Raw genomic sequence first — 112,945 nt, forward strand, 5'->3', positions numbered from 1 at the left:
ACAGCTAACTAACTAACTCTCTTTAAGCTTGGTTTTTTTTGTTAATAACCTGAACCCCACTCTGGATAAAATACCTGAAAATGTTCTAATGTTCTGTTTAAGAAAAAGCTTTTGTTAGACTGATCAGTTATGGAGATCAACAGTGTTAACCATCTATTGATTGAACGCCAAGAATATTTTTAACCAGCTACGCATGTCAGTCTATAGAATCTTCCAAGTATTATATTTTTCTTCATAGGCCAATGAGGAAGTTAGCGTCGCCCTGGTTCCCTCATCAAAAAGACTGTGATTTTTCCATCGGGTTTTTAATTATTGCAAAGAATAAGCTCTGTGGAAAACATTAATGATACATGTTTTGTTCAGCAAGATAATTTTCACAAATGAATACCACTTGTATGATTTTTGAAGTCTAAATGTAATTGATAGAAGTGAAACGCCAACATTAAGCTATAAACAAACTACACCATGGTAACAGGACGTAACATCCCTAAAACAACAAAGCTGTAAAGCAGTGCTCGGTATGATGACGTTCTGTAGTCCCATTTAGCCACTTGTTCGCAACTGCTTTTCAAGACACATAAAAGCTTTAAAATTTATGAGGCGGGTATTTAAGGCTACATTTTATGCCTTAGAAAAAAAAGTGAAAAACTCTTCTGATTGTGTTAAACACAGACATTATTTAAGGCATCTAGCCAAAAACGCATTAAAAAAAAAAAACCACGTTGCTAACTCATTTCAGTTTTAGGGACTCATTCCTCTGGCACTCTGTAGGTTAATTTTGCAAATCTCCAGTTAGTTTACTGTACCGCACACCAAATGGTTTGGTGGAAACTAGCTAGCAGTGCCAGTTATTCTGCGATTAACGCTAGTAACGCCATCGCAACCCAACAGCGTTGTTGTGGTAACACTATGCTCACCGCCTGGTCACCCCCTTGGTCACCCCCAATGAGTAAGCAGCTCAATTTCTAAGCTGTAAATCCCATTGAGCATTGTTAACCATGTTATCACTGTTAGCTCTGTTAAAACAGTTAGTAGTGTCAGCACGGCTAAGAGTGCTAACACAGTTAACAATGCTGAAGTGGTTTTGCAGCTTAACAAAAAGCCACATTCTCACTGGGGCTCTATGGGGGAAGACCGGCGGTTGATACCATGTTTCTAGTTGTAATCACCCTATGAGCAGCGCCACTAGCTACCTGAGCAGTGCAGAGCAGCCACAGCTAATGTTAGCTAACCAGTAGAGACTGGAGGGTGGGCAGTGTGCACCATGTTTCTGCATGTTAACACAGCTAACCAGCTGAAAATCCAACAGAAAATAAAATAAAAGCCAAGACATTTACACCACAAAACACTTTTTAAAGTACAGCACTAAAGCTCAATGAGTCAGTGGAGTGCTGGACTAAAAGGAAAGGCCTCATGTATTTTAGGGAATTTTGCAGGGTTTTTTTCCCTTACAAATTGACCGGTTAGTTACCGGTTAATAATTTACAAAAGCAAAAGCAAAAGCAAAACTGACATCCCTATCCCATCTTGTTGCCCTTGCTGACATCTTTAAAGCCTCCCTTCTCGAAGATGGGCTTCATATTCTGGACAGTCGCAGCACAAAGGTCAAAGTGAGTACCTTACATATGGGGAGCAATGCTAATAAAGGCATAAGAACTATGTGAGCTGAAGCCGAGGGCTGAAAATATCTTGTGGTAAGCTACTGAAAGCCTGCTGTTGATCTTTTGACCAGGCACCATGCACAGTTCACTACAGCTGGAATGTAATCCTGTAGGGGGGGAGGGGTGGGACTCCATATGAATACAAAGGTGCTAATAAACAATAAAGCAAACACATCAAGCATGGCTTCAGTGTCCTCTTCTGAGTTTATGTGTCCGAAGATGCTCCCCTGCGTATGTTAGTGTGACGATGTGTTTATTCTTGTTTGTCCTGTCTTGCACATTGATTGCAGCCTTGTTGAAGTAATCAGATTAGTCAGGTGAGGCTGTGCTAAACAGATCTGCTGCCTGCAAGCCTCTTAGTGACCTGGCTAACGGCACTGACAGAGATCACTTCAAAGCAAGGTCAGACACACAGCCGTCCCAGTTGAGCAAAGTACCAGCTTGGCCTACTGCAGAGGTAGCAACACAACACATTACTGACAGCAGGATACCAGAAATTCTGACCTGGGATTTTCTTATTTTTAGCCCTAAATATTATTATTCTGTAGTCCTAACCACAACAACAATCACAGTCATGTTGGCAAAACATGCAAAGTTAAGTAGAATTCAGTGTCTGCTTTTATAATCTACATCTATCCAATTAAACTATCTACATTTTTAAATGACACGTTGGTCTTTAACAGTGTGATACAGGCATGTGCTTGGTCACATGACTCTCAAAGCTGTTGTGATTTAACGATTTATGAGTACATCTCTCTTGGAATACTTTATTTTCTCTGGAGAAGCTTTTCGTCGAAGTTAATCAAATACTGAAAAAAGCTATGGGCGGAGCGATACAGAAGCTTAGACATTTGCCTCCACCATGACCCCACGTAATTGGTCAGGTGAATTTATTTAGCTGCCTACTATAGTGACATCACTCAGTGACATCGCTTAGTCTTCCCGGGATCACAGGTTTATCACAGGAGCTGGAGGAAAGAATCTTCCTTGAAAGATATACTGAATGTTATTTAAAACGAGCGTTAGGTAACAACTTGTCACTCTATTTGGACACAGGCATCAGGGAAATTAGAGTTGCTCCCTGCAGAAAGAACATGCAGAATGGTTTCTTCCAGAATGATCTATGAAATGTGAAAAGAAATAGTGGAATGAAAATAAGAATAACAGCTTTTTTTAAAAAACAAATAATTAACCAGAACCTTATGATATGCCTTACTAACATGCCCTAACTAGAGAAATAGAGAACAGAAAAACAATCATGCAGCAGCAGAGGTGGGACCAAGTCAACTTTTTTGTCAAATCAACTCACTCAAGGCTCAAGTCTTTGCAATCCCAGGTCAAGTCAGGCATGTCCCAAGTCAAGTTACAAGCCTAAACTATTCTGTTCTGAGTCCTATACAAGTTTAATTCACCAAATGTAATGCCATTTTAAAAAACAGAGTAATAATTGTTAAACTTTAAAAAATCATGCGTGCTTCTTTAAATTTGTATTTTTTTTATAAAAACAAGTGCAACTTTCCTTCAAAGTTAAAAAGTAGTGCTGAAATAAGTAGTGCTGACATTGCACTTAAGGAGCATATAGCACTATTAACCAGGTCCACAACAGAATGAATCCTATGTTCGTTTCTGTCCTGTATTGTTGTATTTAATTCATCTCATGTTGAAGAAATGTCTATAACTTCCTCTTCCAAAATTTGTAATAATTTTTTAGCAAGACCACTCTGCCTTTGAAGTCACATTGTTTGTTGTTGCATGTTTGATCTAATGTTTCATAATGAAATAAAAATATTAATGTTAGTTGATTCTGGAAATTAAGGTAAATTGATATCTTTTTAAGCCTTGTGCTTGGGGGAAGGTATCAGATATTTTACAGTTAAAGGAGAGTTGAGAGTTATTGGTGTTTAAGTCAAAGTCAGGTTGAAAAGTCCTTTTAGATTTTGTCAAGTTGAGTCTAAAGTTGTCAAATTTGTTACACAAGTCCAACTCAATTTACCCAAGTCCACACCTCTGTATCACAGTCGAACAAGTAAGTTTATAAAATGCACTGCCACTCACACATCTCCAGCCCATTAAACTCTGACCTCTGACAGACTTCACATTAGGGTTAGAGGGCTTTCTTCTAACAACCCCCCCCCAGCTCCACAACATCTCCCAGACACAGTTCTTTGCAGTGAGTGAACTAGAATATCATGTCATATGAATTTCATTTTCTATTGTCTATTATATTTATGCTCACCCTTATGTATTCTGTTTTTTTATTGATATTTAAATATGGATTTAACTTATGCAGAATTATATTTGCACATTAAGTCAGCTGAGGTCAGGTAATCCACTCAGGTATTCTTAGATTACTGTGTGCTCTTTGTCAAATCCTGGTCCAGCTGTGGCCTCTCAGGGAGCTCCAGCACCCTCTGGTGGGTGATCTGACATATGAAGACAAGAGATAGCTAACTGACTGCAGACACTTGTCTGTTGAAAAAACTATCTCTTAAGGCAGACAGATATTTTGTTGAGTTTCCTTCTGTTATACTTGCATAAGAAAAAAAAATGGCCAGAGCTGGTTTGGGAAACAGTGAGGATTGCATTAACTCATCATTAGGCCAAAAAAGGATGGTAAAGAGATGGTAAAGATGGTTGGTAAATAATGATTATTTTGTGATAACCTGACGAATCACATATTTATTAAGTAAACCAACTAATAATATGAAGGCATAAAGATGAGATTTTAGACACTGCCCTGTTGGTCTGCGTGTCATGAGAACTCTCTACCACTCTCATATTTAAAATATTTGAAATACTGTGCCATCGAATAGAGTCATGCTTTACTACTATAGAATTCTGTAGTAAGACAGAGTTCAAGATATAAATTCAAAAATAACATTAAAGCTGCAAACAGCGATGAACGGGCCCTCACACCCCCACGTATGTCGGGGCACTGGCGGGACTCCAGCTAGAGCGGTCGTTCACTTCTGTGAAAGTTGGATAATATATGCAAAGAGTTTGGGACCCTGGAGTGAGCTACTTTACATGGTGTAGTACTTCCAGCGGTGACGAGGTGGCAGCACAGGAGAGACAAATTCCATGTTACTTTGTGTACATCATTTGTTGATCAAACCATGTAAATATCATATAAATCCAATGATAATTGTTCCTCAAGGCTTCCTTCCTGTTGCCAGTAGGTGCTGCTATTATGAGCAGTGAATAATGCCATACAGATGTGTTCGGGGTGGGGGGGTGTGTGTGTGTGTGGGGGGGCTAATAAAACCTATGAAAATAGAAAAAAAAAAAATTCAAAATGGCCAAATTCCTGTTGGGTTTGGAGGTTGATCCAAAAAGCTTTTTTTGTGTGTCTGGGAATGATACATATGTGTGCCAAATTTGGTAATTGTAGATGAAACCAGCCATTGGGGCTACATGTCAGGGGCCGCTGTGGAGCCATTTTGCCATGCCCGTTTCTGAAACTACCAAAATATGACATTTTTCGCCGGCCTGGACGGGCATACCAAGATTCAGCGGTTTTTGAGCATGTTTAGACGTCCAAAAATGTGATTCATTGGAGAGAATAATAATAATAATTCCTTGCATTCCAAAAGTGTCCTCGCACCAGTCGGTGCTCGGGCCCTAATAAGGAATGAACCTGAAATTAAGCCTGTAAATATATTACTTACCCCAGCTTGACATCGTTCTTATTAATGATTTAAATACTATTCAAATGAAAACATGTTAATATCATAATAGTCTATTAGAAAAAAAGGCATATTAGTTCACAAAACACCCTTTATACACATATAATCCAAATTATAAGAGCACAGTTACTCGCTCCAAATTTATTTGTGTGTAAGGCTACATGCATGGGTGGATTATGACACAATGGACCCATGGGCACAGACATATAAAAGCCAACACTGCATCTAATACATAGAAACAACACATAAACAGACATTTTGTGGTAGTTTTGGCTCTCTTTTTTTTGGTTGTTGTTGTTTTGCATCTCTTTCTGGTCATTACGCATTTTTTTTCTGGTTTTGTGTCTGTGATAACCTAATTCTGTTTTTCTCTGTAGTCATTTTGCATCTCTTTTTGGTTGTTTTGCTGTTATTTTGTGTCTCCTTGCAGTTCATTTGCATCCCTTTGTGTCACTTTGTGTCATCATGTTGTTGTTTTCCCCCTTTTTATAGTTATTTTGTGTCTTTGCGGTTCCTTTGCAGCTCTTTCCAGTTATTTGAAGTCTTTAATTTGTACATCTGTCTGTCTGTACATGTTCATTTGTGTGCAGGTGAAGGCCATGGGCCCCTGACATTTTGGGTCCCTGGGCCTGTTCCTGGTATACTTGTTCACTGTGCCATTCATGTCTACAAACACTTGAGGAATGTCTTATGGCTCTTGCCTAAAAAAACAAAGGTCTCTAAATCCTTAAAAGCTTTAACTTCGAGATAAATATTTAGCGTCAGAGGGAGGTCAGACTGTTCTACAGAGTATGTGGGCGCAGCTCTAATGCAGCTTCTACCAACACTGAACCACAATGACTGTCAGAGAAACATAACAAGAAAATCGTTATCTTTCTGTTGATATGTATTTTTTATCATCATTTGGATCACAGTGCTATATACGTATGTTAGATGCAACTGGAATTTGTGGGCTATCACAAACATTATCACTCAGACATTTAATCAAGGAGCGTTTTCAGTTTATCGACGTACACACACTGATTTTACATGAATGGGTAGGACTCTTTCTGCTGATATTAACGTATGAGAGATTGTAGCTGCAGTAAAGACTTATCAGCTGACAAATACTGTTACACGTTCACAGTTCCGAAATTTCTTTTATCTCTGCTGCAGCTGTTCAAGAGGTCATAGTTTGGGTTTGTGCTTTTGTGATTAGACGCCAGTGTTGCAATACATTCTTTGCATTGGTGATCCCACACAACAACCCCTTGTAACACACCAAATACAGTGTGGGCTACAGATTTTGTCTACATATTCACAGATTTATGTATCATTTACAGATTTGTCTACACGCTATATAAATCTTAGCACACTTCCACGCTGAATACATATTTTGAGTTTTATTGTTTTACACATTTGCGAAACTAATTTCGCACAACTGGATTGCGATACAGTTACACGACTCATCACACACTTTTGCAAATAGTTCTCAGAAAATGATGGCCTCATAGTACTCCTCAGGATGTGTAAACAGTTGTATAATATCTTCTACGGCTCTGAAGAGAGCTCTCCAAAGTCTGGGGAATTAATACTGATGTCATAGCGATGTCATCAGGATTATATCAGCTTGGGTTTGGAGATTAGAAATGTATAACAAAAAGTCTGTTACAAACATGGGGACATGGAGTTTGAATGTGTGGGAATTTATCAAGCAGGAAGGGTTAAACAAAAATGCTGCATCTTTTGAGACCCCCAACTTTATGGAAGTGAAATAAATCGCTTAAGTATCCCTTTCAAGTAAATGTCTTAGTCATCTTTGTTTTAGTGGTTTTGTTCATCTTACAGGCATGCAAAGAATTTCAGAGGAACTCAACATGTCAACGAGCCTTATCTGATCATCTCTTAACTTTCATAACACTCATTTGAGGTTTTTATGCTATGCTTAAGGGGAGACAAGAATCTTTTCCCTTGCCATGATGTCCTAACTACTGAACAAGAACAAAAAAAAGCTCTCGAAATTCACACACACACAAAGGTTTTTTAACAGATTTAAGCCTATATCAGATTTCTTTTGTGTGTGTGTGTGTGTGTGTGTGTGTGTGTGTGTGTGTGTGTGTGTGTGTGTGTGTGTGTGTGTGACAGTGTGACAGTGTGTTTGTGTTCATATCAATTGGCTAAACAGGCAGGGACAATGAGAGTGGACACAAAAAGGCACAAAACAGAACGAGACGGATTCATGTAGCATGCCCAAACACACGCACACACACACACACACCATTTTGTCACGTTTCAATTCATAATTTATGAACTTGTTATTAAAGCAGAAAGGCATCACTGGACTGGTGACAACTGAGTGTCGTTTTGTGTGTGTGTGTGTGTGTGTGTGTGTGTGTGTGTGTGTGTGTGTGTGTGTGTGCGTGTGTGAAAGCATAAACATGTGAATGCATGCTTGTACCGGTCTCAGTTATTGCGAAATTGCATTTGTACTATTCTAATTATAACTGGAATTTTTAGTTGATTAATCATTGTAATTATTTGCTATTGCTATTGTGAAACAGCCTGCAACCTGAAAAGCATGATCATCCACAAATATGCTGGTACACAAACACTACGCCTATCATGTGCTGACCGAAAGGCCTGAGCACTAGATACATGAAATACAAAGTTCTCAAATGATCCTGATGATCTTCAAGAAGCTTGAGATGATATTCAGATGCAGTAACCACACCGAGAGCAGTTGAGGCGGCTGTTTATGCAAGATTGTGGACAAAAAATTCTGCTGCATCATTGAAGGCGTTTAAAAAAAAAAACTTGACACAGTTCCGACAGTTTAGTCTGCAGGGAGCTGGAACGAGTGTAGCTCCAGGGTGTTTGTCTGCCAAGCTCACAGAGTCTGACAGCAGCACACAATGAGGGGTGGAGCACTGTGGGAACTGGGAGGAGTACAGTACATTTAAAAAAAAATCTCATTTCCTCTAATATCAAATTTGGATTGAGCGCCTTTTAGACCTGTATCCATTAAGGGAGTCCTGTTCACTCAAGAGCTCTGCTGCAAAATGTCATTCACTGAGGTGTTGGCCATCATTGGGGGATTTACTGTTGTTTTGTACCTGCTGAAACTAGCCTGGGGATGTTGGTGTGGATTTAGACAGTTTGTTTTGTCAGAGTTTTGGCAAGTGGATTTAAGGACATACGGGCAATGGGCAGGTAAGGTCAAGGAGAATGTACACTATTTCCTGTATAGCTTAACAAAATGTTAACAGTTTCAGGGTTTTTTGGTTATATATGTGAAGTTGAAGCTTTCATTGAAGAAATCTGTTCAGTTGTGGAACAGGGGAATGGTGCAGATCATATTAAAGACTGTAAGTTAGTGAACAACAGGAGTGCATGCTTCTAGGATACAGGAATATTTAGATTTTCAGGCATTACTAACTTCTATCAGTAGCACCAGGCTTCCTGTCTGTGGAGGCAGTTTGATAAGGGACTTCATTAACGGTTCTGTACTTAATGGAAAATGTTTTTTCTTTTTTGCCAGCAACAACTCAATATTATGCAGATATACAATATCTTTAAGTCAATTTCCAATATTCTTTTGTTAAACTGATGCAGTTTTGTTCACTTAAAACATTTTTTCTGATGAAACAATCGTATTTAAATAAAGGAAGTGTTTTCTCTTGCTAAGCAACAGGAGATGTTAAAAGACATTTCCTCCACTTCCTCTCCCCTGGCTCTCTCTGAAATCTTGCCACTTACATGTAGAGCTCACGACACACAAAAGATATTTTGACTTGCCATAATATAAAAATAAAGGTGTAAATAATGAAATTATTGATTGCTGAAATCCGAGCCGCTGCGATGTCAGGGTCCAAACTGGGCTTGACTTTCGGCACAACTGGTTGAAAAGTAAATAGCCTGACTTCATTGTGGTTACTGCATCAAAGGTTTCAGAGGTAATGCTTTACCAACTGACAGAAATAAATAAGTCAATATATATATATATATATATATGTGTGTGTGTGTATATATATATATGTGTGTGTGTGTGTGTGTGTGTGTGTGTGTGTATATATATATATATATATATATATATATATATATATATATATATATAACTATAACTATATGTTTGTGTGTGTGTGTGTGTGTGTGTGTGTGTGTGTGTGTGTGTGTGTATACCAACTAGAAAACAGGAAAGAAACTATTTATAATCACAGGTGTAATATTCAACTTTCAACCATTATTTTTACAGTACATGGTGAAGTGGCTCGTACTATCTTGGTAGTCAAACCCCCATCTTAACTTCTGTCATGACTTAGTAACCATGTGAAACAAATGGAAAAAGGTTGAAATAATTGTAAAATAAATGTAAAATTAAATCCTCTTCCATTTGTGCTCTCTCCTTTGTGCAGTTGTCACTGGGGCCACATCTGGCATCGGTAAAGCTTATGCCCATGAGGTAAGTCTCAAAGTTTCTTGTACAACAATGCCTGAAAGGCATACTTGCGTAAAAGTACAACAACTTGCCAGAAAATGACTGAAGTTAAAGTCACCTGTTAGAACATTACTTGACTGACACCCTAAAGTACCTAATATATACTGTATACTGTACTTAAGTTTTAAAAGTAATTTTATGTTATTAAATGTACTTAAGTATTGAAAGTTGAAGTGAAAGTGCATGCTGGTCAGAATTTTGAGAATTACGATGCTTATTTCTTTATAACATGTACACTACCTTAGAAATGGAGCATACATACACATTATACTTGAATAAAAACCTCAATGATTTAAAGAACACAATCAAGTTTTTCCTTCCCTCCCATGCCTTTTTTTGTCCATCCATTCCCTCCGAACATTGTTCCCTATTTTATTTTGTATGAACTAACTAAAATGCTTTGGGGTAATGTAGTGGACTAAAAGTATACATTTTTTGAAGGAAATGTAGTAACAGCCAGAAATTAAAAACTTAAGTAAAGTACAAATACTCCCAGAAAATACTCAAGTACTGTAAAGAAAGTATTATTACTTCACAACATAACAATGTTGGGCATGGGGAACAGTTGATTAAGCTGTTTTATATCAAGTGTTCAGATCTCACAAGTACATAGTGTTTCTGGTTGAAAGAGCCACCAAACCTGTCTGTCATGTGTGCCTGATTCTAGCTTGCCCGAAGAGGACTCGATGTTATTTTGGTAAGCAGATCTGATGCTAAGCTTCAAAAGACTGCCAAAGAGATAAGTAAGTGAAATGCAAACAATGCTGTGGTTCAGCTACTTTTTTCCTGTTCCACAAAACACATTTGTCTTCCATGTGCAACTCAGAGCATAATTAATCCAAAATAATCCTTGTCTTCTTCAGAGGAACAGTATGGTCGGAAGACTCGCACCATCCAAGTTGACTTCACAGATGGCCCGAGTATCTACCCTGCTATAGCTAAAGAACTTCAGGGACTGGAGATTGGGATTCTGGGTAATAGGACAACCACTTACAGAGCAGAGGGGAAGCACTAGGCAGTCATTCAGGTGTTTTATAAACTGAGAAATACTGCAAGCAGGTCTTGTCGAAAAGATTGTTAGAGAAAACAGTCAGACTCTGGAACAATCAGCAAAATGAAAAAAGGTGACCTGTGGTGCCATCTAGCTGAAGGAATAGTTCAACATTATAGGAAATATGTTTACTAGCTTTTGTGCAAAGAGTTATATAAGAAGAATGACACCACTCGCATATCTATATGGTTAATTTGAAACTAACCATTAGCTGGTTAGCTTATCTTAGCACAAAGACTGGAACCAGGGTGAAACAGCTAGCTTGATTCCATGTAAAGATGACGAAAAAAATTCACCAACCAGCCACAATCAAGACAAAATGGCACGTAAAAATGATACATTGTATTATGGATCGAGCTACAAACTGGATTATTTTTGGGCTTTGACATTTGTCTTCCTAGTTTGACAGAACAGATGCTTAATAACAAAGGTTGTTTGTGTCTTTGTAATCCACACAGTTAACAATGTAGGAATGGTTTATTCTGATCATTTTGCCTATTTCCTGGAAATACCAGATATTGAACAGGTAACTTCTGCATCTCAAATGTCATTTTCTGATAACTGATGATTTATTTTTACTGATTCAGGCTATTTGAGGTCATATTTGTCTCAAATTTATAACTCACATGGTGTCCTTTGTTTGTTTATTCTGACCAGAAAATCACTCAGCTTATCAACTGTAACGTGCTGTCAGTCCCTCAGGTAAGATATCTTTATGAATATTTACTGCTTGGCTGTGTGCACTCAGCTTTCCCACACAACTTTGTTTTTGTTTTGTTTTTAATAGCTATTGCTGTTAAAAAAAAGATTTATATTTTCTTCACTCAGATGACCAGACTGGTTCTTCCAGGCATGGTTGAAAGGTAATGACACAAACATCCAGATGTTAAGGTTTGACAGGAGGTCAAGATAATCTAGGATGAATTTATGGATGTTTGTCTTCCATGTCCTTCCCAGACGGACAGGGCTGGTCATTAATATCTCCTCTGAAGTGGCTGTCCGCCCGCAGCCTTTATTAACTATTTATTCCTCCACCAAGGTACTTTCTCACCCACATATCATGTTATGCACACATTCATTCAAATACACCCTCAAGAAACCACACACATATTTATTCTCAAAACTCACCAGCTGCTCTGCATGTTTTGTGACTTTGCCTTTCTTCATTCTTTCAGATTTTTGTAACATATTTCTCTCAGTGTCTGCATGCTGAGTACAAGTCAAGGGGAATTACAGTTCAGGTAAAGTATGTGACACATCAGCAACTTAGAAATTCATGTGGCCAAGATTAAAGAATTGCCCTCACTATTCTGATCTCAGCAAAGTGACTGATGAGTTTAAAACCACAGACAGTGATATGAATTTATTTAATGAGTTGAGTTGACCTGTTTATGTGTTTGTTTATCTAACTGCTTGTCTGTTTTTTTATTCTGTTTGGTGGGCCAAAGACCAATGTGCACCCTGGTGGACAATAAAGATATATTCTAATATATTCTATTATGACATTTATTAAAATACAAACGAATAAAGTGAACATTGCCCATTATTTAGCCCCCAAAGTCTTATTTTCTTCAAACAGGATATGATTTCAACCTTTTAATTAAACAAAACCACTTGGAACAAGATTGTATATAAATAGATGTGACTGTCATGAAAGAGGGATTATTGCAAAGCACTCTTAAATTGATTTTTTTTTTTTTTTTTTTTTTTAAAAGAAAAGAAAAAAATGACAATTAATTGAAAACAATTGGAAATTTGTTAAAATTATGACATTACACTGGCTGTTTTATTTTACAGTGAAAAAGACACAACAGTGGCCTGACCACACAGACTTTTTTGCCTGATCAGTGGTGCTTTTAGGAGGATAGCTAACCGCTGAAGAAACACTTGGAGACAGTTGCAAAACCCCATTATTACACAATGTCCAATTAGACATGATGCTACTTCTCAGTGCCCACACAGTTTAACACAGGTGACAAACACATGGTCACATACCTGCTGCTGTTGACTCAGTTTCCCGTGTCCTCGTATGCGCTATCCGTTTGGCTAACTGTTAGCTGTTAGCTTTGCGACGAAGCCCACTTTAACCGCGTTGTCCTGCTGCCTTCGTGTTTAGTAATCCTCTTAGAAAAATGCTTTGGAGCCTGAAAGCCTATTCTTGACCGGGTACCATCCCTCCCGAAAAATAACACACACGGGAAGCAAAAACAAAAGTATCTTCTCGGACGAGCTAGCAGTTAGCCATGACATCCCGGAAAACCACATCAGCATGAATCCGCTTATTTTTTATCAGGGGTTTGGTTCAACAACCGCGACTGGTGGCCACCGAGGTGTATACTCTTAATTTTGTCTTCATTGAACGTTTATGAACGTTTTATTATTTTTAAAGTCTGTACAGACTAGCGTTCAAGGTGACCTGTCACCATAGCACATACTACAGGTAAACACCACTAGCTAGTGACGACAACAGTAGCCTAGCAACATGACAAACAGCCAATCAAATTGCAGAGTGGCAGATAACAAGCCCAACCTGCCATCAACTTTTTGCCATCCATCGCCAGATAAATAGGCTTAATTATTTATAAAAGATTTATATGAAATATATAGCATATAAAAAGTTTGTGGCACATATTGATGTTTTCCTTCCCACGCTCTGAGCAAGTGGTGTCATGAGCATAGCAGCTTTTCAAGCCATGTGTTATTAACCCTTTGAAACCTGAACAAATTGGCTTGATTTCTATCAAAACTGCAAAGAGCAACTGAAGAAAAAATGAAAATAGTAATAAAATAATTTTAAAATTTTAATTATGATAATTACAATACAGTTTTTAAACGTTTTCCCCTTCCTCAGATAGTCCCTTATTCATTTGCAATCTAAAACAAAAAATATATGGATTATCCAGTGATATCTAAACCAATGTAAAGTTAGGTTCAGTGTGTCTAACTGCTGTCAGTTTTCCCACAGTGTGTTGCTCCATTCCTGGTATCCACCAACATGACACGAAACATGAAAACCAACTGCTTTGTGAAAAGTGCTCCTGACTTCGCCCGTGAGGCCTTGAACACTGTGGGTCACACTAGCTACACCAATGGCTGCCTATCCCACACGCTCCAGGTCAGAGGGATGAGAAATTGTTGTCACTTACAAACTGTCAGCTGCTGCAGTGTTTTAATATCTCTCCATCTCTTTCCCGTCATCCCACAGAACATGGCTCTCCATATACTCTTGCCGGACTGGTATCGAATGTCATCATACTTCATAAGAAAGCTACAAAACCTTGCAGAAGAATATCATAAAAGCATGGGCAAAGAAAAGGAAAGGCTAGTTGAAAAGGAAAAGTAATCAAGTGTCTGCATCTGCACAGAAGCTGGAGTTCTCACAGACATTAATACTAACTTTCACAGCTGAATAAAGGTTCTATAAGAGATTATCTTCACTATACATCAACTTCTAAAAAAACTCAAACGTGTGTCATATTGTAGCAAGGTTCCTGTAATGAGTAGGCTACAATATACATGTAAATTCTGTTATTTTTGTACATTTATTTATTCTTTATTATTGCAAGTTTTTCTTTATCTATGGAGCAAATCTGCAGCTGAGGGTTACAGAGTTTTATCGTTTCTATTAATATTTATACTTGATAAACAGACACAATCTGTTTGTATTGAATTTAAGCAATCTTTCAAATACATATTTTCTGTTAAGATTTCACAATGTTACAGTAAAAAAGATACCGATACACAGAACATTTGGCATATATTTACTCCCATGATAACCAGCAATTCAGTACATCTGCAGAAATGACCATAAGTATACAAGAGTCAGTGCCTTCAGGCCTTTTCATTGACCGTTAACAACAACTCAAAATGGAAGATGCCAAAAATCATGCATTCATTCATTTTTATCAAAGTGTCAAGCCTTTTTTGGCTCATCCCGCGTGGGACTGTTATTTTATAACCACCTTTCATGCAAATGTCTTTTCGGCAATTTTCTATTTGTGTTCTGTGAAAGGTCCATGTGAGTGCTGCAACAATACAAAACAAAACATGACAAGGAAAAAGTAACATTTTATTCTATATTTTGTAAATGGGATAAATTAACTGTTATGTAAGAATACTCTATGGTTTCAATCTTGATTTGGTCTAAATTATTATTGGTCCTTTTCTTATTAATTAATTAATAATAATTAATTAAGACTGGATAAGACTGGACTTTTTGGTGTTTTTTTGACAGTCGCCTTCATGAAGCACAGCATCCAAACGTATTTTTCAAAATAGCATTTCCAACAGCAGCAAATGCTGTTTGTCACTCTGAGGTCAAATATATAAAACAGTTCCCTTTTTGAAGAATAGAGATGCATGTTTAACAGTTACGGAGGACATGTTTGTGAGTGCATGGCAAACAAAAATCAGAACACATTTCAGCTTACCAACTAAAAGTCTTTGGATCACTTGGTCCATCAGAAATGTGGAAATGTAGGAAAAAGAAAGTTGCCCAAAAAAGAGGAGTTAAAAAAGAAAAATTACTATGCATTAAGGGATAAGTCAGATTTTTTTAAGTAATGTTATTTGAGGTACTTATCCATTGTTTGTTTACTACATACTATAGTAGATGTCAGTGGGCATGCACCCAGTTTGGAGAAGCAGGCAGGAGCTCGACATGGAAGCTAAGCAATGTACTGCTGTAGATGGGCGTCAGCAACAAAGTGTATCTTAGCCACCTAAATAAACAAACAAACAAAAAATCAATATCAGGTTAACTGTATTCTATAGAGTAGGCTTGTTTGCTTATGACCCTTTTTATGTTTGTTTACTTTTCTTTATTACATGACTATTGTATTTATTTATTATCCATATTGACGTGCGATTCCTTATAAGCCTCTAGGAGGTTTCTTAATCTCACCTGCACAACCTTGTCTTCTTTTGTTGTTGTATTTCTGTTGTTTAGTTTTGTGCAAAAACAAACCTATTTTAAATGTATTTTCACTGTTTTCCCTTTCAGGCATACAACCTGTTGGGGGAGCTGTTAACAGCTTCAGTTCCACATGTATTCTCTCGTCAAGGCCACCACACTCCATTAATGAAAACAGTCATTTTAACTGGCTTAAAACAGGAGCTGCTGGTCTACCACTGCTTGCATTAGTTTGCATGTTTGTTTTTGTGTGACTTTGGTGAATCCAAACTATCACTTTAAAACTCCAAAGTCAAACATAACACAAACAAAATAACAGATAGAAGCAGCAGTAGAGCAGCAGCTACTGTGTTCAGCAATGATAAATCACTGTTTTTCTCAACAGAGTCTGACTTTGTAGAAACAATGTAACAGCTTTATTTTCCCGTTGGAAATCACTGTCTGACAATAAGGTAAAGGCAGTAAAAATACTCCCAGAACCAAGTAAACTTAAACTGATAACTAACTTTTTTGTTGAGACAGCAGTACATTGTTTAGCTTCCATGTCCAACTCCATCCTGCTTCTCCAAACTGGGGGCATGCTGACAGACATCTACTGAATGTAACATACTGTCTATGCATAAGTACCTCATTCAAGCCCACTTCAAAAAATCTGAGCTATCCCTTTACCATGGTCAAATGGCATCAAAATTCATCCTTTCATCCCTGAACGTTTATATAGATATTTCTATATTAATTGTCTTAGACAACCCGTATTGTTCCAAACAAATTGCTTTTTGTTCTCATAAGTCTTTGACACATTTATAATTTCTGTCTAATATGGAAGAACGGAACCTCAGATAATGCAAACAAGAGGTTAACATAATTCACATCCACAAAAAATTAGTTAGTTAGTATTTCCCCATTTCTAGGCTCATTCACCAAGCCCGTTCAAGTATAAGTCAATAGGAAAATATCCTATTTAAATGCAAAAACCTCAAGTGGCATATTTTAAAAATGCACTCAAACCGACTATGGTCCTTTAGTAAGCTAGAGTAAAACAAGAATAAAAAAGCTGTATCAGGAAAACCAATAGTAACTGGTGCTACATACTGTGTTAATTTTTACATGTAACCAGAGTTTCTATTTACACAGGTAAGACTTTGCTGCACCTAGAATATCAGTGAACAAAACTCATGACCGCACATGCTCACAGATCAGTGTACGTGACCGGAGTGACACCGTGAATCAGCAGCGTTGGCCCTAAACTGTTGGTCACTGCTTCAACTTGAGCCAAGTACTGCTGTGCCTGGCTGTGCTGAGCAGGAGGTCGAGGCAAATACAGGAAGCGAACAGCGGCTTGCGAACTGTGCTCCATCAACATAGAGTTCACTGAAGACAAGAAGTCCTCAGACAGAGCTTGCGTCAGCTCTGCAGGGGCCTCCCCGTCTGGCTGAACGTGGTGCTGCACCACAGAGTCCCACGGCACGATCTTTATTGACGCCCTAATCCTCAGCTTCCTCAGCAACTCTCGGAATGTCTCTTCGTTTACCACCCAGCCCTGGTCGCTGGACTCAGTCTCCACATTTAAGAAGATTCTCATCCTCGCATGGCGCCATTTGTTGGACATGTTGAGCACGCAGGCCATCTGCAGCAGGAAGAGGCTGCACACGTCCTCATAATCACGGCTGCCTGGCTGGAGCAGGTTGAGGGGCCACACATCTATTGTCCGCTCCGACCCGTCCACCTTGCTGTCTTTATCCTCTCCCTCTAACTGGAAGAAATAGCGGGCAAGGCACACGTTCTTGTTCATTTTCAGGGCATCAGAAATTATCCCTACGTACTCCTCTGGTGACAGCCACCTTGGGCTCTCAACATGTCGCACTGGGGGGAAATGGGCCTGTAATGAAGGCAAATCCACCCCAAAATTGTATTCGCCCTCGCTCCCTTGTCCGATGGAAGGGTCACAGAACGCAGAATCTTGTAGGAAGAAGTCCTCAGGAGTGCAGCTGTCATAGAAACCTAAAACCAGTGTGTTGGGCTTCATACCACCTTGTTGAGGGAAACAGAAATGCAGGTAAAGCAGCATAATAATCTGCACTGAAATGGGTCTCATTCATGAAACATGAGCAGAGTGAATTTGTGTGTAAATTTACGTGTATTGTGGCATTCATCAATGTTAGTAGCACTGATCAAAATCTACACCTGCCTCTGACTGCTAGTAGTGCTTGTGCGAATATAGAATGCACATATATATTGCTCGCCATTAAAACTCCTGCCAAAGTGCCATTTCAGCAGAAGACTGTTCACAACAGATTTATAAAAGAGAAAAAAGACATTTTTATCAACTACACTACACAAAATGGCTTTATATCAGCATCTCTCTCTCTTTCTTTGTTTGCAGCATAGGATACATCTATCCACAGTAGTTTTCACCTCCTTATATGATGGTCACTCACTATTTATGGGTGGGTATGCATGCTAACTGCTGACGAGCAAGCGCTGTCAATTAACAATTGATTGGCATTGATGACCTTACACAAGTGCCCATGATCAAAAGTTTCACACCACTTTCACTATTTTTTTATGTGCAAATGTACTCACAGATATACAAACATTTTATGTGTGAGACCCAACGGGTGCATAGCAGGAATAAGAGAAATCACAACTTACCTAGACCTGTGATGCGCAGTAGATGCTGTGTTCCCTGTCTGACGGAGGGAGACAGTGTCAGGTCTACAAACGCCTTCACATCTAGTTTATCAACTAGGCTCAACCAAAAGTTGTACTGCTGCTGGATCGGGTCTGACGGCAGAGAGTCTAACACAAAAAAAGGCAGAAATTAATGTAATAATACAAATATTAATACAATACAGAGTAGTGGATGCAGTACTAATGAATACACTTAAGCAGAACGAAAGAAGAAAGGTGGAAGTAGCACTCAGGTCTTTTGAACAGTTTGAAATTTAGGAGGATTTAGTGTCATTTAGTTTAGGAAGTTGATCTGGATATATTTTGGGCAAATGATTTAATGTGAATATTGTCTCAGAGATGATTTTTTTTTATTCTCAGTCTGTATTATATACATTTTTTAATTTAGATTTCTTTATATGGTTGTCCTGCATTACATATACACACACACATACATACATACATACATACACACACACACACACACACACACACATATATATATATACAGTGAGACTTTTTTTAAGGAAGGAAATAAGGAAACATACTTTCTTTTTTGCAAATTCAGTTTTTCAAAAACGTTTTCTTATATCCTTTAAAGACAAGACCTCTCATGAAGCTCTGGCGACCTCTAGTGAGGGTTTGCCAGTGAGTTAGTGAATGAATGAAAAAATATGTATGAACATTGCCATCTTGGGCTGCGTCACACAATATTTTTTCCTTCTGTGCCTATTTTGCAAAATAAACAAGGAGCTAGACACCTGGCTGCAGATGGCTGGTTTAAACTCTCAGGTCTGACGCAACGCTGATACAGAGGAAACTTATTCTCATATTAATAATGCAAGAGAGGCAGCAGATGGAAAGCCCTTGAGTTCGTCTTCAATGCTGGTGCCGGTGGACTTTAGGTAGGCAGATCAGAGCTGTTACATAGTTTTAATTATATGCAACCTTCTGTAATATTTCCTGCTCGTCCTGTTCATGTGCTCTCAGACTGATAAAAATGATATCATGATGCCATGTTGAGTCAATACATCAGTGAACCAGGGACATGAAAAAGGTGAGTTTCACTTGTCGACCAAACAATGATTTGATAAGAGTAATTTAATACTGTGAGCTGCAGATGGCCATCACAGACCATCCACACAGAATTACCCAGATCTCCCAGCTGCACGTGGCCCAACACATACAGTCCTCCCTTCTTCAGCTGATTGACAAACAGGATGAGCTGACAGGAAGAGCGAGGGTTGGCCACCATTAACAACACCTGCGGCCTCCAGAACTTGACGTGGTCTTTCCTCACATCCAGCATTAACAGATATTTGCGCACCTAAACCAAAAGGAAGACAGCGCTGTTGACAAGCTGTAGTGAACGTCTGTTTTTTTTTGTGTGTCTCTGTATGAGTCCAGATACCTGATGGAAAATAAGAGCCTGGCTGATGTAGCCCCAGCTGCTGGTGGGCGATCTGTAGTGGAGGAAAAGCAGCAGCAGTAACAGGAGGACGATGCTGCCTGAGGAGTACACGGGGTTAATGACGAACATCATCACTAAACAGCTCAGGATGCCCAGCAGGCAAGTGTGCCAGGAGAAGAGCTGGAAGGTCGGCCTTATGAACACAGAAACAGAGAAGTGAGGCTGACGGTCACATGAAAAACAGAAGCAGAGAGGCAATAAATAGACCTTTATTCTCCCATAAAATATATGATGGTAATAAATCCAAGTGAGGCTCATCGGGTTGTTAGTCTATGATGTTGAGGACTGATGTTACAATTTCTGGCTTTCAAATCTTACTTTATGAGCCTGAACTCTCTAAAAGAAGCTACCTTAAAAGCCACCTAACGTGTGGGTTTTCCAGTGTCACTGAGCAATTTTAATTGCTTTTTTTTTACTTCATGGGTAATGATTTATGGTCATACTCAATGATTGCACTATGAATAAGTAATAAGTTTCATCAGTGACAGCATGCAGTGTAGCATGTCCTTCTCAGAAGGTATTTAAAAGTATATCTTGCATAAATTGTTGGTTACTGTTGGTTAACACAACATTCAAACTTTGCCATCCTCCTTACTGTGTGCTTCCTGTTTTAAGTGTTACTACACTTAAAACTAATTTTGTAGGACTAATGGTGTAAAGATACACTGATCCGGATCAATAAATTGGTTCAGTAATCTATGATCCAATTAGCGTTGTCCCGATTCAGCCTGTAAACATCCTGACCACAGTAAAATAAGAAAGAAAGAAAAAAACAAAGGCATACATTTTTTTAGAATACCTTTAAATTGTGATGTTTTTTTTTAAATTTGACTTCACATTTGGATTAAATTGCAGGGTGTTAAAAATATGATTGCAATGCTTACAAATTTCTTATTTTTCCTTTAAAAGTGTTTGATCCTTTATTACCTGAAATTTGGTGCCGACGCCCACTCAAGAGCCAAACAAGCCAGGTCAACCGCAGCGTAGGCAAGTAAGTAGAAAACAGTCACCAAACTTGCTATGGCGTTAAGCTGGCCTGCAAACACTACACACTGAAACACAAACACACCACAAACCACAGCTCAGGCCACCAGTTGTAATCTCTAAAAGTACTTGAGTGCACACCACAGAAACTCTGCTCACCTGTGCCAGACCCCAGGTGTACAGCACTGCCACCCACGGGTTCCCCGAGCTTGATGTGTGGGCAGCTGGGGCTAATGGTAAACCTGCAAGGGGAAAAAAGTCTCTTAGAAAACCACTAAAGAAGGCAATAATGTGATGAGCAAAATCCTCAAATCTTACCAAAGAGGTGATCCAGAGCAAGAGCGTGGAGGATACGGGACGCTCCGATCATAGAGCACATTGCAGCTGACAGAGCAGCGCAGTAAATCCCGATGGTGATGAACGGCCCCCAGAGGTTTATTCTCTGGAGGAACCCATAATCCTGAATCAACAGGGTCCTAAAAAAATATTTTTCTTTGGTTTTGAATATAGAAAAATATACCAAGACATAAAATGATATATAAAACAGTGCAATACAAATTATGAACCATTTCAGACCTGTCACAGGTGGCGCTGACCAAAATGAAGAGGAGGACGTAGACCGTGAAAGTGTAAAAAACGGCTACGATGGTGCCTTTAGGGATGGAGACACTCGGAGTCTTCAGCTCTCCTTCAGAGAGACAAGTGGAGTGAGAGAAAACATCAGGGTGTGCATGTCTGTCTGTACCATAAAACTTCAATAACAGCCCAGGCTACTATTTTCTTTAATCACTGAACTCAACCTGCTTATATTTGGGACAGGCGTCATATGGGACTGGCTTTTAATTCCTTTCACACAAAACTGTTGCTTAGCAAAAATGCAATATACAATCAAATTTTTATTTAAATCACTATGAATATTAATTGTTTAAAAATAAGGTTATGGTATAACAAAAGTTTAAACATTTATCCAAAAAACCCTATGCAAAGCTGTGGTGGTGCAGGGTAACGATGGATCAAGGAAATTACAGTTCCAGCACATACAAGGATGCTCAGGTTGACACTTCTTTATTGATAGTTTATATTAATAACAAAGGAAGGTGCAAACTACACATTGCTCATATTGCTTCTTTAGATTCGCTCTATTAACCCTGTAGGCTCTGTAGAATCCTGTGAGTGAATCTGATGAAGCGATATGCAAAATCTGTAGTTTTCTCCTTCCTTTGTTTTTAATGTATCAATAAATAAGTGTCAGCCTGAGTATCCTGGAGTGCACTAGGACTATAATTTCCTTGTTCAAAAATGTTTTTATTTGTATGCCCGATTGAAGCAGCTAAAAACATTATCTGTAGTGGTTACTAAGCAACAAGATTTTATACATCCAAAGAACTTATATAAAAATGAACTTTTTAGTAATGTCAAAATGGGTAGCCACACCCCACAAGTTAAAAAGACTAGGCGTCTAATTGGGACTAGGCTAAATTTAAAGTTTTGCAGTATAATGTAGATTTTCTTAATGTGTATAAACTAGGGCTGTCAGCGTTAATGCTTCAATTGCGATGCGATTAAGGTCCGCACATAACTTGTTTTTTGTTTCTTTTAATCACATTGATCGCCGGCCGACATTCCAGTCTTTAAGAGTCTGTACTGGTCTGAGTTTTAAAGCTGCAGTGAAGATACTGGTCATCTGAAACTAGAAGACCTAAAGAATCCAGTGGTATCCAGTGTGCCATGCTTTTCAGATAAGAGGGGTTAATTAACGCCCCAAAGTCAGGCTTAATGGCGATGGAAAAATGCATGGTCATTTCACAGGGGTCCCTTGACCTCTGGCATCTAGATATCTGAATGAAAATGGGTTCTGTGGTTACCCATGAGTCTCCCCTTTACAGACATGCCCACTTCATGATAGTCCCAGCAAGTTTTTTGGTGTCATTTCAATCTGGTAAGCATTGCTTTAGCTTGTCAATATGGACTTCATAAGTGTTTTGTAATGCAAAAAATGGAACTGAAAACGTGATTAAAAAAATGCACTCGACTATACTATAACTATTGAAATTCTGCGATTAATCGCAATATTATAAAATTATTAATATAATATAATATAATTATCTATTGTTTAATTTATTCTGCATGACTGCATGCACATATTTCAAAAGTAGCAATGTCACAATGGGAAAATTCTGAGCTTAGATTCCAATGACACCTGTTGCTGCAATGTGATTATACAAGTAAGACAAGCTTTAACCTGACATGTTGGCTCCGGCCATGATGCCAGTGCAGCTGGTGAACATGACAGCAAACACGGTGGCAAACGACATGACAGAGTTGGTGCTGTAGTCCAAAGAGTAACCAGCTGCAGTGAGGAGAAAGAGGAACAACAGAGAGAGCTTTAATAGATGCCCCTAAATTTATAAGTGTCACGGAGCTTTGTTTGTGAATGTACTTTCATATCCTCACTAACAGCAGCCCCGACACTCACAGCCCAGGTTGTTCCTCAGCGTGGTGGCGTTGAAGCCTGTGTAACTGGCGTTGTAACGCAGGGTTTCGTTGCCAGGTCCCTTGTGGGTGATGACGAATTCATGAGGCTTGACCGCCACAGAACTGATGAAAATGGACAGCAAGGATACGGTGACCACCAGCAGGATGGCGAAGGCGGTGCGGCAGTAGATCTTGGCGCCCACCAGACACACGAGCAGACACAGCAGAAGGATGACTGATGAGTAGAGCAGTGAGTACCAGTACCCCTGAGGGAGCACCCGAATCCCCTGAGATACAGACGACTCTACAACAGAAGAAAACAGGCAGGAACCTGAGAACATTCAGGAGTTAAGGTGGACTAAATGACACAAGTGGGACCAAGTCATTGTTTAGCAAGTCTCAGGGTCTTTGCACTCGTGTCCCAGGTACAGAAAGGTCAGTCCCACGTCAAAAAGGTAATTCCCAATACAAGTCCTGAGTCAAGAAATGCAAGTCCTGTGTCAATTCCCTCGTCAAAAAGGCAAGTCCCGAGTAAGACAGAAAGATCCCAGGTCAAATGCCAAGTCAAAAAGTTAAGTCCCAAGTCAAAAAGGCAAGTCCCAAGTCAATTTCGGACAGCCCCTAGTCAATGAGGCAAGTCCCGAGTCAATTCCCAAGTCCAAAATGCAAGCCCTGAGTTAAGAAAGACAGGTACTGAGTCAAGTCCCAAGTCAAAAAGTTAAGTCCCGAGTCAAGACAGGCAATTCCCAAGTCAAAAAGTCAAAAGTTAATGTCCAAGTCCTAACTTTGAGTTTTGAGTTCTTAACAAGTCGCAATGCATGTTTCACCAAAGGTAATTTCATTTGAATATCATAGAAATAATATTACAAATTTATAAAAGATGAATCATTTATAAAAAAAAGATTAAAAAAATAAGTTAATTAGACTCATAAAAAGATTACAGGTTAATATTAGTTAATTCCGAAAATAAAGCAAAATTAATTGATTTGTGGCACACTTACAAAATAACCTAGTTCTAATCTTTTGACTAGGGGGGAGATATTAAGTATTTTCGAGTCAAAAGACTCCAAATCCAGGTTAAGTCAAAGGTGTCTTTTTCAAATCCAAGCCAAGGGACAAGACTTTTTCTATTTTGTCAAGTAAGGTCTTAAGTCTTCATATTTGTGACTCAAGCCCAAGTCATGTGCCTCAAGTCTACACTTCTGCTAAATAACTGGACAAAGTAGCTGGGAACAGAACATAATAAAAAACTTACCAGGATCTGCACCAAATACATCAAGTATCGCCTCCACAAGACCAAGAACATACTCTCCACATGCACACACTTTGGCCAGGAAGAACATCAAACCAATGCTTCCTCCAAACTCCGGGCCAAGAGACCGGCTTATCATGTCTGGTTACATTTTGTTAAGGTTGACATTTCAACTGAAATTAGTGAGATCGAAGGCAAGATTAATCAATACTCAAGAAAAACATCAGTTTGGTTTGTAAGGATACAGTAGGCTCCACCACCTTGTATAGCACCGTTGGTGGAAATGGCACAGATGGAGAGTATTGTAAGAGATATAATAGTGTAGGCTACAACCACCATCAGAAGACCCTGTAACAGCCCTGCGTGACCAACCACAAACCCTGCAAGAGAGATCACGTCAGTGTTAGTCACCACTGTAAAGCACAACAGCTCAGATATACCATCAATGACTCATAAACACCCACTGTCTACAACTCAAAACAGCATTTCTGATCTCTTCACACACGCAGCGCTCACCGGTTCTCAGGAACAGCACAATGCTGAACATGGAGAGGATGGTCGGCACCATCACCCCAAAAAAAGTGTTGAGTTTTCGAGGGTCTTTACTTGGCGTCCCGGAGCCGGATTCAGGGGTGGCGTCCGACTCTGCGCCGCATGTCACTGCGGTCACAGCCAGACCACATACCCCTGAGTTGATCAGAGGGGTGCGTTCGTTTGACATGGTTGGTGAGAAGAGCCTGGGATGAGTCTGCTCACCCTGTGAGAAAGAAATGAGGAGATGTTTCAAACTGAAATAAATATAACAGCAGTGTTTTATCTACAGCTAGATGGCAAATATTGCCTGGTTATATATTGCTTTGCATACACAACAGAGAGAAAAAGGATAGAATTTAAAGATCGCACTAAAATTACTATTTATTTAAATGGAGTCTGGTGGGTTTGCTAATCTTACTCTTGACTAAAAAAAGTCTTTCACTGTAGGGATCCTTTATAAATCACTGTCAGACACTTAAAAGAATACTCTGAACCTATCAGTGGCAAAAATAAGCACTTTTAGTGGACGTAAACTGACAGTTCACAAATGCCCAGTGACATTACAGCCTGTTTCACTGCTACCGGCTGCAGCGCTCTTACTCAATATTGGACCAGTTTCAAAAACTGTTGCTCCTCCAAGTCACTTAGACACAAACACATGTAAAAGACAAGAAATGGTGTGAGAAAGCCTGTAAGGAAAAAGATTTAATAAATCCTGCACACCGTCCAATATTATTAAAGTTTTGGCACCCAGAGTGTGTTCTTGTTGAACATTTTCCCAATGTTTAGGGACAAACTAAGAACATTTGCTAGTCACAGAGAGGTCATTATATCAGTATTATTTCATAATGTATAGAATTCTTGTTTACTTGATTTATTATTTTGTTTCAATTAAATGTTGCAACCAGCCACAAACACACAGGCGTTTTAGTCAGACCCATCAACGCACAATGATGTTTTTACCCTTTAAAGCACTTCCTATAAATGACGATCATCATGTGCACTGCACAGTGGCCTTGTCAAGGCTTCCAGTCTCACATAAATAAAGTGTGTACAGGAATACTACAACCATAAAATCACCATTTGTAAATAAATTAGTCATGCTGTGTAACCTTAAATTTATAAAAAAGAACTTTTCATGCATATTAATTTATTGTTTGATTGGTGGCCTAATTTCTCAGACACAAGCATTTTTGCTAAAACTTTAGTATTGGAGTCTGGTGTTCAAGAAAACAGAGAAGTTTCACTTTCAGTTCAGTTTTAGCAGCAAGGTTTTCGTGAAATTGCATGTGTTTAGGAAGTATTGGATAACTGAGATGTGTATTATACTGCACAAGCTGTGAGAGAGTTTATAAATGGATGTTTTATAGCTCTGCTGTTGTTAAAGGTGGTTCCCAATGAATCAATAAATCAATCAACAAGTTTGCAATTTGTGAAAGCATGCAAGAAAAAAAAATCTTCACAAATTCAAGGTCACATCATGATAAGGTACAAAGAGTCCGTTTATGAAGTATTCTTTTAAGTAAGTGAGTTTGATGGTTTTGAGCTGCTGAGATTGAATTTGGATTTCAACATGAGTCACAAGTCAGATTTAGAGGCTCAACATAAACATGCTAATGAAGTCAAACAAGTTTGCCAGCACTCAGGTGCCACACAGTTACCTGACGCTACAAGGTAGTACCTCTTCTGTTTCCTTTTCCAGTCAGTCACTTCTCTTTACTTTTTTTATAGGCAATACAGCAAAGATCAAGTACGGAAATGCCGCGGGTCAGAGGCTGCGAGTGAAGCTTACAACTCGCTTCACTTCACTTTTCTTAATGAAAGCTGCTCCCTCACACCTCAGGCTGGTATTTGCAGTCAGCTGATTCACAGCTGCTTGTCTGATTTTACATGCAGCTCAAAGAAAAGCAGAAATCTCAGCTGAGCAGCCTGAGTGTGCCTCCATGTGCACAGGTGACCTCGGTTGTTTTCTTCCTGTCAGATGCCAGTGTTCGACTTTGCCACTCTTTCTCAAGGAGGCAGCTTTCATCACTAAAGCTTTTGCCGGGGTAGCCTCAATAATAGTCCGCTCTTTGAGTTATTAAATCAGCTGCAGGAATCACATGATGATTCTAGGACAGAAGTCTTACGCAACAAAGCATGATAGGACATGAAGGGACATAACCTCCGAATTATTATCGAGATCACACCCAGTTGCTGACTCTTTTCTTCCTAAGCAACAACAACAAAAAGCAACAAAACATATTTTAGAAGCACAAAAAAAGTCCTGCTTAAAGAATCAATATCAGTTTAGGTTTAAGCTATATTAAGAGCAATTTCACTGCTTCTTCTAAATGTCAAACATTGATTTCCAACAGGAAAATAAAACATCTATTGAGAAAAACAGTGATTTAACATCGCTGAACACAGGAGCTGCTCCCAGTTCATGCATTTGTGTTATTGTGTGACTTTAGCATTTTAAATGGTTAATTAGAATTCAACAAAGTCACATAACAACAAAAACTAACTGACTGAGACCAGCAGCCCCAGTGGCTAAAATGACCTTGACAGCTTTCCGGTTGGAACGGACTGACTGACAGAAAGGTATAGCAGAGAAAATACTCTCAATACACTTAAACAGATGTTGATATTTTTAGGTTGGACTTTTTTCGCAGCTAAAATATGTGTTGTTGCTGACCCCCATCCACTGCAGTACATTGCTTAGCATCAGTGTAGGACTCCAGCCTGCTTCTCCATACTGAGGGCATGAAGACTGACATCTACTGTTAGTAATACAGTGACTATGGATAAGTAACCCATACGACCTCACTTCAAAAAAAACTAACTCTTTAATCTTTACTTTGTAAGAAGGGCTCAAACAAAGAGTCATTAACAATCGGTTAGCTATAGACAGAAAATTATTCATCATCTATTTTAATAAAAATTTGTTATATAAGCCCCTTTCAAGCAAAATGGTCCAAGATGCTCAGATGTGATAATTTGGTGCTTTTACTTTTCTTATATGGTAGCTATCTGAATATGTTTGACTTTTAGACTGTTGGTCGGACAAGCAAATAGAAGCTTGACTGGTTGATGATTAATCCGAAGAATAACAGAAAGATTAATTGATCTTTTAAAAAAATATTGGTGCAGTCCATTTGACAGATTCATGTTTGTCTCCTACAAGCATTTCATTTTGCCACAATCTGACTGAATGTCTGTTTGAACACTTGGCTGTTTTGATGACAGTTGCACAACATTTACAAGCCTTGAGTGAAATACAACTGATGATACATCCTTTCAACCCCATCACGGGGTATATGGGATGACTTGTCTGCGGGTTAAATAGAGAAGTTGCATACTCAATGAGAACTGTATGTATTGGTTACATGCACTGATCCATATCATTTTGGTCCACTATGTTAGTTCCTTTTATTTTCTTTGATGCTGGAAGTAGCATTTGGCCTTTTCTTGTATATAAATTGACTTATACAAACAAAACAATAACATAAGCCAGGGGGATATTACATTAAAAAAATATGGTAAGACATACACAAATCAAGTGTCTTTATAGCCATTGTTAGTCAAATCTCCTCCTTATCCTTCAGAAAACCGATAATATTCGTTTTTTTATTGCTAAACTTACATTTATGCATGAAGCAATTGCTAAAATCATTATCAAATTAATTATGACAGGTACTGATAATTAATTAATTATGAAAAATGCTTTTCTTTTCTTGGGTAATTGAGAAAGCTAAACACCACATTTCCCCAAAATATTGTATAATCTTTAAAGATATGATCCATGATAATATTTCTTGATATTTAGCCTGATGGTCACGCTCTGCAGGCCGCTGTTAGTGACGCACTCAAATGATGTTTAATACAGACCGTGTAAATCTACCTAAAGGGGCCGTCTCCGGGTCCACGAACCTTACTTCAGAAACAAGCCGGTTACCAAAATAAATCACCGTTTCCGTCACATATACGTAGCATGAGGGTGGAGCAACTGCGGCATTAAAATTTTACGTGTTTTGGGGGCACCTGAGGTAAAATATAGCTAAATAATAAGTTACGCCACATTTCCAGCTGCATCTTGGGTAAATGTTTGTTAACATTTTGAGGCTCTCGCGCAGGAAGTGGCCCCGCCGGCGTGTCCGGGTCCGGGTCTGGGTCCGGCTGTCATGAAACAGCGGTGTAAAGTGCTCGTGCACTGTCATTCAAACCGCAACATCCAGGATATTTACAGCCGGACGAACCCTGCGGTGTGTCAAACCCCCCCGAAGCACCGAGGACACTCGGTCTTACCTCGCTGAAGCTCCCCGTGACAGTTTCACACACTTCCTGCTTCTTTTTGGGGTCACTGAGTCTGTCTCTGCCTGCTTGTCTCGGCGGTCTGTGTCTGCTAGAAGATGTCCCTGGTCAGATGCGCTAGAGGACAGTCAAATGTAACCGCTGCAGGCCGGTGGACAGCACTGAGCTGTCCCGAGAGTTGGATGCTGTCAAAGATGTGCTGCCCAATAACAACACTGCAGCCATGGCACGCCTCGTTCCTCTGTTATTTGTTTAAAAGTGTCACGGGAGAGCAGAGGCTGCCCATGTGACTGCTGAAAAGGGGAGGGCCAAAATAACTCAAATATGAGCAAAGGTACGGCTTGTCTAAAATAACCACGCCCATTATTTGCATACAAACGTGACATCATCACCAAGAAATTATTAACTTATTATAAGTGTGCATGAAGTGGGGTTTGTGCACTAACAGACAACTTGGATGCACATGACAAAACCTATAGTATGAACATGAGGCGCTGATGTAAAGTTGTATACTGCAGGCTGGACTGAACTGGCATTTCTTCACACCAGGTGTCACTATTGTGCCAGAGATGAGGTCTATAAATACTGAAGGGATCCTCATGTGGAAGAAGCATAGACTGACTACAGCAGTAATACTCAATTTACAATTCTAGCCCCCCATAGGGTACCTGGTGGCCCTCCAACCATTTTCTAATTTAAAGTAAAAAAAAATAAAGTGATTCACAATGGGAATTGCTTTTGTTCTGGTAGGTTTCAGAATACATAAATGGCATCAAAATAGAGTTTATTTATCAAAAAAAGAGGGCAAGTGGATAATCCCTGCATACTCAAACAGAGGTCCTAATTTAGCCCCTAGCAACGTCCTGAATTCCTATGGATGTCCTATAAACTCCTAGAACTGTCCTTAACTCCTAGAAAGGTCCTACAATCTTAGAAATGAACAGAAATCTTAGAAATGCCCTAAAATCCTACAACATCCTCAAATCCTATAAATGAACTGAAATCCTCGAAAGCCCTAAAATCTTGGAAACATGCTAAAGTCCTAGAAATTTTCCCAAAATCCTAAAAAATGTCCTGAAATCCTTGAAATATCCAAAAATCCTGAAAACATGCAAAAATCCTAGAATCATCCTAAAATCTTAGAAATGTCCAACACTAATAGAAATTTCCTAAAGTCCTAGAAAATTTCCTGAAATCCTTATAAAGACCAAAAATTCTGGAAATGTGCTAAAATCCTAGAAACATCCAAAAATCCTAGAAAAGTGCTAAACTTCTAGAATGCCCTAAAATCCTAGAAATTTCCTTAACGCCTATAATTTCCTAAAATCCTTGAAATGTCCTGATATCCTAGAAATGTCCTCAGTGTTACCAGTGTTAGCTGCCTGATTTTTCATTGGTAGTTTGCGCAGGAGTTCAAAGTGTGTCTGCTCTCCCTGGAACGATTGGGACAGTTACCCAGGGGGATTGTGACAGTATTATTTATAGTTCCTACCTTGTTACAAATCAACAAAAAAAATGACAAATACAAGACAAAAGCTTTTCCTAATTAAATAAAACCCACAGTACAGTCACTGAGTAAATGTTAAATCTATGAAGTGATTTAGACTGCTAAACTGAATTATTGTTTAAAAAAAAGCGGGAAAAAAAGAGTATGAACTTCACAAAGGCCAAAGCTTTTAACCCCGCTCGTTGGTAGACAATGACATTTGGTTGAATTTATGTTTTGACGTTGGGCCACAATTCAATGTCAGAACAACGTGTAACGCCAATATAAATGTGACACTGAATACTGATGACAGATGGCACTGATGTTTTGTTCATTTTAAGTTGTGTTGTTAACCAAAATCCAAACGTCTCATCTTGTAGATGATGTATAATAACAAAATGTAATCGTGTGGGAACAAAACCCAACTGGTCTGGCAAACGTCCTAATGTTAACGCCCACACAACCTGAAATTCCAGCGTCATTAGACATTTATTGTCAACCAGATGTTTTTTTTATTACAGCCAAAATTTAACATCTGTCCAATGTTAGAGTCAAACATCTTTCTGATGTCAAATTGATTATCAGTGTTGGCTGAGCCTGAGCATAATATGACTGTGCAGAATTCAACTATTTAACTTTTTTAAAAAACTTAAAAAAAAACAAACTCTCAGGTTGTTATTGCTGACATGTTGTTAAACTTTTTTTTTCTCAAAATGAAACAAAAGAAAACTCAAAAGCCTACTGTTCTAAACAACTTGATAAATTGCTACAAGATGTTTATATCTTTAGGCCTACAGGAATCAATTTATTTTCATTACAGTTTAACCCTTAGAAACCTGGAGTGACGTCACTTTTCTTGTGCTTATCTCAGATGCCTTTCAGAAGTTTTTAAACCTTTGCTCACTCACAGTATAACTTGTTGAAACTGGGTGCTATCAAAGTTGTCAAAATAGGACAGCACTCCAATTAAAGCATCTTTTTATTATTGCCACAGTGTGGTGCTGTCCTATTTTGACTACTTTTAAAAGCTAGGGGAAAATGTTCAGGGAAAAACAATATTTATGATAATTACATATTTAAAATTATGTTACACAATTATTATATAATTTTTTGCACTTTTTCCAAGTCTTGTTTGGCTTGTTTGTTTTGTTTTGTGTGTGTGTGTGTGTGTGTGTGTGTGTGTGTGTGTGTGTGTTAAACTAATTTTCAGGTAATTTACTTGTACTTTTGACTAAGTTCTTGCTAATTTGGTGGTCATTTCTTCTTCCGTTGCTTATTGCTATATTCCCACATTTATTGAGAGAAATCAAGCTAATTTACTCAAGTTTCAAAGAGTTAAGTAGTTTATGGGTAATGGTAGGTCAATTCATGTAAGTACAAAAGCGTCACAACTGACCCCGGTCTCCCCTACAAAATCTCCACCAGCCCTCAGACATCATCTGATCTGACCATCAGTTCAGCTCTTTATACTCTTCTTGTTAATTTGACTTCCAAAATCACTGGAAAAGCATCTTATGAACGGACATTTATCTCCAAAATACTTTCGTCATTGTGTTGCTCTCTGCTAAATATGAAATGATCATAATAAAAAAAGAAATTATTGGGACCCCTGACTTGAAGGATCAACTCAGTTCTCTGAACAGATAAAACTTTTGTGAGATAGTGATCTCAAACCTGCAGTGGTCTGATCAGATCAGAGGGGGGTCATGGGATTTAGCAGTATTTAAGAGATGGGTGTGGTTGAAACATGCTTCATGCCCGGATTTGAGGATCCTTCTGCAAGCGCCCGCCGCGTGATCTGGCTGCCTGTTTCTGAATGATGATATTCAGAGAGAAGGAGAGAAAAAAAAACAGGAACTGTGTGGATAACTGACCGAGAGGGCCGCCGCTCTTTATACTGGGAGAAAAATGCGCACAGTACATCTGCTGATGGGCTGATTTCTTGCAGCCACAAGCTTTTTTTTTAATAAGAAAAAGGCATTATTTTCTATAAGAGGCACATTTTTACTCAGTAATTCAGTGTTGACTCGGAGGCGGCTGTCCTGATGAAGTGTCGGCAGAGGGAGGAGGAAACCAAAGAGAGGAAGGAAACGAGGATAACGTCACGAAAAGCAGAATCGGAGTAAAACGGACTGAATAGTATTTAATGGACAGCGCTTGATGCGGGGCCGGGGGACCGAGCTGAATTGTGTTTGTTTACATCGGACAAAGATGTTTTTGTGAAGTGATCGGGCGTGAAAAAAAAGGGGGGACAGCATTTCGAGGAGGAAAAGGCAGCAGCAGATTTCATCTTTTTCGGGAGGCTCCACTAAAGCAGAGAAATGGAAATGTGTGTAGCCCTCCTCCGTTTGCCTGTTCGCTGAAGGATTTGGAAACATCGTGAGCTCTAAGTGGATCTTTTTTTTTTTAATGAGTGAAAAAGACATCTAGTGAAATCCTCCACGATTTGATTTTTTTCTTTCAAGTGGGGACGTTGCTTTCATTTTTTTTCCACGGCGGAAAAAAGCAGCAAAATCATCGGGAGAATTAACAGGTAGCCACCCATTATCAAACGCTGTGACAGCCGCTGCAGGCCGGCCTATTGGCTGTAAGATGGCTGGGTGATGATGTGCCTGTTCGTGGCATCTTTTCGACTAAATTAATTTGGCGACATCCGCATCGTAGGGGCTCAGCATCTGAAACAAGATGTGGTCAAGGCCTTCATCTGCTCACTGTGTGCGGATCAATATGTGATGTAGCTGCATTTATGGGGCCTGTATTTGAATCTTTCTATGCTGCGGAGGGATGAAAATCCCTCCTATAGATATGAATCTTTATTCACTGCGGATTTAATTTTGAGCACATTGTTCTCTGACATTTGCTCTTTGCAGTGGGTTTTTTTTTTTTTTTTTGGGCTCTGCTCTCTCCTCCAGTTGCAGATGTAGCCATGCCATGTTGGTGTAGCTCCACATCACATTCAAAGGGGTGGGGCCAGTCACACTTTGGCATCATGCTCTTTGAATTTCTGTCTCCTTGTGTTATGAAATATGCGCCCAAAGGAGAGTAAAGTCCCCTCAGATGTTCATGTGCTTTAGTCTAACCTCCTTCATCATCATGAAGGCGATATTAGCCTCATGTCTGCTACTAGGCCATGCATCAGTGCAGGTGGAGTCTGTATGATAATGTGTCTTTTTCACACTGTCCACTGGCATGATATCAGCACAAAGCTGCTCGATGCTCACAGGGCGACAAAAACATCTGAGCATCTGGCTGGACCCATCCAGGCCCGATCTCTGATGCATCACCCCCCTCAGCTCCTCTCCTCCTCATTGGCTAAATGAGCAGCTGTGCCAGGAGACTGAGACCCATGATGCACCCTTTTTGGCTTCCATTAGTGCCGTGTGATCCATCTGGTCGCAGGTCCCTCCAGGGAACAGTGACCTACTGTAGCTAATTGCTCTTCCTTTGCAGTGTGCACTGTATGTGTGTTTGCTGTGGATTTGAATCGCTTTGCAAATGCAAATAGAAGCTCCCTGTTTGGGAGGCGATTTGAATGTGTAACTGTCAGGAACAGGAAATGCTGCTTCCTACTGAGAGCGATGTACAGTATGTGTGACCCCAGTTGGCCCAGAGTGAAATGATGCACCTCCTGCCATGTTCCTTTTTAGGAAACACAGTGCCTCAAATGACAAAACATGTCCAAATTGTGACTAGATATACAACCTGTAAATGCAGAGTGTAACAAGTTATCTGGGCTTTAAAGGGAGTGTTCGCTCAGTATCTGCAGTGCTGGCTGCTCGATAGCATTTTAGTCATTACAGATTATTCTGCCTAGTTAAAGCAGGCATGGTTGCACAGCCATAAACAGATTACAAGGTTTTTTCTCACTGTGTGGGTTCAGTAAACCTTAGAGATTAAAATGTGTGGCTTTTATTTTATTTTTTTCTTTCCTCAATCAGGGACAAAGTGAATTTTAAGCACATTATTTTTACTTAATTGATTCATTTTTGAGAGTGGACTCCTGGATTACTGGATTATGAACACATGAAATTATGATAATCCCAGTGGGCCCCACTGGGATTCAGTGGCAGTCATTTTATTAAAGTGGCAATAGATACTTTTTTTTTTTGCTTTAACTCATTATGAGGTAAACGTTGAAGGGACAGTTTAATAGCTATAGAATAATGACACAATCAGAGTTTTTTTATATTGGTTACCTATAAGCCTCACTTTCAATATGCAATGCTGTCACTGGGTACGAACTGCCGGGAACATGACTGCTCAATTTTTGGTGCAACCGAAACAGGGAGAGGATAGCACTTGTTTTCCTGGGTAGCTATCACCAGATACAAAGAGTGTAAATTTCAGTTCACTGAAGTTACTATTTCTAGTAACAGAAATGGTGCACAGTGGAACTACCAAAATAACCGTGGAAAATAAAATACAGTATTTCATGTGCTATAAGTCGTTGTTAAGCTCTAAGGAAAACGAAAAGCAATCAAGTTGTCTTTGTAACTGTGGTGCCAACAATTATATGCTACTTGGAAAATCTAAAGGGGAAAAAGTTGTCTCTTTCCATTTTAATTATGGCATGATACTTTATAAATTAGAATATATTTGATATTTGATATTTGATATTGTCCTGCCACCAACAGGTGACGGTTCAGACAAATCCAAAATGAGTGAGCTGGAGCAGCTTCGTCAGGAGGCCGAGCAACTTCGGAACCAGATACGAGTGAGTCAGATGTTTTTATAGTTAAGTTTTCACCTCTGGAATGATAAAACTTTACATGTTGTGTAATGTTTCGGTTGTTTCATCCAATGATTTCATGTCCATCAGGATGCCAGGAAAGCATGCGGAGATTCAACCTTGACACAGGTAAGTGCTGATACTGAACGTCCCAGGTGGCAAAGTACATAACAAATGTATTTATATTTTGGGGGGAGTTTTGGGGGGAGAAAGATGATTGGTTATTGATGTTTGATCATGATCACCTCAAGTATAAACATGGTGGTCAGTCATTGTCTTGTGCTGTGCTTTATACATTACTTCAATATCATATTTTATAAATTCATTTTAACTTATATATTTATGAAATATTAGCTTTTCTTGTGCTGATTTTGTCTTCATAGTGATATATCTTACAATACTGGTAAAATCTCCAGAAGCTTTAAAGGGAAACGTGCCACACACTGCTACACACACTCATTAGAAAAAAAAGTCACTGAATTTCATTAGCAGTAATTGTTTGATTAACCTCTTGTCACTAACCCAGATAACTGCTGGTCTGGATCCTGTGGGAAGGATTCAGATGCGGACAAGACGCACCCTCCGGGGCCACCTTGCTAAGATCTACGCCATGCACTGGGGCACAGACTCAAAGTGAGTCTTTACTGTTCCAAATGTTTTCGTGAAATTGACTTTGATTGTGATTAAAACAAACTGGTGCTTTGCATTTCATAAACATACCATTACAATTCGTCTCCATACAACAGCACCTTAACATGGGATGAAAGAAATACATTACATTTCAATATGGAAAAAAAACAATCATCATTTTTAAAGTTACCAAACTGGTGTAGGCGGGTCATCTATGCTTCCAAGGTTCTTTGTTCCTCAGCTCTATCAGCTCTGGAGTCCCTTTATAAAACACATAAGGCACACTTTGCATTTGTTTTTCTTGTTGGTTTAAAAAATTAGCACATTTTTATATATGTCTCTTGATATTAAACTAACATCTTCACTGCAGCTTTTCAATAATAGAAAACGCAGGAACGTAAGGGAGATGGGCATTTCAAATGCAGTTTGAATGGAATAAATCTACAATGGAGATTTTAATGTCTACAGTCAGACCTGTGCAAAACTTTAAGGGCGTAGGTTTCATCATCAATAGGCTCTAAGCCAGGCATGTCTAAATTCCAGCTCCAAGGCCAATTGTGGCCCTCAAACCAATTTCAAATGGCCCTCGGCTTGACTTTTAATATAATATTGCTTAATTGTTCAATATCATCTTCATCTAACAATGGCAGAACTATGATACAGTTTATATAAATGCATCAAGTAGGAACTTTTCAGGCAGAATTGATGTGTTTTCATAAATACTTGGTAAACAAACAAACAGAACGGTTACCTGACAGCAAACATTTCTTGCTATGTGACAGACGTGGCCACAGAAAAAGTAGCCATGTCTGTGACTACTTGTTCACTGAATGATGAAGACAGTTGCATTTGTCTCATTTGTATGGGATTATAGAAAAAAAAAAATTTGATGTGAGAAGCAGCTGGCCCCCAGATATTTTTTACATTATCTAATCTGGTCCAAAAAGTTTAATTACCCTGCCATTAGCTAAAGGTGACTGAATTCAGCATATCGACCCACTAAAACATACTTAAACATTTGATCTAGGGGAAAAAACATAAAAGCCTTGGAGAGGTCTGGATGTGTCATATGTAGAGGGTATTGAGCTGGGGAACATAGATATGCTATTGGTGCAGGCTACCAAGCTAGCCATTCTGAAAAGTGGTAGCCTGAACTATGAGCCATATCTTTAGTGCTTATGAGGCTAAACTAAGATGGTAACCATGGTGAACGTCATCTGCTTCACTTGATACTCTGGTTCCAATTGATCACTTAAAACAATTAGTCAAAACATTAATCTGATTTTAATTGGGACTGTTTTTAACCTGTTTTAATGGACTTATTATTGTATTTTATTGCTTTATTATATTTTATTTAATTTCTTTTTTAAATATTATTTTGTTTACAGTGAAATTGTTTGTTTTATGTTTTTATTATGTACTTAGGTCTCTCTTTAAAATGAGATCTCAATCTCAGTGGGACTTTTCTGATTAAGTAACATTTTGTATTAGCATGTTAGCATTTTCATTGCGATAGCATGCTGATGTTAGCATTTAGCTCAAAGCACTGCTATGCCCAAAACAACAGCCTCACAAACTCACAAAGTATTCAAAAACGTAGAGCCAAAACATCATTCGGTTTAGAATTATAGACTCTAAAAATGAATGCAGAATCTGTCAAACCAAAGTTTTCAGTTTTTAAGATTTTGCGTGTATAAGTATTGGTAAGTCATTGTGGAAGACTTTAGGCAGTTGTTAACTGAATATATTTAATCCAGAAAATGAACACTTACTGGACGTGCATCATTAGATAAAGTATGAGATGTTTGAATATTTGTCTCGGCAGGCTTCTGGTTAGTGCCTCTCAAGATGGAAAACTAATCATCTGGGACAGCTACACCACTAACAAGGTAAAGTCAGCTGAATAATACTTTTCATCAGCCGAATAAATAGTCACACTTGGCCTCGGTCCGAACTGGAAGTGAAAGTGGAGTAAAGTCTTTCTCTTGTAGGAGTGTGGTTGACTCATAACAGCTTCCTCTGTGCCATGACTTATTCTAACATTTACAGTGGCATTTTTCGGTGTCAATACTAACCCATTTTAAGCTCTTATTAAGTGTTAGCATTGGGTTTCTTCCACTCCAAAAGTGTGTGTGCTGCTCCCAAATACCTTTGTAGATACATGCCATCCCTCTGCGCTCCTCCTGGGTGATGACTTGCGCGTATGCCCCCTCTGGGAACTACGTAGCCTGCGGAGGCCTGGACAACATCTGCTCTATCTACTGCTTGAAGACTCGCGAGGGCAATGTCAGGGTCAGCAGGGAGCTACCTGGCCACACAGGTGAAAGAATATCACACTCCCATCCTTTTCGACTCTTCCTGTGAGTCAGACTGATGACACTGCAGACGAACATTGCAGCAGTCCTCTGCCTCGTGGGAAAGCTCTGCTCCCAAACCCCTAAACAATGAAGATTTCATTTACATGGTTAATTAATCGCAGGGCAGCGCTGTCTTAATGAGCTGAGACATCAACTCCTGTCTGTGAGACTGCGGTTTGTGACACTGTAGCTACTGTGCTGCTCAATGTAATTTGGAAAATGGGCTGCAACTCAATATCAGGATGTCTCTACCGAGCGTTTACAGAAACAAGATTCATGAGCAGTAGCGAGTGCTTTAAAGACTTTTTTTCATAGGGAATCAGGTGTCTGGCAAAGTCTGCACAACAGAAAGCACTATAGCCTACTATATACATTGTTATTTGCAAAACTGAAATGAATAGAGATATATGGAGAAAATGACATTACATCCTCTCTCTGCCTTTACCTATTTTTTTCTACATTCAGCGTACTATTACAATAATCATAATTTATAGTAGACACTATACTATCACTCTACTATCACCTAGCCAACTCTTAAACGATATCTCAATTTGTGTGTGTGCAGATCACCTCTAATATATTTCATTCAGCCCCACAATCATGGATGGATTAGTGAAGAGGTCCACCGGGTACAGGCCCAGACTCAAAATGACCACAAAGACATGCAAAGGGACTACAAAGAGACACAAAACGACTACAAAAAGAAACAAAACAACCAAAAATTACAAAAATATACCTCAGAGTAACACAAAATGACTACAAATTGGTGCAAAGGAACTACAAAAAGACACAAATTAAATACAAAGACAAACAAAACAACTAAAAAACACACAAATATACTTCGAAGAGACACAAAATGACAAAGAGATGCAAAGAAACTACAGAGACACAGAACACCCAAAAATGACATAAATACACCTCAGAGTGACACAAAATGACTACAAAGAGATGCAAAGGGACTACAGAGACACAAAATGACTACTAAGAGAAGCAAAACAACCAAAAATTACAAAAATATACCTTCAAGTGACACAAAATAATTACAAGGAGGTGCAAAGGAACTACAAAGAGAAACAAAACAGCCCAAAACAATACATTTATATACTTAAGAGACTCAAAATGACCAAGAGATGCAAAAAAAATATATATATATACAAACAGACACAAAACAACTACAGAGAGATGCAAATAAACTATAAGGAGACACAAAACAAATATAACCCTAAGAGACAAAAAATGATCTCAATATAATACGAAACAATTACAAGGACACACAAAATTACCACAAAGAGACACAAAACCACTACAAAGAGAAACAAAACAACCAAAAAATACCCAAATATAACATTAGGACACATCAGTACCACAAAGAGACACAAAACCAACAAAACCTTGCTGGCAACTATAAAGAGAGAAAAAAAAACACTAAAAAGATGCAAAGCCAGGACAAAGTCTGTACGTTGTTCTGTGTAGTAGAGGTGATGGGGCCTTTTGCTTGTCTATGCCCAGGAGCCCATGGTCTCATAGTCCGCCCATGCCCACAACAGAAACTCACCCAAACACCTGTCCTCTGTTCTCTCAGGTTACCTGTCATGCTGCCGCTTCATCGATGACAATCAAATCATCACGAGTTCAGGAGACACCACATGGTAAACCACAGACATCAAAATGCAGACAGTGTGCGGTGCAAACAAGAGCTGATCGGTGTCTAACTCTCCGCTTTCTGCCCCCAGTGCACTGTGGGACATTGAGACAAGTCAGCAGACCACGGTTTTCTCCGGCCACAGCGGTGATGTCATGAGTCTGTCCCTGTCGCCCGACCTCCGCACCTTTGTGTCGGGAGCCTGCGACGCTTCGGTCAAACTGTGGGACATCAGGGACAGCATGTGCCGGCAGACCTTCACAGGGCACGAGTCTGACATCAACGCCATCTGCGTGAGTGCGCTCTCAGGGCACCGGTGGCCTTGTGACTGAACTACAAGCTGTCAAACGTGGATCTTTATTTGTACTAAATTTTTCATCCAGGCTGAGAGTTTAGGGGGGCACTGCATCGATTTTAAAACATTAGGTTCTCTTTACTCATCATGGAAAGTATAATCTCTATAAACAAATATCAGTTAATGTATGCAGGACTTGTGGGAATGGGACAAGATTCTGGTGTTGAAAGTGTTCTGGTTTTCAATTGTAGTCCAAGTAGTATTGACCAATCACATTTGAGTGGGCTTTGGTTACCTGCAGGTGAACAGTCCCTTTGGAGAGCAAAAGAAGCGATACGCATTGGCCAAAATCCAATCTCAGAACACATCTGCTATCACCTAACACAGATTAAGTTTTGTAGATGTTGTCCCACAACTCCATTCCCTTATCCAAAGTTGCCAATCAATCTGTAAAACATGTAAATGAACAACAGATAGGAAGTCCTTGCCTGGACTGTCTGATGGCAACACCAGAAACCCCAAAATATTAGCCGTTGCCCCAGAGGCTAAATCGCCATCAGACTGATATCCGATGGGTTCCAAGATTGTGGGAAGTACTACCCAGCCAGCAAAAACAGTTGCATATGTTCTTCCTAATCTCTGGAGGAGCTTAGCCAAGTCTTAAAGGTCCAGTGTGTAGGATTTAGTGGCATCTAGTGGTGAGGGGGCAGAACTGAAACCTCTTAAGCATGTAGGTGAACTACACTGGCTGAGACAGAAACACAAAGTGCCCTATCTAGAGCCAATTTTGGGTTTGTTCTTTCTGGGCTACTGTAGAACAACATGGCGGCTCCGCCCTTCATATATCAAAATAAATGTCTTATTCTAAGGTAACATCAATTTATATTCTCAGGTAGTTATGCACTAATGGAAACATAGTCCTAAATATTATATACCATTTTTGCCAATATATGTGCTTAAATCCTACACACTGGACCTTTAAAAAAATAACCCCAAATAAAAAAACAAGCTAAATATAGCCTTATAGGAATGACTTTTAAAGTTGCTTTTGCTAACTACTTAATAAACCTACAGTTTAACCACACCGTGGATAGTAAACTTGGGATCTACACGTTGACCAAAAATAAAAACAATATTGAGACACGTTATGTAATCCCAATAACAAATCTGAATGTACCAGAGGTAGAACAAAAGTTTTGTACACAGTGTGTGTCTATTAACTGACACATCTATGAGAAAGTCAAAATGTCGGGCGCTGGTATCGGCCCAGCAGCGGTGTTAAGTGGCGGTCTATCCCTCCTGTGAACTGTCTAATACACTATCAACAGAGCAGCTCCGGGATTTGTCTTGGTGACGTCATACACTGTCTTGTCCCAGCTATAGGGGGGATTTAAACTGGGAGCACGCTAAGGGATTAACAAGATTATCAATTAACACCATATCTGAACATCCTGCATCAGTCCAGACTGAGACGGTCTCCAGTTGGAGTCTGGACTGACGCACAGCACAGGTTATATCAGATGGATGACAGGAGGGCAGATTCTGTATTAAAACATGGGGATCAGATTCAGTCCAAGAGTGTAGGCAATGAGAACACAGTTTGCAGTCACATTAGAGCATGTACAGGGAGCTCTTCACTTACTCACAATCACTTGTCTTTTGTAAAGAGTATCTTGATAGAGCCACACTTCCTGCTTCTCATCCCACTTCCTGTGCTCCTCTTCAGTTCTTTCCCAACGGCAGCGCCTTCGCCACAGGCTCTGACGACGCCACCTGCAGGCTGTTTGACTTGCGTGCAGACCAGGAGCTCAGCCTCTACTGCCATGACAACATCATCTGTGGCATCACCTCCGTGGCTTTCTCGCGCTCTGGCCGTTTGCTGCTGGCTGGTTATGACGACTTTAACTGCAACATCTGGGACGCCATGAAGGGAGACAGAGCAGGTGGGTGGAGGAGGCGAGAGGAAACAGCCGTGTGCTGGTGTAATGACAAAAAGTAGGTTGAGAAAGGTTCAAGCCGAGTGCCATCTAGTTGAATTATACTGGAGAGACGACAGACATCTCTACAGCCGCTATCTCCAACACTCTGCAACTCACACAAAGACAATCTAAATTGATTAAAAAAAATACTACAAAAAATACTACAGGTAAGTAGAAAAATATGTAGTTTTTGATTTTAGGTTGAGCTGTCCCTTTAAACTGCCTAAGGTGAAGTTGATAAGAACATCATCGATGTCCTTTTCTAAGCACCATGGAGCCAAATTCTCCAGCAAACAAATCAATGAATGTTAACTTAACAGGATTTCAGTGCAAAATACTGAAAGAGTATTTCTTTTTTACTGATTTTTTCTCTTTAATGATTTCACAGTTTTAAGCTTACTTTTGAATCATTTTTGGAGGCAATGGAGCTCTGTTTACATGTCACAAGTCTTATTTTGTTAAAAAAAAAAAAAAACAACAACAACAAAAAAACAAAGTTTGGAGAAATGTCCCACCCTCAATTTCAAGTTAAAGCAGGAATAAACACAAGGTCGCTGTGTTCTGAGTGTTTAAAAAAATCGTTTTGGCACAGTCTGGAGAGCAAAACATTTTTACAGTAACAAGTCCTCCTTTGTTTGTCCTCGTCGTCCCTGCAGGGGTCCTGGCCGGCCATGACAATCGTGTGAGCTGTCTGGGTGTGAATGATGACGGCATGGCGGTGTGCACCGGGTCCTGGGACAGCTTCCTTAAGATCTGGAACTGAGCCACGCACAGGAACAGCAAACACACACACACACACACACACACACACACACACACACACACACACACACACACACACACACACACACACACACACACACACACACACACACACACACACACACACACACACGTCCAACAGACACCGCTCCCATCTCGGGACACAGTTTGCACCCCGTATTCACTGTATGTAAGATTCAACAGACAAACTGCAACATGTACTGTACATAATATATATGACTTAGGTATGAGTTTACACACACACATACACACACACGCTGTATGCAGGACAAGACGACACAAGACCTGAACACACGCCCACACTACCTACAGCTGATAAGTGCACAGCAGCAAGGCTACAGAACCACACACACACACACACACGCAGCACGCACACACACAATCTGTAAAATGTAAAAATGCGACAAAACACAGTTAAAAATTCAGCTGCTCACATAAAAAAACACACACAACACAAACGCCACTATTACCTGAAGCCTTTTAACATGTCTAACACACACACACACACACACACACACACACACACACACACTTTTTCCTGAGAGACACTGCTCCTCGAGTTAAACAGGGGGAGAAGACGTTATTGGACAATTCTGTCTTTGTTTACAATGAAGTCCAAAATGCACTTCAGACGAATTTTTCTGTACTATTTTTGTCTCAGTACCACATGTATCTCGGCGATGCTAATGTGAAGGAAGAGCGGTCATGAAGGAGAATCATGTGAGTCCATTAACACTGAAAAAAACCATAACCACTGACAGACAGGACGGGCCGATGATCGACAGAGTCCAAGGAAAAATGTCAACTCTTATTTCCATCTGGCTCCAAAAATCATGTAGTCACTGTTTTTATAGATATGCCCCCCCCCCCCCTCCCCTTCCCCATACAGTACATCTGCTCTTAAGCTTTTGTTTTATTCTTTTTTTGTTTTTTTACACTTATTTTATTCATGTTCTCCCTGTGTGCCTCAGATACACTTTAAGGATTATTAATAGAGAATATTGATAAAGTTAAATTAACAAAAAAAAAAGATTTAAGATTCAGAGGGTGGGTGGAAAAATTAAAAGCATTATAAGACACATCTTAATAAAGCAGGAGCCAGTATTCATACTTTGACATTGTCAATGTATTATCTGGACATTATGATGGTATAATTGTATATAATATTAATAAATAATAGCCTCTCCTGCCAGTTTTTGTGGTTTCTTTTGTAAAGCATTTCTTTATGTAAACACTTGGACAGTGATCAGCTCAGTGGAAAAAAGTGTGTATTCAGGTGCAGTTCAGCCTGAGATATGACTTAAAAATGTTTGTTCTGGTATTGATTGGTAACACACGCATTGACCCCTGCTATGGCATTACCAATGGTATAGTTTCTAAATCGCCTAAATACAGTTGCACAGATTGTAGTTTGTTATTTATTTACCACAAACATCACTGAAAAGAGTATGGAAGCTGAGAACGACCATTCCTCCGATTATATTTTGTAACGCTGTTATCTCGAGATAACAAGTAATTAGTTTGTTATGTTTAGCAGAAAATATAAGTAGCCTAATATGAGGGAACAACCTTTTTTTGTAATACTCATTTTTCTGAGTTAACGAAATAAAACAACCTTTTGTTATGTCATGATGATTTATCTTATCATGAGATAACAAAGCTTTTTTTCTCAAAACGATGTAATAATTGGCTTGTTATATCAATAACAAAGCTTGTTGAGATAACGAAATAAAACAAACTTTTGTTTTCTCATGGTAACTAATGACCTAGTATCAAGATAACAAATCATGTTTTCTTTAGATAATTAAAAAAATGTTATGGATATAACAATGCACATTCTCTTGAAATAATAAGATAATCAACTTTAAAAGAACTTTTTTGGAAGGACGGCACTTCTCAGCTTCCGTATCACTCTTTAAGATTGGGTGACCTATAGCTCACCTGGTAGGGTGTGCAACCCATACAGACTCAGTCCTTTGCAGCAAGCTGCATTCACTTCCAACTTCTCTCTTCAGCTGCTCTATCAATAAAGGCCGAAAAATAATAATCTAAAAAAAAAATTCAAGTTACATTATTTTCAGTGATTTGATTTTTTTTTTTTAAATACTACTGTTAATAATAACAATGTGTTGTCAAATAGTGACACATATCAACCGCACAAAACATAAAAAAGCAAAACTTTAGCATGAAGACTGTACAGAGTTTGTCCTCTAGTGATATAAAAAATAGACCATTTAAAACCAGTATGATGAAAAAAGTATGAAAGCAACAAGATTTATAGACAAGAGTTAAAAGTTGAAAATACATCAACACCTGAAATGGATATGATAGTTGCAGATTCTCACACCCAACTAAAAACTTGTTTAATCAGAAATGAGGGGAAAGTACCTGAACAAACAATTACCAATGAAAGTACTCTGTATTTCTACTGTGAAAGTGGAAAAAACACAAGTAGTCTGTGCTCATGTCAAAGCAATGTGATTTGATATAATTTCCAATCCAGAGTAGTAGTAGTAATCAAAGAGTAGTTAACTTTGTGTTTTCCTTTTCTGCTGATTGAGGTTAAACTGAAATCTTTCATACAGGAAGACATGTAGCTTTTTTTTGCTGTTGTTGCAGGATTGAAGTGTTTTTACCTTCAGCCACCATGAGGTGCTGCAGCTCACTGCACCTCAGGTTCACAGGGATGAAAGGGGTTTACTCCAAAAACAGTCTTTTAGCCGGTTTGTTTAATCCACTGAAAACAGATCTGGGTTTCCTGAAGTAGAAATGTGACTTTCTTTAAAAGCAAAGCAGTTTTTAAAGTTGTTTTATACTGTTTATGTCACACACAAATCCAGGGACAAGAAGTCCAAGCTGATTTCAGCACCATCATGTGGTGAAATGCTGACCGTACAGTATTTCACATGTTCACTACTACAGTGTTAAAGGCTTTGCACAGCCACAGTACACCCGCACAGGTTAATATTTCAGCCTGAAAAGGCATCAGTGTACATGCGGTTTGACTGGAGTCTCAGAACACAAAGAAAAGAAACAAGACTAATGAGATTAAGGTATTTTATTTTTCAAACAATTCTGTATTAAGACATGAATTCATTCAACACAATCTTTTTGAAAGTTTAAAGTTTATCAGTCTATGAAATACAATCTGGAGTTAACCTCTCACAAGTAACACAGACGCGCGCACACACACTGAAACATTGCAAAGATGTTGAGCATCTTTAAAAAACAAAAAACAACAAAAAAGTTATTGAAAAAGAATAGAGGATATTGTATTTCTGTCCAAAGATCCATGTCGATTTAGAGCTCCCCTAGTTTGAACTGCCTCGCTCCCAGCTACAGCTGCTAACCCATTCATACGTTATTGATTAGAAATATAAGCTATGAGAGAGGAGTGCCCCGTCAGAGTATCATCGATGCTTAAAGTTCATAAAGGCAGATTCTGGGACATAGCAAAAACAAGAACGAGCATCCCAACAGGTGATTACTAAACTGACAAGAGAGAAGCGGTTATTTCTCGTGATTACAAACCAAAAGTACAGAACGACTTCTGTAACAAGCAACACACAAACCAGCCAACATTCAGTCTGCCAAAGGCCACTGAAGAATCGCTTCCTGCAGGTCCCACTGAGATGGACAACCGCGGTTTGGACTTGTTCAAGTGCTTGTATTGCTTATTAAAAAAGAAACTTCATCATCTGAGAGAACAACTCAAGATGATGCTCTACACCCTCAGCGCTCTACCTACAACTCTGTGGCGCCTCTCTCTCTGATGACAAAGTTTGCCGTGTTTACATGAATTCATCACTTCATGCTGATGGTCAAACTGACAGTAAAACTAGGTTGTAGGTTCTTTTAATGGCTCTTGGCACAAAATGAAATAGCACTTTTTTTACACCATAAGGTGCTTTTAGGGAAACCAACAAGCAAAACTCCTCTGTGTTACAAACCGCAACCCATTATAAGAATTTCTGCTGCATTAAATTAGACAACAAGCATCATATTTGGAAGTGACTGCCTCAATCAAATTTACGAGACTGTATAACCTCACCCAAAACTACATGTAGAGATTTATCATAATTTTACAGCATTGCTGAGCCACAAGAGTTTGAGCAAATGCTCATGTTTAGATCATTTCTTTACTTGGTCTCCTTAAAATAAACATGTCACTTTTTACTAAATCAAATTATTTACTTGCAGTGCAGTCGAGACAAAACAACCGTCAACACAATTTAGACAACAAAGAGGATCGAACAAATACGATACTCTGGTATTTTCCTTATTTTCAGTTAGACATGCTGTCTCAACTGCAAATGAATTAGTTTGATGCACCAAACTAAGCTTGTGCAGCACAGGTGAGGTAGAAATACAGTGAAGTATTCCAAGTAGATTTTATATTATGCAACATGAATGTGTGTTAAAGGCAAACTCTGATTTTACACATCACAGTCTGTTTCAAATGTATTGATAGTGAGTGCTCTGACTGATGTTACCAGGCAACACCTGAGATGTTGCAAAGGAAATGGCAGAGGAAATGTCTGAGCAGCACTCTGTATGTAGTGTTTAGGGCTCCACTTTAGCATCAGAAACACACAGTATGGGCCGTCCCTGTAGCTCACTGGGTACAGCATGTATCAGTGAGTCAGGGGCCCGTTCCTTTTCTGTCTCTGTCATTTTTAATAGAGCTGAAATGCTGAAAAAATTAGGAATGAAAAAAAAAACCAAAAACATAAACCTTATTTAGCGATGAATTTCTATAACACGGTTGGCCTCACAATAAAAATAAAAAAAATCAAAATTGATGCATGATGTCTTTTTGCATTCTGATGCTTCGCTCATATGGGATCAGGCAGACGGTCAACTCTCTGGACAGCAAGATGAAGACAAACAGCAGGACAGTGAAACAAAATAAGCATGAGAATGTGATGCCAAGGTGACGCCGTATTGTTTAAAAACAATGGAATAAAATATACAGTTAGTATTTAGTACAACTATTTCATGTGTATTAGTTTATGTAATTCCTCCAATAATGTCCAGTATTTGTCCAGATTGCCCTTGTTTTCTCTTTGTATGAAGGAGCTGCGTAGTATCCAGTTGTAAATTCCGTAACTCTGAATGGCGATGATGTCTACCGTTACCAGTATTTTCTGCTGGCCTCACCTAATTTTACCGTCCTGCTCTCAGCTGCTAAAATGACGTGCCGTCTAATGTTTGCCTGATTCCATGTGGATGCAGCATCATTCCTTGCAAAAAGCTGATGCCTACATTACCCACAATGCAACAAGACTGCAGACAGTTCAGCTGGGTTCTCGGGCGTTTTAAGCTAAGTAGCGGTTAATGTAGCCTCATGCTGCAAGTCAAGCAGAGTTTAGCAGCAGCCTTCAGTAGCCTGGTAAACTTGCACTGTAAAAAAATGAAACTGTTTTAACTTAAAAACGTTAGTGTTTATGCTGCCTTAAAATTAAAAGTTGACTGAATGGAAATTTTGTAATGATTCAAAACAAATAAACTTTATGGTTAAATAAACTTGAAAGGATTTAAGCAACGACTGAATTACAATATGATTAGATTTATTTGACAGTAAAAAGTTTATTTTTATTGAATCATTGCAAAATTCTCTCAACTTGTCATCTTAAGTTCAGTTAACTCAAAATTTTAAGGCAGCCCGAGCACTAACTTTTTTTAAAGTGAAAACAAGTAGTCTCTTTTTACAGTGTATTTCTAAGCTCAGGTTTTGCATTTTCAAACTTGTAGTGTTCAGCGAGGCGCTGCCTCAAGTGACATGACATGAGGTAATCTATCAGACTTCGCGCAGCTCTCTCTGGAGCCACAGACAGCTTTCTTAAATGCCCAATATCTGTCAACAGCCTTTGATGTGTAAAATCAGCGGAGTTCCCCTTTAAGGACTTTCACACCTGGTGACAAAAAGCATCAAACTCAAGTTGTCAAGAAATGCTAACTGTCTAATTGTCTTTGTCTGTATTCTAACTGATCGATGCACTTTTCACTTGCCAAATGCTGCATTTTTTTGATACAATATCAAAGCCAAGAGCCACGACAAGGGCCACCCCGCCCCTGCACCACCAGTGTGACGTCTCCTGCCATCACCTGAGCACATCAACAGCCTGTCAGCCTCACATAAGCAATTTACACCAGAGGCCAGATCCAACACCTTTCTGTGAGTCACCACAAGCGTCTGAATCACAGACACAGTCGACTCTTCTGGTAACAAGACAGACATTATTTTCATGTCTAGATAACTCAACGGAAAAGCATCAGTAAAATACAGTCCGTCTCAGCGGATTACTCGTTTCACTATAACCAACTACTGATAACAAACTGACGAGTGAAGAAAGAAAAACGAAACAAACTCCTCCTCTCTGTTTCACCCACTCATAGCGTTGATCTCTGCCTTAAAATACATTGTGCTTTGATTAATAGAGCAGTACACATTTTCATATAAATACAAATCTGTCTTATAGATGTACATTCACTTTGATTTCTTAATATAGACTAATTTACATATTTTATAAAATAGGCTTCTCAGAATATATCGAGCTACTTTCCCCACTACGAGATTACACAACCAACATCATTAAAGAATAAGCGCTTATCTCATCTTTGCTGCGAGAACCTACATTTTTCTGAGCGGACATCACACACAGAGTTGAATTGGACCTGTGCACAAGTACTAAGTTTTCTCTACAGACACGTTTCATATGTATGGCTTTTCACTATGCTGGCTCCCGCTGTGAGCAGACCCGTTACACTCTATTAATTGGACACGTGTTAATTTATTTGTTATTGCCACTTTCTCAATTATCGTCTGTTAATCATCTTAGGTAATTTAGGTAGTGCCAGAAAAGCATTTCAAGTCTTTTTAAGGGATATTCTGGATTTGACTTAAGTGCACTTAAGTGGCACAGAATATAAATCATAATGAGGGAGCACATACACTTTTGCCTCTTCTTCATGTGATTTCAAGTAAGAGACAAGTGTGTGTGTGTGTGTGTGGGGGGGGGCTCATAACCCATCCTAAAACCTCTCACCTTCCCAACTCCAAGGCACTGCTTTAACTGTAAACATGGCAGATTGATAAAAAATTATGATTTGACCATAAAAAGCATGAGTGCCAGAGCTCCTGGTGGATTGTAATTGTGACATATGTCATGGCACAAAACAGATATTCAAGAATAAAAACACATTTGCTAAAAGGGGAAAAGCAACTTTGATACAGTACTATATACTCTATTTCAATGGCTTACATGCACACCAAGTATCTGCTCGAGATATACAGTATTTGTAAATGTATATTTACTGAAGTGAAAGTGCTTTCCATGCCCATATACAGTTTGCTTTATAATTTCACCATAAAATTAACCATCTATATATATATAATCTTTGATTAAACACTCTCTGCCCTGACCATATACTGTATGCATTTTTAATAACTCTTTTTGCCTCTAAGAAATATATCTCCTTTGCGACTTTTAGGAGACTATCCTGTTGATCACTAGCCAAGATCCCTTTCACGTTGACTAAAAGATTTTTAAACTGGCAGCTTAAAAAAAACCCCAAAAACATTCTTTTAAAATTGACATGTCAGCTTCTGTTTATAAGTAGATGAACTAACTTTTTGAAAATGTAGACATTTTCCAAACAATCCCATGCTGAGATACATAAGGAATGATTAAAAAATATCTACATTTGAAAACGTCCACCTGTTGATACCAAAGTGTGTTGCAACACTGCGTGAATCACTCAACAAAAAGCCTGATTTACGTGTTGACCTACCTACTGCTGACAAAAAAAAAAATCACCAAACTACTTCCTGATAATGCTGCCTCACACTACCGTACTGTCTGGTGTATGAGAGCACACAGTTTCTCCCCTATGCAGCTGCAAACAAAGCAGTTAAATATCAACAAGGGGGAAAGTATACACTACTAAACACACACAGCATCAACATAGGAAATCACAAGCAGCTAATTTAGCATGACATTGTAATATTGTGTGAAACAGACTTTTTGGAACATTGGATAGTGATTCGTAGGAAGAGTTCCTAGTCGCCATTTAATCTCTATTCCCTTTGGCCTTGATTCATCCCCCCCGTTGCAGAATATGCTGTGAACTTTGGCAGAATGTATAGATATAAAATATATTAAGTCTCATGTGTTCCAGCCGTCTTCTCCACAGTGCCTGATGAGATGGAGTCCTCTGTGGTATTGCAGTCGCCCTAAACTAAATCTTTCCACTGACCTAAGACAAATAATGAACTGTACCCACACCGAGAGCTGTTCTACTGCAATCCCCTGAACAAACACTTCTCACAAAAAGATCCACACTAACCAAATAGTCTAAGAACTGAAATATAATACAGTAGAGCAGATCACTGTGGTAGGAGGGTGAAACGACCACGAAAATGATCTCCCTTAATCACTATAACCTCAGAGACATCCTCTTTTTCCAACGTCCTCCTTTTCTGACAAATATCCCGTCCCCTTTCTCTCCTTTAAAAGGTGTCGACAAACTCCCAAACACTACCAGCCAAATACACAAACTCCCCTCTTCAAACAAAGACTCCACAAAATAGCATATATTGCAATATAATGGCAATATAATTACAGTAAAATTAAGAATACCAGTAGGCTAATACCAATACAGAATCACTACATATAAATAACAAATTCTTGTATTTTGTAAATCTATGAAAACAAAAAGTTTAGATACAAGCCTGATGAGTCAAAGAATGAATGGCTTCACCCAAACTATAGAAAAAGAAAGGCAAAGCAGGAGATTTCACATTACTGATTCGGAGTACTGCACATTTATGAGACTTCGGATTGGTTTGATCATTTATCTGTCTTAATCTAGTTTGCTTTTGAAGCATTCAAGGCTTACTTGTTGTGATTACGAGTTGCCGTTCAGGCCAGACAAAGTTTGTGGAAGCCGGACTTCAGGTTGCTGTCTAATATACAGAACTAAAAATACTTCAACAAGCTACTTTTTTCCTGACTTTAATGTCCCTTTGTTATATATTTTTGTACTTAATCCTTCCTTTAAGCCTCCCTGAAATAGTGGGGACCCCAAAACAACTGGGGGTCCACAAGCCACTGCAGATGGGCGTTCCAGCATTTTATTATTTGACGTCCATGTGTCCGGTGGCAACACACTGAATGGAGGCTATATAAGAGCCCTGCAGATGATTCTAAGTGTAAGGTGCTACCTATTTACAGCTTCATTTCAACATACAGTATTGGTAAATAATGCCTTCTTCAGAACGTACTGTAGAACCACCGAGGAATGTTTTTAACATACTTCACAATTAGGAACTAAATAGTTACGACTGAACACGGGTCCACCAAGAAAAGTAAATCAAGACAAGAATATTTACAGTACAAATGAATAGATGGTATAAACATTTGAAGTTCATCAGTGATTTATCATGATGATTCAGGGAGAACGTTATCAGGGGGCCTCTGTAGAAACTGTGTCTGAAGGAGTGTACATGTAGGCTGGAATGGATTGAGAGATTGTTTGTGTTTGTGTGTTTGTCTGTGAGAATGTGTGTGTGTGTGTGTGTGTGTGTGTCTTGGGAGCATGAGTGTGTGAGTGAAAGCGAGCTGGAGAGAAAAGGGAGAGAGATGTTCGCTTTTGTGTGCATGCGTTCACGACAATTTTCAGATGCACTTCCTTCTCTGAACCCTGCTGGGTTCCACACACTGACCAGAGCAGCTGCTCCTTCACCAGTTCATGATGCAGTTCCTGTTCAACGTCATGAAGTACACCTGGCTGCTGCCCCCAGACCGCACCGAGGCAAAGAACACCTGAGGAGCACCACAAAAGGACATGAATGTTTTTGAATTCAGCTGCTTTTAGTGACCTTAGCATGCGTTCAGACTGCAGGTAAATCAGATTTGTTTCTCAAATTAGACCTCAGGACAGACTGTCTGCACTTTTATTTACAAGTAATCAGACTGGAACGGTCTGTCCAGATGTCACCAACATATCTGCTAGGGTTGTTGTGGTAATGACGTAGGCATCAGTAACAAATGCTGCTTTCCATTCAAAATGGGAAGTTGGAATATCCCAGATAAAATTTTACGGCTTCTAAGCGTTCCAGGTGCACAACACCAAACGTAAAGTAAAAACATGACACACAGTGATCAACTGGTGTTTCTGTGGCTAGACCATGGACAATAGCACCGTCAGCGGGGCCGCCTCCTTGCAAATAAGAGCGAAACAGAGGTAAAACTAGACATAAGGTAACAGATACTGTTATACCTATTGTTATTTTACGGCATTTTTATACTTGGCTAATGTATTTCAGTGCTTCAGTATACTGTGATGTTCTGTATATATTGTGTATATTCACTACCTTCTGTATCAGTACCTTCCGGAATTAATAAAGGACATCTGATCTTACTAATAATGCGCCTCACCACGGGTGCTGTCATGATTGTGGGACGTCAGGCTGCTGAAGTCGGGGTATATGAATTTGCCCCAAGTTCAGAATAAGGAACTCCAACTTTGAGTGGCGTTCCATTGTACTTTTTCTAGTGAGAGGCTGGAATATCTTGACTTCCAAGTTGTCTTGAACACAGCATATGTAGCAATAATGGTGACGTGGCTTTTCAATCGGTAGCAACAAAAAAGGAGGTCCATCATTTTGCATTTCGCCTCAGCAGCAGCTGCTCCTCTCATCCATCGACCTTAGCTCTGACCAGATCGACTGATGAGGTCAGAGCTCTGAGCTCGACTCAAACTCCTTAAACTGCTGCTGAGGGGAAAATGGAATGCAGAGAAGTTGAGCTCCGCCTACACTGCTTTCATGAACCCGCAAAAACATAGGAATTTAGAGAGGGGACACACACACATATAACCATGCTTTTTACTATCCAGACTTTCTAAAATCAATCTGGACATATCAGAAAAAAAATAAAGATTTGGATCTTGAGAATCTGCCTCTCTTACCTTGTCATTTCTCTCACACAAGAACTTGAGCCTCTGAGCTCTTTTGTGCATGAAGACACCATCCAGGTGGCCGGTCTCCACAGAACGGATCTCAATGGCCTTTTCTCCCCATCCCATGATCTGATTTGAGCAGATATGAGCTGCAAGGCAAAATGTAACATTAGTAAGTTAAGCTGATAACAGTTTGTACAGATGATACATTGACTTTTGTCTATTCCCATGTAAGCTTGTTGTCTGGATTTGACCCGCACCAACAGATGTGGGCATCTCGCCCCACTGCAGGACCACATCCTTGATGATGCGTCCGTAGGTGTTGACGTAGACGCCTTCGTCTTCGTAGCACAGCAGCATCTCCATGCCGTCTGAGCTCGGCAGGAACACAATTGCGTGCGGTGTCACATGGCTCTGGATCTGTTTGAAATGAAAACAGAGGGGATGAATTCCTGCAGGTGTCACATCAGAGTCCTGCACAGGTCTGATTTTCAGGACCTGCTCCAAAAATGGAACCGCTACTTGCACCCGCTCCCCCACCTGCACACATGACCAATTAGTTTTGCATCCCAACCCACTGTCACACGATGCCCCAACCCAAAAATGCATATCCTTTAATGACCGTGCACTGTTCAAATTCAAAATTTGGTTAAGCAGCACCTATAAAGTGATCATTTTGTGACATTTTATACATATGACACTGAGATAATATACTCTAATAAGAAGGTAATTCAGGAAATAAATGACTTTTGTTTGCTTATTACTGATTGAAGCGACTCTCATATTCCAGCTGGTGCTGAAGACAGAGGATTTTAAATTTCAATAAAATGATTATTATTCTCATTTTATTTAAATATATTTATCATCCAACACCCACAATCTGACCTGCATGTTCTTTTTTTCACATAACGGGAACTAAAATTAAGACAAAACACCACCTGCAGAGTCCACAAGGGTACCTGACCTGATACAGAGCTATATTGTACACTTCTCAAAGCTCTGCTGTCTGAGGGCTGTGTGACTTACATGAACAGGGATATAAATGTCATAGTTGTTTCCAGAGTCCACGTCGATGGCGTGGAAGCCAGCGCAAGAACCATAGATGACCTTCAACCTCTGACCCTCCTCCACTGTCAGGTCGACCAGCACAGGCCTGTGTGGCAGGTCTGCAAAAGACTGGTTAAAAGAAGCGGAGGGAGTTTGGGGTCAGAAAGTGAGTGTGAGAAGATAACTGGCGTGAATGCACTTCTGGATGACTGATCTTGCACAACTAATCCGGCTCACAGGAAAGGGGAGACTTACCTTGAAGGCCATGAATTTGTGATAAGGTTTGGGCGCCCAAGCATACACTTCCACCGCATTCTTCAAAGCTATCACCAGGAACTTTATCCTCTCATATTTCACTAGATAGAACAACCACAAGGCCATTTGACATCAGATACTGGTGATCAATAATTCACGGTGCCAAATGCATTTATGAGAATTTCTCCGCAGTAGAATAGACGGTAGCGATAAACAGCCATTATCTGTCACTCACCCACTTTGTAGTGCACACAACCCTCCATCTCCCCCACTGTGGTCCAGCCCTGCTTCTTCTCCACCTCAGGGTCGTTGTGGAGGATCTTGTTCCTCAGCCAGGCCAGGTAGTAGACACGCACCTTGTTTTTCTTGCCTTAATAGACACAATTGGATATCAAATACAACAGAGACTGCTATCAATATTTATTCAAATGCATTTAAAATATATTTTGAGCTTATTAAAATTTGGAGAGAAGAGGTTGGGAATGAACTAAGATTAATTTAATATGAAACTAGATATGGTGTGATTTTGATTCTCACAATATTTTTAATTTGACTTAGAATGGTATCACCTTAGCTGCTTTACATCCACCTGCACAGAATTCTTAACTTGTGTTTCACTGCATCTTCCTGCTTATTACTAACATTATTAACACTTTTCTCATTCTGAAACAGCTATTTTGTACATTTTTGTTATGTCACAGTGTTTTAAAGTTTCTTTTTCATATTTTTAATTTAATGTATCTATTTAATATTTAAATTTTTGACTGTTGCAGTACTTTGCCTGTATTTTTCTTTCCTTTTGGTATGTTAGTTGTATGTTGATTACATGTGAAATGTATGCATCAAAGACCAAAGTAAGTTCTGCCAATCAAAACCTTGTTGTTAGTAACTTTTATTCTGATTCTGACATTACCACTGATGTTTTTTTTTAAAAATTTTGCTATGTGTAAATATCTAATAAAAGCATCAGTAATTAACCAAATATCAATAATGGATACAGAACTTTGTAACACCTATTGATATTTCATATTTTCTCAAAGCATTTGTCAAAAAATATTGTACTATAAGCTTGTATTAAAACCTCCAAGCCCTAACACGGCACACAGAAATTAAAACAGCTTTCCTGTGACTTTGAAGTGTAAAGTCAAAATGCAAGGCAAAAATAATCACTCTGAAGGCATTAGTACTATTTTGGCATGGTTTTTTGGCATCCCATTAAAGATAGTAGTCACATGCCAAAAGTGCAGACAGATTTAACCAACAGTATTGCGAGCAGGCTGGCGCTGAGCAGCAGTAATGACCTGATATGGTGATGAGCAGGTTGAGACCCTCCAGGACGTCCATCTGTTGGAACCTGCGGGAATTGATGAGGGGGTAAACCTTACCCTGACCACTACGGTCCAGCAACTTCAAACCATTCTCTGTGCCCACCAACAGGTTCACACCTAGAGACACAGACATGCACAAATTAATAGCTTTATTAATTTTGCATGAAATTTTTGTAATTATTGCCTCTCCTATAGCTGCAGCTAAAAGTATTTTGGCAGTGTGTTGTAAGTCTTGTTATTTGAAAGCTTGCATGCTTTTATTATTAACCTGCCAACTTTACCACCATCATGTTTAATTTTATTGAGAGGAGGAATAAAAAAAGAGGTTTAAAGAGTGTGTGATGTAACCATGGTGACGTCACCCACTGAATACTGTACCTACAAGCTGATTTGAAAGTGGAGAGACAGGACTCTGAAGGTGATATTATCGAGTCTATTACATTTTTTTTAACAACGCACTCAGTTTAGCACATTAAAACACAACTTTTAGGTGACTTTTTTCACCAAAAGTTATCACCTAAACAAAAGATAGTGCTTATGGAAAACAGCATGTACAAAGAGGCTGAAGGAGCAGAAATTAATTTGATAAACATTGCTTTGATATTGAAAGCAGAGACATGTTCTTTTATGAATGTCATACTTTTGTCAGTTTCAGCAGAGCCAGAGATAATGGTTAAGATAACTCAGCTCTGATGCAGCACAGATAATCTGAGTTTTAAGCCAACCACTCTAAAGTCTAAACCACTCTAAAGTTAATCACATTTTTAGTAAAAAGTTAGATTAAGGGTAACGTTGCTTGGTGTTGAATCTTTTTTTTACACTCCAGTACTGTAACTGTTCTCACCCCAGAGTGCAGCACACAGGATCTCAGAGTTGAACCTCTTCTTGTACTTGCGGATCTCGGGCGTGTCATTGGGGGGACGTGTGTTGGTGGGATTAACATTCACCATCGATCCTTTCCTCACCTCCATCTTCAGCTGCTCAAACCTGGAGCCTAAAGAGGGAGGTCATAGAAATTCATTTATTGAGGAAGAAAATGCGAGGAAAATTGGCACAAATCTCCCATTCCTCCCAATTTTCCTCAATGATTCGTCGTTAGATACATTTTTAAAGAATAATGCAAAGGCCTAATTTAATTAAGTATTTTATTGCACAAGAATGAAGGTCAAAGGTTAAGGGAGTGAATGACTCTGCGAACAACTGTCACATTTTTTGTTTCATGTTCAAGAAACTCCAAGCAGACGTTGCTGTGAGGGTGAAAAGCTTCTGACTCACCGCTGACAGATATGTTATCCCCTGTACCTCCTGGTGACTGGTACATGCCCAGATCCACAAAGGTGGTGAAGGAGGACTTGCCAGATGCTTTGACTAGACCTCTGGACTGATACTGGTGGAGCAAAAAGGGTGTGTAAGTTGTACAGTGTCGTATAAGTAAACACCATGTTTGTGGAGTTTGTCTGACAAAATTTTAAAAAATTATGTTTTCTGCGCTAACGGAGTAACAAAACTGCAGTTTTGAGACCAATATTTTCTATGTTGCTCCACTAACAAGCTCCACTGATTGTCATGAAATTGAGTGTGTTATGGTTGGACTTCAGGGCTGGAATGATGGCCGATAGGGAACACATAAAAATAAAGCAGGAATTTAGGACTGATATATTTAGCAGCAGTAAAACTTACATCATAAACAGAGTCCTTCCCGGGGGAGGAGTGAGTTGCTGAATCCGTGGGGGAGTGAGACGGCTGCACCACATCTGGCAAGTTAGTGTATCCATTATGGCTCCGCTTCTCTGGGGTCTTTCAGGTAAAGACAAACACACACCCACACAACTGCGTATTACATAATGTCAATGACAGACTTGGATCTAGGCTACTCTGCTGCACCACAGTATGACCTGTAAGGTCTGCACATCACAGTAAACATAAGACGTGAGGTAACAGTCGTGACCAAACGAGCTGTAAAAGGGCAAGCTCATGTTCTCAACACAGGGACAGTTTTCCTGTTTCCTGTTTTTTTCCTGTCACTGATTTGCCAGTTTTTACATGCAGTTTTTTTTTTTTTTAAAAAGGCTCTCCAGAATTACTTTCTTCTCTCTGTCACCATCGTCTCAGTGACTCTTAATCGTTATCAGTGGGTGACATACATGGAGGACTGCCCACTGTTCTAATGTGATGCAGTAAAATTCCTGCACTGTCAGGGAGGCTGCTTTGATTTGCTTTAAAACACAAAGCACATTTACTGTATGTGTGAAAGTAATAAAAATGCCTCCTCTTTGTATGTATTCAGGGTTTCCGCCAGTATATTGCAAGTTGGACGGTCTGTCTGGCCTAAGTTGACCCCCCGCCCGGCTGAAGTATCAGGGAATTTTTTTAAAATGTAGTTTAAGATATTTTTTAACCTACAGTAGCCTAGAGAGTAGAGAAAAATACCCTGCTGATGTTCAAATAAACGGCAATTAAAATGAAACTGTGCACACACAGCACCGCCAACCTCTGGCCTCATAACAGCTGAAGCTAATGGGGAATTCAACCCAAGTCAATGAGGTAAGCTTACTAGAATTAATGTTAATGTTACAGTTAATGTTTACAAGGCAGCAGCCGATTGAGCTGACGATAACATTAAACATTATGTTTACTATGAGGAGTCAAACTCTAAAACTGAAATCATGTTACTAACTTAACCAATTACAAACCTACTAACTACTTTTCATCCCCTATAGGACATAAGGCTGCAATGAGATCTCTCCATAACATTTTGTCCTTGACAGCATGCAGCATCTCTCTGCAGGAGCATCTTTTATGGTAGAAATACCGAGAAGCACTTCTAGCTTTTTTTGTGGGCCTTATGCAAAATCATATTTTGCACCCCTATTTCAATCACTCATAAACAGACCAAATCTGCATTATATTACAAATGCATGTGATACCAAATGTTACTTTTACCCATAAAGAAAGCATTTTAATTTAACTTGGCTGGATTGTTTACATGAGAAACAAAATTAAGGCCCCTGTCAAAAAAAGACAATTGTTTCCTGGACCGTGCCGGGTCACTGCTCCTAACGATATTTGCCACCTGGCCGAACAGCTTGTGCAGTTTGTAATGTTTGTCATTTAATTTTTAATGCCAGATAATTTAATAACTACATAGATTTCCCTGATATTCAGTAATGTCATTTTGACTTGGCACAAGTATTTGAGGCTCATTGCATATTCACCACACAAAACTATTGCACATCAGTGAAGTTGACACTTCCCACATTAGACTCATCATGAGCCACCTGTGAAATGTATGCTGTCTGTCACTGAATCATATTGCTTTCTCTCCAAAAAATATCTAGGAATTATGCCAACCGAACACAGGGTAGCTTGAGAAATACACCAAATTAAAAACAATATTCCGTTGTAACTTCACTGACACGCCCACAGTCAGTGATTCTGTGTAAATGTGTAGCACAGGGTTGCAAGAAGTTCTCCCGGTTAATGTTGAGCTGATCCTGTGAGCTCCCCAGCAGCAGCAGCACTCATTTTCTTAAAATTCTGAGGCTGTGGCTACACATTATGGTCATTATGGCATGTTTGCCTACTCCATTTTAAATTATTCCTGAGCGCTTTTTGAACATTGGTGACAAGTGCTGAATCAACAAATGAGCTCCTCGATGAAACCTGTTGGTCATCGTCAATGTTTGAGGCATATTAATATTTCCTGCTGTCAAAACTTCATAAAGGGTGCATGAAAATGGCTCCACATAATCTCTGTTTAGTCAGTTATGTGTGTAAATGAAAAAACAGCACTAAACCACAAAATAGACCCAGTGTCCCCGTCCTGCTGCTTGGCACTATTCATTGATGGTTATTGCGTTGATTTTCCATCAATTCACAATGCATTTTGAGCATTGAGCATTTTGAGCATTGAGCACGTACACAGATGACTCACCCGCTGCACCAGCATGGTCTGATCCCCATAGCCTCCAGCCTGCTCTGCCTCTCCCCCCTCGCCCTCATCTTCATGAACCACCATGGTGTTGACTGAATCAGTGTCTGCGTCCCTGTGACTGAAATCAACAGAGGAACACAAGTCGAGGATGACATAAGACCCGAATTTGATAATGGAAGAGTGAACAGAGAAGAGGGAAGTAATGAAAACTTTATTTAAAGTAAATTTGACACAAAAGCAAAACAATGATTTTCTCTGTGAATTGTTAGTATTTGTGAGTGTTTGTGCTACCGATCTGTGGGGCTTTCTTCCTCCTCTGCTCCCTCGCCACTTTCGCTCTCCTCACTGCTCTCGCTGCTCTCCGAAGAGGAGGAGTAATCATTGGCCTTGACTGGAGGCCTTGGCTGCTCCTCGGCACGCTCCTTGGCAAAGAGGCCATGATCCTGCACACACATACAACATTTACTTAAAAATGTATTCAAAAGTGTTTTAGAAATAATCTCAGCTATTCAAGAAAGCAGCAAATAACAACAACTATATATATATATAAGCAATGCTGATATTATAGACAATCCAAAACAACTGAATGTGAGGGTTCGACAGGAGGATGGGCCAAGAAACAATCCAAATATAAGTCCATAGAGCTGCCAATACTCTCAGAATCGAGACACCTGGTGACATTTTGGGATGATTTTGTTGCATGAATACGACGCCTGTGTTGAGTGTAAAATGTCCACATAGACACAGAAAAAAAATGCAAACACATTAAAAAGGCCTTTAAGTAAAGAGTCAAATATCGCTCACATACAAAACATGATTTTTTTTGATAGATGAAAACAGTGTAGAGCATTCATGCAATTCATTGCTAACATGCTAACATGTACCACAGTTGATGGACGCAGTCGCAAACTCATGCATAAACACTGTGCATTGCGTAACACGAAGATACTAACCTCCCCTATAGCTCTCTTGTAACTCTGCACAATTGAGGTCAAGTCAACAAACAAACAGGGATTTGAGTAGAAGAGAAACATGAAGGGAAACAGCAACAGTGTGCAGCACATTCAGTGTAAAGGAAAGGAAATGTGTGGAGGAAACCTTGAGCTCGTAAAATATGTCAGTTTACACAACAGGCGTGTTTGAGATCAAACTGAGCACTTGTACAGTAAGTTAGTATTGTATTACAAAGTAGAGAGCACTATGTGTTGCATGCACCTCTACAGTAATGTTAAAGCTAGTATCATGAGTAGGGAATACTGGAGAGGCAGCCAATATAAAGTCTGTTTGGAAGAACCACTTACAGCAGGACGTCCAGGGCGGGAGGAGGTGCGAGACTCCCCTGGCTTATGACGACTATCATGGGAGATAATGGGTGAATCCATTTTTGAGGAACCTGCAAAAACAATGTCGTAGGGTGGAGTTAAAATTCTAAAATCAGACCCGCTGCAAAGATAGTCTGCAGGGAAAAAGCATTGGGGAGGCAGGGACTCACTGATGATGCGATGCCTCTCTAGAGAGCCAGTCTGGGGCAGATTGGATATGATGCTCATGCTGTCTGATCTCTCCCAGCGATCGTTGCGGCTCAGATCTGGATTGCTGCCATGAGGATACATTGAGGATACAAATTAGTTATTTGAAGTCTATCTACAGCCACTTAGTGGGCACTAATTTAGGAAATGTCTGATAAATAATTTGGTTGTCTTCAGTACCTGGCTCGTACTGGATGTCTTATGCCAGAGGTCAGGTTGGTGTTGAGAGCTGTGGCAATAGACGCTGTCCTCTGGGGAATCTGAGGAGAGCAACATTATAGTCTTACATTACAGTTATCACACATTTTTACCGATCAATTTTCAAAACTTTTTTTTATAATATTTCAATGCATTTCAGTGACCTTGCATGTTAGCTTCAGCCACCTGTGTGTAAATGTGTGTATAGATGGGTAAATATGACATGCAGAATAAAAGCTCTTGTGAGTGATCAAAAATTAGAAAGGTGCTAACGATGGCAATTCCATTTCCAATGTTAAACAGCCACAACAACGAATAATCTAAATTTTTCCAAAACACTGTTAATTCCGACCATTTCCAGGCTAAAGTTTTTCTAATTTATAACTTTTCCAGGAATTCCATGACCATGGGAACCCTGCATTTACCTGTATTTAAAAAAAAGAGAGAATGACCACAAATTATGTTTAGTTTAAAATAAACATCAGTAATTTCCTAAAGGTTTGGCCTGTTGTCAGGTAAACCAAGCAAAAAGATGCGCTGAAAATTTAAATCACATACACTACCTTTAAAAAAGGTATTCACAGATTTACTGGGATGCATTCATGCGCGTCCAGAGTGGGAATTAAAACACTATCAAATGCAGGTCAAAGATGCACCAGAGGTTTTATAATTCTCTAAACTATGACCTTTCAATGTCAGTCTGCTAACTGTATTCTAGACAAAGTTACCATGTGAGTCTTGTTGAAAAGAAATGCAAACTTTAGTTATATTTTGGGTTTTAGCACCTGCTGCTGAGTCAAACCAGCCACTACATCTCACCTTGGGTGGGAGTTCCACATCTGGCAGGCGGATCCAGGGGCCGCGGTCCTCTCTGATTTGGTGTACCTGTGGTGCCGGGGTTTCAGAAGTGGGGTCTGAGTTTTGACGCACCAACTCTCTTGAGTGGATTGGCCGGGGTGTGGGGGTAAGGGAGGGATCCTGGGTGGGGAATGCGGACATGGTCTTAGTGGGCTGGTCACAGAGAGACTGGGAACGAGGGACAGGGGCAGCATAAGGCTTCAGTGGAACCAAGTGAGCCATCTGGAACTGCAGAGGACAGGAGGAGCAGCAGCAGCGCACCAGGAGGGAGGAGCAGCCGAGCAGAAGGAAGAGTGCACGGGACAGTCGGAGGAGCAGGCCGAGATGGAGAAAAATGCAAGATTGTGTTTGTATCCCAAGAAGTGTCCCAAGGAGATTTTTAAAATGTAGGAACAAAGTAACCACAGATGTGTGGAGAAGGAAAGGAGGGAAAAGAAGAAAAAGAAGGACTAAATAAGGTAGCACAGACAATGAAGGGTAAAAGCAGCTAAAGAGTTAAGGGCAGAAAGGGATAAGCAGCTCTATCTTGCTTTGGTTTTCTAAGAGGTTTTAATCCACTGAATTTTAATCACCCACCTTTCCTTGCCCCCCTTGGGGTTCAACAGGCCTCTGCATTGGTGGGGTCTGAGCAGACTGGACCACTCCTGATTGGCTGATTGAGTCAGAGCGCGACTGGATGGCAGTGTCAGAGACAGTGGTGCAGATTTTGGGTGAGCCCTGTCTGTTGAGCTTACTTCGCTCCTCCACCTGAAACGGGCATGACAGTGAAAGGAGCATGTTCTTTGCGTAAGTCTAACAGTGATTTGACTGTGGGGTGTAATGCTTCAAATGCAGGTGACATCACTACCTCACGAGCCCAAGTGGGTTTGTTGTTGGGCTCCAGGTTTTTGTTATAGTGGTAAAGCTGAGGCTTCTTTTCTTGCTGCTGTTGTTGCAGAGACACCAGGTAGGCATGCTCCTGCTGCAGCTGCCTCTGCAGTCGCTCTGACTGACGCTGCTCCTCCAGCTGCTTGCGCTTATACTCCTGAGTGAGGAAAAACACACACTGCAGTCAAGCCAGTGCTTGCATCAGACTGGACACAGCAGACAAGTCGGTCAAGCCAGTCAGAACTGATCTCACGCATCTGCAAACAGGTTTGTACATTTAGCTGATCAAAACTGATTTCAACGACTGATGTCACAAATATTTAGGGCAGACTTTATCATTTCAGTGTGCACTCCTATTTTAGTACAGCAGTCAATTACCCACCCACATCAAAAGAATATTGATCATGTCTTTAGCTAAACATTTTTTTGAGCTGTTTAGTAAACAGACAAGTGTTGAAGTGAGTCAGTTGACTTACTGGTTTTTCATTGTGTCTCCTTGCCTTTTGGTGGCCATAAAGAAAAGGAGTTCATATGAAAAGAAACCGAAAAAATGGAAAAAACTTTCAACCATGAGCCAATCAAAGTCACATTATATTTCCATTCTCAAGCAGGAAAATTCTCACATTAAAGTTACATTTAATAAACAATCTTAGGTACACAGAATCAAAATTAACTTTCTAGTTGAGTTAACTTAAAAATCACTATGGGCCACAAAAAACAAAGCAGTAAATTTACGAATCAATCCTCATTATGATGCTCGCATACGGCCCACATGTTCTGAGCTGTGAGTGAAAACATGAGACTGTGGATACAAACCGCTGTGGTGTCCCTCCACAGTGAGAAACCCAGTCTGGCACCTGGTGAGAATGTCTCAACCAGGTGCTTCCCTGTGTGGGAGGAGACTTTTGAGTAGGCCGAGGACACAATGGAAGGATTACAGTATATCTCTCACAGGGCCCTTTGGTTAAGCCCCTGTGGATAAGGACATCTAGACTTCTCTCCCTACCCTGCTGCCACCCTGACACAGATATGCAGCTTCTATCTGTACAAAATGGATATATATAAATGCATTTTAGTCAGAACAACTGTTGCAAAGACAACTGGATTGCCTAGCAAATAATCACACTAATATCTGGTTTTAAATTATAATAGCAAAACACTAACTTTTACGCATTTACGCACAGCAAAAAACAAAGGTTGTATAGATGAATGGCAGAAAAATGGTAGAGGACATGCACTGTTCTCTTTAACTCAACAACAAATGAAGCAATAGATTTTGCCTGAATATAGATTTTGAATGCCTTTAATTCAGCAATGACCCGTGGTTGACTTCACTGTTTCTGCAGCAGCCCATCAAAGCCATCCAGCAGTTCCTCTATATTTGTGCCTTCTGTCTGATTTTATTAGATTTTTAGAGGTGATTTAGTCCGACTTGATTCACATTTTGCCTGTTACTATCCTTATTACATCTAATAAAGGAAAGACAGGAAGGCCATTACTCTGGTTTTGTGCTATATAAATAGAATTCAGCTGATAAAAACGGAAACAAGCCAGATATTATTGTAAGGACACCAAATATAACTAGCTGCAGAAAATGTTATGCTTGCACTGTCACAATTAATTAAAATAACAGGAAAGGAATGCAGTTCATTACGTGTGTGCGTATATCATATGGTCCTGCAACACCAACTGTAGCCACTGCTGCCCTTAAGCACAGCGCTAAGGCCTAAAATCTCCATCAGAGTCCCTGTCTTGTGACTGATGCTTTCCTCTAGTTCAAATAAAGACATGCATATATGCAGGGATTAGGGCTGGGCAATATATATCGATATAACAGTATATTGATATCGTGATATTAGACTAGATATCATCTTAGATTTGGATATCTTTATATCTGAAGTATTGACTTTTGCTGGTTTTATGGGCTGCTCCCGGACATGTCAGTCATCACACAGGCAGTCACCTGGCTGGTCACACTAAAAGCACATTTTCCTGCATGGGTCAGCTTCCGCTCTTTTCTAATCACTAATGTAGAGCTCTGTCTCCATCACAACTGACAAATATGTAGATTAAGCATGAATCTACATGAATTAGATCATTTATATCATATATACTATATCATTTGTATCAATTAGATTTTTTTTCTTCTTCTCAGATCCACTTGACATGATGTCAAAACTATCACTGCAGATTGCAAGCCGGCACAGAAAGCAAAGCGCCACTGTGGGTCCAGTGTAAACAGCCTGATTGTTTAACATGGACTCAGAAAGGTAGTGGTCAGTGCTCCACAGAAAATCAGCGCGCTTAGTGGCACTCCCAAGCCCAGTGTGAACCCGGCGGCACAGTAAAGTGATGTAATTTTCAGAACTTACCAGACTGTTCTAGTTGTACTATTATTTTCCTTTACCCACTTAGTCATCATATCAGCATTACTCATAATTATTTATAAATATTCCATTGTGTAAAGCACCAATAGTCAACCCAATACTGATACTGAGGTATTTGGTCAAAAATACAGAGATGCTTGATTTTCCCTAACAGGCATTATGTGTATGTGAAACCCAGTAGGAATATGTGGAAACTCATCCCAAGTGCCTCATGCACACAGGAGTGAGGATCGGGTTCTTTGTTCTCCAAAAAACAGGAACAAGGAGCTAACACTATTGCTGAATCCAAATTACAACAACTCCTACTGTATGCTCCACGGGAGCTTGCTAAAAACAAAGATGTCAGGAGTGCGGCAATTCAGCATGAGCAGCAAGATACACTAATCAACTGAAATCTGCCCAAAACTGCCCTCAAAAATCTAGGTCAGTGCAAGGCTTTCCAAGACATGCAGTATTGTGGGAGCTAGAACCTTACCCCTCAACATGTAGCATTTCCTCTGCTACATCTAGAATATAAAACTTCTTATTTTGTTACAAATACAAGTAGTGCTATCAGAAACTAAGCATTCAGCCACCTTTTACTCCATCTAAAAGACTTCTAAGCCAAACACAAGCAGACACTGCAGTGTTTGTTTTGACACCACAACACTGTTTTTCCTTATCAGGATGGAGGGTTTTTCTTTCTGCAAAGATGATAAAACCTGTGGACAATGTGCGATTTGTGGTTTTGTGCTATATAAATAGAATTCAGTTGATAAAAATGGAAACAAGCTGATATTGTTTTGAGGACACCACATTTTTTTCGGCACTGATCAGTAATTCTCATTTACTGATGAGGTACTATAACAGAGGAGACAAGGTTACCCCTGCATTCACAACAAAACATGACAAAGGAGTAATGAGGACTAGTTACCATGAGCAGTGCTTGCTCCTGAAGCAACTGCTGCTGAAGGATTTCTAACTGCCGCTGCTCTTCTTCTAATTTATGCCTGATAAACTCCTGAGGAGAGGTGAGGAGGCAGGAGTGACAGGTGTTAAGGTGGGAAAGAGAAATGAAAGTTTAGGAGGGGAGGGGGAGAAGACAGAGGCACAAAACACTTATGTAACATTTCAGTAAACAACAGACACCATGTGTTGTAGGGATAAAAATCAACAGTTCTAACACTGAATTTTGGTGGCAAAACACGCAAGACGCTAAGTTGCAAAAGACAAATAGAAAGTTAGCATTTAAACATGACATCACTAGTTTGAGATTGTGATAAATGATTAGATTAAAGGATTATTGAAAGATTTAGCAGTACACTGTGATTGTTCTAAGGTACCATACTAACGTAAAAATCAGTATCTGGCACTACGAGGTGATGATGCTATGATGCCAGACTCTTGTGTTACTGAGGGTAGACTGGAAACAGAGCACAAGAGACGCAGAGAGCTCACCCACAGAAAACTCATCTCTGAATAAATACACTAATTTAGACCCTTGCTGCTATGGCAACCTACTCGTGGAATTTCACCACCAGAGCAACTTGCACAGTGTTGCTGCTGGACACGCCCACACCGCACGCTCATTGGCTGCGTGCAGCCCCTCAGCTCTTGTGGTTGGTTACCTGCTCCCTCTCAGCCAACCTTCTATCTTCCTCCCGTCTCATATCGTCGAGTCTCCGATGGGGACCTTTTTCTTGCTGCCTCACCATCTCTCGCTCTTTCCTCTGTTGCTGGGAGAGAAGGGTGACAGGAAAAAGAGAAATGAGCACAGAGGCTATGTTTGCACAGGGGAATTTATAATGGCCAGCCTGCTCTTAAGAAAACCCTTCTTTGTTTTTTGTGCTGGAAAAAAAAAAAGAAATAAAGGCGGTGGGAATGCAGGGCAGAGAACAGAGGCTGTGAGTCATTCTCACAAACACACACATACCTAATGCATCCTAATCATCATCAGAGTGCTTTGATTCTAACTCACACTGACCACAGTTATTCACTTTTGGCAGGAAATAGTCTTTATCTGCTTTTGTTAAAGTTACATTGAAACTACACGGTTTGTTCTTTGTGGTGAAACAACACGAAGCTCTTGTCCACTCAATTGTTGTTGGCACTTTGCAGTTGAACAGGGGGAGCCAGAAAAGATAGAGGAGGAGGTGGTGGTATATTAGAGGAGTTCTGTCTCACTGCAGTAAAATACTTAAGCAATACTGCACAATCATTTCAATAACAATAGCAATATCAGTGTAATAAAGTGTGGCCTCATTCAAATCCCACATAACTCCTTAAACATTTCACAGCTGCTGGCACTTTGTCAGCTCCCCAATGAGATGAGTTATGTAGGTATGTCTTTCAAAAATCTTCAGCTACATAAAAAAAAACAACTTTAATTAAATAATGTCTAAAAGCACGTCTTAAAAGCAGCATTGTGTAAGATTTAGGGAGATTTAGTGGTGTCTAGCATTGAGGATTGAGACTCATCTGAAACTTCTCCAGATTTGAATTCCTTCAGTGTTTTTTGTCAAAGTGTTTTTTGCCGGACGCCAAATTATCCGCAGAGGTCTCTTCCTCCACAAAACAAACAGACCAGGTTATTAAAACCCCTAAAAACACTGAAAAGAGCAGTTTCACATAACAGACTAGTGTTTCCTCTACACTGTTTAACCAGTCAAAGGCAAGTAGCTCACCCGGTGCCTTTTATGTGTGCTCATGTTTCTCTGATAACTTAATTTGTGCTTAATTTATTTTGAACCAAGACGTTCAAGAGGTTTTAACAGTAAGCTGAATTATCCGCAGAGGTCTCCTCCTCTCTAAAACAAATGGACCAGGTGGTTTAAACTGGTAAAAACACTGATGTTTTTAACATAAGACTGCTCTATTTGGTGTTTTTCTGATGATTCTCATCACACAGGGGCTTCTAGCTATGGTGGCAGGAAACAGAATGACCCTATCTGGAGCCAGTGTTTGTAGAAACAGGGCAGTGCAACATGGCGATGTCTGTAGACAAGGATCCACTCCCTATGTGGATATAAAGGGTTCATTCTACTGTAACAAACACACAACAGTTCTTATTTTCAGATTATTATACACTAAAGAAAACATACTATCTTATATTCCATCTCTGCCAATAAATCCTGAACCCTTAACATTAAATCACAGCATAAACAAAAAATCTTTAATATTTTTGATCTTGAATTCTGCATCAATATTTGCTCCCAGGTACATGTTTGGAAAAATGTGCCCTGTGATTTTGATGTCATTTGTTATTGACAAAGTTTTCTGTAGTTGTTCGAAGCATGTAGTGACATGATGCATAACATGACCATGATAATCTGACTCAGCCAGCCAATCAATAACCTAATTTTTTAACAATGGCTTCATGCTGTAAGGCAGAGCTTTCCATAAGGCTTATTTCCAGACAATTTTTCACTGCACTTTGTCAACTCAATACCAGATACAACCTTAAAGGAACTTCGGTTGCCTTCTAGGCAAAGAAGATGACATGAAACATTCAGATGATGTGAAATATTGTCAACAAGTGTAAATCAAAATTTGTGCCAACTGCTGCAATATCAAACCAATACTTGTACTGTGCAAGCATTTTAATCACCAGAGTCAGTGGGAATTAGTATTAGGACATATGGAGTTGTGCAAATAGTTTTAACAGCATTTTCAAACTAGTACAAATTGACATTTAGAGTAAAAGATTGCTTTGGGTAGAAACTTTGTGGGTGAAGGTAATAAAATAAATACAGGATAAGATGATTATATGTCACAAGTGATCTAGATTTGGTATTGCCAACATTATCATTATCAAATGTTGCTGAATGGACTGTTAAACTGTGATGGTTGAAGCCTGAATCTTGAGCCACTTATACAGCTTAGTCGTTTCCATTTTTAATAAAGGTCAAACTACCTTTTCATGCATTTTACAAACTTCATACTTGCAAATGTCTCACTCTAGGCTTTAAAATAGTCTCCTCTGGGGCGAATGTTTGCAGAATTAATAATTCATACTTGTGCTGCAAGGAGCTGGACTTTACCTCACTTCATATAATCTCACTCTATTCACCACTGTTGAAGTGTTAGAAAGGAATGAAAAGTTTAGCTAAGCTTTTATTCAGTATTTGAAACTAGTTTTTTTTGTCACAGAGGCTTTGAGATGTAGGGAATAAAGATCAGTTAAGTGTATCTGTGTTTTTTACATGTAGTGCAAAGGCTTCATTCAAATGAAATCTAAGCTATTTAAGCATTGTCACTCTTATATGTTGTTCAATTTTATTACCTCTGTTTGTTCATATATTCAGTATATTTCATCACAAAAGGTTAGTAGGCCTATAATAGAGGGCAGCTCCTAACTGCACTTTTGACCACAGCAAGAAATAGCAAACCAAATACATAACAAAGGGCAACAGGGAGCAGTTAGGTCGCTAAAGGACAAGGACAAGACCAGAACTACTACAGACAAGGACCTGGTATTTTTGCCGCTTGGTACAGTTTTGCTTTGAATTAAAAATGTTCTGCCTGTTGCATAATGTATTAGTATCATGAGCCCCTGGCAAAACGAGCAGGATTACAATAATTACAAAATCAAGGTCAACGGCAGAAATAACATGAAAGATACCAGTTTTCTATCCCTGACGAAGTCAGATATGTTTGTATTTTAATGTATTAGAATAAATTTAATTCAGCATCAGATGAGAAAAACGGCAGATTATGACAAGAAGCTTCAAGTAAGTTGTGTAAATGTGGGATTAGTATTGTACTGTATTTTGAATTTCATCATTCCCTGAAGTAGGGCGATGATTTATGCACGGGTGCTATTTCACTTCAAAGACAAATTGCTGATACTCGACCTACATAGTACTATGTCACAATAACACACCTACTTATTAAAAATTGAGTGTGGAAAATGCACTAATTCACACTTAGGGAACTTTCTAATCCTTCTTGCTTTTCATCACAAGTGTTGAGTTGATGTAGCCTTTTATTTTGCAGATGCCACAACTCAAATCTCAGCATGAGGTGCAATATTTCAGTTTTGATTAAATATTTGCCAAAGGCCTTTAAACAAACTTTCATGTAAGAGTTTGTCATATTCCAAATTCTACATTTCAACAGAAATATTTTAATTTTTTTTTTTTGTAAATGCATATCAGTTCCATATATTGGTTACTGACCTCACTCAGCCCTGAAAAACCAGTATCGGTCAACCCCTACTAATTACCCCATTGTGTCCTTTGATTGATCCGTACAAAAAAAGATGTGTAAAAATGTCATGTCCTTGTGTTATGGAGAGATAGGTAACATTTGTGCTTTGTCCCTTTTCCTCATTCATGTTTTGTTTTGTATATGCAATGACTGCAAGATGTCTGTAAAAAAGAAAAGATGGTTTCTTGTAATCTCATGTGGGATGGGCCAAGGGAATGACCAGGAAATAAATAATAATGAATGAAGGAATGGTTGGCAGGAGATAGCTACTTAACTTTGAAGAGAGTCAGGCTAGCTGTTTCTACTTTCAGTCTTTATGCTGAGGTGTGATTATTGTCTCCTGACTCATATTTAGCATACAGATGTGTATCATTCCCCTCACCCATCCCTTGTAAAGAGGGTTTAAAAGCGTATTTCTCATAATGTCAAACTATTCCTTTAGAAAGGAGAAAGTCTCAGTCTGATGATTACCTCTTCAAGTCGGCGACGCTGTTCCTTCTGCTCTTCAATGCGTTTCTGTCGGTCATGCAACAGTTGCCTCTTGTGTTCCTCAGGGTCCCTGCGCTGAGCAGCCAGTTGGGCCTGCTGCCTCTTGTGAGCCTCCGAGCGCTCTTTGTTCTCCTGCTGCAGACGCTGGAAGTCCCGCCTCAAGGTGGACTCACCGGGCACATTGAGGATTGAACTGATGACAAAAATTGAAGATATCAGGGAGAGAATTTGGGGGATAATTGTCACACAGAGAAGATAAGTCAAGTTGGGCAGAGAAACGGCAGTTACCTTGACTCTCTGTCATCTCCACGGTTTTCATCCTCTTCATCACTACCGCTGTATTCATACTCTGTTTCTTCTGTGAGAAAAATTAGCATAAAGAGAAGTGAAATATTACATGAGAAAATATATGGCATACGAACCCACAGTATAATTCAGTTGATCACCGTCCATGAAGAGAAATGTACCCTGAGATACACACATTTAGGCCCTCTCCATCTCATGTTCTTACCTTTCTCTCCCCTTTTCTTGCGTGTTCGGTCAATATGGTCTTTGAGCTGAATTCGGACCTGGCGCTCAGTGGGCTGGTCCCTGATGAAGGAGTGCTTGAGAAGCTGCTCTGTGGATGGTCGGCTGGTATACGTCTTCACGAGACAGCCCTCTATAAAGTCAATAAATTTCTTGGACCTGAGAGGACGGGGGAGGTTAGAGAACGGTGAACCAGTGAGGGAAAGTGGGAGGGCAGGGAAGCATGGAAGAGTTGGCTGCTGGGCTGTTATTGCCCAGAAGAGAGATTTAAGTGGGACCAGGTCTGTCTTTAGCCCTTCTAACATGTCTAGCTTTTTCAGTGTGGGAATCATGTGTGCCATGTCGGCTCTGATAGTGGCTGATGGCTGCGCAGCTTTCTTCAGTCACGAGATGATGCAAATGATGAGTGGGTAGAGCTCCAGAGAATAGGTCCCCTCAACTTTTTGACTGTGCTTAAGAATATTGTTCTTTATTTTAAAATGTATTTATGTGGAGTTTCTAGGTGGACTGCACAGCGGTTCCTGCACTATGGTGCAAGAGTTTAAGTCCTAAAGTCCATGACTGAAGAAATTAGACCACTTTCTGTTTCAAATTAAAAGCCTTCTAATTTTTCATACACATTTTGATTATAAACTAGAGTTTGTCTTAATGTTCTTTGTTTTTTGAATCATGGAGAAGTTTTTGGGGTATTTTAGAAATACAAAATCAATCCAATCTACGGTATCTTTTTTTTAAAATACCTTTTACAAAATATTCAAAAGTAACTGTAATACATTATTTAAAACCACAAGTAACAGATATGCTGCTTGTCTCTAAACACCGTTTTGTATGGAGGCTCCCACACAAAGTTAAGGTAATGTCATCATGTTCCTGAAAATCTCAGGTTGACTTATAAGAAAATAAGTAGCCCAAAAAATAAGTCCAAGATCATTTAAGACAGTCAAGACTATCAGCTTTTCCCTGTTCCAAACTATCATTATTTTACAGGCCTTTCAAAATCAGATATCGGTCCTTCTATTATGCACTGCCCCATTTCACTCTGCAACATCTTTAGAGAACTTACTAATCCACAGGAGACCTTCAAACTGAATGAAGAATACGTAAACAATCTCAGAAACTACTTTACAACCAGCTGTTACTTTCCTCTAAAACAATTCCTCCGAAACAAAAACAGAAATCGGAGCACAACATGATCATTGTAAAATGCAATTCAATGCACTTCAATAACCATGCAATGAATACTAGCTGTATGAGGACAATAATGCTCAAACACAGTAACCAAGAGTTGCTGACTTCATAAAATTGTTTGCATCTCTTACACTTAAGTGTTTTTGTATTTGCATAACTGCTTATTTTGAGCCTTGAGCAGAGTCAATATTGACTGACAGCTTCTTGATGATTGGAATTATAAAAACGTTGTGAAAAAAACATGCAGTGAGCCCATAAAATCTAAGTGGGTCCATTAACAAGCAGCAGGAAGAGTAATAGGAGCACAAAAAACAAAACAGGGTAGGAGGAAGAATATGGAATATTAGTGTAATTGCCTTCAGCTTCTTGTCTTGCTCATATTTGCCTCAATACTGTAACAAAGTGATGACCTCTCACACTTTGAAGCCTGAGTGAAGGACAGCTATCCCCAAATGTCCTTATCAATCGAGGAACAAATGCACCCAAACTAACCTGGAACATAACATCTGTTTTGGGAAATCACAGAAATTTTCTGTAGTTTTGCATCACTTCTTGTGCAAGCAGCATTCTTTCCATTCAGCGGTATTCTCATTAAGTGTGTTTATATGCACTTAAACAGGTTATTGTTGCTCTGCAGTAACCTGTTTTCTCAAACGTGAAGTAAACAGAGCAACCACATTACTGCAGTGCAAGTAAATGTGCTCTCCTGCCATGACCTGATTTTTTTCCCCACTTTGGTATATCACCTTTACTTTTCAGTGTATGTCCAGGATGTGATTTATATAAATACGCAGCAGGATGGTTGCAAACTCACCATTTTTTGGATTTCAGTTTCGGAGGGGGATTCCTGGGAATCAGGAAGAGGGCTCTCATCGGGTGCATGTCACACAAAGCTACAGAAATAAAGGAGATGTAGAGAGTTGTCAGGTGTTATTAAATCCTCCTACCCGTGCTGAATGCTACGGTAAAACGAAGGAGAAAGGAACATCAGAATAAATTTTATGTGAGACAAAATATCATACACTCCCACACCTGGTAGTTTGTAAATAATACAAGCCACCATTACACATATTCTTTGTGTCCTCAAACATGGTTACAGCTGCGGTTATCCAATCTTTCCCAGTGCCTCAGGCTTATTGTTACATTCAACGTAAGAGCAAGGACTGTGAGTCATTGTGTTCCCAGCGTAGGTAGGTAGCTAAACCTGACTGGTTAGCTTTACAGTCTCACAGTAAATAGGCTTTTATATGGCTGTCTTCTGGACATATGCAACGTGACTGAGGCAGCCAAAAGCAAAAGGAAACTACCACATTTTAAGAGCTACATTTAAACAGAAGAATAACAGACTGATAATGTGTGCTTCATATAACATGCAGGTTTAACATGTATTATACATAGTTATAATGTCTAAATAAAATCAGTATTTAATCAGAAGGCCTTCGCTACTTATTTCTATTTTTCAAAGGAAGGGATCACCCACTGACAGGATGTTGGCAATTTTGTCAACATCCTGTCAGTGGAAATGATCCAGTTAAATACTGCCGAACCATTTAGTGTTTTATTAAATACCTGAAGTGAACTGTTCTGTTTGTTTAGGCTTTTAGCTGATCAATTGAACAGACAGTCCAAAAGCCCTGCATTTAAATGATTCCCCTTTATTCACTGTACTGGCAGCTCAGTGTTTTCTTTTAAGTGTGAACAAACAGAAGAGGTATAGATGGTGTCTGCTAACACAGCAAGTGAACACAATGCTCAAAAGTGTGTGAAAACATGCTTAATAATTCATATGTTCAAAAACGATGTAACAGCAAGACGGTAACCCCGTAAGGCTAATGAATACATTCCTGTAACTGGCACAGTGGTGCATCTCAACAAAACAGTGACAGATATAAATTTTGCTAGCCCCGTCTTGGGTATTCTGTAGATGAAATGAAGATAGTCTACCTGTCACATCTTCCCCAATTTCAACATGGAGGACACAAAGGAATTTTGGGGAAATGTCGCATGAATAATTTCACTACTGCTGTAACTTTATAATTCTATAAAAAAGGTAAACAGATTGTATTTGTCATCATCATGTTCATTATGGAAATAAAGTATAAGAAACAATAGATAGACAACAACTAGAGCTGCAACTAAAGAGGATTTTCATCCCAAAAATTAAACATTTATCAGGTAGTTAATACTCATCTTAACTTTTCCAAGACCAATGCGGTGTAGGGGTCGACCGATATTGGTTTTTCAGGGCTGATACCAATACTGATTATTAGTACTTAATGAGACTGATAACTTATTTGGAACTGATATGCATTTATAATAAACATATTTTTGACGAAATTTAGAATTTGAGACACAACAAACTAACACAAAACTTTGTTTAAATGCCTTTAGCAATCTAAAACTAAAACTTTCAACATCATATACAGCAAGTTCCCTACGATGTTTTTTTAATAAAGTTCAGTGAAAATTTAAATTAAAAAATGCACGAATAGAAAATAGCTCCCTGGGGTTTTAAAAAGTAAAAGTCCCTCCCATGCTGACAATTTCTTTGCATGTATTGCAGACCGCTTTCCCTGGTGTTGGTTGAGTGTAATATGCACACTTTTTGATTAATTAATTTTATCGCCGATCATTAAAACAAAATTCCAATACAGATAATCGGCAAAATGCCAAATATCAGCCCCGATAATCGTCCAGGCCGAGAATCTGTCGACCCCTAATGTTGTGTCTAGCAAAGCACTGAATGTTTTAGTACATTTCTGACCCTCTGGTACACTGTGAACCATTGAGACCTCTCAGGTCTTCTGGGACAGGTCTGCTTTGTGTCCCCTGAGCAAAGACTAAACATGGGGAAGCAGTGTTTGGTTTTAATGCACCATATGTCTGGAACAAACTCCTCGAAAACTTACGGTCTGCTGCAACTGTAAGTTCTTTTAACTCAAGGCTGGAGACATTTCTGTTTGCTGCTGCCTTTTATTAAATCAAATATTTATTAATTTCTTAATCTGCTATGTAACTTTTAATCTCCAATTTAATACTTGTCCTAGGCTTGTTTTAATGTTCTGATCTCCGGCCCTATTACTGCTTTATATGTCCATATATACATAAAGTAATACATCTACAACCCTCTTCAACAGAGAACTGAACTCGCTAATAAAACAGTTTATTATTTTATTTTCTATTATTTTCTATTGATCAACTAATTAATTCAAAAATGGTTTCAGCAGCAGTCAAAAAAAGCTAATCTAAAAACAAGGGATATTGGAACTTTATTAGTGGAAAAGTAATGAGACTGATGGAGTGAGTAAGTGCACACTGCATAATTTACAATGGTACATCAACACCAGCTTGACTGTTGGCCTGTATGCCTTATGTCATTCGCAGCAGCAGCAACATGGTCTGGAGGAGCTCTATCGTCTTCATTAGTGATGTGAAAAAATTGCTTTCACAACGTTATAAAATTTGTAAATGCCTGTGGTGCAATTTATTATGTCATAGTTTGAGAAAACTAGACTTCACTAAAACTTTAAGCTTAAAGATCCCCAACAGACACGTTTTGCTGCATAAACATACTGTGCTTGGAATAATCCAATGTTTTGTTTTTTTTCAATAACAAAACTTCTGTAATATTGTTAAGAATTCTTTAAATTACCTCAAGTCCCCGTTTTATATTTATGAAATACTGTTCATTTAAAAAGTTTAACAACTCGACACAAGCTTTTTTCCTACTTAACTAAAAAGTGTATGTGCACTGGAGGCTTAAAGTTTCCGCTTGGGGAGACTTTATATATTTTATTCATTAGAGCTCAGTTTGTCCCCAATTCAACAATTAGCTGCAGATAGCTGTAAAATTCAGGCAGAGTGGAGACACATTTTGTAACAATGCAGAGCTCATAAAACAGCAGACCCATATTGCAGGTGTTTTCTACTACTACTTTACTGCCCGATGCAATACTTGGTAAACCAATAAGCAAGGGGTGCAATTCAATTCTTGCTGCACGTACGATTATAATGGCTGCATATACTCACACACGTCTTACGTAACTGATGTTAAGCTCTTGTTTAACACAGAATTTCTTTACCATAGCTGCGATTAATTGTACAAACATTTTAGCTGCTACTCTAAAGTGAGATTTTCTTTGCTTCTTAGTCAGGTTTGACACCAATTCTCTAGGCAGACAGATCTCACGGCAAAGCAGACCACAGAGATCTGTGCAATCAGCCTCCACAGGCAACTGCCAGCTCACGACTACACTACCTTGATTACAGTGAGTCAGCTGTCCATCTGAAGACACAGACAACAAGGCCGGATATGCATGACAGACTCATTCATGAGGTCTTCAGAATGGGCTTTCGGACAATGAGATATTATTTGTTGCATGAGAACAAAGGATTGCATGATTTATCCAAGAACGTGAAAAAAAAACGGTATACACTTACGAGGAGCTCCCTCTGCCATCTCGATGGCGGTGATCCCCAAGGACCAGATATCACTCTGCAAAAATACACAAGGGACCAAGTCAGTCTTTGTCTTTCATTTGCTCTCACAGTGTAGCGCTCTCATACACAAACAAACACACACAGAAAGATAATTCTGTTTTTACCCTGTAGTCATAGGTGGAGTCAGGGTTCTCATCACAGGCAATAACCTCAGGTGCCATCCAATAAGGTGTGCCGATAAAGGTGTTCCTACGCCCAACCGTCCTGTCCAGCTGAGCACTCACCCCGAAATCAACTGATGTGAACAAAGGAACCAAGAAGAGAAAAGGATGTAAGAAAATAAGGTATAGTATGTGTAGTACCTGCTTTTGCACTTTTGTCCAAAAACTTTCAAGCATTCAGCGTACCTAGTTTGACCTCTGCATTCTCTGTTAGCAGCACGTTCTGACCCTTGATGTCTCTGTGGATAACTTTATGGCCGTGGAGGTGAGAAAGGCCCTGTGCATGGAAAGAAGAAGTCAAAATTGGTCAGTGGGGAGGGAACTCGTCTGCAGGCTTGTTTGACTGGTGTGACAGTGATTTCTCACCCTTAGGATCTCTCTGCAGATGTAAGCAATCCAGTCCTCCTTTAGAGAGCTGCCCTTAGTGTTTTTAACCAGGTCGGTCACTGATCCTGCCCCACAAAACTCCATCACCAGCTACATAAAGACAAACACATACTTAGAGGGCACAAAGAGTCATACTGCTGTAAAATCATCAGGCCGAGCATGATGGGAGACAGACCCAAAGTTGGTCATCATGTCCTGGTGGACTCTTCTTGACAAAGGCACCGTAGTACGTGGCTATGTTGCGGTGGTGGCTGTATTTTTTCAGCATGTTGATTTCTGCTTTAATTTCCTCCTCCTCCTCCTCTGTTACATCCATCACCTTGATGGCAGCCAGCTGGCCCGTCTTCACGTGACGGCCCTGACGAGTTGGATCATCATAACAGCGGTCAGGAAAAATTAACCTCATTTCTAAAACTCTTTGATTTTTGCCTAGTAAGTGTGGCTAATTGCTTCATCACACCATGTCACTGCTCTTATTTCTACATTTTTCTTCTCCAGAGTCTTATCTTTCTGTCACAGCCACTTTTAACTTTTCTAACTGAAAAATGTTCTGACGCAGCAGTAAACTAACACTGCTGTAATCTGAGAAATTAATGCACAGAACATTTAACAAAGAGCTGGCCATAGAGTGATCTTTGTAGCCAGGCTCCAGCCAGCAATTCATCACTTAAAGTGAAAACTTTGTGTTAAATGCTTTAATTTCCAAAAATAGTCCATCATAAATGTCTCACCTTGTACACCTGTCCATATGTCCCATTGCCGACAACCTCGACCAGCTCAAAGATTCCCGCTGGATCCTGTAGGAGACATGGGCACATTCATAAATCGTACAACATGAACACTGAACACAAGAACATTCATGTTTTCTGCCTTGAGGCCGCCATATCAGCTTTTCAAAACACAAAAAGCTCCACAATAAAAGAGCATCTCAATAAAACAGACTGAAATCCGTTCTGCTTTTTTGCAAATTCGGGAGCACAATTAAAAAAACTCCACTCAAAGCGCACCACATTTATTTTTGTTCTAAGTGGGTGACGCTTGCTTTGTTCTTCTTTGAATCCTACACATCTACACTTCAATGCCGACCCTTCACGGAGGTCGCATTTCATGTTGTTGCACATCATGTTTCCTCAGTTAAGAGTCAACCTTAAATACTAAAATGCTACTAAACTGCACCTGTTTTAGTAACTGCTGCAATCTGGCTTCAGTTTTGTTGGCACAAAGGCTGAATTAAAACAAGTCTAAATAACACAGCTGAGACCACAAAATAAAACTCAAAATAATATACAAGACACAGCCGAAGAAGCAAAATAAAACCAGTTTTTCAAGCTAATTTTCTGCCATTTTAATGTCACACCTTAAAAAGACATTCCTGAATCTTTAATTTAATAGATACAGTTCTTTTATATTATAAAAATGACAAACAGTTGCTTTTAGGATTATTTCCTGGTGCAACAGAGGCTGCGCACCTCAGTGAAAGCCAGTATAGCTGCAGATCTACAGACTCAACGATCAACGCCGTCACATAAACACATTAAAAAAAGCATAATGGTCCCTGTCATATGGAAACCATACATAAAAACAACCCCAATGGTTTCTACTGTGAACACGTAAGCCAATTCAAATCCAATATTACGATCCTGTATTTCCATACAAATCATCTGAACTCAATCTTCCAAAGCCACCCACTCACACACTCACTGCCCACCTACAAGACTTGTCGAGGAGGAAACAGACAAGCAGATACACTAAATATTGATACTAGATAAGATATGAAGATGAATTTAACATGGAACAAGACTTCTGGCCTTTTCCTGATTTGTTCATTTTCAGTTTCGACGCACCAAACACATATTTTCCTGACACTAATAATGAGTAGGTTGCTTTGACTTAATTATGCAACCCCAACCCCCAAGAGACAAGGGAAATGACAAGCAGTTCCACTTTCATGCAATTTCAATATGGCTTTAAGAAGATGTGTGGGTGGTTAGACTGCTGCTTTGGGTTAAGAATGTACAGCATGACCTATCCTGCTTTCATCTGTTTCCAATGATGGGTTTTCTGCCTTCAACAAGGAGGAGAAGAATTCCTTTGAGACAGGAAACATTCATTGGAAAAAAATAGCATCTATACTTATGAAAGCTTTGGCAGTAAAACTGGGAAATGACCACACATTTGATGCAAATGCACACAGCTCGTATGGTGATATAAACATACCGGCCATATTTTGAAGCATGTTATGACACAAAAGAGGAGGGGGGCTGGGGACTCTGATGTAAAGTAGAAGGCAAGAGAACGATAGTATATGGAGGAGAATAATGTAATGATAGAGTGGGTGGCAAGGCAGAGGCGGCAGCTTCACCCACGTCCGGCGCAGAGAGTGGGATGAGAGCAAAGTGATAGACGGGGAAGGGTACAGTTTTGTTCGAGGAGTAACACCGCCGGCACACACAGTCGAACAATTTGTCGGCAGCGATTGCAAAAAATCAAAAAATAAAAGGCAAGGAAGCAGTAAAACAACAGGGTAACTGGAGGAGAGAACTACAATCAGCTTGCTTCAATCATAAAAATGGCAGCTCTAGTGCTTGCTGTCTTATTAATGTGTAAACTCAATCAGTTGGAAAACCTCAGGGAACAATGCAATGATTTTTTCCCAAATATCAACCTCAGCTCAACGGGGTATTAACTCTAAGAGACACTGGTAATTGTCTATGGGGAAGTTGACCACACGTTTCCTGTCGCGGTGTCAACTTAGCTGACAGAGGAAGTCTTTTAAAAAAAAAAAAGCCAAAAAAGCAAAACTTAATTATCTGTGGTTGCACAGCTGCACAAATCATCAAAAACATAACTCAAACATTTGTGTTTTTCTGATATCATTAGCAAACAATTTTCTGTATAACCTTGAGTGTTTTTTAATGGCTCATTAAACACTTAAATAAGAAATATTTCATCTCTTGTCAAATTAAACAGACTTAATCCCAACAGCATCTCAATTTCTTAGCAACCTCGTATAATTTGCTCATCAAAGTTAAAGATGAACACATATCAAGACTGCCATTGTTGCACTATGCTACCATTATGAGGCGAACAATTTGTGTGCTACATTACATCCATCCAAAGTTCGAGAATATCCACAAACATCTGGATATTCCCAGTTTGTTATTTTTTACTGTTTTATTTGGGTCCATTCGCATGATGACATTGTGAATTCATAATCACAATGTGAGAGAAGACATCAACTTGGAGGAAAAGGTAACTGACATTTCTAAACTATTTCATGTCTGAAATGTAACTTTTACTGGTGTTTACAATAAAGTTTTGTAGAGTGTAAAACTAATCTTAGAGCTTTAATAAAGTCATATAACTACAGGATTATTTTTTTCACACTTATGTAATGTTATTTATGCCAAGCACAGAAAGCATGGACTGTTCCACTCCAACCAAATGAAATCACAAGACATAATTTCTCATGAGATTAATTCCCAGAGGGCTGGTATTCCTTGTTAATCAGCATCCAGAAACCCTTATCATACTTTCAAAGTTTCTGTTGCGACTGAAAGTAAGCATTGAGATCGCTTTCAAATAGTTTTGAATTAATAACAAAACATGTTAAATTTAGATACTTTAGTGGGAGTATGACCTTGTCGCTTTTTATCGTCATAGTTTTAAAAGTGTAACTACTTCTGCCACCTGTAATCCAAACAGTTGTGCAGGAAGCTTGACTTAATTCAGTGCTATCAACATTGGAACAAAGTGTACATAAATGTACATAAATGATTTGTTGTTGCCTGTGTACAGTGGACTGCAGTTATGTAATGCTGAAGTCCCTCTGTACTCTGCAGCAAATTTCTAGAAAAATGCTGTGATTGAGCCACTTAAAGGTTTCCTGTGGTGTATTTGTCCTCTACGTGCACTATAAAGTGTTTTTTTCAACTGGGTCCCAGGACGATATTGGATTTTTTGTCGATATCCAATATGCTGATATGTAAAAACAACCCATTTGGCCGATGATCAGTACAGATATCTACATAACCACTTTTATCCCCACCTTATTTTAGTGATCGTCAGTTTTCTTCTGTTGTGGAATTAACATCATATTATGCACACTCTTGTCAAGTTGGCCCACCAGCAGATGGAGACATGAAACACAATGCTTTTCTGTGCGTGTAATATCCATTCATTGTGCAAAATAAGAAAAATACTTCAACTTAAGGTTGATGTTTTGTACATGTTCACCTTGACAATAAAAACTAATTACCTGCTGATATTAACATGCACCTTTTTAATTTAAAATACTTTAAAAATCTCCTTTGCAAATGTTTTAGAAGGAAAAAAATGCATTTAACATACTTGTTGGAGCTCAAGGATACACACAATGCCTTCTGGTGAGAAATACTTATATAAACATAACCTTTGCACATTTTCAAGAAAACAACCACAAAAGGTCTGTTGACCCAAATTACAAAAACAAATTCAAACTTATATTTAGTGGTAGCTGGCCATGAAGATTTTGGAGTTGACATTTCTGCCACCTCAGAACTATGGAAATTCATAAAACAATAACAACAACTGAATAGTGAGATCCTGACCAAAAAGCAGTCGCAATATTCAAACTACTACAATTTACTGTACTATATCAAGCCATAAATTGCAGTGCAATTTTTCAGAAAGCCACTTGTGCCCAAAATACTCACAACAAAACAATTAGAGATTCTATTTAGACTGATGATATGATTCCTGAATTCAATGTGGTGATTGCATGTCCATTCAAAATGATAAAATAAACTCAGTTAATATGGGCAATCTTCTTATATCGCCATGTTATACAGATTTATTATTAAGTGCGGGGTCCCTTCTAACAATGTGCTGGGATTTCGAAGTTTTATATATAAACATTTAACATTCAAATATTCAAAGTCAGAGAAAAGAGGTAAGACTGGACCAAACAAACCAGGATTTGGATTAACTAGCCCTGATCTCCTGTTAAGCCCCATAAATCTGCGAAAGCTATGCCAAAGTGCAACAGAGTTTTCTGATATTTTCACAGGGCATAGAGAACTCTCTACATCGAGTTTACCTCTGAGAAACCTTTCAGAATAGCTTGTACTTCTTATATGTTTTAATTTCAATAAACAGCACTTTGTTTTTTACCTGTGAATTCCTCAAAACTCTTAAATTTAGTGATGCAGATATATATTTTTTTTACCATAAATTAACCCACCAAAAGGAAAGTCTTTGCCTCGTAACCTCAGTTCTTACATCAGAGTTTTAATGATGCCAGATGAACAATCTGAGTAAGCTTTTGGTCATTTATGAGATAAAAATCCCACCTTATAGAAAAAATAAAGGATGGTTAAATTTAGAACATATATCAGTGAGGGAGAGGAGGCTGGAATCTACTTTAAAAAAAATAGTGACTGAATGCATAAAATGCTTTTTATAATGTTAATAAGGGTCTGTCTTAGGGGGATTTACTGCTGCAGCACAATACAATTCTGACACTTTCCATTGATATGGAAAAATCCATCAAGGAGAGTATCACAACCCCTTGGAAAAAGACATTGTTCATTAAATTGAAATACTGATGACCAGGTTTGTTTGTTTTTTTCCATTTTACTTTATTTCTTGTCTGGTCAAGTCATGCAATGTTAGAGGAGGGCGGTCAAATAAGCCAGTATGATTTTTAAGCCTAAGGCCTTCAAGGTGGACCACTGTGAATACCAGGGAAATAAATCCAGGACTCTAATGTTCTACCTTCTAAAGTCTGATACAGTATATTTAATTTTATAAATAGACAGTATTATACTGTTATCAGTAACACAAACCAAATTAAACCAAAACTCTAGCATCCAAAATTTACAAGGATATGGTGAAATGAGTTGCCAACTAATTTGGGATTACTGTCAGGCACCCAAGTGAAAAAAAACCAAAACAAAACACAATTATTGAAACAAAGGAGATCGTGTTTGTGCATTGCAATCTCAGTGTCTATAACTGGTACAGAAAATATATACATATTTAAAAATAGTAATAATTTAAAAGCCCATGACTAAATGACAATCACAGGTGTTACAGGTGCTGCATATTTTAACCCCGGAAACAGGGTGTATTTTTAATAACACACTAATCACCAAAGTTGTGAAGGCTGGAAAATCCCCATCTTTAATGGGTGGAGAATTCAGACATGATCTCTGATGCTAATCTGTGATCCTCAAACAGCACTGCTGCCTATAACAAACAAGGCCAAAGGATGCTTGTTCCACCTTAACTTTGTTGCGTGGGTGTTGAATGGTCGTGCTTGTGTCAGAGGCAAACTGACACTTCAGTTCATATGACATAACATCTAATGAGCCCGTCTGCCATAAATCCACAATAAAGTGCGGCACACTTATCTTATAATAACAATACTTACCCTCAGAGCTGCGAGGTCTATGTCATCCAGGCTTCGTGTGGGGGCGTTTTCAGACATAGCTGGCGAAACTTACAACCTTAGCTACCAAGTTAGCCAGTTATTTGACAAGAACTACTTGAGAGTGGCTGCTAACCCGATCTTGAATGGGCTTATCTGTAGATTAAATACAAGCAAACGGGCTGCCTAATGTGCTGAAACTGTTGCGGAACAACACGGTAGCACTTAGATTAGCAAACACATCGCAGATAGAGCTGCCACAGACGCACCCAGCTGGCTAGCTCACGTCAACTCTGGCCGAGAGCTATAATGTTATCCGCAGTTGTTTTTACAGAAATGCCGGTTGCAATATGTGGTCAAAAACACATTCAACTTCAAATAGGAGATTTCAACAAACTGTTAACGTCACCGTTAGCCGGCCATCGGTACCGTACCAACAACTGGCAGGTTTTCAATGCGATGCACCTCCACTGTTGTTGAACACCTTGCTGCGTTCATTTTGACAAGACGCCGCGTCTTTGCTGCTGTACAACATTCAGCTAATGAAATGATGCGTGTCGCGGAAAAAAACTACCATATAGGTCTGGTGTGCCGCTGAAACAGTCCTTGTTACGCTGTTAAAGTAGAAAATAACATTAGCGGCTCAGCAACGCAGTGGTTGTTTTTAAGGCGAACGCAATGTCTGATGTGATGGCGTCCGGGTCCGTCCGCACCGCACCAGAACCGACTGTCAGGCTGTCAGTTTTAACCCCAAACAGCGGTCCTCCCGGAATATCAACACAAGTTCGGCAAATAAAAATTAATGGCCTCGTTTGAAACGCGATTCTGCGCGACTGCAGTTGTCAAACTTGTTAACACGACTTAAATAATCCTCAAATTTTCGACCGGAGCGCACGTTCACCCGAACACCGAGTCAGGTGCGTGCAATCAATCAAACATTAACTGGCTAGCTAACGTAGCTAAGCTAGTCGGCTAAATAGTCTTTTCCAGAATAAACTTTCCTTCTTCATCCATTTTCTGTGTTGACAGTCGCGCCTAGCACTGCCAACCTTCCGGGGAAAGCACAGGCAGACAGACAGGCACTATTTTCTCGCCCGCAGCCACCGTAATACTTGTAAACCGGGGCCCTCGACTCTTTAAAGTAGCGTTGCTGTCGGTCTCCAGCGTCCAAAATTTTACGAACTTGTAGTTGTAGTCCACCACTACAGATACGGTGCAGTTTCAAAAAGCGGCCAACAGCCAAACTTGTTATTTCGCCATGTTTTGCTTCCCGAGTCCTCCCTCCCACTCCCAGCCTTGTTGTAGTCTTGCGGGGCTGCACTGACGATTGGCTGCACATAACACTCCTCAAGTGTTTTCTCCTCTTGGATAGCTACGGTGCTCCATCAGGGACAAATTACCTAGAAAATTACAGTGGACCTCAACCTACGCAACTGTCTGCTCTGAGCAGCACAGCCGAGGTCATCCTCTGACATACCTGTCCTGCACTGACCCACTTCATCACTTAACATAACCTCATAAATAACTCAAAAGCAAATTAGGATGGATTCATAGAAACTCACTGCAATATATGATACCTGGTGATTCCTTTGTTATTAGTAACAAGTAAGTGACCTTATCTCACTTTAGAGGTTTCCTGTTCATTGTTTTCCTCTGGTGTACTTCCGTCCAAACAGCCTTATGACTGCTATAGTTATTTTTCCCATTGAGACAGACCTAATCTTCAACAGATCATAATGCCTGTCAATAATGCATGATTCACTTCCTGTTCCGTGTCATAAAAAAACCTTAGGCTTTTATATGGCAATAATTGGTGCTTTATTGAATATTTCAGCATACACAAAGAATATGAACATTATTTAATTTCTTTGTTAAGTAGCCTAGTGCCCATTTCCTATAAAAAAACATTTCTAGGTCCATCAAGTCTCCAAATGATTAAAATACACTTTCTGATCCAAAAAATAAACAGGTAGCAAAGGATGTTACAGCAATTTACAGCAATATTGATAACATAGGTTTAAAGTGGAAATAAACCCCCAACATTTGGTCCATTGTCATTCAAATAATGACCCCCCTCCCTTTAGTTAGTGGTTAGTAATCATCTTTCTCTAGATAATATCAGTTATTCTGGCTGACTAGGGCAATGTTTGATAAACACATCTGGATTCATGAATAACACTATGATTCTTTATGCTAAATTGAAAGTAAACAAGACACTACATAGAAATGTATTATTATTATCCATATTTAGATATTCAATTATTTTTTAAGATGTTTCTATTTGCTTAAACTGTAGACCATTATTTTAGCAGAGGGCTGTTTTTTTTTAACAAATTAAAATTATATATTGACATTGAAATTCCATGAAAGAAAAAAAAAACAAGTTTATTGAGGAAACGAGAAAAGTAACATATCTTAAAGTACAACTTATTCATGACTGTACTTAAGTAATGGAGTAAAAATATCTCTCATCTCTCTACCCCTGAGTGTTAGTAACATATACATCAGCAACTATAAGGTAATAATCTAGATCTACAGGTTTGCGTACACAGAGGCTTTCACGTAATGGCAGTCAAGAATAAAGGATGAATTAAAAGACAAGTTTATATACGTACTATATTTATAAAATTGTATTGCTAATGCTGGCTATTCATCCAATAAAAATAAAATTCATGGTAGAAAAAGGATAAGGTCACTTCTCCATTGAAAATGTAAATACCCAGCTTTAAGTGTGCGAGTGCTTGTAGTGGTTTTTTAATATTTTCCGAGGGAAAGTGTGAATAGTTTTGAAGCCAGCAATACACCATTTCTAAACACAGATGGTTTTCCTAGCTCATCTGCAAAAGGTGCTTCATGTAGAGGCAAGCTGGCGTTTACGTGGGACACTAGTCATCTGTCAGATTCCCAGACATGTGGAACCACCTCAGTAGTGTTGTTGATTTGTGGGCATGTCTTGAAAAGCTTATAAAGAAGTCTGTACAATTTTACTGGCTCTGTCACAGGTTCAGTAAATTTCAGATCTCTTGGATTATGAACTGGATTATGGTAATGTTATGCACATCAGTCAATCACTCTCAACTAACATACAGGTCTCTTTAAAACATACAGGACAGGTCTTTGTCACCACTACGTCCAATTGGAACACCACGGAAAGGCTAAGAATGTGAAACATTAAGTCCCATAAAGTCCCATAAAGTCACTGTTTGATTTGATCACATCATTCAAATCAAACAGTGCTGAGCAAATGCTGTGTCATTTGGTTAGTTTTTAGACACTTTAAAAAGGTCAACCTATCAAATCAATCAGTTTAAGTACACACAATATTTACTCTGCTTTATCTTGCCGTCAGACAGCTTTTTTATGATGGGAAACCTAAGCCATCATATCAAAACCACCAGACTCCATTGACACAAAAACAGTAATTTTACTGTGCAGAACACTGGAGTTGCTGGTCTACCGCTGCCTCCATCAGTTAGTGTGTAAGTGAAGCAGTGGAAATGTTATAAATATAGCATACACTTGAACTGACTTCAGTGTAAAAAAACAGAAGTTCAGATTTATTAAGTCACACAATAATAGAAACTAACTAACTGATCAAGGCAGCTGTAGATTTGCAAATCCCATGTTCAGCGAAGAAAAATGTTTTTATCAATGGAGCCTCGGGATTTTAATGAGAGCGAGAGACAGATGGAGAGCTGGAGCCATCAGAATGGGCTGTCCGTGGGAAACGTAAAGCAGAGAAGATACTCTTTATTTGGGTAAAGTTGAGCTGTTTTTTTAAGGTTGGTCTAAAGTGGCTAAAATCTGTTTTGTTGTAGCACCTCCCCAGGGCAGTGCATTGCTTTGCTTTTGTGCCGGTAGATTTGGTTCATCAAAGATGATAGCAAAGCGACCCAGTACATGAAATAACATAAGTACATGAAATTGGACTACAGTGTTTAACAAAATATCTTGTGTGTTACAGAAAAAAAGAAAAAAATAATTATATTTTTTTCCACAATTGAAATAAATTGCCATCTGGAAGTGACTGTTGTTGTTAGCTGATGTCACTGTGATTCAGTCTATATTGCCTATTATTGTCTACCTCTGTCTCTAAAAGAAGAAGAAGAAGAAACTTTCAAACACGTAAACATAGTTTTTGTCCAAGTAATCTCAGGTTACAGTACTTCCTTAATTTCCTCTCACCTTGGTCAACCCCTTTCTGTCACCTACATCTCACAGCTAAGGAAACATCACATTTTGTCGTTGCATAAATGAAACTCTTTCCTACATGAAGAAGTCAGCAATTACGTATGTATGTTCTGCTGAATTACTACATGATATTTCCAAATTATTAATAGCAATATTTCAATAGAGGGATGCGACATATTTATCCAGTGCATGACTTACTCAATAGTAGTCAGTCAGTTCCTCATGGCTCAGTAAAAGGGAATTTTGAGAGAATAACATGATGACATCATTTTATATGAAACAAAACCTAACCTTGAGGTTAAAAATATATCTTGGTGTTGCTTCAAGGGAACTGCAACGTGAATGAAAACTACATTATGTCACTCCTCAGTTACGGCTGAATGTACTGTGCCTAAATAACTGCCTGGTGCATGCAAATTAAAACAGGTTAGATATGTGAGATTTTTTTTTTTGGCATCTGGACACAGATTTGTGGAGCCCACATAGAAATAGCTGAAGTGGATCGTGGAATGTTTTGTTCTTTTCTACTGACAACATGCTGAAATAATAATCCATTTTGGTTGTCATGGTGACTTTAAAAACCCCTGCAACAATTAGCGACAAATCAACCTAACACCCTTTAATTATCTTGTCCTCCTTTTTTCCCCCTTCTCACAGTTTTCCCACCTGATCATCCATCCAAAAATATTAAAACGCCTTTGCTTCCACATAGGTTGTCAGTCCTCTTTCAACATATTACCTTCTGTTTTCCGGTACGCCATCCTGATTTAGCAAGTTATCAGCACTCTCCTTTTCCTGCCCTATCTAGTCTTTATTTCAGCTACAATCCAGTCATCTCTTTATATCCGTCACCATAACAACCACAAATGTTCTGACAGATTTGCTGGCACTGCAGCGAGAGGTGAAGCCTCAGAGGGAGAGAATGAGAGCGAGCGTGCGAGAGAGAGAAAGAGACAGAGCCACCCACCCACCCAAAAACCTTGCACCAATAAATGTACACTATGTTCCCAGATCATGTGAGATGCTTGATTTCCAATCCAACCTTGCAATCCTCTCCTGACTCATACATTCATTTATGTGTGTTAAACACCACCGACAGCCCTGCATTTCAGACTGCACTGAGGTGCAAGTTATGAAGCAGACACCGCCATCACGAACAAACTGGCCAGCTCTGGTTAAATCTGTGTTCAAATCGACATGTCAGTGGTTATGTTCAGACTAGCTCCTCGTCAGTCAAAAAGACAATTTAAAAAAACAATGATTCACAATGAAATTGTGCTGTATTTTCCTCACCATTGCAGTGCCAGTGCTGTAACTACTTAGTGTACTGTGCCAAACATTAGAAACAACGGCAGCCCTGTAGCTGTTAGGTAGTGGTTTGAGCTGTGGTTATGTCCACAGCCCGACAGGAGCCATGCCTTCTTTAGTGCTCAGCGGAGGCAACAGGTTCTCCTCACACAGGAACTTCAGGGGGAAGTGGACCAACAGCCCTTGGACGGCCTTCAGCTCCTCTCTGGCCTGCTCAGGGTCTGTGTCGCAGAGGCGCTCCTCGCCGGTGTACTTCTTCAGGCCCTGCATGTTGTGGACAGAGTTGAAGGGCAGGCATCTGAAGACCTGTTGTAGAAAAACCAACGAGAACAAAAAAATAATACACATTGCTACAGTTTAAGGTCATGATTTATGATACCCTATCATTGGTTTAATCTTATACCTTGAAAAATTACAGATATTTTTTTTAGGTTTACTAAAGACATCATTTTGATCCTAATTTGATCTTCGTCAGGTCAAAAAAATTGGTCAGGTCATTTTTTTGACCTGACAAAGATCCATGTAGGATCCAAACATTGTCTTCAAGAAACTTTTGTGGCATGGAGTAAGTGTGTGCACGTGTTACCTTTTTTATTTAAAAAAAAATCTTATACCTTGTCATAAATGGTGGCATTCAGTTTAGCAGGTGCATTCCACGTCAAGAAGAAGAATTCATCACTGATCGGATCGTCTACGTTGATACTGGGGTCTGATGAAGCTCCAACAAGAACACTGTTGGGGGAAATAAAGGCCAAACATTCAGCCAGCACACAGCATTCAAACAACAAAGGTTCTGTTAGTGTTATAATATGGTTTAAAGTTCATAAAGGTCCAGTGTGCAGGATTTAAGGGGGATATATTGGCAGAAATGGAACATAATAAGTATATTTTCTTTAGTGTTTACGTATCTGAAAATAAGAAAATAATTGTGTTTTCGTTACCTTAAAGTGAACCGTTTATATCTACATACAGAATATGTCCGTGTTTATGGAGATCACCACATTCACCACCATGTTTCTATGGGAGCCCAGAATGGACAAACCAGAGACTGGCTCTACAAAGAACCATTCACATTTTCAAGTTGGCCAAGTTAGAAGCCCATCTGCCCATTTGTAATGTGAAACAGCTTTAATCTGTGTTTTTGCCTGTTTAGATGTTTGTTTTTTGGAGTGGGAGAGACCTAATCCTTTCACCTCCTGGTGAAAACCTCCTAAACATCTTCATCTTAAGTTACCAGAAAAAAGGTGAGCACACATTAGCATGTGGTGAGCTAAGTGTCCGTCTCCGGCATGCTAAACAGTGTTTGAGATACACTGAGTTTTTTAACGTGAAAGTGCTTGATTTAGCTTTTTTTTCTGGTTTAAATCATCTGGGCAGTATGTTTTAGCGAGGAGGAGACCTGTGCGGATAATTCAGCTCCTGGTAAAAACGTCATAAATAATGAACGCTGAAGGAATTCTTGCCAGGAGACGTTTCAGGTGTTAACATTCAGCAGCCCTCACACTAGATGCCACTGAATCCCTCTAAATCTTACACATTGTTCCTTTGAGTAAAAATGACATTGCATAAGGAAAATGACCACTTATTTTGCCCCAAATTTTCATCTGAAAAGGTATGTGGTTTCTCACTTCTTGGCAGTTTACGCTTGGTAGCTGACATTTCTTTACACATCTTGATTTCTTCCCATGATAAACAGATACACTCCCCTTAAAACTGTATCAGGTCTAGAGGTAGTAATCATTCATGGTCATGCATTAACAGAATGTCATTTCAGTAGTTATATATTTCATCCTTACCTGAAACACTCTTTGCGCAGAGCGAGTGTGAGGGCTCCTGCCTGGTACTCCTGCCCTCCCATCACGGACGGGACCCGCTCTTCATCTTCCACAAAGATGGCCATCTCACTGTCTCTGCTGCCCAGCATGCTGCGGTCATTGATGTTGGCAGATCCTGGAACACGTGTGGAAAGTACAAGCATGAACAATCTGTCCTTTCAGAGACATCACAGTATTCAACGCATGAAGCGACTATCAGAATGAAATAACCTTCAGTAGCAGAAGTGTCATTCAGAGTGATTGTTGGTTTGCCAGGTTTTACTTGTTTGATTCAGTGTAAACTGTTTATTCATTGTCCAGAAATCAGTTTAAAATGAAATGGTAGAGGCTCATACTCGATATGAAATATGATGATGTAGAACTCAAAGCTGACAAATTACAGTCTGGAGAGGGAATTCAACCTTGACAAACAAAACACTGACATAAGCTTTCAAATAAGTGTTACAGTTTTAATCTAGTTAAACATGAAAGAAATTGTGATTTAAAATTAGAATCATATAATTAATTGCATTTCTGTGAACACCTCACAATAAGAGCCACCCCATGTTTTCCCATTTTAACTCTTGAGCTGCTGTGGAAAAAGTTAGGTAAGCATTAGCAGTCACTTAATGCAGTGCTAATCCAGCAATTGGAGTGAACTGTAAACAGTGAGCAGATACCAATGAGATAAGATTCTGAATAGCAATGCAGGATTACATGCATACATTGTTTCCTGTGAATCCTTTGTGTGCATGAAAGCTATTTGAACCCAGCACAGGAGTGGCGTACCCCGTAACCGAGAATGAATACCACTGTATAGTGAGGCAATTACAGAATGCAAATAGATTAACTGACTTTCTGAAAACGACAACAATAATTGCATGGTAACTGACTTTATGAAAATCTATTATAAATGACAGAATCTCAAAGTAAGATGCTTTTTAGCTTTTCAACATCTACATTATCCACTTAATCTAGCTATCCCCGAACCTCTGTGCTTTAGTGCACCCTACTTAAGGAGACAATACTTGTACATATTGAAGGTAAACATCTTAATTATTAATTGTTTTAAATAAATGTTCATGTGTTTGTCCTTTTGCACATTTTTAATTTGATCACTGTTACAATTGCCAGTGTTGATAGGTGCTATTAAACTACAGCTGAAATGCACTGATCAAAGCACATGGCAGTTTCATAGCTCATTGATGACTCGGGATAAAAACTATAATCTCTCTTTGCATAAGTATGTGCCAGTGTTGACTCACCAATGATATAGCAGCGGTCATCAGCAATCAGGGTCTTGCTGTGCACATAAATGAGCTCTGTGACGAGCGACTCGGAGAGCTGGGAATGTGTTCTCAGGCCGCAAAGTGTGATGTACTCTGTCCACTTGTCCTCAACTGGGGGTGGAAGTGCAGAATCACATTGTTCACAAGAATTATACAAAAATATGGCAAAGAATGTTAAGAAACTAACAACGACTTAAAGCGAAAAGAATAATAGGAGTCAATGATGAAAATGGAGACTGGTGGGCAGATACCTAGCACCAGTAGCTTCAGTTTAAAGGAGCAACATGAAGAGAAAGAAAGAAACATGTTAGAGAGGAAACAGGTGGTATTTTGTGATGTCACGTGGATTTTTTTTTTTTGTTTTGTTCGGAAACTAAAGCAGATAAGTGACACAAAACTTACTTTCACTAAGTCTTGTCAGGATGGAGTGCTCCCCTCGGCACATGGTTCTGCGACATTGATTATCGATTAAAATTACATAATTAGCACAATATAGGACAACAATATGACAATAAATTATATAAAATAAGAACAAAATAATCTTGGGAAACAAAATGTTGTCAGTGAATGGGTCAAAAAAAAAAAAACTTAAACTGGAGAAACAGGTGCTAACTTCTTTACTATATATGACGGCCAAGGAAATCAAATCAAATATTCCCTCAATTTTTGCATTCACACATATTCACACATTAGGTCTTTTATTGGTTACATTTATTGGACAATTTTAATAAAAATGTATTAACAGTCTATAAAATGGTCTTGAGGAAATGAAACTTGTGATCCGCATCATTTTAGCACAAACAGGAGCCAGTGAGAGAGCAGACCAAAATCTATATCGATTAAACTCTACCTGATTGTACACATGAGTCAGATGAAAGTTCAGAGGCTGTGTTTCTGATTCTTGGAAGTTATGGTGCTTGTTCTAGTCTGTGGGCTGAGTGCAGAGTAATAACAGGACGAAGTAGCTCTCACCTGTAAGTGAAGTGCAGAATAGCTTGGATGGCACTTCCACCTCCTGCACTGATGTCTCCCTCGAATCCAGGAAGCAAAGGGACCACCACAAACACTCTGTATTTCTTCTGCTCTCTGCAGTCAGAAAAAAACATCAACATGTGCATTGTCTACAAGTTCAGTATTGAATCACCAATATAAGTAGATAATTTTATTCACTCATGTATTTTTTGTTGTTATAATTTGCGAGGTTAACATTGAAATGTTTTCTTCTTCCTCCCTTTTTTTTGCATCTTTCAATTCACTCTCTGCTCCTTGAAAAACTCCTTTATAACTTCAAGGTTATGCCAAATGAATGAATCTGGCTCATGCACTCAAACCAGACCTGTGTGCACGCAGGATCCGATTCACAATTGCATCACCAATCTCGTTATGGATGGTCTTTCCGTCGGCACAGCTGATGAAGAACTGGTTCTGAGGGCAGAAAGAAGGCAGATGGCGGCTCGGTATGAGGTGCGGGGCTAAAAACAGGTAGGTAGCTGGCAAGGAAGGTACAGCGATGTGATTATATTCAGACTCATGAGACCTCATGATTACACACACAGTGGCTACAGCATCTCTCGCTGACATGTGAAATTAATGAGTCAAAAGGGGTAAGCAAGTAATAATCACGTGCTAAAACAGCAGAAGTAAAGGGAGGCCAAGCTATATTTACAAACAGATGTATTTTTATACAAAATACTAGAATCTATTTGTAAGTGTTACCACTTAACGGATGATATATTTTACCATGTCTGCTTTGATTTTCACAGGATCTGTCTGTCTATGCCGTCAGGTACATATTCATCCTTAACTGGCTGAACATTCCCGCATTACCTCGATGTAGATGTAGTGCTCACTGTTCTCGATGGTGTGGATGTAGGCGTTGAGGATTGAATTCTCACAGGTTCCAGTAGACCAACGGTCGGCAGAGCGCAACACCTGAAAAAAAGATATGTCAATCAGTGAGACATGTCCTGTATTATCTGAGGCCTCTTTGACTTACTAATAACTGCAAACATATTTTACACTTGATTTTATATTATTTTAAATAATCTTTTTTTTTTAATCTTTGCCTCTCGACTGCACTTTTGCTGTTTTAATGGTGATTTTTATTTTAACATTTTTAAATCATTTAGAATGAATGCAAATTTCCCAATTGTGGGACTAGTAAAGGGTTATCTTATCTCTTTTATTTTAATTAATTTTACCTTGTACATTTTTTTGTCTTTACTCTTTTATTATATATCTGTATCCCTTATTATGTTTTGTGTGTGAAGCACTTTGAATTGGCTTGTTTTATGAAATGTGATATACAAATAAAGCTGCCTTGCCTTACACATCATAATAACTTAAGTCACGAAATTTACTTCATCATCCAAGTGTAGCACAGAAAATACAGAGAAGAACAAGGAACTTAAAGGGATAGTTTGGATCTTTTGTAGTAGGATTGTATGAGGTACTTAACTACTGTCAGTGTATTAAATGCAGGGGATGTGAGTCAACATGTCCCCAGTTTGGGGAAGCGACAAGAGTCTGACACAGAAGCTAATCTGTGGAGGGGTCAGCAGCAAAATGTATTTCAATCACCTAAAAAGATAACATCAATTAAAGCATATTGTATGTTAACAATATATTCACTTCTTTACTTACCATCAGACAGCAATTTCAGACAGGGAAATGAAGCTGTTACATCGCTCTCTTCAAAGCCAGACTCCATTGAGAAAAACTGTAATTTAACATCCCTAAACACAAGAGCTGCTCCTCTACAGCTGACTCGAACAGTGTTTGTGTCTGTGTTATTGTGTGATTTTGGATTTGAAAGGGGTTAGTTTGGATTTAACAAAGTCATACGATAACAAAAACTAACCAATCGAGACAGAAAAAGACCAGCAGCTCCCATGTTCAGTGAGCCAAAATGACTGTTTATGTCAGTGGAGTCTGGTGGCTTTACGGAGAGCATAGACAGGGAGGAGAAGACATCGTAACAGGCTGTATAATGGAAAGGTAAAGTGGTGAAAATACTCATAGTATACAAACACTTAAGCTGTTATAGTCTATATATATCTAGGGTGGGAGGTTTCCTTTAGGTTGCCAAAATACATTTCATTACTGGCCCCTGTCCACAGCAGTACAATGCTTAGCTTCTATGTCAGACTGCATCCTGCTTCTCCAAACTGGGGGCATAGCAACAAAACATCTACTGTGTGAGATACACTGAGTATGGATAAGTACCCTATACAACCTCACTTAAAAAATCCAGGGTATACCTTTAAGTATTACCACTTCATTTAAAATACACTATATTTTGGATTGTCATTGATGTTCTCAGCTTGTTTCTTTAATCGACTTTTCCTTGAATTGGTGGGATGCTCTGGACTCATTCTCATCTCTACTGCTCTAACAAAGAATGTGACAACTGCGGTACTGTAACTGAAACCTGAACACAGAATCAACACAACTTGATGAGAAAGCAACAGCATAATAGGGAGCAAGGGTTAGGGTTACTGGCCACCGCCTGCAATAGAAGAAGAAAATACACACGACAGACGCTATTGTTACCCCACACTCACCGTCTGAACACGTTGAGTGAGAATATAATATTAAGAGAGTTTCTACCTGCTGTATCTGTAGTATTATCGATATAAGAATTCTCTGTTGTGTTGCTCATGTGGGCTGCTCCCATAATCCGGACCACTTTTCTCATGAAGCCTATTACAAATACGATGCGTCCTCTTCTACTTGTCCCCCGTCCCCGTCTTTGGCAGTGCATTTGTTTTCTCTGGCTTTACTGAACAGGATAAACATGTTGGAAGTGATTTTTCCTCCACAGGCTTTACTCTTGTTCCACCATCTGCCATCTCCACAAAACTCTGAATGCTTTAGCTGCTTTTCAAAAGCCAGAACAGTGTCTCTTTGTTGCACTGTAAAGAAATCCATTTGATTTCCTGCTTGCTCTGACTTGGCGTTTCACACGGTAAAATGTAGAGTAAAAGCCAGAAGGGGCCTTCAGTCTTCTTGCTCTTGGTCATTTTTGTTTACAGAAACTGCATTTCAGTTATTTCTCAAAGTAATACAGAGATGATGAGCAGCAGTTTCTTTTATAAATGTGAATTATGTTAATTTAGTGTGGTTTCTTTGAATAGGTGTTTTTAATTGCTGTTCCTTTCCTCAAGTTTCCAACCTTTACTTTGCCCTTTTTCAGGCACGTGTGACACAGAAATCTCAGTTTCACCTGTACATTAGGCCTTATTTTAAATAACTATAACTATGTTGGTTTTCTGTGTTATCATGATGTGTGTTAAGAATGCAGGGTTAATTTTCTGCATGGGACACTCAGGACACTGTGCAGGTTTCTGGCTGGCTCGAGAGTGAAGCTGTTCTCTTCTGTGTTTGGTGAGCTTGTTTTACAACTAAACCACTGTTCTCCAACAGAACCGCCACCCACGGTGAATAAAAGGAAAGTCTGATTTACACTAACATCACATGGGAACAGACTTTGTATAAGAAAAAGTATGTTAACTACCCTAACTGGAAGAAGAGCGCAGACTTACTGCCGAGGCCAAATGCCCCCATCTCGCAATGTTAATGAAAATGAATAGTTATTTGCATGTGCAGGCTGTGATTTTGATTCACTTTAAAAAGTAATGGGTTCTTCTTTTCTCCAATTTTCATTAAATTCAGGTCAGTAGTTTTTCTGTAATCCTGCTGACAGATAAACAATCAAACAACATGGACTGTAAAAATAGACTCCTTGGCAGAGGAAGTATCTGAACCTGGCAGTGTTGTGAGTCCCATGTACAAGGAGAAATAAAAATGCACAGTGACAAGAAAAGCACTATGGATTTTCCTCAGGTCACTGTCCCTGACTCCCGTTTGAGCTAAAACAGTGTTTGTGTGTTCAAGATCTTATCATAGACTGTTTGTGCATTTTTATTCTGTTTGTTCAGAGCTGATAAAATGGTCCAAATAGACCTACTGTATTAATTTATCAAGATTTTAATGGCATCACATAGTATGCATATTATTTTTACCATTAACTGAGAGATACACGCATCCATTTTCCATAGAAAACGCACAACGTTTTGTACAGGTGTTGCACAGATAGTACCATGGAATTCAGTGAATGTGCGTGCATGAATACCTGCACTTTGGCCTTCCTGGAACCAGGCACGGTGAAGGAGAGTGAGTCAGCAGTGCACTGCGACTTGGGAAGAAGGTAAGGGTAGAACTCGTCCTTGTACTTGTTTTTGAAGAGCTAGAGAAGACAAAACAAATGAATGAGAGGAAGATTTTTGACCTCCGTGCTGGTCATTTCCCACAGAAGCCTTGTTTAAAAGTTAGTTTTTTCTACTGCTTACTATAAGAGCCATATTGTTGTAGTCGTGACTGATAAACCCAATAGGTTAGCATAACAAAACATGGTACAGAATTTTCAATAGGGCCGTGGCAACACAAGTCTCACATAGATTTTTTTTTTAAATCTGTGCCATGACTTTAAATACATATTTACTTTGTTTCTTTTTTAAATTTGTTTACGCCTCCAAATCTAATATAACAATGCGAAACTCCAAGCGGAAAAAGCTTATTCTAAAACCAGGGTTAATGTGGAATTGGCTTTCACTTTCACTGGCAACACTATTTACAAACAGTAACCAACAACTCTTGCCTAGCATACCTTTAAAATGACTTTTCATTCAACTTTCCATTGAGTCTGACCTTGGTGAAATTCCAGCGCTGGATGAAGTGGCGGGCTACATCCCTGGCAGCTCTGCCGTGAACAGCTGCAGACAGATCACGCCACGGCATGCGGGGCACTTGAGTGCGGTCGATGTTATCTGAAAAAATATAAAAAGGCATCCTTTCAGCTCCATGTTGTCAGAGCCTCTCAGTGTGTTTGTGTGTGTGTGAGTGATACTGAAGGAGATTTCGATAGTGCACCTTCAAAGGGTTTGTCCAGTTGGTTCCAGTCTTTCTTGATAAAGTTGCTGTAGTCTTTGCCAAGCCACAGTTTGCTGTTGCAGGTCAGATCGTTCGGGTTCTGCTCTGCTTGCTTATCTGGTTCTGATGGTTTTTGACCATCAGCCACACCATTATCCTGGTTTACAGAGACATTTGTTACAGTTTGCAGAAGGTGTGACGCTGACTGATGAAAAAATGCAAACATATTCATTCTTTATAACTGGCAGCAAGCTAAAAAGATTTAGTTTCTCACTCCTGTATCTCCTTTGGGCTCCCCATCAGTTACACTGTTGGCTGTCTCTGTCAAACCCAGGTCAGTTAGCCGGTACTGGCTGTCATCCCACCTCCCGAACGCCAGGTCAAGCCCCCCGACAAAGGCTACCGTTTGGTCGATGGCCACCATCTTTTCATGGTGAGCCCACAGGAACACCACAGACGACACGTGGTCAGGATGTCGCATTACCTGAGGGACATAAGAGGTTAAGATTAATCTCAAAATTTACAGAGTTTGTAGCGCCAGAAAAAGGTTTTGTTTATCAATCTGTGGAGTGAAATTATGGAGCACTTTGATTGTGGAACTAAAACAGTGTCCAAACATAAACCAGTTTAAAATAATGTATAAAAACATGATTTTCACAAGGTACAGCGATAAAGAGGTGGTTTGACAATCACAAGGTGTTTAAAGGGGTTATTTATTTATTATTATCATTATTATTCCTAGTTTACATGAGTCTTTTTTTTTAAATAATAATGCAAAATTGTTGATATTTAATTTTGGGTATGTGGGTGTATGCATATATCTTTAGTTAATTAGAGTATAGGTTTAAGTTCATAAGGAAACTGTTAGAAATTCAGTGACATATGGAGAAGTGGTGGGATTAAATAAGTCTGCACTTCTTCTCACTCTTTTTCGAATGTGTAGACCAAGTCATCCTGTGTTTGACTGTTTTATTTCTTTTAGCTTTATGTTTTTTGTTGTCTGTAAATATTACTTTTTTGCCTGTCTGCTTGTTTGTATAATCTTTTCTCTATTTTCTGCCCAATGTTCAAATTAAAGAAATGAAATTAAACATTTGATGAAGACTGCTAATTGCACATATCAAATTATGTGACAGACCTTGATGTTTGGGTGCATGTTCATCAGAGTCCTCTTGCTGTGCTCACTGTTGATACCAAGTGCTAGCTCCACCTCTTTGTACAGCAGCACACACACTTTGACTCCTTGTTCCTGCAGGGAAAAGTTCAGAAAGAGGCAACCCAGCACAGGAAATATGAAATTTGAGAATCATTTAAATTGAGTGAAAAAAGAAAAACAAGATGGAAAGAAACCATACTGCTTTGCGTTTGAGAATCTCATCCAGGCGCCAGTAGTTATCAGTTGCCGGTCTCTTTAGGAACACTTCTGGGCTGAGCCTGACAGAAAAGACACGCAATGTTCTCCTTCTGTTTTTACATAATACACCTCAAATGAAGCATAACATTTCAATAGTACCACTTCTCCTCCCTCTTCGTCAGAACATTCAGATCTTGCTGACACTTACCACCAATCTGTGATGAAGATTTCCTCCTTGGCTTGTTCGAGAGCATCAGCCAAGTCTGCAAAGTAGCCACTTCCATTCACATACCTGCAAATAATATCCATGAACAAGAGATTTTAAGCAACTGAGGATGACAAGTATTTGGAAATCTCAGGCAGAATATCTGACCATTTAGTGAGCGTGTGCTCCCGTGGCGGAGCGAACCCCTCGAAGCGTTGCACTTTGAGATAGTCACAGGTGTCTGCCAGCCGGTTGATTTCATGACTCCACCAGTGAGCCTGCCTGTAGCTGCTGCATTTGATGATCAGACTCCTGAACAAAAGCAAACAGGCCAAGTATGCATGACAAACACAAAACAACCCCAGGCATAAACATATGCAGCATGCTGGAGCTTTCTGTGCGTAGGCAAACACACAGCTGACCTACCGGGTGAAGTTCTCAATGCAGACTCCATATCTGGTGTCGGTGTGAGCACGTCCCACCTTCACTTTGAACTCAGGGTCAAACAGCAGCACAAAGTTGATGTGGCCGTTGTCTCGGTTCATGTACATCAGAAAGGAGTCTTTCACCACAAGCCAGCGCTTTGACCAGCGGAAGCAGAACTGATGATGGCCAATGCAATTCAGGCCTTGGATGCGGTGACCCCCTGACCTCTTGAAGATGGGTCCCTCCCTGAGAAAAAAAAGACAAATGTTGCACAATTTGTCTCAGTCATACACTTAGTCAATTTCTCACTTCTGCTTTACTTATGTTTCATTCATTCTAAAGAAGTTTGCTTACAAGCCTTTGGGTCCAAGATCAGTGACGAAGGAGAGAGCGCCGATAGACAGGAATTCAAGCTGGAAAAAAAAGGAGAAGAGAGGATGGCATCATGCTGCATGATATTAACTTTGTATGTGTGTCTGTGTGTCTTTGTTGTGAAGCTCTTACCATGCTGTGATCATTCCTGCAAAATGAGTTCTCCAGCAGACCATTCAGGTACTCCTCAAGGTATTTCTGCAATAGAAAATCAGGTAAATAAAAGTATATACTGTACATACATATATATACATATATATATATATACACACACATATATACATACATACATATATATATACATATACACACACACACACACACACACACACATATATATATACATATATATATGTATATATGTATGTGTGTGTGTGTGTGTGTATATATATATATGTGTGTGTGTGTGTATGTATGTATGTATAACCTATATACCTATATATGTAACCTATATATAGGTTATACAATTTTGAAATTCACCTCAACACACAACAGTAACCTGAAAACTGCCTGAAACTGTGTGAATGAGCTGATCCATTATAATATATTGATGATTTTATTTTTTATTTTTTGATGATATAGTTTTTTTCACAAACTTGCAGTTGTGTGGCTCAGCAAACCACTTATTCTTTTGACCTTTTGAATACAAAATTTAATGAGTTTATCATTAAATCCTATGAGATGTTTATGTAAAGTTTGTTACAATTAACATATAAATTCTTGACTTATGACTCAAAACATGTTTTGTGAAGTCACAGTGACCTTTGACCTACAGAATTTAATCAGGTCATGGTTGAGACCATGTGGAAGTTTATGCCAAATTTGAAAAAAAAAAAAAAAATCCCTCAAGATATCACACTCACAAGGAGACGGAGAGACAACTAAAAACATGCCTCTGGCCACAGCTATTTCCGGTGCAGAGGCATAAAAAAGTGGCAATCCCAAAATATATAATACATCTAATACATCTAATATTCCCTTGTGAGAGAATATTTTATTGATGAGCCTGAATAAGGACTCAGTTAAGATCAAGACAGCAATAGTAGTATGTTGTTAATAGAACTATAGACAGAGACTTCTTCTAATAGACTTCTTCTTTGAGTAAAAAACATCTAGAATCTTTCCGTGCATTCAAATGGGTTGTTCAAAGTATACACTGTATACACTACACATGTATGTGATTGTTTTTGGTTTTTTTTGTCTGTTTTTTTTTTATACCATCTTGCTGGAGGTCCTCCTGGTCCGTTCAGTCCCGTGTAGGCTGGGCATTTCCTCTGACATGGCTCTCAGCTGCTGCCTCTCCTTTGCAAATCTTTGGGAGAAATTTGAATATTCAAAAATACTCTGTGCGTGAGAAATGTGACGATAAAAACTGAGAGCTACACAAAGCACAGATTACAACTGCAAGTCTCTCAGAGAGAGAAGTTGATTTGTGTGATTAATGCAAACAAATTGGTGCACCGACCTTGCCAGAGGCAGCAAGTGAAGCATCATCTTGTGCTTGTAAAGGTCTCGATGAAGCTCCTGGAAGTGTTTGTACTTTCTCTTCACTGCCCAGTGGAAGTGGCCGTGTGTTAGCTGAACTGTGTACAGGGTGCCTACATGGACCTGGAGGGATGTTATTTAAATGATGTACATAAGCATGATGGTTTAAAATGAGAAAAATCTTATACATTCTTAGAATTACTTTGTGAGAGAAACACCCACTTCTTTGAGCACTCTCAACACTATACACCTGTTCAACCTTTATGCTGTATCTACACTTAAAATTACAGTCAATTCAAAGCAGCTCACCATTTAATTTCAGTCGTTAACTGGTTAAAAAACACACAACTCAAAGTTCAAACACCCAGACTGCAGTTCAATAACCACACAATAAAGTGACATCTGACTTTTGAGATGAAACAGCCGTTCATAAGATAAGCAACAAAGTTGAGTCTGCAGTTTTACTGCTTTCACAGATTAGAATGGTTTAATGTCATTACGGTGAGTCAAGTTCAACTTCAGGGTGTTTTCTGCCAGACATGATAATAATGAAATTAGATTTTCAAAAGCTGGACTCTGAGAAATCTAATAGTACAAACTCTTCGTTGTTTTTTTTGGGGGGGGCTTTTATTGCCTTTATTATAATGGAGTCAGAGAGTGACAGGAAAGGGGAAGAGAGAACGGGGATGACGGCAAAGAGCCACAGGCCGGATTTGAACCCAGGCCTCTGCACAAGATCTAGTCTACATGGAGCGGACGCTCAACTCACTGAGATAGTGGCCACCCCATAGGACAAAGTACTCTGATGTAGTTACAAAGAGTGACTAATTAAAATTAAATTTGTGCTCTTTCACTTAAAGCTTATCTTAGGCGTTCAGTAAATGCTAGCACCATTTTAACCAATGAAAACATGCAAATGATTTTCCACACATAATAAACTGGAATGAACACAGATGACCTAATTCTTAGGTGGACATTTATGCCAAATCTAAAAACAGTTCCTTAAAGGCTTTCTTGAGATACTGCGTTCATAAGAATGGGACAGATGGACAACCTGGAAACATATTTCCTCCGGCTACGGCTATTGCCGCAGCAGAGGCACAACACCTTAACAGGCGTACCTTTGAGCGAGTAGTGTATTTCTCTGTGTTGTCCACTCTGCATGTAATAGGGACACCAGGCATTAAGTAAGGTATACCCTCCTCTTTTATTTCAGGGAGATGATGCACCACGAGGAAAGGGCGACCATCTGTGATTTGGAAGATGAGAACATTTTAATAAAAGAGTCTTAATGGTTTTCCTAATTTATAAAAGGGACCGTTTTTCTTACCACTGCTGGACATGAGGCCATCAATCTCGTCTGGACTCAAACCTTGGATGTCATGTGAAAAGCGCCTTCTGGCCAGGCTTTGGGCCGTTGCTCTTGAAGCCGCTGGCTCGATCCCAACTGGACTGGCCATTGCACTGTTGTTGCAAGTGCCAGCAGCCCTGATGTAAAGACAAAAAAAAAAAAGTTTCGTATTTACAATCAAGACCTGTGCACCTTCTTACCGCTAAGCATGTATAACTTGCATTACAGTGAAATACATGGGAAAAGTAACTACTGATCAACCAAATGTGAGACCAATCTCCTCATGCAGACCAAAGCAGATTGATATCTTAGTCACAAGCTTGACATTCACAGTAATTCATTACCTCAAAAAAAAAAGAAAAAAGAAGTGGTTCAGTTCAGTTTTCCAGTAAAGCACAGGCGGCAGCATGACTTACAACACTGCCACTGTAACACAAATTGTAAGGTGCATTCATTGGAAAAAAATGTTGTTTGTATCAAAGTATAATGTCCAATGATCCAGTTAAAGATTTCATTTGCAATACATTAATACCATTTATGCTGTGTATGTCTGTGTTGTAGTGGACTGCCTTGGCGTGGTCATTACATTTTCCCTCATACTATTTCCTCTATTTACTCATCATTTTATTAGTCTAAATAAATTATTCTCATTTATCGCCAAGTCGTTGTCTGTGGATATTATTTCATGAGAGAAACAAGATCAATGTATACAGAATAAACGGTACAGATTGTGAGATTGATTAAAGTAATGACATGTTTTAAGACTGTCACAATTTAAGATTTAATTTTTTCCTGAATGGAGAATGGTGCCCCTTTTACTTTAACGAGTGCAAAATACAAATTCTAACGTAGTTATTAATAACCGCTACAGTGTTGTTGATGCACCCTTCATGTATGTTAGTGTAGCTGTAGTTCAATGGGCAACTTTCAGGAAATTTTTTATTCTATTTACACTTTGCTAGTTAATCTGGGCTATGTTTATACATACAGTATATGTTTGTTCTAAAACTAGAAGGACTTGATGTCTTAAGTTACAAACTTTAAGTATCTTTATGCCATGTACTACTCATTTTACTGAGGAAAAGTAGTGGTACCTTTAGTGGTATCAGTACTTCTATGACTACTGCTATTACTAATAGTAGCATCAGTTTGTAGCAGAACTTAAAATAATAATAGATGAAGCATTCCCAGCAGTAGTTGCATTTGTTGTGGTATTAGGCTTCTACTCACAGCTGCAATATCAGCTGCATTAGCAACACTAGTAGAGGTGGTAGTACTATGATTTAACAAGCAGTCAAGGCTGATAACAACACAGCTATATCTGAAGATGCAGTTAAAGTATCTAAAGAAGCCAAGAAGAGTCAGTGAAATAATCTGACAGCACGAGCCTGTCACTGAAGTGAATCTAATCCTTGAGGATAGTGACATATCATGATCACACAAAGAAGAGGCATTCAAGAACAACTCTGTATCACACCACTTAACAGCAACAGACTATGTATTGTTAGAAGCAATGCTGTCAAAATGCCAAAAACAGCACTCATACACAGCAGACAGGCGTCTTGTGGTGTTTACCTGTTGGTCAGGTCAATGACATTTGAGAAGACTAGGACACAGCTGTGGAGGAAAAGGGTGCGACTGAACCCTTTTGTATGGTGTGTGGGTAGATGTCTTTGAATGGCTGAATGTTTCCTGGGCAACGAGGCAAAGGGGAGGGAGGTTGTGTGTGTGTGTGTGTGTGTGTGTGTGTGTGTGTGTGTGTGTGTGTGTGTGTGTGTGTGTGTGTGTGTGTCTGAGAAGAGAGAGACAGAGGTGGGGATTGAAGACGTGGACAAACCATCTAGGAACCACATCTAAATGTTGCTAAAGGAATCCAAAATTGACTGAAAACAACAAAATTCAATGTTCATCTATGGTTAGGATTCCTTAAAGAAGACATATTACGACACCGTCTGTTAAAATAACCCCAGCACTGAAGAAGTTGAAGTTGCTTATTTGTCTATTATTTAGAGAAATTAATATTAGTGGTTCAGTATGGGGTCAGGATATGTGACACCTCACAGCACGTCATAAAAGACAGCCAGTGTAGAAAGGTTTTCATTAACACTTTGAATCCTGGATTGTCATCGGTTTTCTTGTGCTGCGTTTTAACACCTTTCACAAGAATTTGACCCTTTGAAAGCAGAGCAAATTGGTTCAATTAATTTGGAAAACTTGGGAAAATTTGGTAAAAAGGCAATGATCTACTTGGCAAGAAATATACCACCAATTGCAAGAAATTAGTAAAAGGTTACTTTGGATTATTAGAACATTACCCCCCCCCCCAAAAAAAAAAACCAGGGAAACATGTCCAGAAAACTATATTTAAAATGATAATATTTTTATATTTAAAATTATGTTACAGAAATATATTCAATAAATACATACACATATATCACTTTTTAGGTCATTTTCTTGTTTGATTAAATGTTTTGGGGGGGCTTATTTTCAGGCAAATTTCTTGCAAATAATTTCTTTGCAGATTTTTTTGGCCATGCGTTATTAAGTTCTCCCCATGTTTTTGTCATAAATCAAACCAATTTGCTCAGGTTTCAAAGGGTTTAGTACTTGCCAAATATTGTCTCATGGACTATATAACAAATCATGTGACTAATATGTCATCCAATCAATGCCTCACGGTGGCTTAAACCTACTCAGATTACGTTTACATATGCACGCTACATTAATTTTATGGTGCATACAAGAAAATGTGTTATGCAATAAAAGCCTGTCCAGAGTGTTTCCCATCTGTCTCCTGAATGCAGGAGAAATAACACTAGAACCTGAATCATAATAAGCAGATAAAGGCATAGGCAATACTGAGCAGTGGGTGGGAACATCACCTGGACTGTACTAGCCAAAGGCTATTGGCAGCATCTAAAAACTTAAGGAGTGGCAACAAAACGAAAGGACAAGTGAAGCAATATAACAGTCATTTAGATAATTAATCTCACTAAGTTTTTGTTTTTTTAACTTCACAATGACATCTTCTGCAAAGACAGGAACTGAGAACATGTCAAGCAACTCAGGAACAGGAAGTGATATGGAATGATTGATTGCTGAACTGCTCATATTCCAGGTTTGAATTTATGACATGTACACTCAAAGGTTTACTATGAGTTACTGCTGCGTAAAACAAATACTATTGCTTGATAAAAAAAAAAGACAATCTCTCATTGTTACCTTAATTATTTCTTTCCTGGCTAATATCATGTCTAAATTAAGTGTTTTGTTGTATTCATTTTCTCCCACACAAGAGTCATTATAGGCCGTTACAACCGCTGAACCACATTCCTTTGAGTTTCCATCGTCTGCTGAGTAACTTAATTAACTCTCGTTAAGCTCAATCTGCACCAGATATTGCTGTGATTTCCATAAAAAGTTATACTTAAATTGCTATAAAACCCATATCAAGGCCATACTTTTGTCTTTTTTTTTTGCAGAGCTATTACTGCGCTATTCCCACGTTTCTTTGTCATAATCCTTGATCTTTTTAGGTCATTCAGCCTCTTACATTAAACCCTGATAAACTCATTTCCAGCTTTTTGTTGACACAGATATGAAGGCAAAATAATGGTTTGCCAAATGATGTATTTGGTCTGTTGGGTGATATAAAGACTGGAGGATGCCAAATGTTCTGTTTAGTCTTTACTGCCAGATAAGAAGTTCTAGCTTGTACTTACAACTAAGCATACATAAGGTGCAGTAAACTGACACGCATGAGAGTATTATCTGAAAGTACATTTCAGGCAGAGAAGTCTAGTGTTGACTTGACAAGATTTTCTTGTTTTTTGTTTGTTGGAGTAAAACTTTGTCTACACTATTTACACAAGCTTCCTACCTGTGAAATACAACACTACACCCACCCAGGGTCCTCTACTACATGAGCCAAATTGGCCAGAAGGGAGTGCTTTTGCTGAGAGCCAAGCCACATCTTACACACCAAATGGTCATATGAGCATAAATCTGTGTGTGTGTGTGTGTGTGTGTGTGTGTCTGTGTATCAGTGTTTTTTGTTCTACGCACCTTTTGAATTTGTACAGCATCCAAATTCTCAACACTGGATCAGTGTTAAGACTCAATGTTGCCAGCAGCAGTGACTGACAAAGCCACAAAATATTTTAAGAACCTATGTGTAGAAATTGTCTTTGAATTAAAGTTGTCAATTACATTGATTTATCAACACATATTGATACCGAATATTTTAAACTGTTTCAATACTCATTTTCTGCAGTATCGCTACACTGGCACCAGATGTGCTTTCTCGCTCTCTCTTATTATTGTGTACAGTCTGCAGCTACCTGAGAAAAGAGGAGTTGTTGTTGATGTGTTATATATACTATTTAATTTTTTTTTTCAAATTTTATACCTTTGGTGTCATTTTTTTTCCAGTGGTATCAAAAATGGTATCTGTGTTTTTCAAGGTATTGAATCAAAGTAAGAAATTCCAATACTGGAAGTCAACACTACTTTAGATTGTAAGCAATCAGCATCATTATAAAGTTGTCGTTATCTATGAAAATACAAAGCAAGAACCTCTGAGGCTGAAAAGTGAAGCCAACATGACACTCTTTGAATGACCATTCGAAGCGTTCTCCAGAAGTGAGTCAATCCCCACAGACCCCCCATGTTAAAATGCCCAATTTAACAGCAAAAATAAACATGTTCATAGCTAAGTGCAGAAAATATTTGTGGTCTCTGTGGTTAATGTCCCCACATATGACTGTATGCGGGTGGTTTGATACATTTTAAATATAATTCACCCATTTACATTTTATTATGACTTAAAGCTACGCATATTTAAGGGAGTGGTCACTTTGAGTGAGCCGCTGTCTGCAAAAAGTGTTTTTGGCCTCTCAGTCAGATCCATCCCTCGCTCCTCCCCCATGCCAAATATGGCCACTTCTGGCCCCAAATAAACAAAATAGCTATGGCCGAAATGCCGCACTTAAGGCTTCAAAACGGGAGTCCACAAACCAATGAGTTACGTCACAGTAACTACATCTATTATTTTATAAAGTCTATGGAAAATACTACACTTATGGGGCTTTAAAGACAAATCTAATTTTTACTGCTAACTAGGGGTCAACAGATTATCAGCCTGGCAGGTTATTGGGGTAGGTATTTGGCATTCAGCAGGTTTTTTTTTTAATTGAAAAAAAAGTGTCAGCATGGGACAAACTTTTACTTTTGTAAAACCTCAGGGTGCTATTTGTATTTATTCATTTTTTAATTTAAATTGTCGCTTGACTTAATAATAAAAAGTTGCTGGGAACTTATGATGGTGAAAGTTTCAGTTTTGATTAAACATTTGCCAAAGGCATTTAAACAAAGTTTTACGTTGGAGTTTGTTAAATTCCAAATTCTAATTTTGACATAAATATTTTCATTTTTATTGTATGTTTATATAGGTTCCAAATATCTGTTATTGGTCTCATTAACTACTAATAATCTGCATCGGTATTGGCTCTGGAAAACCCACATCGGTCGACCTCTACTGCTAACCTCTATTAGTTGAAGTTCTCACATTACTACGATGACATAGAGGCGTACCCAGGAAGTGGTTGGTACACTCTTACATCTGCTGTGTGTTGTTACACGTGAAACAGAGCACCTCTCACAACGCAACAGACTAGAAACTTTGTAACTAAATTAGAAAATTGGCTCAATTTTTAAACTAGGCCTTCCACATATCCGAATATGAGCTGATTCATTCATTATTCTGCTTGATATATGATCCTTAAGTATGAGTAAACCAAAGAAAATGCAACTCAAACATGGCTAATTTATCTGTCTGCACCTTCTCATTGGGTCAGTAAGGTAGCTACAGTGCAGTATGGATTTATAAAGGTGTCATTGTGAATGAATTAGCCTGACCTACACAAATGTTTAAGCTCCTTGCCAGAGTGAAAGTTATGTTTTTGCATATGTTTGCATAATTTCCGTGATCTTTCCTTACTGTAGCCTTTAAATACATTGGCTGCTGAACAAAATCCATGGCACAAAGACTCGGAAATGTACAACCAAGTGACAGGATCTGGATTATGTGTCACAAATTCCTACATGACTAAAACAACAGTGCTGAGTCAACTCTTGCCTGCGCTGGTGCCCATCGGATTTCCCCAAAACTGCACAATAATCGCCTAAAATAGAAATTCTTCCAGACTGAACATTATTAACCCACTGCAGTACACACACGCGATGACAGATAAACTATCGCAGCATGTTTTAAGATACAATTTTGGAGATAAGGACGCACTTTTTCCTCTTCTCTGACAGTTGTTAGCAGTTTGTATGTGGTTATAGCCTGCGGCGTGCTTCTGCTCCATCTAAACACATTATCTTCAGCGTACATTAAAATGTATATGCGACACTTTCTCCATTTACACCACCGAAGCAGTCACTTGAAGTCTCCGGGTATTGTTCTTTGGCTGAACATGCTGAAAGCTAAGTTTTGTCGTCTCCACCCATACCCTGCTTTCCTACAGCGCCGCGTCCTTGTAACAAACTACACCTCAGTTTATAAAAACTACGCCACAAATGTCACCTGGAGGAAACGTCCACGACAGCTACACATCACAGCGACGGTTTCAGCTGGTTATAAGAGCCCCGGTGGCGTAAAATCCGCATCTGGATAACCTTACATCGGCAATGCAGCGACTGCTCTGACAGAGGAGTGAAATATGCCTCTAACTTAGGCCTTAAAGGATACTTACTTCAGCTCAAACACCGTCGCGAGTCAGCACACACAGCTATTCCACACGCGCGAGACAAGCCTAACATATACATTCAGACTGAAGTTACTGTTTCATCGTCTCACCAGTGTTTTCACAGAGAGTTCATTTGTATTCCCCGTAGGTGATGCAGTTTAGTCCCTCCCATAGGGTGTCCAGCGGGACACAGTGTATGGAGGAAAAAAAAGAAAAGGAAATAACTTCATATGTGGCACATTTGTAGCAAGATACAGGTTGAGCACTTTAGCGCTTTTATTTTAAATCGGATTTTTTTGTTCGTCACAAAATCATAATGTATGTTAAGAAGACAGACAGCGTGCATGTTTACCACGTTTGTGTCTTTCTAGTAAACAAACATGCACGAAGAAAGTGGACTGAACTGTTTTTTGGGAGGTCGGAGCTGCTATTTGTAAAACATGGACTTTAAAGGACAGGGCAAGACCAGACTGGTCACCGTCATGGGGGAGATACACGCAGGAATGCAGGTCGACAGGGATAATTGGGACTGTCGTGAAGCTAACGTGGTATTTGTTTTTCACTTAAATCACATACTTCGAGAGTTCCGGTCAGCATTTTCGTAATAAAATACTTACTAACAAAAATCCGACACGGAGTTTTTGTCAAAACACCAAACGCATTTCTTATACCCGTTTTAGAAGCAGCTGTGTATTGCATTCGTGAATTACTCATTAACTACCTGAAAATTGACGGATGAAAAAAACGACACAAGCACATCAAGCTTTTAACTTCACAGAAGAATGCAATTACCGGAAGTAGATGCCGCGCCAGTTTCAGATGATTTAACAATCATAAGACTTGAGGCGATGTTGAAGACGAGCTAAAACCCAGCCAACATTTGTGTAAG

General features: G+C 39.2%; 5 protein-coding genes across 13 annotated transcripts; 2 read left to right on the plus strand and 3 right to left on the minus strand.

Moving 5' to 3' along the window:
* The first annotated feature begins 8,246 nt into the window (after positions 1-8,246).
* On the plus strand, positions 8,247-14,989 carry hsd20b2 (hydroxysteroid (20-beta) dehydrogenase 2). Its single transcript, XM_042499881.2, has 11 exons — positions 8,247-8,536; positions 9,739-9,785; positions 10,489-10,564; positions 10,685-10,795; positions 11,331-11,398; positions 11,530-11,574; positions 11,701-11,735; positions 11,830-11,911; positions 12,048-12,113; positions 13,838-13,987; positions 14,078-14,989. The coding sequence occupies exons 1-11, from the start codon at positions 8,386-8,388 to the stop codon at positions 14,213-14,215; spliced, it is 969 nt and encodes a 322-aa protein (XP_042355815.1). The 5' UTR covers positions 8,247-8,385; the 3' UTR covers positions 14,216-14,989.
* Positions 14,613-29,733, minus strand: slc12a9 (solute carrier family 12 member 9). The gene is made up of 14 exons (XM_042499455.2): positions 29,458-29,733; positions 25,153-25,393; positions 24,882-25,016; positions 24,640-24,777; positions 23,386-23,688; positions 23,152-23,259; positions 21,486-21,597; positions 21,228-21,385; positions 21,069-21,151; positions 20,853-20,977; positions 19,866-20,058; positions 19,607-19,781; positions 18,437-18,583; positions 14,613-17,815 (listed from the first exon to the last, which is right to left on the minus strand). Exons 2-14 carry the CDS (start codon positions 25,355-25,357, stop codon positions 16,974-16,976), a joined length of 2,724 nt encoding a protein of 907 aa, XP_042355389.1. The 5' UTR covers positions 25,358-25,393; positions 29,458-29,733; the 3' UTR covers positions 14,613-16,973.
* Positions 29,734-32,767: 3,034 nt separating this feature from the next.
* Positions 32,768-44,556, plus strand: gnb2 (guanine nucleotide binding protein (G protein), beta polypeptide 2). 2 transcript variants are annotated; one of them, XM_088088495.1, is made up of 11 exons: positions 32,768-33,482; positions 35,584-35,663; positions 35,769-35,807; positions 36,205-36,311; positions 38,134-38,197; positions 38,466-38,628; positions 40,248-40,314; positions 40,399-40,600; positions 42,329-42,545; positions 43,238-43,364; positions 43,445-44,556. In XM_088088495.1, the coding sequence occupies exons 2-10, from the start codon at positions 35,607-35,609 to the stop codon at positions 43,342-43,344; spliced, it is 1,023 nt and encodes a 340-aa protein (XP_087944621.1). In that variant the 5' UTR covers positions 32,768-33,482; positions 35,584-35,606; the 3' UTR covers positions 43,345-43,364; positions 43,445-44,556. The 2 variants fall into 2 exon arrangements, with proteins under 2 accessions (XP_087944621.1, XP_042355077.1); XM_042499143.2 differs by having other exon boundaries at positions 32,769-33,482; positions 43,238-44,556.
* Positions 44,557-46,407: 1,851 nt separating this feature from the next.
* Positions 46,408-86,912, minus strand: mink1 (misshapen-like kinase 1). Of its 6 annotated transcripts, none has more exons than XM_088088034.1 (33): positions 85,585-86,912; positions 79,904-79,969; positions 79,348-79,530; positions 79,152-79,262; positions 78,972-79,062; positions 78,729-78,859; positions 78,565-78,619; positions 74,939-75,017; positions 72,920-73,095; positions 72,697-72,766; positions 72,391-72,601; positions 68,340-68,447; positions 67,646-67,732; positions 64,822-64,845; positions 64,326-64,502; positions 64,055-64,225; positions 63,440-63,505; positions 62,603-62,682; positions 62,386-62,489; positions 62,195-62,286; positions 61,847-61,870; positions 61,185-61,336; positions 60,894-61,011; positions 58,640-58,756; positions 58,235-58,346; positions 57,804-57,953; positions 56,933-57,076; positions 55,867-56,001; positions 55,632-55,732; positions 55,356-55,505; positions 54,590-54,749; positions 54,339-54,478; positions 46,408-53,191 (listed from the first exon to the last, which is right to left on the minus strand). In XM_088088034.1, exons 1-33 carry the CDS (start codon positions 85,639-85,641, stop codon positions 53,108-53,110), a joined length of 3,726 nt encoding a protein of 1,241 aa, XP_087944160.1. In that variant the 5' UTR covers positions 85,642-86,912; the 3' UTR covers positions 46,408-53,107. The 6 variants fall into 6 exon arrangements, with proteins under 6 accessions (XP_087944160.1, XP_042354704.1, XP_042354703.1 ...); XM_042498770.2 differs by having other exon boundaries at positions 63,440-63,598; XM_042498769.2 differs by having other exon boundaries at positions 63,440-63,646.
* Positions 86,913-87,375: 463 nt separating this feature from the next.
* pld2 (phospholipase D2) lies at positions 87,376-112,271 on the minus strand. Of its 3 annotated transcripts, none has more exons than XM_042498838.2 (24): positions 112,167-112,271; positions 105,287-105,444; positions 105,078-105,205; positions 103,937-104,079; positions 103,690-103,783; positions 102,604-102,669; positions 102,454-102,512; positions 102,100-102,345; positions 101,842-101,985; positions 101,677-101,760; positions 101,470-101,548; positions 101,253-101,363; positions 100,389-100,598; positions 100,115-100,271; positions 99,893-100,011; positions 99,318-99,431; positions 96,011-96,115; positions 95,520-95,608; positions 95,156-95,269; positions 94,586-94,632; positions 94,160-94,294; positions 92,877-93,030; positions 91,695-91,812; positions 87,376-91,386 (listed from the first exon to the last, which is right to left on the minus strand). In XM_042498838.2, the coding sequence occupies exons 2-24, from the start codon at positions 105,414-105,416 to the stop codon at positions 91,162-91,164; spliced, it is 2,871 nt and encodes a 956-aa protein (XP_042354772.1). In that variant the 5' UTR covers positions 105,417-105,444; positions 112,167-112,271; the 3' UTR covers positions 87,376-91,161. The 3 variants fall into 3 exon arrangements, with proteins under 3 accessions (XP_042354772.1, XP_042354771.1, XP_087944580.1); XM_042498837.2 differs by having other exon boundaries at positions 112,063-112,219; XM_088088454.1 differs by lacking the exon at positions 112,167-112,271 and adding an exon at positions 111,894-112,015.
* Positions 112,272-112,945: the final 674 nt, after the last annotated feature.

This window comes from Plectropomus leopardus, chromosome 15, assembly GCF_026936395.1.
Source record: "Plectropomus leopardus strain MGB_pleo_1.0 chromosome 15, ASM2693639v1, whole genome shotgun sequence".
Classification (NCBI taxonomy): Eukaryota; Metazoa; Chordata; class Actinopteri; order Perciformes; family Serranidae; genus Plectropomus; species Plectropomus leopardus.

Excerpts from the sequence above, each read along its gene's own strand:
- hsd20b2 (XM_042499881.2), top strand. The coding sequence starts at position 8,386 with ATGTCATTCACTGAGGTGTTGGCCATCATTGGGGGATTTACTGTTGTT. Across the intron at positions 8,537-9,738 it reads GACATACGGGCAATGGGCAG|TTGTCACTGGGGCCACATCT; the intron begins GTAAGGTCAAGG and ends TCCTTTGTGCAG. Across the intron at positions 12,114-13,837 it reads CAAGGGGAATTACAGTTCAG|TGTGTTGCTCCATTCCTGGT; the intron begins GTAAAGTATGTG and ends GTTTTCCCACAG.
- slc12a9 (XM_042499455.2), bottom strand. The coding sequence starts at position 25,357 with ATGTCAAACGAACGCACCCCTCTGATCAACTCAGGGGTATGTGGTCTG. Across the intron at positions 25,017-25,152 it reads TGTGCTGTTCCTGAGAACCG|GGTTTGTGGTTGGTCACGCA; the intron begins GTGAGCGCTGCG and ends TCTCTCTTGCAG. Across the intron at positions 23,260-23,385 it reads GCTGAGGAACAACCTGGGCT|CTGGTTACTCTTTGGACTAC; the intron begins GTGAGTGTCGGG and ends TCCTCACTGCAG.
- gnb2 (XM_088088495.1), top strand. The coding sequence starts at position 35,607 with ATGAGTGAGCTGGAGCAGCTTCGTCAGGAGGCCGAGCAACTTCGGAAC. Across the intron at positions 36,312-38,133 it reads CACTGGGGCACAGACTCAAA|GCTTCTGGTTAGTGCCTCTC; the intron begins GTGAGTCTTTAC and ends TTGTCTCGGCAG. Across the intron at positions 40,601-42,328 it reads CTGACATCAACGCCATCTGC|TTCTTTCCCAACGGCAGCGC; the intron begins GTGAGTGCGCTC and ends GCTCCTCTTCAG.
- mink1 (XM_042498766.2), bottom strand. The coding sequence starts at position 85,641 with ATGTCTGAAAACGCCCCCACACGAAGCCTGGATGACATAGACCTCGCA. Across the intron at positions 78,620-78,728 it reads ACTCCACCTATGACTACAGG|AGTGATATCTGGTCCTTGGG; the intron begins GTAAAAACAGAA and ends GTATTTTTGCAG. Across the intron at positions 61,337-61,846 it reads ACAAGAGAGCTATAGGGGAG|GATCATGGCCTCTTTGCCAA; the intron begins GTTAGTATCTTC and ends ATGTGTGTGCAG.
- pld2 (XM_042498838.2), bottom strand. The coding sequence starts at position 105,416 with ATGGCCAGTCCAGTTGGGATCGAGCCAGCGGCTTCAAGAGCAACGGCC. Across the intron at positions 100,272-100,388 it reads AGCCCAAAGGAGATACAGGA|GATAATGGTGTGGCTGATGG; the intron begins GTGAGAAACTAA and ends TCTGTAAACCAG. Across the intron at positions 91,387-91,694 it reads ATGCCACCATTTATGACAAG|GTCTTCAGATGCCTGCCCTT; the intron begins GTATAAGATTTT and ends TTTCTACAACAG.